The sequence below is a fragment of the Drosophila erecta genome, unplaced genomic scaffold (genome assembly GCF_003286155.1).
Source record: "Drosophila erecta strain 14021-0224.00,06,07 unplaced genomic scaffold, DereRS2 tig00000055-arrow-pilon, whole genome shotgun sequence".
Taxonomy (NCBI): Eukaryota; Metazoa; Arthropoda; class Insecta; order Diptera; family Drosophilidae; genus Drosophila; species Drosophila erecta.
The window spans coordinates 16,386,776-16,528,583 of NW_020825200.1; the positions used below are offsets into that span (position 1 = coordinate 16,386,776).

Sequence of the window (141,808 nt, forward strand, 5' to 3'; positions counted from 1 at the left end):
TTCCTTCGGCTTCCGCAGCTCCTTCTTAGGCACTGAGAGAAAATGTTCGCGAAATATATAGTGCTATAGAAAAGTATCTTGCGCGTTGCAAGGCACACTTTCTTGCTAGTATCTGGGTTTTCTTGCGGCGCAAGTTTAACGCTTTTCCTTTGCCCCTTTGTCTTGTCGCGTGTTTTGAACCCATCCTCCCCTTCTTACCGTGTTCTATGAACATTCTCTATTTTTTTGTTTTGCGCTACTTTCTGGGTTATAGGCCCCTTTTGTTTGGCCAGAAATGAAGGCGCCGCTTTGTGTCTGCTAAAATGTTTTCCACTCTTTATCCCCTGGCTTAAGCAGAGATGTTTAAGGCGAGTGGAGGCGGATGGAATAGACCATACAATATGCTGCCATTGATGGTGATGATGGAGCAGATGCATGGAGATGGAGATGGAGATGCGGAAGGTGACCCAAACTAAACGGAAGTGCTGCCCACCGAGGCAAACAGTTGTGAACTCTTTGGGCGGATCGAAAAAGGTGCAAATAACAGGCCTGGGAAACTCGGGGAAAATATCAAATATTATCACTTTACCGAAGTCATAACAAAGGGCAGTCCCCAAAATGGCTATTAAATTAAAGACTTATAAGTCAGGGTTCTTTAAAACAAAACCAATAGGTAACTCTAATGTCTTCCCCAAATCCTAACTTAAAGACCCATATGAACGAAATAATTGCAAGCTGCATTAAATAACTTTAACTCTGTAGAGATACCCATCAGCGACAAATTTTGCACAAATCAGACTTTGTAAGCTTTTAAGCCGAAAACTTTGCGATGGCGGAAAATTGAGCCTTGAAATGAATGCGTAAGTCTTTCCATGGCAACTTTCGAGTTTGGACTTCGACACACTTGTTGCCACAGCAATGTAGTCAACGACTGGCAAGACTTTGGTGGCAGTCTTGTGAAGATTTTTAGAGAAGGCCTAGTCACGTCGGTGGCAACAAATAACCGCCAGCCATAAACAACCCAAAAAAGAACATAATAAAAACCGGGGAAATCGCTCAAATGGGCACACACAGAACTCCGAAGTCTACCATCTTAGGGAATATTAAAACAGCGAGGCAGAGCAAATAGCTCCAAAGAGCTCCAAAGAGTCGGGATGTCTGGTTGGCTCAGCTGTGTGCCGTAGCTCAAGGTCAAAGCACACACGCCCGGTGGGTGGGGAAAGGCAGTGAAAGGTTGGATCCCAAAAAAAATAGGATGGATAACAGAAAGCCGGTTCAGCTTTTCGGGGCCTTTTCGCTTGTTTGCGCATGCAAATAAATATACAATTTTCATGAATGAACACGTATGGAGCAGCACACTCGACCTGCAATGGGCATATTAAGCAGAGGCAACCAGTTTCGCGAAAACATTGTTCTAGAGCCACGGAAATAAATAAACATATGGGATCTGTATCTAAACATGTTAGCAAAGCCTTACGTTTGTCAATAAGTAGAACGTAGTGTTTGTTGATTCTTAAATTTAATTTTTCAAGTTCCTTAGTTGGTATACAATAATGTTTCCTTCAGTTTTACCAAACGCTTTGAAATATTTTTTACAAGCCCTCCCATTTGATTTCTACCACAGTGCTGGGGCTTTCCTGTACTCCTGCTCCGCCGGAACACCACCCCTTGACCAGCCAACAGCCAACAGCCAACTAGCTCCCTGGAGGCCACCTCGGTACTGACACGGTTTCGTTTAACCAGGCCAAAACAGAAAATCTGTTAAAGGTAGCAGCCAAAACCAAACGAAACCAAGCCCAAACTGAAACTGAAACTGAAACCCAGCGAAACGAAAGCAGAGGAGGCGTTAAAAATAAGGGCGAAAGGGGTAACAGGACTATTGAAAATACTTGTACAAGTTGGCGTGTTCCCTACGTGCTCGCGTTTCGCCAGTAAAATGTTTCTATTTTTATCACCATTAGGAGATGGAAGCCATCCCCCGGCCCCACCCCCCAGCACCGATTTTCCAGCTTCATCTTCTCCCCATCGCCCCGCACCGCCACGCCCCTTTCACCGCCCACTCCGCCCTCTGACTGCATTTGCATGTGAAACAAGCAGATAAATTCAGACATGCAAACGCCATAAATTTTTGCGAGGCGAGCAGCACAGGAGCAGTAACACACTAAAGCGGCAGCGTACTTAGAAAAAAGTTTAGTAGCGTACTACAAGTTTAATGTAACTATTAAGATTTACAGCTAAAAAAAAGTATTTTATAAAATAATTAAATGAGACAAAGCAAAGCAGACTAAAAACTGTTTGCATTCGGCAAAGAATTCTGAAGTACAATTATTGTGCAAGAGCAAATATAAGTTTTCTATAAATATGTAAAAGAAAACATGAAAGCGATAAATGTATCTTAATTATGTCAAAAGTATACATGTCTTGCTTGTTAGAAGGTCAAGTTTCAATAGTTGACTGTATGGCCCACAGTCACATTTTCTGATAAAGGACCCATTTTTTTCTTGCGGTGTGACAGGAAGGCGGAGCAAAGGACCGCAGCAGCAACGTCATTTAAAATCGAAAATTTCACATATTTTTGCATAAAATTTGCATGCAACAGCGCCGGAGGAAACAGGAAGAGGTTGGAGATGCAGCGCCAAAGATGCAGTTTCAGATGCATCTCCATTTTTCGTGTCCACATTGCGATACAGTAGCAGATACAGATACACAGAAATAGGGCTGGCAATATGTAGATGGCGGCGCTATACATCTTGTTTCTTAAAATGTTGACTTAAATTTTGCGGGGGAGAACTTTTCAACTTTTTGCCAGAAAATTGAAAAAGTTTCGAGACACGAAAGGGGCGAAAAACCAAAATTCCTGGACGAGACATGGCAGCATGTGGCAAGGAAGGTGGCCCTGAGGGGCAACTGATGCCTGTGATTAGACCCGAGGCACGTTCAACGGGAAAACAGAGCTGCAGACCGCCAACGTGGACAAGATTTACGGCCTCCGATTGGGTTCCAGTTATTAGTGGACGAAGTAGTGCACAGAGTTGCCGTTGCATAAATCAAATTCATTTGCCAACTGTTTTCACTGCAAGCCAAAACTGTCTAGCCGCAACCTGCGCTCAGAAGCCTTGGCAAATGGAGCAGTCAGGTGATTAGCAATCATCATTGGCCAACAGGTAACAGGCGGCAGCCACAGCAACTGCAACTGCCTTGATTGAAATGTCCAACTGCCAGTGGTCAGCATGTTGTATCTGTCACTTTTCCGCTTTTCTATTAACCGGAGACACTGTTCAGTTGGCTGCCGTTTGAATCCCAGTTCTCAACTCATCAAGGAGTATGCGAAGAAAATCCAGATTCTGAAGCATTTCTGAAAATTGACGAATTTCTCTTTAAATGGACTATGGACTCTCAGTCAGATTGAAATGTTACAGGTAAGTGACTACATGGCTCACCCCTTTTTAATGCATTTCTTCTCTAAGTATTCACAACAATGTGGCTTTTTCGCTAAGTAAATCCGCCTGTAAACCAAGAATTTAGTTACTGTGGTGTCTTAGGTCAGTTACCCCATTCAAGCGGATTGAGTCATCTAACAAAAAGCCAAGGAATCACCAAGGCTGTTCGCTGCCACAAACCCCATTAGCCGCCATTAGAAAAGAGTTTTATGTTACCAGTTGAGAGCTAAAAGCATTTCAATCTGGGGAAATAGAAAACAGAAGGAGAAACCAACATGAACCTGCCCCAATGCAGTGCTCAAGTGAAATGCAAATGAAACCACAATGGAAGGAAAATATAAAAAGGAGATGAAATTGAAAATGGAAATGAAAACGAAAACGAAAATTACGAGAAAAAGGACCACGAGAAATCCGATTGTGATTCGACATCTGGGAGGCGGTGGCCTATCGAAATCGGTAGGCATTTGAATAATTGAAGTGTTGGGCAAAGGACAAAGGACCCCCCAGATACAAAGATACATTTCAAGATAGTCAACAAGTTATTCGCCTCTTGTTTGGAGAATTGCCAATTGTCGATGGGCTTGACATTGCCGGCTCATAAAAAGAAGAGTGACAAATTGCTACGTATTTTATTTTTAGGAAAGGAAAAGAAGCCCGTAAGAAAAATTGGACTGAAGTCAGAAACATACACAAATTCCGAAAGGAATCGAGACCGTAACTTACTCAATTTTTTCTCTCTCCTCCCCATTCTTTGGAAAATTTTTAAGCAGCCCTAACAACGAAAATAAACAAGAGGCGGTGGGCAAACAAACAATCTACAAGTATCAAAAAGATGCACCTGAAGCGCATCTCACAGATACAATTCGGTTTCTCATCGCTCGGAACTTCCACTTGTTTGCTTACCTAAGGTAGCTTTAAATACTCTCCGGACTGCCAAAAATAAGGTGAGCATTTTTTGGGCAACAGAATAGTTCCAAGTTGAAACTTTGCTTTCTATCTGCCAGTTGCATCTTCCAAGTTGTGCGAACTGTCGCACATCATTTGCCATTGCACCGATCGAGAGATAAACAGCACGCACTAAAAATACCCTGTCCATAACATATTCATTACAAAATGCTTGTACCTTAATTGCTATAAAAACGAATTTTAAAGCAGATCACAAACTATTTGGGTATTTAATATTTGTAATATATAGACAAACTATTTGAAGCCAAGTAATAAGCAAACTTAATAGTAATTTTAACTTACCCAAACGGAAAACCAACTCCTACAGCTCCGACTATTTTTCTTCATCGACATCACATACAAAAATGCAATGCTAATAAATCAAGCAAATATTTGGGTCACGCTTCCGTGGCTTTGTGGCATACTGTCTGCCTGCAGAGTGCCCACTGTACTGCAGGGTGGGGGAGGTGCAAATGGACATCGCTAGTGTCTAGTAAAAAGAAAAATATTTGCTTGAAAATTGCCTGTAAATATTTGAGTCGGTCGTGTGGGGTGCAGATCAACGTGCCTCGAAATCGGTATGGTTCTCGTTTTCGGTTGATTTATGCGCGGTCAGCCACACTTAACCCAATCTGGGATGAGGCCAAGAGGCGGATGTCTCTGGTCCGGACTGATTCCACATGGTTACGCACACATATCTCGGCTATAATTCAATGAATGTGTCAACAGGGCAGCATAAGCTAAACGAATCAACTCGAACTCAATCAATTCCGGCCAAATAATAATAAACAATTTTCTAAGCCAAGCAAATATCTCCCAAGTTTGTCTATTTTCCCTTACCAACTCTACGTGACCGTATAAGAAAGCTCGATGGAACCTTTTCACGTAAAACTTTACAAAGAAAATAAATGCAAAACACTTTCTTTTATCCAATCTACGCATTCGTAAATCAAGTTTGAGCCCACAAAGAACTGACTTATGAGAAGCGTCAACAGTAATACTTTTTGGGATATGTCTGTGAAAATATATTAAAATGCATGCCAACTAACATGAAACACTAAATTACGAGTACTTCCTTCACAAACCTAAGAGGGAAACGTTGTATCCAAGCACAAGATAGCTTGACTTTAAGCGGGCTTTTAAAGTCGCTAAATGTCAACTTGTGGTGATGGCGAAATGGGAAATGCACTTTTCCACACACTCTCGCACGCACACAGTCACGCACACATATGCACATACACACACAGCGACAGGCAGACAGAGAGGCACACACATCCGGTGGCCATTTGTCGGAATGAACTGGCAGGATTGCGGGCAGGGTCACGACACATGGCGGCCCAAACCGATTTGACCAGGCCAAGACCAAGCCGGCAGACAAACAACTGTGAAATGCATTTCGACATGACCAAAGCAAGAGAAAAACACATTGGAAAAACAACCTACAATGGGGCGGACCAGGGGATCTTTTCTTGCCCTGCACTGCCATAAAAGTAAATGGAACATGTACAAGTGTCTTGCTATACACCCGAATATATATACACTCAGCGAAAATATTAGAAATCAATAAAAACCCCGAAATAAGTGGATTTTTATCAACAACACAACCACAAACATGACATCTTTAACTATCTTTTTAGTTGAGCTTTAAAGGTGAGTAATCGTTTTTTTCATCACAAGTACATATTGCAGTATCATTTTAATATGTATAATTTGTAAGACTAATAAGCCGATTGTGGCTTTCGGTGTATGTTTGAAATGGCCAGCAACTGCTGCAAACTGTCAGCTGCTAACTTTTAAAGCTAAAAATGTTTATAGAAAACTCGTTACACAAATCGAATAGAAATTCTCGTCTCTTCTTTGCAGCAACCTCATTTCATGGGAGGGAGTACGTACAGATGACCCTGACAACCCTGGGGAAACTCACTAATTTTCCCTCGTAAAAACTTCAATTTCCCTTGTCGATGGAGGTGTAATTTCGAATGCAATAGGTGGCTAAAAGGGAAAGAGGAAACGCTGATGATGGACCTGCCACATAAAGAGGATGTTTAAGTCCACAAGTTGCAATCTGTAATTGCTTAACTTTAATTTCAACACAGAGAGCGGATTTCACATGGAAGAGCATATGCACCAATAAACTTGTAGCTGTTTCCAAATGGCTGAATTGGTTAATTGTTAGAAGTGTAAGTTGATGTACACATCTTAAACTTGCCAATGTTGTTAATTAAGGCATTAAAAAAGTTTTAAACAAAGCTGTTCCGCTTTGAAAGTCATAAAGGTAAACCGTCTTAAAAACGGCGCACTTGAACAATTTGCTACCTACCAAACAATGTCGTAAATGCCTATAATCATCTGCAATATTAGCGTCTTTATCAAGAAGACTTTGTCCAAAGCATTTACCACAATCCACAAACAATTTACCAGAAAAACAAAAAAGGTTAGGCACTTCGACTTTGACTCCTATCATCTATTTGTCTAGCAATTAAAAAAGTATAAGACCAGCAAATTAAATGCGCCAACTGTTGGACAAAGTTTTTTCATTTTTTTCAAATTCTATTTTCAGCGCAAATTTTTTCAGCTGCTTTGGCAAACTTTTCGCTGAGCCAAAACAAAAAAAAAAAAAAAACAGCGAACCAACCGGCGTCGCGTCGCCGCACTTAATTAAATTAGAAGGAGCTTTCCCGCCGCACAGTGGCACCAAAACGCTGCGAAAAGTCAACAATAACAAACCAGAGAACAAGAGGAAAATTGAGCAAAATTTTAGCCAAACAGACGGCGACAGTCGCGGGAAATCAGCAAAACTAATGCCGAAAGTTTTTTTCGAGGGGGAGTAAGGCTTCGCACACGAAAAGGGGTGCGTGGGAAAGTGGGCGGTGGGCTGTGGGCGATGGGCGGTGGGCGGAGTGTTTCTAGAGCGTTGGTGGGCGACAGCTGCCTTTAGTGTTCGGACAAGTCGGGTGGGCGTGGCACGTCACTGAGCTCACAGAGCCGTGAAATGGCCGACAAGTTTTATCTGCCAAGGGAAATTTGGTTTGTTGGATCTGTTCCGGTTTTTATTTTCCGAAACTATATGACTTCAACATAATTGAGGGGTATTAATTTGATTTTAATGGAGGTTACACGCAAAAATAGTATATATATTCTTGATTTTTTGTAAAGGTTGTAATATTTGTTACTTTTTTATTATTTCCATCGATTGGCCGAAAAACTTTTTGCCACGCCCACTCTACTGCCCAAAACTGCACCGCCCACATTTCCAAGAAATGTCCTAGGGCTGAAGTTCTAAGCTCCATAACTCATCTTATCTTAATCGGATTTTGAAGTGGCATACCTCAAAATGTTTCTGACGCAATTCTCTAAAAATATGCATTTAACTTCATAGAAATAACGGGTATGTGCTAGTTGGGGAACTCGACTATAGCAAACTATCTTGTTGCAATCTATAATATGTTCTAATTGCCTTCTATCATTTATTAACACATTTTATAATTAAAGAGTCAGAAATAAATTTAATGTCAAATTGAAACCGGAACTGAGCCATGACTATCCTTTTAAACCCAGGCTCTTTTTTTTACGGATGGGTGGCACAAAGTTTATCAACTTAATTAGAGGCTTGATTACGACGACTGTCGTCCGTCTCCACAGGCATTAAAATTAAACGCGTTTGGAATGGAAAGGAGGCTATAACGGAGACAGGAGACGGAGCCGGATTTCCGGAGACAAAATCCGGATACGGTGGCAGCACTTTGACATTTTAAAGCCCCCGCCAGACGGCGTGGCTCTTATCGCAGCACCTCTATAGCACCACCACCACTAAGCCACTCAGCTCCACCCACTTTTGGCCACCCACTTTATACACAGCCTGTTATCAGCTTATGGCTCCCATTTGGTTAGCAGCCCTTTAACTGCTTGCCATTTATCGTAGATTTGATTTATGGCGCAATTAAAAACTGCCCCAGATGAAAAGTGGGCGGGGCTTGTTCGGCTTGAAAGGCTAGTAGCGGGAGGGTGGGCGTGAAAAGTCCACATCTAAGGCGTGGCCAGCTCACACGTCCTCCTGCACCGACTTTTTGCCAGCGGCAGCTTCGAAGCTCCGAAGCCAAATTTATGGCAACAAATTTATTGGCAAAGAGTAGCGACAAAAAGAACAAGGAAATTTAAATAGATTTTCCGCTTCCTTAAAAAGTGACAAACGGATAAGGGAAAAGCGGAAAGCGAGATGCTAAATCCCGCCAAGCTGCAACAAAATCGCATGCATATGTTATCGAGTACATTAGTACAATGGGGCTGTATTTGGATCAAAAATGTATACATACCAAAGTAAAACATTTTATATTTGGTTTTTAGTTAAATGTAATTAAAGAAGATGGTTGTGTGGGGGTGAACTCTCCAGGTTTCTAGTTTCATTCAAATTAATAATAAAAAAATGGTAGTGCTATATTTAATCTGCAGGAGCACTATTGCTCCCCTCGCTTCATCACCATGTCATCTTGAGTTTGCCAGCTCCTCCTCGGATTTCATGTTCCATCCTCCCACTTGGTCTCCTGGTGTTTGCCACCATCCACCAGCTGTTTGGCTGCACTTTGAGTTATGCATGGTCGGCCGCTTTAGCCTTTTGGACTGGTGTCAAACATATATACTACAACCCGAAATACATATAGCTAAAGCTATGCAGCATAAGCAGAAGTCAGTGCAACATGTTGCCGCAACCATGAAATGTAAATAAATTTCTCATGCGGCCTGGCATGTCGTAAAACACGAGGTTAATGTGGTAAAAGCCGGCTAGACATCTGATACAATGGGGGTAAGGAGGAGTTCGCAACATGGGGCAACATATTGTTGCCTAAGCAAACTATTAAGGACAGTAAGTAGCATTTAATGGAGTTTGCGCGTGGATGTGGAATGCAGTCGCATATTTCATTGCCAGCTTTGGGGCGCACAGAGGTTTATGGGTTAGAAGGAAGGCAGAAGGAAGCCGCGAAAGTCACAAATCTGGACCATTTACACCAGTTGATGCGGACAAACTTCTAAAAGTTAAGCTAGAATTAAGAGAATTAAGCTAGAAAATAATTAACAACGAACTTTTATTAAAATATATTAATATAAAAAACCAATATCTTTCATATTAGATTCCAAAATATACATATTTTTGTTTCATTAAAAGAAATTGTACTTATCTACATACTCTTAACTCTCCTTAATTCAAGCGCGAGAATTATTTGCCCTCAAGGCGCCTCAAAGTATGCAGCAATTGTTGAGGATTAGCGCGGTCGTGTCTGAGATTTACTTGAGCTCCCTTGACCTCTTGACCTAACCCTTTGAGGGCCCTTTGGCGAAGAGCAAGTCACGCAGTCAATTATAAGCTGACAAAAATGCTAAGGTAACAAATTTGGAGCGCAGGCTGGAAACCCGCTGGAATGTCTATTTAATTAACACGCACACACACAGACAAGCCGAAAAAATTGAGTTAAAACTTTTTTTCTGGCTAAGGGGTTGGGCTGTGGTGGAAAATTAATTTGGCGCCCTTTTGCCCGCCGCTCTAACTCGCACATAAACTTCTAATTGGCAGCACATTCCGCATACGCCGCGTTGGCCCATGGAAAAACTTTTCCACCCAGCCTGCCAAGCGATGAGCCCTAAAAACGAGGGCGAAAACTTTGACGTTTTGTGTGCGCCAAAGTTATAATAGATTTTTAGTTTCACTCATTTAGTCGAAATATTTTCAGAGGATGGAGTATCTGCCTCTCGACCAGAAAACCTAATCATTTGTAGTTATGGACTAAGTTGACTTTTCCCCCACAATGTTCACAGATTGAATTGAATTGTTTTGGACAAGAAGGTCACTCAATTTGCCTTCAATGGGAGTTTTAAAAATAATAGTTGTTGAATGGTCTGCAATATCAAGTATTGAGTAAATGAGAACAGAGTTAAAGGCACATTTAAAATTATAATAAATTTTGGACTTTGAACTTTGGATGTTTGTGTTTTTTGGAAATATAAAATGGTTTCAGCCATTCAGGGTAATAAAAACAAATTCGAAATAAGAACAAAGACCGTAAGTACTGGAGGAAAATGGGTTTTGAAATTTATTTTCCATCTCTGAATTGCTTTATCACAAGGAGATTTCCCTCTGTTAGTTCCGTTGGCTAAAACTCAATTATATTTGTTTATTCATTCCCAAAACTAATCCCGCTGTTTTATGTGCTAAACTTGGCCAGCAAACGAATATATCTTGCCCAGAACTCCGCCCAAGAAAACTTCGTTGTTCCTGTCTCTGTTCCTGGATCTGGAAACCCAGCTTTTCCCGCCCGCTTTCCTCGCCTGTCTCGGAAAACTTTCCCCTGGGCGTCATGCTGTCTGAGCTTGTGGCTTTACGCTGCCAGTTATATGGTCAACATTTTCCCACCCACGGTCCCCAGCTGCTCTCCAGTTTGGCTTGCTGGTTCATATATCTTTAATTTTTTATGCCCGCCGTTATGTCAGCACATTTGCCAAGGCACACTTTTCAGCAGCCGCACAACTGAGTTGCTGTCATTAGCGAGATAGATTCTAAGGATAATGCACTGGAACAAAATATGTCCGCTTGTTTTACCTTTAAAATGCAAATAAGAGACTTTGGGGCGGTTGCGCAAGTCCTTAAAAACTATATGGTAATTATATGATAAATGAACATAGTGAATTATAATCTTCTTTTGCTTTATGTGCATATTTACTTACATTGTTTTAGGTGTATCTCCTTAGTTTTTATTTGTGTGTGCTGACTGTTTGTGGCCCATAACTGGGTCAACAATGGGAGCTCTTTGAGGTTCTTGCCTCCTTCGGTTTCCTTCCCCGTCCGCTTTCCCTTCTCTCAGCCCGCCCGTCTGCTTTGTGGTTATCCTGGTTTGTTGCTTTTGGCCATTGTTGGGGCCATCGCCCGTTTACAAGTCAAGTGGCGCGCGTAACACCAAAAAATTGTGTAACGAAAACAATTTATTCTGCTGTAGAACCTGACGTTTCACTGCTGCTTTCAATGGTGGCTCTACATCCTGTCATTGTCAGCTAGCCAGATTTGACATCCAGATTCCGACAGGCTGCCATTGTTTTTGTGCTCTTTCTATGTTTTACAGCACGCATTTTACCATGGTGTTTTCCCAATTTGTTTTGCCATTGCGGAATTTAAATGTCAGTTCTGATTTCGCTTACACCTTAATTTGATATTTTAATTCAATTTAATGTAACTTTCAGCTGGAATAATATAAATTTGTTAATCACATTTTCATTTTCATTTTCATGGGCATAAGTATGCATTTAATATTTGACACTCGCATCAAGAGTGTTTAAGTATTTGCTATTAAATGTTGGGGCCAAGCTGAAAAGCAAATATTTACGCCCCACTGCACTTGGAGATATCACCAGTGAGTTGAATGACGATTATGGAAAATGGTAGATACAAAAACCAGTGAAAAAGTGTGTAAAATTTAAAATTTTAATTTAATTATACCCGCTACTCGTATATCTGTTACAATGAATCTGCTATACCGTTTTTCTCAATGAGCTATAAGTTATGGAATACATCTTTAATTAAAGGCTATTAAAGGCAATTTTACCTATCCTAGGCTATGCAAGCATGTTTTAGACGTATTTACCAAAAATTTGTGAGCCTTAGACCTGTGCCAAGTGCATCTGGCCAAGACTTTAGCCCGCTCCGACGAACCACTGACCGAAACGTGACAATTTTGGCCAAACACAAAACGCAAACGCAAACATTGCAGGCACCCAGAATTGGCCAAAAGCACTTGGCCATGTGTGCGGAGCAGCTGCTCACTGTTCACTTATTGTCAGTCGGTTGGCTTAGAGCGGCTGATGCCGCAGCTCAGTATTTGCATACAAATTCGATTTGGCGATGAGGAGGGAGTAGCACAGCTGACATAAAAATCAAAATAATGTAGCAAGAGGCGCCAAAAGGCAGAAGTTTAGCTCTCCAAGTTTAAGTGCTCAAAGAAATAAACGCAATTTATTTTACAATTTTATATACAAAGACTAACAAATTAAAAAAAATGTTACTTTCTACATTTAGAAAATTAAATGTAATATTTTTTTAGTACAACTTACATTTTCTCATCATTGCACACGCCAAAAGGCAAATCGATCTATTGCACCAGACGAATATTATAAGTGCACTTAGGGCAATTAAAAACCAAGTAAAATATTCACAAAAAAGGCAGAAATCGCTTGGCCGCCGGAGGAGACAAATGGAGCTATGTGAAAAACTTGCCCAAATCAGCGACGAAAAATGAAAGGCCAAATGGACTGAGTGCAAAAGATAAGCCTAATGAAGATTGCAATTGGCCAATTGTTGCCACTGCTGCCGAGATTTGCTTTTTGCCTTTTAGGCAATGCTGAAAATTAGCAGCAATTAAAGGAAATTCGCAACGAAATGCGATAAGTGCGGCCGATATAAATGTGTTTGAAGTTTCGCATTTGTGGGAAGGTGAAGCCAAAGTCGATTTCGACTTGGTCGTCGTTATGGCCGGGGAAATTGGCCAATGAAATGTGCAACCATTGGAAAAAGTGGCCATAAGTGGGTCAAATTGATTCTGATAAATGGCCAAAATGCTTGAGTTTGCTGCTTTAAGAACTTTTTCCAATCTGTTTCCTTATTGAGTTTTCTTTTTAATGCCCCTTATACATTTATTTATTGAGCTTGGCTCTTTGAATGCATGTTGTTTGTGCAATTGTGGTTTTCTTTAAAAATGTCCAACGAACTTCGTGTGAAACTTATACTTATTGGCTTCAAAGTAAAATAAATATATTCCTTTATTTTGCAAGGAGCAAAATATTTCAATATTTTAATCTAATTACATAGCTAACAATGGTGTTGAATACCACGCAACATTTTTGAGCTTTAATGTCTATAAGCTGGACTATTACAGTTGTTTCTAAGAAATTAAATTTTACAGAAATAAAGCAAGTCCAATTAAAGCGCCACCGTTCCCACACTCGCTCTATAAAGTTGTCCGTACATCATGTCAAAATATTTTGACAACTTGCTGTCAGGTTCAAGATAATCATGGCCCTAATGAGATGCAAGACGAATGGGGGCCGCATTTTTTGATAAATTGATAAGGTCTTCGGTTGGTACAAATTACAGGCCTGCAAAGGTTGCCCCCGGTACTTTGAGCGACCAATTAAATCGGCATATGCATAATCAAAATCAGAAGAATTCAGTAAAACACGTAAACTTGTTGTGCATCTTGTGAATGAGCATTGGATACGGAGCTGAATCGAAGCAGAAAATCCAACAGAAGCAGCCGCATCTTCAAGGGCGTTCAATAAACGCAAAACGGGTTCCGAGACCATCTGGAAAATATGGGACTGAGGGGCATTGTAGGTGTCAAAGGCATTGGCATCGGCATCTGCCTTTCGATGAGTCAGTTTTTAATTCAGAGGTGGTCTTGCTGCTTGATTGTCAAGGTCAATTCGCAGCGCACGATCTGACAAATTGAGTTAATTTAAATATTTGGAGTAAGGGAAGATTTATAGTAGTGTTAGTCGCCCCCACAAGTGTTCCAATTCCACTGACACTTCAAAACTTGTACGGAAGTGAAGCACAACTTCCATATATGCCCTTCTATTTACTTTAATAGGCTAATACATACATGATGTCTTACTAAGTTTTGCTCAATTAAAGTCAATAAAATAAATGAAATTATTCATTTTCATGTATACAAGATTTTTTCGTAGATTATTATTTAATAATTCAAATTGATCTGACAAAAAACATTTATTTTTCAGTTCCATAATTGATCAGCAGACATAATTCCCCACAAATGCACTTCTGTCCGTTAATACTAAAATAAATATACTATTAAAATACATACGTTCGTATGCGGAATTATAAAAAGCAAACACATTAATTGCCATAATATTGTACAAAAGCGCACGCATTGTGTGTAATGCAACAATGTTGCAATTGCAATTGCCATCAATTAAATAAAAAGCCTCAACAATTTGCGTGGCCATGCAAATTATGCTCAACAGGCGGGAAAAAACTGATGGCGAGATGGGAAAAGGGAAAAAGGAAAAAAACATGTGAAGTAAAGTAAAGTAAAATGAAATGAAAACTCAGTTGCATAAAAATCTACGTAACTCGCATTTAATTTGCCGATTTGGCGAAAGGTTGAATGAAAAACAGACGTCCAGCCACTTTCTAAAAGCGAAATCGAAAGTTGTCAGATGAACGAAAGGAAATTACTCCTGGACATTTAAATATGAAAATAAAAAAGGCATAAAAACCTATAACTAGATTATGTGGCAAAACTGAATTGCATATAAAAATTGTTTTGAAATACTTCCTCACTGCTCTAACAAGAAATATACGTTTGCAAGGATGTAGATCGTAGAGTAAAAAATATACAGCATATTTACACAGGATGACAAATTGCCCAGCAGTGCGGCAAACTTTTTAATTAAGGCTGATAATTTCACATTTGTGAATACCAAACAACTACTGGGTGGCTTAATGAAACCAGATCCCAACCAACTATAGCTGGCAGCAGGGCAGATTCCCGAAGGAATCTCGTTTCTGGCCCCAACTAGACACCAATGAGATGCGAATTCTCCGGGTTTTGTTCGCCGAAGGCAAGTAATCGCTTTCGAAAAAACCCCCTGGCATACTCATCCGCCCAGTTTCGAGTCAATGCGATTCAAGTGCGTTCAATTTCCTTTGGGAGGACACAAGGGTTCAGCTGCAGGACGACCTCATCAATATAAATCACAACAAAGGGCCCTTGGCCAACTGGCTTTTGACATTGTTTACCTCATCAGCTCGGGTGCTCTGAAAGCCTGGAACCAGCACATCTTTTTGACTGATGTTCTCTGGATTGTGTGCCTTTGTTTTTGGGCCAGTTGGAAGCTTCTGTTCCTGCTTTTTGATGGATGCGATGCAGCAGCTGTGTTGGCCAACAATCCAGCCGGGTGGAGCGGAATATGGCCAGTGATGCATTATCTAGATGGACACTCAAGTTCATATTTCCGGGCTTCATCAACTTGCCCGGCCAAAGGCTTTAAATACTTGGAGGTTTGAATAAAAAAGAGTTTTCAAATATACGTTGGACTAGCTAATTGAATTTAATTATATTTATTCATGATTAAGCAGGTAAGGGAATAAATAATTGGCTAAGGTTACAATTAACATGGCTATAATCGAGATAAATATGGGATTAATTTCATAGCGTTTAATGGGTATATTGATTACCATTGGCATAAGTGTCGAATAGTTGCCCCATGCCACTCCAAGGTTTCCTTGCCAATCTGTGACATTAAGCTCAATTTCTGATACCCGCTTATCGCATTGGCCACATCTTGTTCGCAGCTTTGCATCGCGATATTGAAAAGTCCATTGAGGTTGGCAATTTGAATTGCAAAACGAATGCGAAAGCGAAGCTTATCGCACAGCATTTATCTCGACAGTAGCAGAGCATGCAAATATTGTCCCACCTATAAACACTGCTTATCTATCAGTTCGCATCTGATTCTGTATCTACGTTGCTGCCTGAGTTCCATTCTCTGGCCTAAACTGCTATAGGCCAAATATAAATATATGCAAAAGTTGGTGCTGCTATATGCAAATTATTATTGCATTATTACACCGAATTTGCTGCGGAAGGAAAACGTATCTTTCTATTGCCAAGCATAATTAAGATATGACTTAATCAAATTACATATTTTCGTTTGAGTATTATATTCGATGTTAAATAAAGCTTTTTTGAAGGTATAGCAAGAAATGCTCAGTATTCAGTCGTGTCAGATATTCATTTTCTATTTATAAAGTTAAGGCCGCAATAAAACTTGAAATAGCCATTAAAAAATGCGAAAGTGCATTATGTTTTAAATAAAATAAAATAACATAAAATGAAATGAAAATAAGTCAGTAATTTCCACAAATACGTTAACATTAAAATATTTTTATCTGTTAACTCCGAAATAAAAATTTCACATTTTAAACATATTTTTTATTATTTTTCTTCACACTGTATATTTTGCCATCAATGATCAAATTGCAGTTTTTTCATAGCATAACCAGAAAAAGGACATTCAACAAAAAACGCAGAGAAATCCAGTACCCCACCATTTTTGTATTTTGTTTGACAGGAACAATGGCGTTCGCACACACATTTCTTTAGTCATCATATAATTTTCAGTACCCCTCCAGTACTTTTGGCAATTTCCCAGTGTGGAAAGCGTTTTCCTCTTATTGTTTTCAGCATTTTCATTTGACTTTTTTCCCATTTTTTGAAGTTCCGTTCGCCGATCCAACAACAATGGATGGGCAATCCAAAAACGAGCATCCATTTTCGATTTTTCATCATCAATGGCGGAGCACTTCTTCCTTTCTGCCTTGACTTATTTCTTTGGCTCTGGCTTTTTTATTGGGTTTCAGCTCTTTTCGTTATTGTTCAGTGCATTTTTATTGGAACGCTTTTGGTTATTTTCCAGGGAGAGGGAAGCGGCGGGGTCTGTGCCTTTTTGCGCCGGGTCGCTGGCCATTGTTTACTTCCGTTTCCGGTTGAAAAAAGGGGCGACCGGCAGCGGAGTTTCGGGGGTTTGGGCGTATGCAAATATTTTCAGCGTGATTGCATATTTCTCTTTTGATTTCTTGCCTTTGTGACGTTTTATTGTTAATCGAATTGATGAAATTAAAAATATATCGGCATTCCTGACCATAGCGGAGTTAAAGATCATAGGTTAACTTGGTTTCAAGCGGTATTTTAAATTTTAACCATTACACTTTAAGACATTTTATCTCATTTTTACGCACTGGCCTTCCTAAGAAAATGAACGAAACAGCTACACACATGGGGTCTTAATGTAATGCTTATGTTTATTTTACAAAATGAGCTTGGCACTTTTGACGCGCTTTTTGGTAAATTTGCAGTTTTTTTTTGTGTTTTTTGTGCGGCCTAATTAAGTAAAAATATTTACACAAGCCACATGTCCTCACCCACCTCAACTTTACCATTTTAAACGCCCACAAAATGCTTGGCTCCTGCTCTCGGGTGATTTTCATTTTATGCCCTGTAAAAACAAATTAAAACGCGCTTACTTTTCGCACAAACATTTTTTTTGGGAACAACTTTTTAAGCGACTCTTTGTTGCGCGTGTTTAATTTTTAAAGACTTTGGCGGTTGGGTGTTTGGAATACAGTTTTGCAACAAAAGCGGTTACTTTTTGGCTTACCTGATAATTAAACAAGTAACGAAGCTTTTAAGCTACTTAACATATTTTAAGTAAGACTTTGAGCACTGCAATATATGTATTTTCAACTGATTAAGGAATTGGAAAAAATAAATAAACAAAGCCGCTAAACGACATAATAAAACTACAAAAAATACTTCCCAGTCGATCTAATCAAATGTTGTTCAGCTGTCAAATAAAGTTAGTACAGCTACGAACTCGCCTAAGTGACAACTACAAATCGCTGTGAATTGGACATGAAACAAACTAATAATGTATGCCAATGCAGTATGATACGAGGAAAAGAGCTTCTGGATGGGGAAAGAGCCAATCAATAAATGCATGTGCAGGGAAGAATGCTAAGGTTGGAAGTTTATCGGCCAGCAAGGACAAAGCAAACGAAATGGGGAAGGTAGAGGCTAAGACCAGGCGAAAGGGATAGCGCACTAAATCAGAAAGAGATCCCACTACAAAATCGAAAGAGATGGCTAGAAGGCATGGTAAGGTAGGTTGACTTACTCCCAATTGGTATTGGCATATTGGCCAACGTTTTCAGACGCCAAAGTGGATTGCCTCTTGATTAATTAAAAGCTCTTTGATGCTCCTCCTTGTGGGCGTGTGCTCACCTTTCACTCCTCGATATTCAGTCCTGCAGCCGCTGCCATATGCTCCTCCATATCCCTCATATATCACCATTTTGCTCCTTTTCAGTTCTGTGTAGGATAGCCATCCACAGAAGTCTTTGGCTCCATTCAATAAGGTTCAAAGGGTTATTTTACCATCGGGGCCGAAAATAACCACTATAACAAAAAAATATATTTGACTTTTAAAAATTACTCGTTATTATGGGAAAAACAATCAAACTTAAAGGAATTTGTTTAAGCAATCAACCATAAATCAATTCAGAAACTACCATTTAAAGCACACATGTACATATTGCATTGGCCTCAGCTGTAATCCCATAAGGCTGACTAACTCAGCTTCCACAAAGTGTCCTCTAAGTTCCATGCAAAATGTGTGCCAATTTGTGTGTTTGTACTTTGAGTCCTTTGCTAATGGTTTGTCCTCTGTTCCCACCCACAGCTCCTTCTCCAGAATTTGCCTAGCAAAGCGTAAATCAATTGCTTGCCAAAAGGAGCACAGGAGCAAAGGATGCAGCCAAAGGAACGCTTTCGACACAAGAAAACAACTGAGGCTAATTGCACAGGCGCAAATTCACCACCCCAAATACAGATACACTTAATCGGAAGTGTGGCGGAAAATTTAAGGTCTCATTTATAACTAATAACAGTCAACTTACAATCAATTGACCGAAGAGAACAGTTTATAAACGCAATTGAAATCGAGGACGACAAGTAAATTAAGCAGTTCGATGGCGTGACCAATTCTCGCATGGGAATCCATATCAGCACGAACATGAATGGCAACCAAGTGGGTTTACACCGAACACACAATTTGTACATAAACTCCAAGCATGGAATAACGGCTGGAACTGCTGAAGCCTGAGCCAGATGAGTTTATGAGTTTATTTATTATGAGTTTATTTAAGCCAATTTGTTTGGTAACAAGAGAATAAGGAACAAGAAACTAGGGCATATCTCGCTCAGGTGAGGCTTAAAATAAGTATATCACTTTTATGCAGGTTAGCAATGAAACTAGCCAACAATAACAAGCATCGCTATTGTATTAAAATATCACTGGTGTCTAAAAAATCAGGGACGCACATAAAATCCACTCAAAGCACTAACAAAGCTCAAATAACCGACTCACTTTAGCCCTATCAATTCAAGACATTTCCCAACCAAAACAAAAAGATCCACGCACGGTCCTTGGCAACATTAATATGAGCAAAGCTGACGACTAGATATAAAGACCTGTTGTCCTCTGAAGATGCACTACAACAAACACATAACGTATTTAAAATATATTGAAATAGTAATACGAGTGTAAGTAGTTCCTGCAAATGGGATATTATAATAATTTAGCTAATACACGTAGTGACGAAGCGCACCCAAAGAGGGCGGCTTCTTAGTGTACCTATTAATCTTGTATCTTGTATCTTGTCGCCAATCTTGTATCCCAGTCTAGTTTTGAAGTAGTAGCAATAAGAATAATATATTATATTTAGCCATTTTTTGTCTTAGTGCACGATCAGAATTGTGGAAGTGCAAAACCGGTTAATTGGCTGGGAGAACTGACTGTGGCGTGGACAGGCAGATAGATATAAAGGCCTAATGGCGCCAACGACGATTACTGAAAACATAGACATTAAATGCAGAGGAAGTGACATTAATTGCATTGATTTAGCAGGCCCTGCAGACCCACAGGCTAACTGATAAAAGTTGGCCACGTCTGGCTCCATTATTGGGATGCCCCCAAAGGCCAATCGACAAACAATTTCCGGAGCATGGGCTTTAAGGGGAGCCTTTGAAATAGCAGGCCATTTGCCTGGAATGGTCATTACGCACTCATTGCGTATGCACTTCCAATTATTTGAAATTGTTGCTAATGAGAAATTAATTTGCAAAATGCTAATCAAGCGGTGCCAGTTGCTCGTTGGTCAGATCTCCATTCTAATTCCAACAAATTGCAAATGAAGTATTGCGAACGGATCGAACTGATTTAATTAAGACGGCCAGCCAGTCGACTGAGTTTCGAAATTTTACCATTGAATCGTGTCAGACTAATGCGGATTTAATTGTTTCAATTCGGACAGGCCAAATGAAACCGAGTTGTAATGAGAGCAAATCACCGAAACCTGGCCAGCATTTTACGTAATAGTGTATCATTTTGTATGTTGAAGGTGCGCTCGTCACTACGCTGGTGCTTTTCTTTCACTTCATAGAGCGTGAAAGCGGAAGTTGCTTGCAACATGTTGATTCAAACATTATTATTAGCACTGGGTGGCGGCACTGGTGGAAAAAGCGATAAATAAGTATCGCTCAATAAATACGTCAGCGATTCAGACAATTGGGGCTTGGCCAACATTAATCAAAACCTCAGGTGGATGCAGACTCACCTGCAACCAGCCTCCCATATTCTGTTGTGCTTTGGATGCATTTCGAGTTCCGAGTGGTTTACAACGGGCGGTTGCCAAAAGCATCGAAACTCCTTATTTCAGCGAGCGTGTGTGCAATTAAACTGCCTGATTGATACATTTTGATTGATTAATGGGATTCAAAGAACTTGCGTGCCGGCAATCAGCCGTCACTTGCCCGCTAAAATACGGAGCTGCGATTCTATAAGGTAAACATTCCCTTGGAGGTGGTAGAGCCCTCAAATTTTATTTTAGCGCTCTTCAACAGAAAATGTAGGAAAACGTAAGGATCCAATATTTTAAATATTGTAATATTAAACAAAGCTAGATGTTCAACTAATCATCACTAATTTAATTCATTTAATTGCACGGAACCCCTTAATAGTTTACTATAAATGAAATATTATTTGCTCATTCCAATGTTGTTCGATCCAGCGACAACAATAAGCTTTACAGACTAGGTGCTACTTCCGATAAATATGAGTTTAGGCGGCACCGTGTGTGCGATCACAGGTGATTTTTGAGACTAGACTTCCAATTATAGTTCCTTTTGCAGTTCAAACATTGATAAGGCTCTCCATCCGGGTGATTACGAATGTGGGCTTTAGACTTTTTGTACTGAAGTGGTCCTCTGGCAAATGAAGCACTCGTGCTGACGTCCAGTTTGACTATGTGTTAGGCTGTTTTCCTTGAGAAAATATGACCGGGTTGAGGACTTTGGGCACTGGCTGCGTTTGTGCGGCTTATGCTTGGAGTGAATTTGCATGTGGACTTTCAGGTAAGATTCATGGACAAAATCCTTCGGGCATTCGGGGCACTTGAACATTCGATCTACCAAGTGAGTGCGCAGGTGGTCCTTAAGACACTGCGACCTCCCGAAAGTTTTAGGACACTCGGAGCACTGAAAAGGTCGTTCCCCTGTGTGCGTTCGCATGTGCCGTCTAAGGGTCGACTTGGTTGCCAGAGTCTTTGAGCACTCGGGGCACTGCATTAGCTTCAGCTGGGAATGGGTCCTCATATGTACTTCGAGCTGCTTGGGGAACTGAAACTCCCCCGAAGAGTGGGTACATCTGTGCAGAGTCCTATCCTTGGTATTATCCATACAGAAACTATAATTTTCCGCATAATCCTCCTCAATTAATTCCTTCTTCACTTGCAATTCGAAGTAATAGGATTCACTATCTAAAGCCTGGCCATCTGCTTCTGGGAAATCATCTTCAATCGGCTCGTTTTTCACCTGGATATGCCTGTCATCTGGGTAAGGATCCACTGTTCCTAAGTTCTTTTCCAGATCTTTATTTTTCCCATGTTCGGGGACCTGGTAGCATGGATTCTCTTTCTGTGGATCATATGGCTCTACGAGGCATTTATGCGTATTTCTACTAAAATCCTTCTCTGTAGTTTCGCCGAATTTCCTTTGAAATTCCAACTGGGAACTCTTTGTTTTTCTGTAAATAATTTTAATAGTACGGTTTCCGGAGCACCATGTCAGCTACTTACTGTTTCATAGTTTCCTCCTTATTAGTATCGAGTATGCACAGCCATAGCTGGTTTAGGGAACTATGGCGTTTATCACATTTATACAAATACAAATTTGTAAACAAACAAGAAAACAAACTTTAACTCCAAGCAGCTGATTAGAGCAATGAACAAAAGCTGAAAGATGTGCAACACGAAAATACCATAAATTCGGTATTTTCTGGTTGTTCCTATTGCACAATTCATCGCATGCTCTTTAAACAAACAAATTTAATATAATGTACTCATTAATCTACTCAATAACCTACTTAATATAATTTATTCTTAAAATCACTTAAATATTCTTCGTATTCTTTAAAGTTTCATTTATTTATTGTTTTGTTTGATTGGAGTGGTGCATGTGGACAAAGTGCAGTGTAATACTCTCTAAAACACCAGACATCAAAAGTAAACACATCACCGCAAGTTGGTATTATCCATATAACAGAATCCGGTAACACTAACGTATTTGCCAAAAATGCGCATAAATATCGAAGTTGATTTAATAATATAGAGAAACCTAGTTAAACACGCTATCGAAAATGTCTGTGCTGCGATTCCTGGTGACGCGCCAGGCCTTGGCTGCCCTAACGAGACCAAGAACCTTCAATATCCTCCAAAACCCAGCACAAATCGCCTGCGCCTCCACTTTGTGCAACCGAAATAGCAATCATAATGCCCAGGATCTGACCAAATCGAGTGCCAATTTAAGTGTGATGCAAGTTAGGGGCCACAAACGCTTTGGCCATCAGGAGGAGAAGACGCCCAATGTGACAAAGTACTTCCACCTGTTCATCCTTAGTTTGTTCATCATTTCGGTACTGGACTGGGGCAAGTGAGTAAACTAACCAAAAAAGTATTTTCAGACAAGTCAAAATTATTAATTTGGAATCTATTTTTAGAGTGAAGCGCCTGTTGTTGCCAAAGGTGGACGCGGATGCTGGACAACGTCCATCATCGGAGGCTGGCGTTAATGGCGAGGATAAGACATCCGAATCGGACGATAGCGAGGATGAGGATTCGGAATCCGATCTGCACCTGCACGAGGGCAAGAAGATCCGCGAGAAAGTTGGTTTCCGCGAGAGGAAGGTATAAAGCTGCTTGACGACGCTACAGTTCTCTGTCTCTATAACTCTGTAAAAAGATCCTTTATACTTTCGTTTAATTCCGGTTTTCACAGTTTTAAAAATTGCTGAAAAATCTTTTAAAATCTTCGTTTAAAAACGTATTTTCAATATTTGTTATTCTGAAAAAATGTACTCGTTATTTGATATCTTTTTGCCACATGACTTAACCACTATTTGCAAAATGAAAGAGTTTTTGTAGCAGTCGTGAGGACCGGATAAAACAAAAATTTTAATATATTTTAAAATTTCGTATATTATGTTAAACCAAACTCTTTGATTATTACCGTTTCTTTTATGTTTGTGACGTCTTGTTTTTGACCCACCATCAAACACATTAAACACACCACGAAGATCATTGAGTATGAGAACCGAATCAGGCAGTTCTCCACACCCGACAAAATTTTTCGTTATTTTGCCACCGTAAGACTGCAGGATGCCACCCAAACGATTGTCTGCATGACTCCCGAGGATTTCCTTCGCTCCATTTATCCGGGAATCAAGCAGCCAGATGGTAAATCACTCATTGAGATGACCACATATAGAGTTATATATTTAGTTATTAGATTAATTTTCCTAAGGATATTTTTTATATTTCGAGTTGTTTTTGTAACTTTGAGTTAGCATAACTTTTCATAATTTGAAGCGTTCGTTAAGAGAAATTCATGATTCCTGCCCTTTCGTAAGCTAAACCTACGTTGTTCGCCTTAGATAATTGAGTATGAGAACCGTATCCGGCAGTTCTCCACGCCGGACAAAGTGTTTCGCTACTTTGCCACCATACAGGTGCCGGTGGCGGATGACCGTCATGAAGTCTACATGACTCCGACCGACTTTTTAACAAGCATGACGCCCGGCATGAAGCAACCAGATGGTATGTGCTAGAAAATCAGGGAAAATCTTCAGAAAGCCTCTTTTTCAGAACTTACTAACCTACAACATGTTTAGAGAGTTCCTGCAATAACAGCTATTTCTTTTAGGCTTGGGTCTGGACCAATATCGTCGATATGATCCTAAGGTAAGTCGAAAATGCATTTGTAATGTAAGTAAATAACTTAAGCTTTCCCCTAACAGTCTGTTGGCGAGCAGCTCAATTTGCACCTGGAGAAGAACAGCATTTTTTACAAACTGGGCTCATACGGACTGATCACATTCTCAGACTACATCTTCTTGCTCACAGTTCTCTCAAGTAAGTGATAAGTATTCCATTGAATACATTCCAATAACCTCGTTTTCTTTCTAGTTTCACGGCGCCACTTTGAGATTGCATTCCGCATGTTTGATTTGAATGGGGATGGTGACGTGGACTGCGAGGAATTCGAAATGGTGGCCACCTTGGTGAGGCAGCAAACCAGCATGGGAACCCGACACCGAGATCACGCCAACACAGGAAACACCTTTAAGGTAATAAGACTCAGTTGCACTAGATATTAATCAGAAAGAGTACCTCGAGCCGTACTAAATACGATTCCATTTGTATATTTGTGTATTCTCTGTCTTTTCGCTTTGAACCTAAATATTGAACGCGTGTCTAAACTGTGTACATATCGAATCTTAACTTCCCTCTGTTTTTGATGTACTTACAGTCCTTGAAGGTACTTTGTGTGATAATGCTTATTGACCTCTTTTGCCTTTTCAAATTTATTTTCAAAACATTCAAACACAATCGCACTCAAGTTAAACCAAATCACATTTTTCGTAGTTAATTCCACGATGCACCTGCTCCCATGCACACAAGTTAATCTTCTTTATGTCAAAATAATATTGTTTTGGAAATTTTAATTTCTTATTTTTAAATCGTTTTCGTAGGGTGTGAACTCGGCTTTAATCACATATTTCTTTGGCCCCAATATGGATGAAAAGCTGACGATTGAGAAGTTCCTGGATTTCCAGGAGCAACTGCAAAGGGAGATCTTGTCACTCGAATTTGAAAGAAAAGAACCCAACGATGAGGGGAATATAACAGAAGCGGATTTCGCAGAACTCCTACTGGCCTATGCTGGATATCCGTTAAAAAAGAAGCAAAAGAAGTTAAAGAGGGTTAAGAGGAGATTTAGGGACCATGGCAAAGGAATCTCCAAACAGGACTATCTAGATTTCTTCCATTTCCTAAACAACATTAACGACGTGGACACTGCCCTGACTTTCTACCACATCGCCGGTGCCTCGATTGATCAACAAACTTTGCAGCACGTGGCCAAAACGGTAGCCATGGTCAATCTTTCGGATCATGTGGTGGATGTGGTCTTCACCATCTTTGATGAGAATAGTAAGTTTCATATTTAATTGTGAATTTAAAGAGATAACATAAATTCATTCGTCCAACCTCTTTTAGATGACAACCAACTCAGCAACAAGGAGTTTATTTCGGTGATGAAGAATCGCGTGCAGCGTGGATTGGAGAAACCCAAAGATACAGGATTCCTAAAGATGATGCGATCGGTGTTCAAGTGCGCCAAGGAAACCAAGCCTGTGCTGCTGGACATCTAAAGATCGCCACTCCGTGGATTCTCCCGCTTCAAGCGCCCCAATCTTAGTCATTTTTTCCTACGCTTACGCTTCTGTTTACTATTTATTTTGGTAGTTAACATTTACACAAATCGATTTTAGCTCAATCTTTGTAATTGCTCGACACCCAGGCAGGTTTTATGAAATTATGACTTGCTTTTGTATATTTCACCGACTCTTGTGCACTTAACTCGTTTATTTTTTAATAAAAAAATATATATCATAATATTTATAAATAAGTACAACTTAAGTTTTTTTCTGTAGCTTATCATTCAGTTCTCAAAGCTTTTATATCATTTAGGAGTTGGATTATGGCGCGTTGTTATGACATAAAGATATGAATATAAATATATTAATAGGGAATGCTTTAATGATCCTTACTAGCTAATTTATGTGAAATAAGGGATTTTCAATCCTCTTTATGCATTAGAAACACTGGCCTAGAATTTAAAATTCCCGCTCAGTTTATATTATTGTGGGTTCGAAACATTTTCTATGCCACATCTACCTCCTCTTGCTCCTCGTCCACCACATCATCGATACTCATTCCGTACAATTCCAAGTCATGCTTTTTAAGATGGGCCGTATAAGCATCCAATTCCGTGAATCGCTGCTGGCACTCGCAGCATTCTAGACAATCTTCCACAGAACTGTCGCCATCATCGTCACTGTCGTAAATGGACGATTTGCGGCTACTCTGCTGGTCCACATGCCTGGTCTTGTGATCTGAGTACTCCAGATAGTCCCTGAACTTGGAGGGACACCTCAGACACTTGTACCAGCGATCCCTGACATGAGTGACCATGTGTTTTTTAAGGGTGGAGCACTCCCTGAAGGGTTTCCTGCATTTTGAGCAGCTAAAAGGCTTCTCTCCCGTATGGATCATATAGTGACGTTTAAGATTATGACGAGTTCCGAAGGGACGATGACATAAAGGACAAGGATAAGATCTGCGAGTGCGACTTACAGGCTTTCCAGATACATTTCCATCGTTGCTCAAGGAAGATGAGGAGTTGGCACTGCTGCAGCTGCGAGGAAGTGGCGGACGACTTGGCTGCGTGTGTGGAGGAACCTTTTCCGGAAGACATTGAATAGGTGGTATTAAAGTAACCATTAAACTGGGCTGTGCCTCCACATGTTGCTGATCCTCTTCTTCTCGGTCCCCTTCCTCTATTTCGCAATCATCCTCTTCCATCTCATCCGAATGCTCCTCCGCTGTTTTATCGCCCAGTTCCTCCGGTTGAGGTTTTACCATAAGATTCTTGCTTTCACAATCTTCACACCTTGTAGAATCCTGCTCCAGAGGTGGTCCCAAGTGACAGATCATGCAAATAAATTGAGGATCATGTGAGTGCCTTCGACGATGCTTCTTAAGATCGCTAAATTCCCGAAAACGTCGCTCGCACAGATCACATGGGAACGGTCTTTCACCTGGAGCAAATTAAATTATGAGAGATCAGTGGACATATTGGAATATCATATTTCAAGTTCAGTACCTGTATGTATCATCATATGACGTCTTAGATTGTAATTAGATTGCACTTTCTTTCCGCAGTCAGGACATTCGTACATATGCCTTCCCCTTCTGTTGGCACCTGGTCGCCTCTTCACTAATCTCCTCGAGCCCGAAGATTTCCTTTTGATGACATTCTCTGCCTTGTCTTCCTCTTCCTGGTCGGAGGGCACAATGATTACCTGTTCCTGGGAATTCTCGTTCTGAGTTTCCTCCTGTCGCCGCTCATTCAGGACGCAGCTTACAGTGTTTGATGGAAGATTCACATCTTCGTTTTCTTCGCTAGCTTCGTCATGATCACTATCACTTAGCTCGATTTCTGCGACAACGGTGTGCACCTGTCTGGGAATGAGCTCGATATCTGGAGTTATCCTCCTAATGGACGAATTCCAATGCGCTAGACTCCTGGCTGCGCTGATAATCAGACCCCTGGGTGATGGAGCCTCCTCCTCGTCTAATTCGATTACCTCTTGGTCTCTTCGCTTCTCGGCCTCCCGCTCTTCCAACTCTCTTTTCTCCCTTTTCTGCTGTTCCTTGATTCTTTTTATTTCCAACTCCTTTTCCCTCTGCTGCTGACCGATTTGCCACAGGAAACTCTTGATTTTCACATCATCTATTGATATAAAGTTCTCTTCGGGCTCCTGGTATTCATATCTGACCGGATCGGGGGGTAGTAGTCCGCAGGCGGCGTCGCAGCTAGCGTCGCAGCAGGCAGAGGCAGAACAGCAGGGCAGCAGAGTGCAGTCCTTGCAGCAGTCCACGCAGGACGATGGTTTATTCAGAGCCAGCTCCATCAAATCTGCAATGTTAGAATGATCAGAAATGAACGTAAGAAGTTAAATGATCCGAACTGCAGCAAAAAAAAACATTGCATAAACGTAGGCGTGTTTTATATCACAGAAAAATTCCTATGTTGAAGTACTGCGGATAACTAGCGTCTTATCAGTATTTGCAATTTAAAATGTCTCAACTGCAAGAAAATGACTTTCTAATATGGAAAAACTACAATAAAGATTGTCCAACGACAAAGTAACAATATATTATATTTCTATATGAAGCAACCGGCTAATATGTATCCTGACAAGTCGCATACGCACCATTGATAACCCAGGAGATTCCGATCGTATGAATTCTGCGATTGCACACCCCTCTCGCCCTCTTTGCGAAGATTCGCTCCTTTCTTTCGTTTTTTATCCGCAATTTGTGCGCTCGGCGATGGCGATTGAGCTGCGTCTGCCGTGCGAAGAAGTGAAGAAGAAACTGGATTCGCGATTCGCGATTTGCGGCTTGCCGAGCAGCCACCTCTCGGCAAAAACAACAAAACGCCGCAAAAGTCGAGCTTCGGTCGACGTCGACGGCGACTGCGCTGCCGCGGCGCTGCTCGGTCTGTGAATCAGCGAAGCGAGCAGAGCAGCAACAACAACAACCATGTGGGCAGCGCTTAAGGCTTTTTTTGTGCACACAAACGTGAGCCTTAGCCCCCCTTTCCCACCAATACCCCTTCTCCTTTGGCGTGTTAACTTGATTTTTCTTCTGGCCACGCAAGAGCGAAATACGAAAAACAAAGAAAATGCCCCAAAACAACAACAAGGGCAACAACAAAAACAATTGCAATTACAGCCGGAGCAACAGGCGCAGCAGCAACAACAACAGCTCACGATTTTTGCTCGCAAGAGCATAGGCGTAGGCAGGACACGAGAAGGGGGTAAGGCAACTGGAACCAATTCCTTATGAAGGTCTTGCAGGTCTTAAGCAATGGCATTGTCTTTTAAGCTAACTATACATATACTTAGCTTATCTTAAATAAAATGCCAATATGACGCAAATATGATAAATTACTTTTTATTAAACTAGGTCTGACTGAAGGAGAAAACAAAATTTAAGAATGTTTATAATTGGGAGAGGTGGGACCCCCCTCGACACAACTGCTTACGCCCGTGCAGAGAGGCGAAGAGAGAGCAGGAGAGTGTAATGGAGGGGGAGGTGGGCGGGAGAGTGGGCGAGTGGGAGTACGGAAGCGTGGAGTGAGTGGGGTTACAGGGGGTAGGTGGAGCAGCGTGACCAAAGCGTAAAAACCAACAACAACAGCGACGGCAACGCCAACGCCGATGCCAATGCCGACGTCAACGTCGACGTCGAAAAAAAAATTTATTGACGTCCGAGCAGCAGCACTAAAGTAAAACCGTGCGCCTTCAACTTTTTTCATTCGCAGTTGCTTTTCTTCTTATTTTTAGCTTTGTTGTTGGTTTCCTTTTTATGCATGTATATACGTGTATACGAACATACGTGTACATATACTTTAGTAATTGACTTTAATTATTGGCCGCTTCTTTGGTTATTTTCCATTTTCAGGGCGATCTTTTGTTAAGTGCTCAATAATTGCCTGAAAATCGCTCGATCGTTTTTTATGAACTGTTGAAAAGTCGCTTACGGGTGGAAAATTATCCATTTTCTTTCCTTTTACATTTATTACTAAAGGAGCACAGCACAAATCAAGTTCGACTAGTTTTCGGTTTTCAAAACTAACGTTTCCTAAGTTTAATTGCTTTGTAAATAAGTTTTTCGTCCTGTGACTTAAGTAGTTATAAATTATCTAGAAGCTTTTAAAACTTAATTTATAAACGTATATTCAACCCGTTCTATTAATCATTTATGCGTATAATGGGCGTATAATACGTATACTCCAAATAACTTGAACAATATTCAAAAGGCGAAAGACAAACTCACCTTAACTGGATCGACTCACCTCGGAACCGACTTATGTACATATGCATATATGTATGCAATGTACATAGTCAGTTTTGAGTCACTTTTCGAGGGCTAGGATAGCGTGTTTTCTTCTAATTTGTATTCCATCAGCGTGGGTAGTGGGGTTCTGCCCCTGTGATGATATGGAGCCGGATCCCCAGGTCCGCCTCGAATGCTTGGCTAGGCTCCCGATTGCTCTGGTGTCTCGGTCTCGGAATATTGGCGATCGTGACTGCTGCGCTTAGTTATCTTATTTTTTGTTCTGTTTTTTGCCATAAAACTCGTTTGTATCGGATCCACTCACACGTCCAGCCGCTTGAAGCGAACCACAGACGCCCACTCGACTTGGTCCGTGTGGAATCGGCCTGGCTTATCGGTGCTTTCGGTCTCCGTCTCCGTCTCGGTGCCTGGTTTCTGGCTTCTGGCCTGGGGGATTGGCGTCCGTGTTCGAGGCACGAGCATCTGGCCATGTGCATTGTGTCCTATCTGTGTGGGGAACCAGTATGTCGCTGTCTGCGAATGGGGAGCAATGCTCGGCTTCCCACTCCCCAGGTGTTCGAACTTTTCGGTGCGTGTGTGTGCATCTCGTGTGTATGGATACCTACTCGAGCTTGCAGGTGCTTCACGCTGGCACGATATCATAAAAGTTGTATATACATGTAGTAATTTTTATCTATTTATTCTTCTTTATGTATTTATGAAAGTATGGTAGAAGGATTTCAGTATTTCGTTGTTCAACTAGATCAGTTGAATAGGAACTGTATTTCGTTAGCTTTAGTTACTTACATACATATAACCTAAACAAAAAAAAAGAATAAAGTCAAGGTCAAGTTCACTGGCCGTGAGATAACTTTTACTTAACCCGCTCTTTTATAATCTAGTTAATATATCTTTAAAGTTTTTTTTCTGTAAGTTGCATTGAACACACCTCCTTATGTATCCCTATACAAACCTTTTAGCCCAACCAACAAAAACAGACAATTTGATCGATTGAAAAAATGTGTAATAGGCAATTCTTTCGTTTTGGATCCTTTCTAAGTATAACATTTTCCTGAAACTACGTAAATTCGCTTACGATAATTAGAATCGAATCGTAAATCTATATAATATATGCGTTACTATATCAGTAGGTTTTTGGGGTTACGCGCAGATATTTGCGCTAAATTGGATCACATTATAGGCAATATAATGCTGAATTACATATAGGCATAAAGGAAACATATTTGGCAAAATTGGGGTTTTGTTCTTAAAATCTAGGGTGAGGTTGCGACTAAAAACAAAACTAAAGTATAAGCTCGTACTTAAATAAGGAAGTGTGTAAAAAAAATAGATTGTTTAATCAAAACATTGGAAATGGAGAACATCATATAACACAAAGATCTGGCTATATATAGTGAACCTTAGGCTAACAAATTAAAAACAAATGTTTTCTAGGGGTGAAAGAGGGTGTAAGTGTGCTTCGATAAATGATATGCAAGATGGTTTAGAACTTCAGACAAACAACTTAACTATGTACAACAAAACTACGACCTAATATTAAGCAAGTCAGGATCGATTGAGATCCCGAACTTAAGCGTGTGTGTTATTGGTTATTTTGGGTCGATTTTCTTAAACAAAAATCAAAGTACCACCAATTTATCTGTTGTGTCTTCAGGGAGACTTGCTTTGAACACTATAAGAAATATACTTTATAAACCATTTTTAACCTCTTACATATTGCTCCAAAGGTATCCTAATTCAATTTTTTTTTGTAAAAAATATTGCTTGTGGATTCATAACAAAACCCTTGGTTTAGTTGACATTCTAGAACTTATAAATGATCAAGCTAAGCGTGTTTATCGGAAAATAATTTCAATAAACCTTCTGAAGGATTCAAAGCAAATCATCTAAAGTGTAGCAAGGATTAATTTTTGGCGCCTGAGATTATAAGCATTTCTTAGCATTCCTAAAACCGACCCCTAAGCTAAGATAATCTGTGTATGTTTTTAAAGCTTTTGCGGCACATCTTTGCTAGTGGCTCCCGTTCGCTCGTGATTGACAACAAACTTCTTGGCGCCCGACAATCCCTGCTTGTTGATATAGAAGCTCTTCTGGGCCAGCGGCGAACCACCGCCATCTGAATCCACCACCAGGCGATTCAGGAAAGTGGCAGCTGTCTTGGCACCACTGTCGCAGGAGGATGACTCTATGCTAATGGTGGAGCATCCACCGATTGAGGAGGTCTCGCTTTTGGCATCGTCCATTAGAGTGGCATCATCCACCAGGTCGTTGACCAGCACCTGCGTACTAGACGATGCAGTAGACAGTATGGAAGAGGTGCGACTGCGGCAGGAGTGCGTCTCCGATTCGGGTATCGAAATGCCCTCGTCGATGCTTTGGCTCTGGCTTCCTCCGGAAACGAGGCACATGGCAGCCTCCAGATTGGGACCGCTGCCAACTCCTCCGGGCGAGGCGGAAACGGGCGACGGACATCCTGAGCTACTGCTATTATTATTTATTCCACTTCCGCTCACCGAATTACTTGTGCACAGCTTCGAGATGAACAACTTGGGCGTAAGGCGACCGTCAAAGGTTCCGGAATCCGGACTGGGACACACCGACGAAGGTGATTGGCACACCGGTGAGGAGCCGCGACTGAAATGGAAAGGGAAAGCCATTTTCGTTAATTTTGTATGTAAGCCCTTTGTCTAAATATTCAGCAAGTAGCACAATTACTTACACCTATACTATTGGCTATCTAATATAATTAAATGAATGGTACTCGCACCACAATGGTATTATTTATAGCCTTTGAACAACTGCAACTAAGCCGAAAATATCTAAATTTAAATTTTACAAGAGGCCCGAAGTAATATAATTTTAGACTACAAGACACTAGCTGTTTTACTTCGATCTGAAATACTATCAAAGCTAATATTTTAAATGCTATAAGGCGTATTTCATTGACTACAAACTGTTAAGCTGACTACTTTTTCAAAATCGAATGCGAACGACCCATTAACCCATTCAAAGCTAGTTGATTAAATAAACTAAAAATAATTATTCAGGTTAATATACTTTAGATATCCAATATCGTACCTCTCAGTGAATATTTTCTTCACAGGCGGAGGAGAGTACACGCTCCAATTGCTGCCCTGAGTGGGATTATCGTCCAGCTCAAATTTTCTTTTCACGGGTCCCAGCTGAGATGGCCTCATGGCAATGGGAGACATCGACCTCCTGGTGGCAAACGTGCGTCTCGTGGGCGACGGGGAGTATGGTAGTCTCATGCCCGCGCGATTGTTTGTGGGACTGGGACTGGAACAGCTGGTAGTGCCGGTGGGTGGCAGGCTGACCTGCAGGGGATTGGAGAACTCGTCCGATTTGCACGACCAGTTCTCGGCCACCAGCGTCAGGTCCTCCCAGCTCTGCGAGATTTGTATTTCCCGATGAACTTCACGCTCATGGTTCACCTCCCGGCTGTTCAGGTCTGCGCATTCCTCCTGCCTCAGCTGGGAAACCCGCGGAGTGAGGCAGAGGGTAGCTCCATTGGCTGCCGTGGTCAGTGGACTATAGCTGGCCGAGTACCTTCTGGCTCGAGGTGTGAATATATTGAAGACGGGAGCCGGGGAAACCTCCCTGGAATTGGGCTGGGATCGTATGTGTATGTTCTTGCCGAAGCAATCGATGGATGGAGCATTCGGCATCTGGATATCCACCACCTGTTGGCTCTTCTTGGGCGTCTGTTCGTGCTCCCTGGCCGCCAGAGCAGCCGCTGCGGCTGCGCGTGTGGTCATCGGGGTCTTTCCCGATTTGCCCGCCGTCGGAGTCCGGATTATTGGCACACTGAGGCAGCGTTTGAGGGTCTTGGAGCTACCAGTCGGTGGCGGCGGATCCAGCGTGTCCATGGGCACTGTCGAGAGGTTCTCCTGCTGCTGCTCCTCGCCACTCGCTTTCGTCTCCGATTCCATTGCCGTGTATCTAAAAATAGCAATTGTTTACTTCTTGGTTCCCAGGGTTATTTTTATACCCTTGTTGAGGGTATGGCTAAATTGGGTAGCAGCTGTAATGATACTGCATTACTTAGTGTTTACTGGGTGCATCTGTAGTCAGATGTCTTTGATCTGGTTCAACCTTTCGGTTTTGAAACTCGGGATTTGGGTTATCTGAATGGTTTTTTGGTAGCTTAAGACTTTGATGTTTACTTGGGGCATGGATACTTGTATATAGTTTTCTTCCAATTAGGAACCCCTAAATTATATACATTTTTTAACTATACAGTGGCATCCGTTCTTAATTTAGGAAATTACAACGTATAGCCTAAATAAAACTCTGTAACCTTTGATTAATTGATACTATACTATGATGATGAGTAATATAGTACATCTCTATCTATTTGACACCTATATTCGCTATGGTAAAGTATGAAATATTCAATTATTATTTATCATTTGTGTCACTCAAAATTATTATAAAGAATTCTTTCCGGGTTGATTACAAATTGCAGATCTACGATAAGCTGCGATCATACCAAATGGCAATATCTTGTTCTAATTTAAAGAAGTATTTGAAGAGTTACAAAAAGATTGTAATCATTTTTCAAGGACTAATTCTTCAAATGCAACACTATATCCTTTAGCTCCAAAAGGAAAGATCGCTCATCAAGGCAGTTCCAAGATCCGCCGTGTCAAGAAAGCATTCCCTAGCATTTTTCCACAACAATTACGGAGATTCTTAAGGTGGCTAAGAATTTCCCGATTTTCCGCAGGACTTCGGGGCGCAGCGGCAGCGCAGCCGGCGTCGCTGCCGCCGCGGGCAGTGCGACTGTCTATTTTTTTCACCCACGAAGTGCGTTTGCAACTTTTGGCAGCCACTTTTCACGAGGTAAATGATACTTGCCCTTTGAAATCATTGCAGATTTAGCTTCGCCAAATCGTGTAGAACACTTGGCACTACCTTAAGTTTGCCAAAAACACGCGCAATTGGCCAAAAATACTTACAAAATTAAGTCCTGTGATTGTAATTTTCAGCTACCCGTTTAGTTTTTTTATAGTGTTGGCAAGCGACTAAATGCGAGTGACCACATACACGATTAGGCAGTATGACACACCGAGCATGGGCTAAAAAATTGAAATTATTTAAAATTCGACCAGTTCACGTATTACTTACACATTCACTTAAAATGTAGTATTTAAAGATAATTCAGTTTTGTAATTTCAATGATAAAGATCACTTGATTTCTTTCAAATCAGCTGGTATTTGGCCTGCGGCACTTTTGTTGTCTCATGCGGCGCTCGTCATGCATCTCTGTGTGAAAACGCTGTGCAACACTAAGCGCGCGCAATTACGTTACGTTTTGATAAATTCAAAAATTAAACGTTGCTGTTTTTAATAAATAAATAAATATTCTCTTATTTCGACAATAAAATTGAAATGTAAATCTGGAGCATAAAATATTTGTATGTTAAAAGATCTTAAATAACAATTTTATTAGCCAGATTAGAAGAATTTAAATATGCAAAAACAACATATCCTAAGTAACCATTGATGAATTTAAATATCAAAAGTCCCCAAGTAAATTGAAGTACGACCAGTCAATCAAAATGCGATAATAGACACATGTTACATTTATTTATTATGCATAGCTTAAAATGAAAGTGCGAATTTCGAGGAACACACTCATGTTTACAAGCTGATGCTGTAATTTGGTTTCTTGATGGTTTGTTTAAATTTAACAAAAATGACAACAAATTATAATAAAACAGTCGAACCAAGATATCAGACTAATTGATTCTGTAAATCTTTTGTAACTTAAAAATATGCGATAGGCGATTGAAATTATTATGGAAAAGTGCTTGTTTTTTCGTTTCTGTTCAACTAAATAATACTTAATTATCCATTCTGTATTCGGCGAAACTTCCGATTTACTGATGACTAAGAGCTAGAGTTACACTTTAAGCTAATTTGTTGCTTGATGCGCGTTTTTCCTTTGTTTCCTTTGCTGTTTTATTATTTCTTGTTGTTTGTTTCTTAGAATTCGTATTGTTGCTTTGGATGGTTTGCAATTGAAATCGTTCGTTACTTGACAAGTAGATGAAACAAAGGGATAGTATAAGGATGGATAGATGGCTTGAAGTATTACTAAGAGCGAACTTTGCTGGGTGGCTGAATATTAAATTACATTGGTTGTGTTGGCAAACGCAGAGCATCTGAGCATCTAACCATCGGACAGGGCGGGCGTCACCCATCCATACTTCTCGTGCGACTTCACCAGCGACCGGAACGACTCCTCCGCCTGGCGCCTGTGGAGCAATCACAGAGTGCAATCACAAATGATATTGAGATAAGATATATGTATTTCCTTACCGACTGAACTCCTTTGTACTCTTTGGCTTCCGCATGATCCTGCCCTGACCCTTGACCACGCTGGCTGCGAACTGCATGATGACCGCCTCCACCGTATAGGCACTGGCCCATCCGTGAGGCGTTAACAGCTCCATGCAGATGGCACCACCCTCCATCACGTAACCCTTCTCGATGCGCGGCTCCACCACGCGCATGAACGGCGGGGCGAAGGGGAAGTTGTCGGGGAAGCTCAGGTGCAACAGGATGGCCGGCACACCCATCTCAACCATATCTCTGGCCAGGGGCGAGTCGGGATCAATCACATGCAGGCGTACGTGCCACTCGAACAGGCTATCGTTGACGAGTTCCACCTGAGAAGATGGTAGGATGTTAGTAATTGTTCTATAAAAAGAGGATTTTCAAATCAAAATCAAAAGAGTCCTTACCGTGAAGACAGCATCGTTCTTGGTCTGCAGTCGCTCCATTTCGCGGTATTCCTTCATTAGGCGGCGGGATCGAATCGTCTGATCCGGCGCCGCCACCAATTGGCGTTCTCTCGTCGGCGCCACCCTGTGAGATGGATAGAAAGTACAGAGATCAGCTCTTTCAAATTAAAGATGGGTGATTCTTTCATGAAGCTTGCCGAATACAATTTGATTTCGTTGTTTTTAAAACACTTACTTATGATCTTGTCGTCGCCGCTTGCCTGGGGAATCCCAAACAGCCTGCTCGGCAGCCATTCGAACTACAGCATTCTTGGAGGCACCGCAGGATCCAGATCTCTGCTCCACCGCCCATTGCGACGCCTCCTGCCAAAGAGGGTGATGCCCAGTCTTAATTTCAATGATAAAGATCACTCGATTTCTTTCAAATCAGCTGATATTTGGCCTGCGGCACTTTTGTTGTTTCATGCGGCGCTCGTCATGCATCTCTGTGTGCAAACGCTGTGCAACACTAAGGGCGCGCAATTCAAATTGACTCGCTGATACGGCAAAGTGGAAATAAATGTTCACATGTTTTGTATTCGTATGATTTTTAATTGATATTATTTACTTGTGAGGATCTTATTTCGACAATAAAATTGAAATGTAAATCTGGAGCATAAAATATTTGTATGTTAAAAGATCTTAAATAACAATTTTATTAGCCAGATTAGAAGAATTTAAATATGCAAAAACAACATATCCTAAGTAACCATTGATGAATTTAAATATCAAAAGTCCCCAAGTAAATTGAAGTACGACCAGTCAATCAAAATGCGATAATAGACACATGTTACATTTATTTATTATGCATAGCTTAAAATGAAAGTGCGAATTTCGAGGAACACACTCATGTTTACAAGCTGATGTTGTAATTTGGTTTCTTGATGGTTTGTTTAAATTTAACAAAAATCACAACAAATTATAATAACACAGTCGAACCAAGATATCAGACTAATTGATTCTGTAAATCTTTTGTAACTTAAAAATATGCGCTAGGCGATTGAAATTAATATGGAAAAGTGCTGTTCATCGTACTTGTTTTTTCGTTTCTGTTCAACTAAATAATACTTAATTATCCATTTTGTATTCGGCGAAACTTCCGATTTACTGATGACTAAGAGCTAGAGTTACACTTTAAGCTAATTTGTTGCTTGATGCGCGTTTTTCCTTTGTTTCCTTTGCTGTTTTATTATTTCTTGTTGTTTGTTTCTTAGAATTCGTATTGTTGCTTTGGATGGTTTGCAATTGAAATCGTTCGTTACTTGACAAGTAGATGAAACAAAGAGAGAGTATAAAGATGGATAGATGGCTTGAAGTATTACTATGAGCGAACTTTGCTGGGTGGCTGAATATTAAATTGCATTGGTTGGCAAACGCAGAGCATCTGAGCAGTTCCTTGCGGTCCGGAAGCGGCGCTTAACCATCGGACAGGGCGGGCGTCACCCATCCATACTTCTCGTGCGTCTTCACCAGCGAACGGAACGACTCCTCCGCCTGGCGCCTGTGGAGCGATCACAGAGTGCAATCACAAATGATATTGACATAAGATATATTTCCTTACCGAGTGAACTCCTTTGTACTCTTTGGCTTCCGCATGATCCTGCCCTGACCCTTGACCACGCTGGCTGCGAACTGCATGATGACCGCCTCCACCGTATAGGCACTAGCCCATCCGCGAGGCGTTAACAGCTCCATGCAGATGGCACCACCCTCCATCACGTAACCCTTCTCGATGCGCGGCTCCACCACGCGCATGAACGGCGGGGCGAAGGGGAAGTTGTCGGGGAAGCTCAGGTGCAACAGGATGGCCGGCACACCCATCTCGACCATATCTCTGGCCAGGGGCGAATCGGGATCAATCACATGCAGGCGTACGTGCCACTCGAACAGGCTATCGTTGACGAGTTCCACCTAAGATGGTAGGATGTTAGTAATTGTATAAAAGGAGGATTTTCAAATCAAAATCAAAAGAGTCCTTACCGTGAAGACAGCATCGTTCTTGGTCTGCAGTCGCTCCATTTCGCGGTATTCCTTCATTAGGCGGCGGGATCGAATCGTCTGATCCGGCGCCGCCACCAGTTGGCGTTCTTTCGTCGGCGCCACCCTGTGAGATGGATAGAAAGTACCGAGATCAGCTCTTTCACATTAAAGATGGGTGATTCTTTCATGAAGCTTGCCGAATACAATTTGATTTCGTTTTCTTTAAAACACTCACTTATGATCTTGTCGTCGCCGCTTGCCTGGGGAATCCCAAACAGCCTGCTCGGCAGCCATTCGAACTACAGCATTCTTGGAGGCACCGGAGGATCCAGATGATCCGACTGCTCCACCGCCCATTGCGACGCCTCCTGCCGAAGAGGGTGATGCCCCGTCGTGATTGTTGTTATTATTATTGTTGTTTATATTCGGACTGCTGCCAGTGGCGCCATCGACCTTGTCATTGTTGTTATTATTAATGTTATTATTATGGTTGTTGTTATTATTGTTATTGCTGGACTTGTGGAAGATTTTGCGGAATGCAGTGACTACTCTCTCCTTGGAACGCGACGACATCTTGGCTGGGATTGGCTTGGTCTCTTGGCTCCCTCGGTCTCCGACGAGTGGATTTCTTGTGGTTTTGATTGTGTGCTTCTGAGTTACTTGAGCGGTGGCTTTTGATTTAGTAGTTTACAAGTACTTCGTGGGCGTGGTTGTTCAGTCTTCTTCATTAAATGGTTCCTGGTGCAATGTGGGCGTGTGAATTTGTTCTGAAAGTGCATAAGAGCGAAATAGTTAGCTGAATTAAGCTGATTAAGTACCATCCTATAATACGGTAGAACTTCCACTGAGGCTACATTCCTCGTAATTTAAGAAAATAAATATGGTTTAGTACATTTCTTAGTGTGAATTTAAGAATAATGTTTAAGCTTTTGTGGTTTTGCAAACTCGTAAATGGCCTGAGCGTCATAAGAAAAATGTCGACATCAACATTTTCTTGGGTCGAGCTTATAAAATTAACATACTTGCGCATGCTAAGGATGCCATTACTTGGAATTTGATTCCCTCGAGCTATTTTCATATTTTAGCAGTCCCTCCCTCCCTCCCAACCAGCACAATTATGCGACCTTGAACTAGCGCCCACACTTGTAAGCCACAACACAACAATAACCGGAGATACTTTACCATGTCTGGCAGTCGTGAGCACAAGCACACATCCTTGGCGAACTTTTCAAGTGAATAACAAGACCGCCAACGAAATATGTTAAATACTCCCCTTAGCGAAACAAAACGAATCACAACGACGGCTTTCAAAAAAAAAAAGGACGAAAAAAAAATTTATTTTGTCGCAGCTATGGGTTTGCCTTAAAGCAAGGATTACAATATTCACTAAAAAAACAGATATGAAGCGAATAATGAGAACTGGCTGGAAAGGAGGAACATGGAAAACAGGCCTTACATTTAAAAACAATATTTATTCAACAATGTATATAATCTTTACATGAATCCGCCAGAAGTTATAATCTTTTCATCCCTAATTTCGGTGCCACAGCACCCGAGGGCTCCAACTTGTTTACTAAAATTTCACACAGCCTCTGAAGGGACTTTCCTCCGACTAATATCTTTTATTTTCTGAGCTGCAGATGCCGTGCAAAACATGAACTCCCCTTTTATCACCACACTGGATTGTCCGAGGTGTTGACGTGGACTTGCCAAATTGTTTGCCTTTCGCATAATTAGCTTTCGCCCCAGTGCTCGAGTCTCGAAGGGGATTTCTTGGTTCACCTCCGACCTCCTGGACGAAAGCCAAGACCAGGAACTCTGTGACCAAGGACACCAGATGTGGGCGTTACATTTTAATGGTCGTTGCTGGGACAAAGGGAGGACTATTATTATTATAAGCGCACAGATAATAGTAAACTGAGCCAAGAGCCAAGACCCAGGAGATCAGATAGAATTGCTTCGAGGAAGCACACGAAAAGCAGCCAAGAATTTGGGGTGGAGAATAATTTAAAGCATTTGTAGACTTAAAAAGAACTTCGTTAAACACAATGGCTATAAAATTAGTTGTAAAGAGCACAGATCCTATTTTGTTCAGAATTAACTGAGCCTTACTGCATTACACTAATTATAGTATATAAAATAATATGTCTATAATAATATTTTATATTTATTTTTACTTCAATCCAAATATCCGTAGTTACCATTAGCATTCGTATTTTATTCAGGTCACGTTGCTAAAGAAATTTTCTTTAGCAACTTTATTTGTAAGTTTACAAATGATGAATAATTGATTGATTAATGACCGTGACTGGAAAAGGGAATCGAATCCCTTAGGTGGACCCATGAACTCATTAAGAGTTCATCAAGCTCAAACTATTCGAGACTGGGAGTGGTCTATTTTCCAAAGTCCTCCCTTTTTCCGCCCAGTTATGGGCCATTTCCTTTCTGCATCTGTTGGGTGCCCGACTAAAAGTATTTTTAGAGAAAACTTTTTGCACTTTTGCTTTCAGCCACTAAAAGGAAAAATAAACACTGACCGAGGCCGAAACAAAGGCGCCACAAGAATCCGCCCCCAAAAAAAAGTCCACAAACATTGGCGAAGGGGAACAAAGCGCGCTGCAGTCACGTAGGAAACTCTATCTGACTCCGAGCACACATTTCTGGAGTTTTTTCGTCATTTGTTTAACCAAATAAATGTCAACAATGTTTGACGTATTTGTAGCCTCTTAAGGCAAACTCTATAAAAAACAGGCTGACTCGGATCGGGATCGGTTCGGATCGAATATAAATATATATTACATATATTAATGCCAATAAGAGTTTTGAATAATTGTTTAAATATATGTATATCGAATTCGAAACGACACACCCTAATGCAGTTCTATACACTTGGCGACCAATTGACTGCGTCCGTTGAAATCACTCTAGTCACACAGATATATGTACAATCTTATCTGGCGCCACAAAAATCGATATGAGCAGACCAAAAGCTACACCTCTCCAAATAAAACCGCTGCCCATAAACCCAGTTTCCCCTCTCCTTCATTCAACCCAATCTATAACTGACCTACCCCGCACGGATATTTAATAATAGCCTCCGGGACTGACTGGGCTGGCTTGTCGCAACCAATGATATTTGCAAATCCGAATATAGATAGCTGCCAAGTGTCGTTAAATCAAGTGGTAAACACTGTATCCAGCTATCTTTTGTGCTTGATGGATTTTTAATTGAGTTTCCCGACGGAAACGACTTGCTTGGTATCGAAATGTTAAGTTGGTTTCTTCCCTACAATATTGTTACAAATTATTCCACAAGTATATTATCTGCTTACTTTTCAGATTATGACAGATAACTTTGATTCGAAATGTTTGAAAATAATCGACTCAAGTAACCTTTAATCTACAGGATTTAAAAGCGTGGGAAAATAAACAAAGGCCACAAAGTTAACGTACATTTACCTGCAGGTATATTTACCTGCTATTATACAATAGCACTAATAAATAAATACATGTAAATCATACATATTCGGTGGGTGTACAAACAACTCGGGTCATGTTTATTGTTGTTTAATTTCATGCTAATTTTGCCGGCAGTCGCATGCAAATTTGCAGTATGCAAGCACGAAAGTAAAAGGTAAACCAAACCAAAACTGGGAGAAAGGCAAAAATGTTTAAATTAAGAAAAAACAAGAAATATAGAACTGTGTCAGCTTTAAATTATTCTGGGGATGCCTTTGGGCGTTATTCTGTTTTCAGCTTATTTATTGATTTTTGTTTCTGACGACATTTTTGCCGTGCAATTCGAAGTGAAATGCATTAAGAAGAAAGGTTTACATTTAAATACACCTATAAAAATTGATGTTATGCTTATGTTACTAACTAAATGTAGTTTTTTCATTTAGTATGCTCTAATTTATAAATATTTTGCATTTAAATTTAAAATATCGTATTTAATTTCGACAAGGTTAATGTATTTTTTAAATGTATTAATAATATAAGTTTTTAGACCTCTTCAACACACAACAGCAAATTTAAGTTCTGAAATGTGTGGTTCTTATTGGTCTCACTGAGAATTCGCTTGTTCGGCTGGTCTTGTTCTTGAACAAGACTTGTTTAACAACAATTTACCGGGTGATTTCTTCAAGTGCTGAAAGCTTGCGAGAGAGGTCGTTAATCAACTGTTTGCTGCAGGCAGCAGAACAATGCGGAAATATTTGCACAGGGGAAAAGGGGAAGGCTTGATCGGCGAGAGAGAGAGAGATGCTGACTAATGGCCCCTGCAACAGTTCTTTGTTCCCAGCCATTAGCGAACACCTACTTTGGCACACACCCACATCCACCGAGAATTAATCCCCCCGTGCCTTGACCATCAAGTGTGGTTGCCATGGCATTCAGCCCCGCTCCTCAGGTTTTCTGCCACACCACTTACACTTATCCTATCGTCAGTGATGGCAAGGCAGCGTGAAAAGTAGCTATGTGCATAGCAAGAATGGGTAGAAAATGCTAGGGAACTATCAAATTGAAAGCAAAACTGGGTTGAATAGGTAATGTGTAAGGTAAAATGGTTATATCACGATATCATCGATGAAGTGCTGCGAAATATATCATACCTTGCTATCATACCTAAAGTAAGTTCCATATTAGTTTCAGCTATTTAATGATACAAATACAAATATTTAATGATACAAGATACGCTTGAAAGAAATTCAAATGGAATAGTTTGTCTATGGTACGCACAGTATAAACAAAATTTGTTATTCATAGCCAACTTGCCAACACCGTTGGTCATCCTGTACCTCCCACTTGGGCGCCCCTTCTACAGCTGCTCTCGATACTGACGATGGCATTGTTCTAGATGGAAGTCCGAGGGTCACCGCTTGTTACGGCTTTGTTAATTTATTTATAAACAATTCCTCGCTCGGACTCTGGTGCACATGCAAATTGAATTAAGCCCGGATTGCTTTTCTCTTTCCGTTTTTTTCCATCGACATAGGAAGCTTTTAAATGTGCATTCAGCGTTAATCAAGGCCAGGCGTCAGCCTCACAATCGGTCTCCTTTATTTCCTTGTCGTTCATGCTAACCAAATCGAAGGGCTTTGTCATCCGATAAGGTCGACGAACTCTTTCTTTCCACGCCCAATAATACCCGTAAACTGACTAACAGACAGTGACTGATGCTGATGGCTTGACCCCGTTGTTATGGTGTCCCCAAAAAGATACATAACGCAGCGGAGCTCACCCCCATCTGACCTTGGAAATGTCTCTGTTAGTCTGTTTATCAATATCATGTGGCGCCGTAACACATGCCACACACGAAGCGAAAATAGCAACAAGAAGCCTGGCAATCGTCAGGATGCAGAACTCGCCGAACTATGAAATACCCTTTAAAATTCGCATAATTTGTGCTATATATGATGCCTTTTCTACTATATTGACTTGATTCATACTGAATTTGATGAGCTTCCTTTGCCATTTGTAGATGTAAGAAACTTCCATACTTTCCCTTTAAAACGACCTGCTTAAATATCAAACACTCTTTTTAGTAAGGATATACAAACCTTGCCACATTTTTTATGTTTTTATTAAGACTCCGGCAGGCACATTTAGCACGTACATACAAAACAGAGGTCTCCTAGACACCCGAGATGAAAAGCCTGGGTCTAAGCGCTCCTTTTTCCCTACAACGGAATGGGTTTTGCCTGGTTCACTGATGGCGCGTGTTTCATTCGAACGGAAGCCATTTATGAAATTGATTGCGACAAGAGAGCAACAAAAGCAAAAACATCAGAAGCCACAACAATAACCACATCTCACGGGTTAAAAGTAGACTTTGATACGGACACATTGGAAAAGGGATATACGCGTCATTTGATGACGCAAGCAGCTGAGTTGCGGCTCAGTCTGTTGAGTGTCCATGGAAATGCACAGATAAAAATCACCAAAATGATGGGTTTATTATGGAAGATTACATGGAAGATTACATGGAATCTTCAGGCTGAAGAATTCGCGTTTCCAGCGCTCCTGCACTGTACCAACTATAGTCCAAAGCTGTGCTATAAATATTCTTTTTAAAATCTTGATGATTTTTTTCAGTGCGACTGCGTCTATCTGGATAGCTTGTGTGTGAAGCGAGCGACCTGTCAATTTTGCTTTTGTCGGGTGTCAAAGTTAAGCACTTTGGATAGTGGTTATTGCACGCGAGATAATCTTCAAGTGCTTAATGCTCAGGGTGGAGCGGAAACCACTATTAAATTTTGGATAAATGCTCATGCATCGTTGACAAATATACAGCAGCTGTATAAAAACGAAACTTTTTTTTGTAAAGAATTAATATTCATTCAGATACTACAAATTTAAAATATTGCACAATTTTTACAAGCACATATTATGTTCCACAGGAGAGCTATGCCCGCTGACGTCAGCGTTAGACCTGGGGGCAACTTAAAGTATAAACGGACTGAGCTGGACACACGGAAATGGTTGTTGTAAGTGCTACCTGCCGCATTGATTATCCTCGGTGAAATTGTTTATCACCTGCCACGGGCACTCCCACTCATGTAAAATGCGTAAATTCATGCGATGGCAGGAAAGTTCATCTAATTGCCGAAGACCCTTTGGTCTTTCGCCCTATTTATAGAGTTCCCGGGGGTATCCTTAAGCCCTTTCCCGACTCCGTGCGCCACTTTCAGGGGTATGCATAATCAATTTATGCGTGTGCCGGTCTGGGTCTATAAATTAATTCAGGCGTTAAAATAAAATGCCCACTCGGCGGGTCCATAAAAAGTTGATGTGCCAAAGTGCACACACACCCAAGCTTAGCGTCGCTGATCAAGTGCGATTTAGATGCACAACAGGGTACCAAATACAGTGGGGCCTCGATTTACTTTATCGAGATAGTACAAATAATTTCCACGTTTTTTGAGATAAATGATTTATATTTGCTTTAAATAAATCTGATTAAATAAAGCGTCCCAGTCTAAATTTATTTTACTTTCTTTTCTTCTAAAACAGGTTTACCAAATGCACATCGTATTTGACGCACAATCAAAAATTGTAAATTTGTCATTAAGATGTAGGTTTTATTCAGCAGAGATAAACGTGCAGAGCAATAAAAGAAAAAGTAAGTCATTTTTTCTTGGGAAATGCGTCAACGATGAATGAGTCTCTACTGTAAAAGAGGATGCAAAGCGCCATGGCGCCTGTCTAACTGTATTTAAGAAGAAAGTGGAGATAGAGGAATGAGATAAGATAGAGCAGGCAGGGAATATAATTTATCGGCAAAGCTTATCCTTCTCTCCCTCCCGCTCGTGCCAACACAGCGCTCTGATTTCATTCATGAATACCAAATAATGTGGAGAAGCCTTTCCGACTTCGTGGCCCCTTCTCCACTTACACTCACAAATGCATAAGTATGTATGGGTGTATATATGTATTTATAACCATGTTTGTATGCTGGTGGGCGTGAAAATGTCAGCAGTAAATACCATTTGAGCATTTTCCGTTGTGGAGCTTCCACACATTTGCTTAGATTTATTTCCACAATCTCTCGTTACCCAGCTTTTCGGCGTTTCTTTTCATCTTAGTTGTCCCAGGCAATAAAGGCAAACAACAAGTACAAAAAAGGAATTAAATAACAAACAAAATAGGAAAAGTTTTCCTTGTTCTTTTTCGGGACCCCTTTTCCTCTTTGAAAGGGATTTTTAATAATCTTTAACTTTTTCCATCTTAAAGGAAGTGTTCTGAAACTCAGTGGGGTTATGTACCAGGTATCATTTAAAAAAGGCAAGCATCCAAATTATCTATGTACACTTTTTCGTTATCTTAAGTTTAAAATTTAAAATAAAATATAAAATATTGTTAAAAAATTTTAAGAAAAATGCGTTAGCAAAGACAGCAAATTATAGTTAAGTTAAAACAAAAATTGGCCTATTATTTGCATAACTGACCAATTGTGTTTAAGGTTTCATTTTCAAATTTCTGGGGGGTGTACGCAGAATTATGCGAGTAAGTGTACATATGTAAGTAAAAAATTACTCAGCAAACTGATAAACATTTTGTGACTCGAGAGACTCAAAGTATAAATTTCTAAAGAGGGCATCTTAAATTAAGAACTTGACCATGACTGCAGCCTTGGGAAAGTGGCTTGCACTGCAAGAAAAAAGCGTCAACAAAAGAACTCTTGAAAATGTTCAGTATCAAGTTCAATGAAAAGCTGGCATTGGCAGAGCAAGATAGAGGCAGCATCCCACCCTTTCGCGCTTGCGAAGAGATACCAATTTCAAGCAATGTCAAAAGCTAGAGTGCAATGAATAGGACAAGCACAAACATGTGGACAACCCACCGTTTATTTGACAGGCTTGTTTGTTAGTGTCATGCTTCAATTGAAAATCGAAGGGGAGGAAGGGAGACGGAGAGACAGGGGTAGCATGTGTAACCCACAACGTTCTATTTGTAAGAGTGAGAGGTCAAGAGCTTTTAATTGGCAAATTGTTGTAATACACCAAAAACAAAAAGGGATAAGCGATAAGGAGTAAAGGAGATGAGGGCTAAGGAGAGGTAACAAAAGCGGCAGAACACTCACCGACTTGCCAAGTGCAAAATGCAATTCGCTGTTCTTATGTTTCTTCACACGTTCGTGCTTATCAGCGTTCCGTTTTATTCACGATTTTCGTTTCTTTCGTTTCCTTTGCCACTCGCACAGACAAACAAATAATAACGACGGGAAAGACAATCGAATGCAGTTCTTCCCAACAATTATATTTTCTATTGCGCGCTAGCGAAAAGCAATAACGTTCGCCGTTTCGATACGACTTTTGGATTATTTCCTGGCCTGGACACTGGAGCACCAACTTTTCGCTGCACTGCACTTTTTTTCGCCCGCGAGAGCGGTAGAGATGTAAAATAACATCTTTGCATCGAACAGCGATGTATCTTGGCGATAGTGGTCGGTTCCCTTTTTGTTATCGATGTTAAGCGATGCATCGGTTTATGTCTACATTCTACACCATCACCAGTTACGTATTTTAGCGAATATACCAACCCCATCCGCGCGGTTTTCAAAACACTAACAATAATGAATTATTGAATATTCAGTTTATAATATGCATCGAAAGAAATAAATATTATAATTCCTTTTTTGTTATTGTTTATATTTTCAATTCGCAGAGCCCGTATAGCCCCTTAAAAAAGTCAACCTTTGTTTGGTATCGCATAGTTTACGTTTATTTTGTTTGAGAAATGTCTAGAACACCAATAAAGTAAATTCAGTAGCAAACAAGTGGGATTAGTACTATTAAATATCCACTTGTCGCTCGCATTTATTGCTTCTTATGGCTTTCCTGGACTTAGGAAAATGTCTATATAAATACCAGTAATAAGAGTATATTAACCATTTCGGATATGGAAAAGGTTATACAATCCAAATGCTCTTCAAATAACGGTAGTAATTGATTATGAGTATTTGCCTCCATTTCATTGTTAGTAAGTAATTCGTTACAGTTTAATAATGGCTTTACAAACAATATAATACTGCGCATCTGCAACAGATTTGTTATCATTAGGATGCTACATAGCCAACATACCATAGGAAAACAATCAAAAGTAGCTGCTACATACTAATCAACAAATGTTATTTTCCCCTCCAACGGGTAATTGTAGTTTTTAAATATTTCTTAAATATTCTCAAGCACTTTGAATAAATATTTACGTGGCTTAAAAATAATTCAAATTTCATATTTATCTTGTGTGTACGTTTTCAACGGAATCTCAAAATTGCAAGGAAGATATTTGTTTGCTTAGTAGTTTTTATACGTTATATCTAGAATAATATAGCTAAAGATTAGGAAGTGTGCCATTTGAAAATAAAGAAATGAAAATTAGGAAAATCAAAACAAAAGGAAATAATAAATTTGCTTGGGTTTCGTTTATTTTCGTATAATTTTTTAAAGATCTTAGCTAATAAATTCTGCTAGGAAACAATAAAATTAAAAATTCTTTAAAGAATAATATCGAGATTAAAGTTTGATTTTGTTGATTTTAATACAAATTAAACTTACAGGACTACAAAATGAACTCGACTAACGACGTACGAAAAACAATGACGATTTATAAATTTAAATCTAAACAAGGTTCAAGGCCCGAGCTGAGGGAAGTTTTCTTAGCGAGAAATTTGCACAATGTGGATATGTCTCTGCGTGGATTCTGGAAAACTTGAAGGCTGTGTCAACTCTGGCTTGGTCCCTTCCCCAGCTGAAACCCTTTTCTCTAAATTCACATAGTCCGAAACTAAATGTTAATAACTAGTTTACATTGTAAGCTGCATCTCACATAAAAAGTAATGTACATTGGTTTTATGTTCTAATGTGTATAACTAGATCTGCCTTTTCTACATCCACATCTTGGTGTTTGTTACCCCCGAATAACAGCAAATTGAACAGCTTTATGAATTTTGGTTTTCGTTATACCACTCTATAGATTTCCACGAGTATTGGTTTTATGTATTATGTTAATGTATTATGTATTATCCCTTTTTACTAATGAAGTTTAACCTTGGCTTTTATACGGTTTCGCACTGTATAATAGTGAAAGGTGCAGAGGTATGTTTGCATGAGTTATAAGATGATCTCCGTCGAGCTCTGCTGCAGTGGATCGCACTGGTAGGACTCGGAGTTTGGTACCGGCGAGTACTTGGTGTTCTTCTTGCTGGAAGCTGCGGGATTCAAGGGTGCAGCCGTAGTGGTGGTGTAGCTATAGGTGGTTCCACATCCATTCAAACTGGTGACAGTGCTGACTAGTCCAGTTCCTGGAAATTTGGCTACCGTCACAACACTGGCTGTCAATGTGGCCGTGGAGGAATCATTACTTCCTGTGGTTCCTGACCCCCTTTTGGCAGTGGTTTTCCTGCGTACTGGCGTCTCCTGCAGCACGGCTGACTTCCTTATGGTCTGCTGCAGCAAGGCATTTACGTCGATTGCTGGCCAGGCGACCAGCGAGACACTTCGTCATAAGGAGTTATCCACAGGAGAAGATCCGCGTTTATGCTTGCCATGGGGATTGCGATTCCAGTGCTTGCAGGACGGTTGCTCCACTTCCTTCTCTTTTGAATCCTTCGCCTCCTTGTTCTCCAGCTTATCCAGTTTATCTCCTTCTTTGGTGGGAAAAGAAGTACCGCCTCCAGCGGCGGATGACAGAGAAAAGTACTCCGCTGATTGGCTTAATGAAGAGGCATCCGCATCGGTTATGTTGCCTCCGCCGATATCACTTCTCATGGTGTGATCTCCATGATCCTGGTCCATAAAGGAAGACCTGTGGGTGCTAAGGGGTGTCAGTGTACTGCTATGCATATCGTCACCATCTTGCGAAGGTGTAATGGTATGATCTGCAGCTGTACAGAAACTTTCCCGTTGTCCCGTGGTCTCGTCGTCTTCATCATCCGCTTCCTCCTCATCTTCCTGGGAACACGAGCCACAACAGCAGCTTGAATTCTGACAAGAGCAGAAACTTGCTCTCCTAGAACCGGGAATGCATTGGTGACACTCCGCTGCCACAGTCATTTCATGGGGTTCCTGTAGATCCTCATCCAAACTGCTGCAGGAACAGGAACTTGAACAACTGCTGCAGTAATCCTGTCCAGCCTCAGCTATAAACCTTTTTCTCTTGATGCGTACACACTCATTTCGCGCTGGAGCGGAGGCAGGATTTCCCCTTTTTGTGGAGCTGCTGGAACTATTCGTAACTGCTGGCTGAGTTAGTTGGGTCTCATCTTCTGGTAAATGGTGGGAGCCCATCTGCACGTCGTCATCATCTTCATCGCGAGACAGTTCATCTGTTTCAATTGTGGTATTGGAATTCAACGAACCCCTCCTGTGACGATGTTGTTCTCGAAGAGGAGCCATTATAATGGGTTTTACGCCCTCACTGGCCACCTTATACGGAAAATTCGAGGTGGCCGTGCTGCTGTTGTTTTCCTCTCCGTCCTCGCTCATCGTTGCTGCATCGATTTCTATGGCAATGGCCTGATGATGCATTGCCTCATCACTAGAGTCCAAGGAAGACTTGTTGTTGTTAGATGGAAGCATTTGTTTGTGATTCGTCTGCTTAATTTGCAGATGCTTCTGATGATGATGACTCCTTTTCTGGTGCAGCAGAGCTCGTCTCTTTGTGCTGCTATAGTGACAATGGTGGTGGTGGTGATGATGCCTATGGTGATTGCAGTGGCAGTGGTGATGATGGGTGGTGATCACACAGCAGCAACTCCCACCCTCCAATCTAGTTTGGGTGGCATTATTTCGCTTCCTGCGGCAGCATCCACTTGCCTCCTGAGCCCCAATCAGTCTCTGCTCTTTGGAAGCCGGGGAATGGACAATGACGACCTCCAAGGCAGCTGCCATGCTGCTATCATCCTTACTCTTGCCACTGCCTCCTGGTCTGGGCAACATCTTGTTATTATTGTGATATTGAAACGCACGATTATCGTGGCACTGACCAAAGTCCAGCACCTTAAAGTGCTCGTCATCCGCTCGAGCCGTCAGCAGATGGTCGTCTCCGCTGCTGCTCACTGTGACGGGCAGCGAAAGCTGATGCTCCTCGGATTGGGATGTATGTAGGTCGTGGGGATGGATGTGCTGTGGCTGTTCTTCGGGGGCAAACTGCTAATCGCCGCGGCGCAGATCGCGCGGCTTGGAATTCTTACGGTAGAACCACACCTGTGACAGGATCGCTATGTCCAAGCTGACCTGAGGTTCAACATAAATAGTACACCATTAGTGTTCTGAGAACATATACTTCTAAGAATTTATAAAACACTTGCCTGCAGCGTGCCACAGATCCAGAATTGCGATGGTGCTTTTCTAACAATAAAGTAACCAGTCTTAAACATATCACCGAGCGTCCACATGATCACCATGTGTATGCTCATTCCATATGTCGATTTATTCTTAAAGTTGCGCAGAAATTGTGGCGCCCCTGCATGCAAGAGAAATAAAAACAAGATTGATATATAGCACCATCATTTTGATTGGTTTACACTCACCCAACATGGCTTCAGTAAAGACGGCAACGAAACCCATGGATTCCATGAACCAATGTACGGACAACATCAGATATGTTACGGCGGCACCAACGGCCCACACGACTAGCATAAAGTCCAGATACGATTGGAAGTCTGTCCAGTTCCAAAAGTATTTGAAGTCCAGGTCTGAAAAGCAAATAAATTCATGATAAATGATTGACTTCAACCATATCTTCACTAACAACCAGCTCAATGAGTTAGTTCACCCAGCAACTCAATCCTACCTCGAAAAACTTGTACTACTCTTTTCTTCATCTTACCATGATTGAAATAAAGTGCAAACAATGCATGCTATTTCACTTAGCTACAGTAGGAAAGCAAAAGGTCATGACCCCAGCAATTTAAAACTCTACCAATCATTCACAGCCAGAACCAGGCCAGGCTACACCAGAACGACTGCAGAGGGGAAGCCAGTTGGAAATCAATTTTCATTATCTCTGCCAGCTTTTAGGCGCTGCACAATTTACGACCAGCCATGTACAAAGAAGCCCAAGGCGTGCCAATATAATTAGCTCATGTCGGTGTGGGTGTATATTGGTTCTGCTCTCTGGTTCGCTGATCAATTTACCGCCTGGAACCGTAGCTCCTAACCCAGTTTCTTGTTTTTCTAGTTTCTGATAAGAAGTAACGATGGAGAAGAAATAAATGTGGCAAATGCGGCAAACGAGCTTTTCGCTCAATAAAGATATGGTTTGATAAAAGCAGCAGAAGGTACTTCGCTAATGGAATTACAATGCCCTAACTTCCCACACTCCCATTTGATTTTATTTCAATCTGCTCTGCAAACTGACACAGGAAACGGCCGTCAATTGAGTGAAAAGCTGTTTGTACTCCGAATGTGTCAGCCAAAGCATATATGGATGTTATGCTAAAGTCTTGAACCGGAAATCAATGTAAGCTGCAGACTCTCCCTTCTTTGCCCATCAATATACCTAGACATGTCGACTTGTTAAGTATTATGAAGTCAAGGCCGTGGAACCAGCTGACTCACCATTGAGATAGTGCCGGGAGCGAACTCGCTTCAGGACGCTGCCACCCGCTTCGGTGGATACAGAGGCGCCCGTATCCGTGTCCGTCATCACTTTGGGCAAATGCAGTTCATCGCCTGGAAGAAGAGGAGGGCAAGTTGACATGTTTATCCTCCGGGTGACAGGCTTTAAACGGCTGATGGGACTCACCTCGCAGGGCGTGCTCGCGGTTATTGGCATTAACTCGCTTCACCTTCACGCACAGATGGATCATCAGGAACATGGTCACGTTCATCACGACACTCTGCACCAGCAGTGGAAGCTCGTAGCGGCTGGAGAACCTGCAATCCAGAGGGAAATTGGGTAAAGGTCAATCGGAAAGGTCAGCTCAAAATGACATTTTAATTGACTGCCCTATCGAGATGCGGTTGTGTCCTTGGCGGTATATCATTTCCATATAATTAGGACGTGTTGTTCGAGGAATTTAGTTCGAAATTGTAAAACAAACACAATTGGAAAGTTAATTTGGAGTGGCTTTTTTTAACCATTCGCCAGTTACAGTCCCAACTGAATCAATGCTTGATGATTAGACACACATTAAAAAGAAATACGGAAGGTTATCTTAACATATTACTTATTTATGAGACTCAATGCTCTCTCCACAGCACCCGAAATCATAAAATATAATTATTATTTATCACCCTGGAGTTGACAAGTGAATGCTGCACAATGTAGTGTTGATTACAGCTAATTGACAGGTGCTAAGGTGGCGCCCGAACAGGGACAACAAGTGATTGATGTGCGGCCAACTGCATAAATTACTCCCGAACCAAATCGATTGTAAGGGCCCAAGGAGTAGGTGCTGGAAAAATCCCAGCACTGTGTCAAGCGGCACTGTCATAAATCTGACAGATGCCAAGTGGGTGAAAAAGGGTCCCCGAGCACAAACAACAAACAATGGGTGAAACGTGTTGGGCATTTGGCAAGGCCCCAAACAAATGCCGAGCAGCCAAAGGCAAGTCCCCAGATTCGCTGGGGATTTGTTGTGATGAAAGTCCTGATGTCCAACCAAAAGTCATTCCCCAATGTTATTAAAAAAATACGACAATTTGTCGGCATTTCACTGGCGCAGATTAGTGGAGCCAACTGCTTTACTAAAGCCACAGCTGTAGCTCGCAATCACAACAGCAAATAGCATACATTTCCGCGTTTCTTCCGATTACCAGATAGTAAATTGCGGAAAGCGCGGAAATTGTGCCACGGGGACTAATCGCTCTGGCGGGGCATCGGAACTCGATTACCAGTTGGGCCAAGTCAATGCCATGCCACGGCTTCAACTAAATCTCCATAAATACATTTTACACTTCGATTGGGCTAGAGCAATTCAAGAAATTTACTTTTGCAGGGGTGCCTTTCCACCTGCATTGATTTTAAATTAAATATTTAACATTAAATATTTAAAATAGCAATGCTTAATAAAGAAAATGCTATCCTAAGCTCTGCCCCGACACCCACAAAATCATAGCAACAAAGCGTGCTTTTTGAGTTGGTATAACAACTGCAAATTTCTGAAATGTTAATATTTTCAGTGCAAACACTCCAATTTGTACGCTCTGGACGAGAGAACTAACACCCCAAACATCGCTGTGCCTTCGTCACTAGTGCAAATGGTTAACTTTACCTTTTCAATTGGCAAAAGCTGAAAAAACACACCGGCACCTCCTTCCACCCACGGGCATAGCATTTGCACGCTTCAACGTGTAAAAAATGTCGTAAAAAATCGATAAAATCGTATACGTGCATTACAAACAGGCATGAACACATATACGAGTATACCGTGCCGCATTTGGCGGTGTGCCTGAGCCTGCAATGTAAACAATTTTCCAACAAGCGGGCAGCAGCACCACCCACTTTTCACCTGCATTTTCAGGCTCACTTTCACTGGCAATTTGCTCGACTAGCCGCAGCAATTTGACTAAATAGGCGAGCCCCGAAAATGTCACTTAGGCTTGATGAAAGTTTTATTGATGGAATTTGTCGGCGGGGCTGGGAAATTAAGTCACCAAAATGGAGCCAAGCAATTTGCAAGCTGTTATACATGTGTTAGGGCTTTGTTCAGCACCAACCTTTTGTGTCTGTTCTAGCCATAATTAAAATTCCGCGTTGCCTTCGGCGCCTTGTTTACTCAAGTGGGGGTGCGTTTTGTCTGCCTGAATTACACTCGCTGTCGCCTGGCTATGGCTTATGAAAAGTAAACAATTATTGCATAGGTAGGTTGCCGAAAAAAACCAAACACCTTTATATGTCAGCAGAGGGACTGCTTATATTATATCTTATTTATATTCCAATTATCTTCCAATAAATGCGACTAAAATATGCTCCCAGCTATTGTCCTATAGTTCCGACCGCGCCTGTAGGCGATTTTGTGTAAGCCAAGGCTGGCGCTGTGCGCTTAACACAAATTTCATTTGGCCCAACTGGTGTGGACGCCTGTAAGTAGGCTGCACTCGTCGTGGGCCGAAGTCCTCATCATTGTCCCACCGCTGAAGGGCTCCTAACTAACGGAACCGAAAGCACTTGAGGCCGTACATTCCGGTTATTTCGGAACCACTGAGCAGAGTGTTGGCCACGTTAGTAGATTGCCTGCTTCGAGATTTGTGTAAACACACAAGCTGCCGCCTGATGAGCAGTGGGAACTAAGAACCTACAGCCATAGCACAATTTTTCCACCAACCATTGAGTAAATGAATGTATAGAAAGGATTGCCAGCCGCTGATGATGATGAATGGCCATAACTGGGTCGATCTACAGCCCAGATGGATTTTGTGGTGTGCCGAGCTAAGCTGCTCGGAGTGACCTTGTCGGGGATAAAGGATGCAGTGGCGATGAACTAGAGCGCAGATGAATACCGATTGCCAATGAGCTGAACAGTATGTGAGTTAAGTGGTATGTGCCGAAACTTGAACATTAAATGCAAAGATAGATGAGTTATAAGCGTATGATGGTGAGATAACACAATGACTATGACAGAACTGCCAATAGGTAAATACAGAATTATTATAAAACTTAAAAAAACGCCACAGTCAAGTAATTCGACTATCAGATGCCCATTACTACGATAAAGAAGATCCTACGGAGATGGAGAAAAAATCCTTAAGTATGGGGTCGCCAGATTAAAGCGCATACCAAAATCCTGTATAACTTTTTCGGAATAACTTTTGAAAGAAGAATTTGAATCATGGCAGCGTAATACCAAGAATATTCCTACCTAGAATATACTTTCACTCTACGATTGTCAACTCCATATTACAAAAACTCCTATAAGAGCAACAGAAAGCTGCTATGGTCTCCGAAAATAACAAAGTAAATCGAAAAATAAATATTTATTATACCACTTGATTTGCTCAATGAAAATTAATGCGAGCTGAGCCCACCCACATGGGCCTAAGCCCATAAAACCCCAAACCGAAACACAAACACAAGATTCTAGTCACCCAGATGTGTGCGACTTTTGTTCGGGGAATCACTTCAATTTACGCCCACCGGAAAATTCGCAGGCGCAGGCGAAATTGGAAAAGGAGCCTAGAACTCAGATGGCAACAAAATCGTAGGACAAAAGAAGGACAATGCCACAATTGAAAACGGCAAAATAAAAGGAGACCAGGCGCACAAAACAATTTGCCGATTTGCATATGAACATTAAATTTGTAGTCAACTCGATGGCAAATATATGTGTGGTACTCATACATATGTATTCCATTGTAGATAGAAAGTACAACTTTAGCGCTGACTGATTTCCATATAATTTCATTTTGGGACCTACCCCAATTTATATCTGCGTGTGCATAAGTCACTTGGCCTATCAAACCATTTGAAGTCCGGAAATGTGTCCATGAAGTTTTCTGGTTCTGGAACGTGATAATGCTGCTTACAACTTTTTATAAGTTTTTTTAAATGAACACATTGTTAGATGACGCAGTTCTTGGAAATCGTGCGGACTGCACAGTCACCTTATGCTTACAAACAATAGAGTTGTGGTTGTGGAAGGTCTTGTAAGCTTCTAATTCTTTTATAATAAAGCTCAAAGCCACAAAACGTAGTGTCTCTACTATGAAATTTAATATTCCTTAAGTTTGCCCACGCAGATTATCTCTGCCTCAGCCCGAATTTGGGGGCCAAAAATCTATTCTAATTGAGAAATTGAAATCTCTATCTGTTGGCTTCGTGCAAACATTTGCGTCCGTCAACGTCGCACATTTCTCGCATGCAAAGAAGCCCCATCCACGATTGTGATTGGTGATTGTTCATTCAGCAGCAGGCCAAAGCCAAAGCCGTAAATATTCTATGGCCAACGGATTGACGGGGTTGTTAGATGTTTCGATTTGTTGTGCTTCCCATCTGAATTTTCGCCACCGCCAGTGAATTTCAAGTCTGACTTGAGCCCAGATTTAATGCACCGAGCAACAACCTGACTTTGGCTTGGCATTAAAATTCAATTAGGCCAACGTCTCGGCCATAAAGCACGACCAAGAAGTAAGATTAGCGTTGGAGTGGAGTGCTCTTTACTTGTCCGTCCTTTCAGCAGCAGTGACGTATGATTTCAGGGATTGTCCTCGGCACGGAATGTGACGTGAACGGCTTTCGGCGCAGCTCTCTTTTTAATTACGTAAAAATCTTGGAACACAAATACAATTAATTTCAAGGGGCATGGCTGGCAGATAAGAGTGCGCTGGCTGACCTTTGACTGTACCGCACCCTGGTTATCAGAATGCCTCGCATAAAAGTAAAACTTTGCGCTCCAAACGGAACAAATGCGATTGAGATAATGCCAATCGGCGTTAGATGGAGGCTCTACACGGAAAATTAGCTTTGAAAACTATGTAATGTGGCAGATAACCCCTGGGTTCGCCTATTCGAATGGGAGAGGTCGGCAAAAACTGATAATTGTCACAATTAAGCAGCTCGTCTTGGGTGCCTTGATGAGCTCACAATTAGAACGGGTGGTATGAAAATTGTTGTAGAAAACTAAAAACCCTACACTTAAATTCTCTCTTCTTAGTAACTATTTAAACTGGCGTGCTTAAGCAGGGCAATTAACGGATTTGCAGCAAGCTAATTCCCAGGCAAACGTGATTCTTTGTATTATGAATAAGAAAAGAACGGTGAAAAGCAGATAACATTGCCATCAATTCTTATACCTGTTACTGGTAGATAAAAAGGGTATACTAGATTCTTTAAAACTTATGTAACAGGTAGAAGGAAACGTTTCCAACCATATAAAGTACATATATTCTTAATCAGGATCAATAGTCGATCTGGCCACGTGCGTCTGTCTGTCCGTCCGTATTAACGTCGATTCTCAGGAACTATAAAAGCTAGAAAGTTAAGATTAGGCATGCATACATAGACGTAGCACTTCCAGCTGTGTAACGGGCATCTGATAGTCGGGGAACTCGCTATAGCATTTATATTTTTTCAATATAACTAAAATTTTATAGTTTACATTTAATGTTTTTGTTTGAATTTCAAAATCCGAAAAATACTAAATTCCTGAAATTGAAACTGAACTTCAAAAACTGATGGCTACCCTCTGTAGCTTCTCAGCAAGAGCACCGTTGTACTTAAATTTCAAGTGCCTCTTAAAACTGGATAAACAAACTCGTGCCGTGGCAACTTCAACATTGAAATTATAAATCTTTCGCATATGCCATAACCACAATTAAGTGGCCAACCACCCAAGCAACATTTCCACACGGACAACACAAGTGCTTCATTTGCAAAAATGGCATCGTTGATAAAAAACCAGAACCCCTCGAACAACATCATTATTAACTGCGTCGACCGACCGGTTTAGAAATTTAAAATCCAATTTGCATGGGATGCGAAAAAAAAAGCAACAGCGACAGACCAAAAAACATTTATGGACCATACGCAAGGTTTCCTGGTCAGCAAATTTTTCCCCGAAAAAATTAATCGGTTTGAAGGACTTTACCACAAAACCATCCACATCCAATTGCCGCCCACAAACCTTGACCTTCCGCGCGAAAATGTCAAATAAAGTTGTTTGCCTTTGGTAAAAAGTTCCTTCTTTTTTTCATTCATCGAGTCGTATGCATTAATAATAAATAAACAAGTAAAGTGGGCCAAAGCTTGTATAAATAAAAGTGAATGAAAGTTGGGAGTACTTTATAAATTATTAAAAATGCTAGATTAGATAGAAATTGTCTTCGTTTCGTCCCGCCGAATTTCTGTTGATAAGCAAATTTTAAATTACCAAATAATTCGGCCGAATCGTGTGACATTTTCAGATAAACACAAGAATATATATAATATGACATTATTAGCTTACGTATAAGGAAGCACCTTATTCCGATAAGTGTTTACGTAAACAAATTAATTGGTTGGAGTAGACACAATTATCGCCTGATGGCAAGACTTGGCTTATCTGCGTACACCCATTCGCCTTTGTGCAATAGTGATAAGAAGGAGCTCTTTGAGGAACCTCAAGTAAGAGGCGAAGTTTGCTTGCTTTACACAAATATCATAAACATGCAGTGTGAACGGTGCATTTCGAAAGCTTATCAATAGCGGATGTTTTCTTGTAACGTAGACGATTCTTTCAATCTCCTATATAAGAAAGAACTCTTCACATAGGAACTTAGTTTGTACACTAAATTTATGTCTGATTTAATCCCTATTGAAAAATTCCGTAAAACAACAAACAGCACAGCCCAATTACTCAGCAAATTTGCACTTTATAACTTCTCTTTCTTGACTGCCCAAGTTTTAAAGACTCTCGTAACAGGTTGCTTGTATAATTGCTGAAATAGGTTCAATGAACTCCAAAGTTCTCAAGTTTAACCCTTCACTTTTTCGCCAGATTGAGCTGTGAGCTGTATAATATAAATAGTTGGCAAATTTGGCCTGCTGAGTTATGCAAGATTTAAGGTGAGTTTGTAGCTGCATTTTAAGATTCCATTTCAAATATGAATATTCAGATGCTCGACTATACTATGCAAATTACAGTCGAATGTTGCCTCACATTTAAGAGTCAATTTCAAATGTGAATATTTGGATTTTTGGATGTACTATACAATTTTAATTGCAGATGAACGGAGCCCCAATTTGATAGCTTGTTAAGTCTGAACAGCGCGCGTTTTCAGGCGGGCTGACAAATTGTGTAAATATTTAAGCAGTATAATAAGTGCAGGAAAATTGCAAATATAGAAATGACTGTGCACGAGCCGAGCTAACCGTTCGCATACGAGTATTTACATCTTTTGTTATATGCCTGGAATGAAAGTGTTAATTATATTGCAGACTTGTGTAGTCACGCCCCACTGACCTGACCAACTTATTGAGTCATAATGGTAGCGTTTTTTGCGCGAGAAAACCTTTTTACGAAATCTAACTCCGCGTTGTTGACTCTGGTCACAAAGCAAATTTTAGTTAGCTGAATATGTATGTATGTCGGAATACATATATTCTTTATACGCAGTCAGATTCATTCGGAAACTAGAAAAAACGCCCACATCGCGCAATAGTTTAGTAACAAATTTGCTGGAAGAGGAATGACTAACTACTTAATAAAATTAAGGGCAACTTTTTGCAGATAACATCGCAAGTCGTAAATAAAAAAACGTACCTACTACACTAAAAGCAGAAAAATTCTAAATAATATATCTTATCTGAAGTGTAGGCTCCATTCGCATTATCTAAGCCACAAAGGTAATCTGGATTTTACAATAATTAATCAGCGATGATTTCAAGCAATGAGCTCATCCAAAAAGAGTACAAAATGGTTGCAATTATTATATTTATCACTGTGTGATATCACTGTGTGAGTAATATGATTAATTCCCTGTTTAATATGCACATTTACGATCAACAACAAAGGCAGCCACGTTGTCAATTTTTACAATAAATACTGCGGATGTGTCATTCTGCTTATCTTTGTTGGAAAACCTTTTCTCTGGAAGTCACACAAGTGGAATATATTTCAATCACGTTAGTTAACTAATTGCCTGCAATTTATGGTAAATTCACGAAATATCTTTTAATTGTTGGAGTGTTTCGTGCATTTTGTTGTCCACAAATTGCCAGATGCACTCAACTACTTTTGTTGCGGGGGTTTATCCACATCGCAGCAATTAGTCGGAATAATAATAATTACGCTGTACGGAAAAAGGCGTGCATAAATTAAAAGCTACTTCCTGTCATTGTTGTAGCCCAAAAACATTCCTATTGCACTATTACTTATTACTTAGCCCCCAGACTGACTTTATTCAGAAAGCCCAATGAAACTGATCGCGTGTCTAGCGAAAATGTCTGGCCACAAAGAATCGTAAACATCTATACATAAAGTACATATTTTGTATTGGGATTACTCGGCCCAAAGCCTCGTTGCACAGCTGATTCAACTTTGCACGCCGGCAACAGTTTCTAGCTAAATAATTCATTTATTGATTGCCATCCAGGCCAGACAAATTGACGCCGCCGCTGAGGGCCACCAGTTGCTCCTATTCTCTTTTGGCGTTCACGTTTCACTTGCCTTGTTAATAATTTATTTATAGGAAGCGATGGGTCTCAAGAAACCCACAATAGAAGCAGCTTTAAACGCGCTAAACAGCAGCGACCTGAAAAATACACAGAAACCAGCTGGACAAAAGTAGTTCACCCTGGTGCTAAAGGCTAGGTGCAGTTGCTGGCCTAAAAAACAGTCTATTTTGTTGGCACAAAATGACAAATATACATTTTGGACTAAATGCCAAAGTACGTTTCGATTAAACCATATTGCAAATTCAATTATGTCTTTTTGCTTGGTGGCTGTGGCAGTTTCAACTGGTTTTAATGGCATTGTCACATTTCGCACACTCATTCAAATTGAATTAAAAATTTAGTTTATTTATTTTGATTTATATGTTACGCTCTTCAAAACGATGATATTAACTTCCGAGAAGCTGAATGAATACATTACAGAAGCAAAAGTTCAACATTTTTAAAATTTTTTAATCACCATTCTTAAAACTTTATTCTTAAAAACTTCCACTAAATAATAAACTAGTTGCGATTGTTCTGAGTATAACATTCTTATCGAACATCCCACAAAACATTAGTATACCCGACATTGTTTTCCCAAATCAGCATGAAGGCTGATAAATCTTCCAATAATTGTCATAAACCCCAGCGAAAATAGCGATTATCGATGACATTGTGCCCAATACCGTATCACTGGGAGCACAATAAAGATAAAACCAGCCCCTTGGGCCCCGTGGTCGCCAAAATCGACCAGAAATCATGACATAACTAATAGATAGGTGGGGTGGTCTGGTCTCAAGTGCTGGAAACCGTAGTTTGTCGCGCCGTACCAGGAGAGAATTTCGCGCGATAAGCGGCTTGAATTGCCAACAGATAAGCCGAGATACCAGGTATTTGCCGAGTGGGTTTAGTCATCCCATCGTGGGCCAGATAAAGTGGAAAAGGGTTTGCTTAGAGAGATTCAGGTACCGGGAGTTACCATCCGGGATGCCAGAGGATTCTAAACAACTTCGATTGAAAGGGATCTTCGAGAAAGAATTTTTAAATGTGTATATGTAGACAAACAAGCATGTTTTATAGTTATTAGATAGATTGCAGGGAGAAAAGTGCCATATCAGAGATTTTTCAAAGAATTATTATTATACAAGAATAATAAAGCCGACAGGATGTGCAGGTGTTTATTTTCATTTGAATACACAGCGTTCAAAAGTGATTTGTACTATTTTTGTGTGCTGTACAGTCAAAGAAAAATAGCAGCGTTCATGATAGATTTATTGCTCAAAAAAGATATAATTTCGATATAAAAACTGCAATATCATTAGCAAAATCAACAGAATGTATATAGCTACCACATTTCAGATTTTTCGTTCTCATTTGGGAAAATTTAAGGAATGAATTTAATGAGCTTCGCAGATGCTAGCAATATTTTAGTTTCCTAATAATCGGCACCCATTTTAGATTACAAATTTAGTTACTTGAACTAGCTAAGTCTTACCAGAAGAGTATTCTCAGCGAATTGGCCACCAGCAGTGCCAGGCACACGTACAGGGAGAATCCCTCCGCGTCCTGCGTCTTCTTGATCTCGATATATTGGGGGACGTAGGGGATCACGCCCCCAATCACCATCGCAGAGGCGGCGGCCCAACCCACCACGTGACCGACCGTCAGGCCCATCTCATCGTTGATGATCCAATCCATTGTGAGCTATGTATCTCTGTTTACTTAGAATTTGGTGCTATTTTGTTTTATTCGGTTGGTTAGTTCCTTGGAATTTATGTTTTGTCGTTTAGCGGATATGTGTGTTATTGATTTTATCTTATGATTTTTTGACTAGTTTAAAAGCCGGCGATTGGAAGTAGTCGTTGTTGTAGTTGCTGGATTTCGCATAGTTTGCAGTAATAACTATTGTTTGTTTGACAGTGTAATGCAGGAAGGAAAGAGTGTGGAAGTCAGCTGTGTGTGCTATTGTTGTTTTTTGTCGTTTCGCTTTGATCTGCTACTTTTGCACACGCACACACTAACGCACACCCACACGTAGGCAGCGAAGATATTTATTTTCTATTTCCCTCTCACTCTCTCACTCCCACTTTCTCGCTCTTTGAAATTTTCCTGTGTTTTCGTTTTCCGCGTTTTTTGTATTGAATTTTCACCGAATATTCTCTGCCCGTTTTCACGAATCGTCACCGATTTTCCTGCGCACACTTTTCTGGCAGCGGAAAACACTAGACGAGAAAAGCGCTGCAATCACAAATCGCTCCATTTCCACGCAAACACATCAGCACACTTCATAAATGCTCTCGGCATTTCAATTGCATTTCCCCGTTGCCTTTTCCTTTAATTGAGTTAAATTTTTGTTGTGGCTGCAGCAGTTGTTGTTGTTGCTTTTGTTATTGTTCCGGAAAATTGTACTTATTCACCCACTAATTGCTGTCGCTTGCCGTCGTTTGAATTTTCGTTCTTCGCACACTCGGTGGTCAGTTTTCCTTTCACCTCGCCTCAGTTTGCATTTCCTCTGCGAGTTTACGGAAAAACTGTCCGCGGATCAACCGCACGCAAGCAAAAACAACAACACAAACAAACGTACACAAGTTTCGTAGCTGGTGTTACCAGTCAGCGAAATCCCAAAACTCACATTCCCTAACGCATCGACCCGATAAGCCAATATGGTCACTTTATTATTCGATAACATTTTCCTTATACCCTTTTCCAACCGGTTTAAATAGCCTTTGACTAATGTACTGTTGAGTACCAATTGACGTACCTACGGTGTTACCGGGGTATTTGTACCTACATAGCAATATATCAGATATGAAGAAATTTATAAAGTTTCAGATATTGGAGAGTTATTTGTAATAAGTATATATTTAATTTTTTTAATTCACTACTTAGTTTTGTTTAAAAGACTACAAAATTCAACTGATACCAACGAGCTATGATAAATTAGGCTTTACAATTTTTGTTTAATGGTCGTTTATTATACAAATAACTGTACAAGTCGCATTTATCACAGTGAAAACTGAAAATTGTATGAAATAAAATTGAACTAAGCAAAAATAAGGGTGACACAATAACATTTCGATTTGATAGAGATGGTTGTTAAAAATACGTTAAGATACAAGTTAGTTCTTCTTTTTCTTCTTGTCCGGTTGGGCCAATCCCTGCGACTCCTGGTATTGGCGCACAATCTGATCCTGGACATCTGGGAGACAAGGTGAGTACCTGGAGTACTCCATGGTGAACTCACCCTTTCCCTGGGTACTCGATCTAAAAATAAAGATAAGATATATTTTGATACACATGGCCGTTTCCAATGCTGACTGAACTTACCGTAGCTCTCCTGCATAGCCAAACATGTCGTTCAGTGGAACCTCCGCGTAGACAGTGAACCAACCTTCGGTTCCCTCAGTTCCGGTGATAATACCATGCCGTTTGCTCAAGTGACCCATTACTGCACCCTGGAATTCCTCGGGTGCAGTGACCTCCACCAGCATAATGGGCTCTAGGATTTGCCAGCTGCCGTTTTGGAAGACTTCTTTGATGGCACCATGGGCAGCCAACATGAAGGCCAGCTCACTGGAGTCCACGATGTGGTGACCACCATCTTGCAGGCGGAATCGAATACCGGACAACTTGTGACCGGAGAGCATTCCCTTTTCAGCCATCTCCCTGTAACCTAAGCAAAGAGCATATTTAAAGCGGAACATAAGGAATGTCATTTTGGTTACCCTTTTCGACTCCAGGGACAAATTGTTTTGGTACATTGGTGCCCACTGTTTCGTCCACGAATTCCAGCAGGGTGTTTTGGGTTGGCGGCAGTGGTTCCATGATACCAATAATCCTGGCGTATTGACCCGATCCTCCCGATTGTTTCTTGTGCAGGTAATCAAACTCACACGGTCCCACGAGAGTTTCCCTAAATGCTACTTTTGGCTTTCCCAGCGTCACTGGGCAACCGTATTCCCTCTCCATTCTTTGGGCATAGATTTCCAAATGCAATTCACCCATTCCCGAGACAAGAGTTTCCTTTACATCGTTGTCGAAAAAGAAGTGGAATGTGGGATCCTCTTTTGTGAATCTGGCAATAGCCTTTGAGAAATTGTCCCTATCCTTGGTATTATTTGGCTTAATGGCCATTGAGACAACGGGCTCCGGTACAAAGATGGATTCCATAGACAGATTGTTCTTGGGATTGGTGGTGAAAGTGTCACCGGAGGCGCAATCAACTCCAAACAATGCGAATATATCGCCGGCGTAAACCTCGTTTACGTCTTCCATTTGATTCGAGTGAAGTCGAACCAAGCGAGCAATTCTCACTTTCTTGTTGGTGCGAGCATTGAAGATGTTGTCGCCCTTCCGCAGAACTCCTTGGTAGCATCTGAGGTAGGTTAGTTGGCCAAAGCGACCGGCTTCCAGTTTAAAAGCCAAGCCGACAAAAGGATCCTTGCCATCACGTGCGGGATTTAAGACTATTTTTTCTGGGTCTTGTCCTTCCTTCTCGATAAAGCCCAGGTTCTCCACCTCTCCAGGATTGGGCAGGTAATCAAGTACTGCATCTAGCAGTGGCTGGACACCTTTGTTTTTCAGTGCTGTGCCCACCAAGACAGGTGTGAAGGTTCTGTTGATGCAGGTTCTCCTTAAGGCCGCCTTGATATCGTCTTCTGTGAACGGCTTTTCTTCCAGAAACAGTTCCCCAAGCGTTTCGTCCGCATTGGATAAGTGTTCTATGAGCTCCTGCCTTCTCTCTAGGCTCTCCACCCGCATATCCTGTGGTATTTCGTCCAGCCTAATGTCCATTCCGTGCTCGCCTTCAAAGTATATGGCTTTCTCCCGCACTAAATCCACGATGCCCTTGCAATTGCTCTCCACTCCAATGGGCAGCTGAATGAAAGCAGCGTTGTGGTTCATTTTGGACCTCATCTGGGATAGAACTCTATAGGGATTCGAACCCAAGCGATCCAGTTTGTTGATGAAGGCCAGACAGGGCACATTGTAGCGCTTCATCTGCCGATTGACCGTCAGGGTCTGACTCTGGACTCCGCCCACGGCGCACAAGACGAGAACGGCACCATCCAGAACTCGGAGTGCGCGCTCCACCTCAACGGTGAAGTCCACATGTCCGGGAGTATCGATAATATTGATATTGGTGTCCTTCCACAGCGTGTAGGTGGCTGCTGATTGGATGGTGATGCCGCGCTGCCTCTCCAGCTCCATGCTGTCCATGGTGGCACCCACATTATCCTTTCCCCGCACCTCGTGCATTTCCGCAATCCTGCCGGTGTAGAACAGAATCCTCTCCGTCAAGGTCGTCTTTCCACTGTCTATATGCGCCGAGATTCCTATGTTCCGGATCCTCTCGATGGGCTTGTGCTCCGAGAACTTCGCATGCGAACTGTAGCCGGCCTGAAAAGTTATACGTGCATTAAACTACATTTCTTATAGCGCTTACATAACTAGCCGATGGAATTTCGGATATTTTTCAGATTCCAACGAACCTTTCCCAGCGACTCCAATGCCCGGATGCGCAGGTGGTTGTTCCCGGTCAGTAAACGGGTAATGAGCGACATCCTGGCCAGGTTTTAATTAAAAACTACGAATTTAACCGGAAAACACGCGCTCGTGGAAAACCAAAACAAGACTGTTATCGATATGCGGAGGCGGTTTCTGTGCTAACCTATCGGTTTCTACCGGACAAGTAATATAGTAAGACCATGGCTTGTTACCGATAAAATACCATTAAAAAAGTTAGCTTAAAAAAGTTTTTTAATAAAATATATTGAGAAAATGTAACCGAAAATTTATAAAAATGTTTAAATCCTTTGAGAAAGAATAATAATAAGAGGAATACAACCATATACACTATCAAAATCCCAAAAATTTGCCTTACAAATCTTAAAATACAACAGTTCAGAGTCCAAAATATGTAACTTTATTTTATACATTTATTTTTAACAAATTCCTTTACTGTGGATTGTATACGATTGGCTTCCGGTATTCGCATGATATGTAGCCAGACAATTACATAGTTTGTGCCAAATTGCACTTTGGGGTATATATGCGCAAAAGGGACGGTAGGTGGTGGTACATACATATGTATACATCATAAGTATTAGGACTGATTATAGACACGTAATTGATTTACAGGTACACAGATATACGATAAAATGAAGTTAAATCATTGACTCAAACGGATGTTTCTGTTGGTGTAAGATATCCACGCCACAATTGCTTCGACGTATTAAATTTTCGGTTCTGCAATAACGAAATTCGAAATTAATATCCGTGTTCTACGGGTGGGAGTACCAGGTATAATCTAGGTTTGGTTCATCTATTTACGTACACATTTACTATATAGAATTGAGTGTGCACATACAGACATCAAACACGATGCTAATGGAGCTTTGATGGTCTGATGGAACGAGAGTTTGAAGATGATCAGAAATATTCAAAAATTTCGTTTGTTTTTATTGAAGCTGTAACTCTGTTTGTGAATTTACAAGATCTTCAGAAGTAAAGACGATAGTCCACAAACTCTGATTCTCAGTATTTATGATCAGTATGAAATTCTGATTTAATGGAAGACAAGCAGAACTCGATCATGTGCTAGAAATGAGTGATCAGAGATATAGATTTTGGGAGCAGAGGTGCCACACTCAAGACTCACAACTATGCACAAAATACACTGAAAACGAATGATGCATACCAAAAGTAACGAAATGAAAGATACATTTTTGTTTAAGCCGTTTGCGTGTGGCTAGTTAATGGTTCGCCACTTTTATTCAATATTTATAGCTGTCTATATGTATTATATGTATATTTTTTTTGGTGTTTCAGATAGGATGCGAGTGTCTGTGTGTTTAACTTAATGTGAGCCATAAAATATAGTACAATTGTTTACAGCTTTGTCTTGGCTAGACTAAATGATACACACCTTAAATAACCCAACCCCAAGATATACCCTTCAGATCACAGTTCGATAAATAAACCCCGTGTAACGCACAATTCGCATTAGCTAACCAAGTCAAAGTGTAATCCCCAAAATTGGAAAATTGGACAAACATCGGACCACCGATGGTTTACTATTTGGTGTTTGTTCTGTGGCTTTGGCTTCTTCACATCCTGATCTGTGGAATTGACTCTATAAAACTCGTTTCAAAAGTGTATATTTCGAATGCTTTTCTCGTCTACGGAATATCGTATTTTTTACCATATAGTTAATACTTGTATATCTTGTACCTGAGCCCCAAATCAAAAAATCACCCCATACTGGCACAGCTAAAAATCATTACCAAAAATCGACCCTGGGAAAACTACTGCGATAAATGTAAATAGTAAATAGAGATTATGATACGGCTGTGGATGACCAACTTGAACTACATAGAAGTGTTTGGTTTGTGGGTTCTTTGTGCTTTGTTCGCTCTAAAATCCATGTTCTCGGGATCTCTAGACGGGTGTTATGTTGGCCGGACTGATCTGACTGTTGTTTGCGCAGGATCCCTCCAGTTTGGCAGCCTCCTTGCAACTGTTGATCTGTTGTGGCTGCTGCTGATTGCCCGCCGGATGCCCCGGACTGTTGGTCGGAGCTTCACTGTACTCATCCGCCTCATGCATGGGCGAAAGGCGTGGCGAGAGGGTGGCGCTTGAGGGGGCACTGCAGAGAGGGGGAGGCACAGGGGGAATGCGAAGACGAGCATGAATGATTTAATAGTCGATATTCTCCCAAGAAAATTCGCCCAAAATCTGCCATATTGTTTTGCTCATTACAAAAAATAAAATTAAAATGTTACATGTTTAAATTATAAGGAAAAATGCTGTTACCAGCTATGAAAGATTTTTGGATAGTTTAATGTTATCTGATTAGGTATTTTGTTTTTAACTAACTTCAAGGCTTTTTTAAGTGGGATTTTTTACCACTTAAAAGAATTTTAATAGAAATATTTAAGTGTGTGAAGTTTATGCGTTTAAGGTATACCCATCAAATATTATATTTCTTAATGCCCAGCTATAATTTTGTAACCCTCTAAATATCTCGTTTTTTTTAAGCTCCAAGATTGAGCTCCAGTTCTAGCTTTATAATTGGGTGTGGGAAAAGCGAGATAAATTGTTTATTTACAAGAGAGCGAGCAAAAGAACTAGCAGCTCATGAGGGGAAAAGTGTGGGATCTGATTGGACCTGATTCTGGACAGGACCCCAATGGAAACACTTACTGGTTGCCATTGATCTGGCGGACTTTAAGGGTGACGGGTATGATCAGTTGCTCCGAGATCCCGTTGCCATCCTTGTTGATCTGCTGCCAGACTGTGGTGCGATTGACAGCCTCCTGGGGAATGTTCACTGTGGGTCCATTGGTGCCGGGCTTGTTTCCGGAAAGCGGAATGTGGATGGTGGTGGGACCCGACTTATCGGCATTGTAGTTGGCCCCCGCACCAGATCCCGGGGGGTGCTGGTGATGATTGTCCTTCAATATAAAATTGGCATATTTGCATAGTTTTGGGGCCAAAAAGATCTCTCGGGAAGCGAGCAAAGGGTGGATAGGAGGGAAAGTATAGCAAATCTGGTCTAAGGTTGCACAAGTGAAAGGCGAAGTAGAAAGAGATCTCTGAGTAAAAGCGTGAGGTTCTAGGTCTAAATCAGTGATCTGGTGTCAAAGCCAATTCGGTGGAGTGTGTTCAATTTTGCATATATGCCAAATTTTTGTTTTATTTTCATAGGTTTAGTTTCTGTGTGTGTTGAATTTTGGATTTTAACATCAATTTTCGCTACAATTACGCGTGGGCCTATGTCGCTGGTTAGTTACTGGAACTCTCGACCCGATGACTATAAAATAACATAACAGGTTCCATTTAATACATTTAGGTACTTGTTGTACGGCGTAAACGATTGACTAATTATGACTTACGCTAGAATTTCATTTACATTTATAAATATCATATTTGTGTATATATAGTATAAGAGTAGTTTTAGAGTAGGTTCGGATAGATAACACGTTTGCACTACGAAAAACCACAAATTTTTTTTTTTTTTTTTGTAAGTTTGGCATTTACAGGTGGCTTAAAAGCGATTTTTTAGCATAGAATCAAAAGGAAGTTAAATCATGTTTTTTTAAAAAATATCGTACATATAAAAACAAAATGCAAAGTAGCTGCATGCCATATTATTAACTTAAAATGGGTAGGGGGAAAAACATTTACAAAATACTGTTAGAGACATGATAAAAACGTATATAACAGGGAATAATGCATACGTATGGATAGATAACTAGTTCAATAAAGTGTATCAAGGCCGACAAAATGCAAATTAATCCAAAAATCTATAAATAATTGAGTTTATCGTTGGTTTTGTGCCGTGGACTGGGCAGCACTGCAAACGCAAATGAAATGGGCAGCACTGGTCCGTGGGACTTCTTTTTTCTCTTGTTTGGCCGGCGGCGTTGGTGTGGGTGTGTTTGTGGTTGTGGCTGTGGTTATGGTTGGTGTGCTTGGCTAGGTGTGTGCGTGTGTGGTTGGAAGGTGTTCAGTGCCATCTACTTCTTGAGCAGACTGCTCTGTGCCTCAAACTCCTTCTCATTTGCATTTGAGGTGGTGCAACTGATGAGTCCAGCGCCAACGGCACCGCCAGACCCAACGATTCCATCATCAAGGCCCGGCGGCTTGGTCACCACCCTGCCCCGGCTGCCTTTTCCCCAGGGGAAAATGCGCGCCAATAAGCCCACCTCAGCGTCCAGTTTATGCAGATCATCTGCCGCCGCCCGCTTCGTCATCTCCGGCATTATGTCGTCCAGGATCTTCAGCTCGCGCCGGGTGAACACCAGGTCCAGGGCCTTTCGTATGCCTATCATCACCACCAGCATCAGGGGAAACAGAATGGAGGTCTGCGTGAAGGACTTGATCAGCCAGAGAATTATGAGGCAGGCCAGCTGGATCATGGTGAACAGGTGGACGCGTTTAATGGGCACCTGTAATGTAAACCACAGTTGTAAAGTTATTAGGGGTTATCTAATTACAAAAATTCTAAGTCAAAAGAATGCTTTTCATTCCTTCATTACCAACTGAAACTATTCATCTTTATTCCTTATGCTTACATTGGTTAGTACTTTGAGCTCAAAAAAGATAATACTTTGTGGAAAGGCATAAGTATTCATACTCTCATATATTTAATATCTTCAGAAATATATATCATTTTATGTAAGCTTAATGGTAAGGCTGTAACAGCGAAAATGATCTTTTTGTAACGCGGAATGCGTTAATCAGTGCATCCGGTGGATGAGTTTTTCCTTTTTAATTTGATAAAGGCTGTTCTCAGAACGGTGCAGCTAAATGCAAAAATAGTCTTCAGTCTGACTTTACTTCTGTTGGGCGAAACTTCTGGCTTGGGGGAGAAATGCAACAAATCCTGATTTTTGTTCTACTCGGGATGGTTTTACAAAGTACCGAGGGGTCCACTTTACGTGTAAGTGAATAGCAGGAGTTAGTTTTAGTTGACCGAAGTCCAATGCATTTAATTTAGGTTTCCTACTGCCCACCAAATGAACCTACTAATTTGGAGAATCTGCTGAAGTCATTTGGTGACATTTTGAAAGAAAAAGTGTGGAGTTTTGAACAGCGAATGAAGCAATTGGAAAAACAGCAAAACACATTTCTTGAAACCTTAAGCGCAAGATTGGAAAATCAACTGACATGGAAATCAAATGTTCAAACCCAAGGATCGCAGACTTCTGATAACAGAACGAAGGAAGAAAATATGAGTAATACAGACACCCAAGCTGTTGTAACCGAACAGACTGTCCGTTCCAATAATGGCGCTATTCTAAATACACCAAATGTTAATTTAACCACACAATTCCTAAGTGGGATCGCTGATCCTGTGAATTTTGATTGGAAAACGTTTGTACTACGCCTGCTAAGTGAACATGAAGTATTTATACAAAATGAAAAGGAAACTGAACCTGATATAAAAGACACAAAGCTTTCGACTGACTTCGAGAAATCTTTTTTTGAGATTATAAATACGTATGCAAATATAATGGAACAGGTTGACAAGGAAAATACTACTGAAAGTACCTCTACAGAAACATTTTTATTGGATAACATTTCCAGCACCATCGATACGCAATTTATCGATGCAATTGCAGAGTCACCGGAGTATAAATTTATAGTAAATTATTTGTTAAAGAAATTTAAAGACATGGAGGGACGTGGACTACCAAATAGCGAATCTGCTGTCATGGATTTCCTTCATGAGTTAATGGTGGAATCTGTTAAGTGGGCGGAATCGGTGAATAATTAGAAGATACAAAACTGGAAAATACAACGGCCCTATTACCCGTTATTTTTGATAAATAGCCAACTGATATTTTACCTACAACATTGTACATTGTATATTGTACACACTTAACAAGAAACTAAATATGACTTATGCAATAAATGTATACATAAAATAACCAAAAAGTATGTGGTTTTGATCCTTTCTGTCGACTCACCTGGCGCAGGAACATATAGTCTGGCTGGTACTTCGCCGGCATGAACATAATCAGTATGCGATCGAAGAACTGTAAGCCCTTGAGTGAGGCCACGCCCATATACAGAAACACGCCGAACAGGACCGGCATGGGAATGTTGCCGAGCAGCGGGGTCAGCAGCACGGAGCCACCGATGGTCAGGAAGATCAGGATGTGGGTCACCCGCTGCTCGCGCACTCCCAGGAACTGTGGTTTCTCACCAGGGGCCGAGCACTCCGACTCCAGTTTCAGCGAGTTCACGTGGTTGATGCTCAGCACGGTGGCGGCCACGAACCTGTGGATTCCAAAAGCAGTGGCATTATAGGGATGTATTCTACGATTGACTGGGCAGTATAGAACATGGAGAAGAGACTCACCAGGGCAGACCCATCATGCTGCAAATGGCAATCAGAATGGAGAGAATGAACAGATCCAGATGGTAGCCACAGCCCTTCTTCAGTTTGTTCTCCTTGCGGTTCACGATAACGGCCGTGATCTGTTGGTCCATGAAGATCAGGATGGTTCCGAGCAGGGCGGGGAATACGGCAATGATCGGCGACCACCAGGGGTTCTTCTCGGAGAACGGCGGGATAAGCCAGCCCCTGGTGCTCAGCGTGGGCTTCAGCTCGTTGGGCACCTCCAGTTTCTGGGTGGGAACTCCCAGCGAATAGTCGAAGAAACTCATGGCGAAAATCGCGATCAGCACGGAGAAATCGCTGATGTACTGACGGACGATCGAGGGGAAGAATAGGGCGTTCTTGAACTCCTTCAGCACGGTGGAGATGAGGAAGGTGCCGGCGCAGAGGACCACCGACATGAGGAAAACGTTTTCGGTGGGCGGGGTTCCGCAGTCTCCACCAACCAAGGTGCCATTGTAGGACTGGAAAATAAGAATTTTATTACTGAAGTCCAAGGCCTGTATTCACATATTTGAAGATACCCTACCTCACAAGAATCCCAATTGTACTTGGCATAATCGACCACACTGGCGTTGCTCCCGATTGGCGGTGTACAGACGCAGTCGTATATGCCCTGATTGACCGGGAAATTCTTTCCGATGACAACCACGTTCTCTATGGCCTTGTAGATGAAGATGAACGCGATCAGGGTGGCGAAGTTCTCCTCGGTGAACCGGGTGATGTAACAGACGAGGGCACTGGCGTCAATCGCGGTCAGGACGATGCAAATGCCGGCGACCCACATGCCGATCCAGAACCGGAAAGTCATATATTCCCAGCCCATCCTCTGACAGAACTCGTAGATAATTGACTCAAAGACCAGGACTGGACCGGTGGACCCGAGAATTGTCAGCGGCTGACCCGAAAAGAAGCCATAGCCCATGCCACAAACGAACCCAGAGACCAGGGACTCCATCGCAGCCATGTGCTTGCCAGTGGCCTCCGCCAGGAGACCTCCGAAGGTGATGATCGGCGACAGGCAGGCGAAGTACAGGAAGATCCACGATGCCACGCACTGCATGGATAGGGCGTCCTTGTAATCGCTTAGGTACCAGGGCGCCTTCCTCTTGATGTCGTTGATGAGGCCTCCGAAGAGCCTACCCGTCCTGGACAGGCCGTTCTCCTCGCGGAGACGTGCCTCTTCCTCCTCCTCGTCCACCTCCTCCTTGGGCAACTCTGGGGGACGCTTTCTCACTTCCTGCGAAGGAATCGCCGCTGGTGGCTCAATCCGTATGGTGGGATCCCATTCTCCTGGCGGCAGTACGGTGACCGCATCGAGGAACTCATCCACTCCGGACAGCAGATGATCCCTCTTGCGGGCTCGGTAGGCCACCTCGTGGAAGATCTCGTCGGACATCAGGGTGGCCATTGCCCGGCCGATCTCGTGGAAGTTGCTCTGACTGCCTGGCGGGCCGAGCAGGATGAAGACGAATCTGTGGAGGAGCAGAAGGCATTAACATCTGTTATACAACCGATAATAATCACTATTTAATTGATTAATTGATCAATATTGATTAGATGGCAGTGACATAAAATGTGTGATAACTGATCAATTATCAAGTTTATATTTCTGTTTTAAGGTATTTATAGCAATCGTAAAATCATTATCAATTTTGGGAAATGTAGAATTCACTGGAAGTTTGTTATCATCAATATTATTCGTTGTTTATACCTAAGGATGATTATTGCTAAATATTTTAAACATGGACTGCTTAAATTGACGCATTCTACCAACGATTAAAGTCGGAGAATTGAACCTACCTTGTGGGCACTGGCACCTCGGTGAGATCGCCCAGGACCACCGCCTGGCTCAGGCGGATGAAGCAGGACAGGGTGCGCTCCAGGAAGTCCACCTCGCCCACGAGGATGTTGCTGGCCTCCGCGCCCGGCGGGATCTTCCGCATGAAGTGGGTGTTGCCCTTGTGCTGCTGCTCGCTGAGCTCCGTTCCGCTTCCCGGCCTGGCCATCGACTGGTTACTGGGACTCTTGACCATGTCCTCTGTGATCGATGGCAGGTTTTGTGCGGGCCGCGAGTGTTTAGAATTAGATTTTTTCTCTGCATTAGTCGCGGGTTTTCGTTCGGGACACGGGGTGCGGGTTTTCATTGGTGTTTATTATCGTGTTTACGTGGTTGCATATATATTTTTTATTGGGATACGTGCGTTGATAGGTATTACAGTAATAATAATAACAACAACAACATGTAGGTCAACACGTTACAACGGAACAACATAAAAACATACGAAAAAGAAGTGCAAGAAGAGATATTGCATTAAATTCGGATTCGGCTAAGAGTGCTGAAAGAGACTTCAGATTGAGTTCAGATACAGATAATGAAGCATGCAAAGTATAATGGAAAGTATACGAGTATCTTTGGGAAAGTATGTCAAGATGTGATAAGCGTGCATACGAGTATCCTTTTGATTACGAGTATATCGTTCTAAGAGAACCATTTTCGCTTTTCCAATTCCGCGCAATACCATCTCCATGCAAATTTCGACACCTTCGCATATCCTTCGCTGAACCAATCTTATTTACAAAGTTGCGAACTACAAAACAAATATTCGATCTATTTGTTCCAGAATTATCAAACAATTAACAGACACGAAAAATCAAACGGCAAACTGTAACAAAACAATCACTTCTTCATTTGGTTTGCTTGCTAATGGATTCTGGATGTGGGATGTTCTTTACCGAGCGTTCTGTTGCTGGGTTTTCCGCTGGGCACCGTTAGAAAACGCCCCATGGCGCCGGCAGCGGTGCTCAGGCTTGAATTTCCATTTGATCCGGGCGGTCCCGGTTCGCTGGCCGTTAGGGAAATTGGCGTTGTGGCGCCCAAAATGCTGCCCGAGTGCTCTTCAACTGCAAAATGTGGGGGTTTTCACGTTATCATTAGGATGAGGCCATTCTCAAGGTATCTCGAACTGGTCTGGTTCATTTATACTTCTCAGGCCGTATAAATACCTATATTTCTATAATAAAATGGATCCCAACAGTTTGATGCCTTTTCAATTTGTTCGTTCCAGTGTGGTTTTAAAGTATTGGTAAGTAAAGATTTTACCCAGTGTATAAAAGTATTTTTAGCTTAGGTTGTTATAGAAATGGGGTATAGTTTGCTTTCAAAATGCGAAATGAAAAGGTACTTTTGCGAATGGGAAACAAATCAATGGAGAATTATAGATATAACGAAGATTTTGAGAAGAAAGTAGAGGATTTGCTGCTTAAACTGTTTGCTTAAATATAAATGTAGATTGTTAAATTTGGATAGACAGCACAACAAGTTGGGTATATCATCATAGTAATATAAGGGCTAACGAACTTTTGAAGGTTATAGTTGCATATATAGTGAGTAGATAAAAAGTTCAAGGAGTAGAGAAAATAGAAGAGTCAATGGCAAGAGATAATCATCGAAAAACACAGCGTGCTCTTGATAGGTACGGCAAGTACAGTGAAAACCATTGATGGGCTATTACTTGGCATTGTCTGTGACTGCGGTCGTCCTTGATTCTGAGCTTGATTCTGGGCCTGATGTTGGGGTGACGCCCCTGCATGGAACCAGGTGGTGACCCCGATGGCCCCCAGATGCGTTGAAGTGTCAGCTTATTGGGTAAACGAATAACGCGAGTTTATTTCATGATTCTATAGCGACTACCAGCCAATGAATATGAGTGATTTATGAGTGATTTGGAGTGGCAAATGTGCTTCTTCAAGAAGAGTTTCTTTATTACGCTTTGGGGCTTCTGATTTCAGCCGAATATTTACCATCTGAAGTCAAAATGTGAGGTGTAATCCCGTCATTAGGGTTTCGATTATCGCTTCTACGAGTGTTTCTAAGTTCCAAATTATCCAAAATTTGATTTTAGTTAGCTCCTACTTTTGATCGAATTGTATCTGGGTGCTTTTTGTTAGGTGCAAGGCAACTAAAAATCATTTCGGCTTGGCCTCTCAGCCGTACAGAGATTGCATAAGCTAGACTGGTGACGGGGTTCTCTAGTTCTAGGCTATATTGGCTATACCTGTGGGAACAGCGAGATAACAACCACGCTGATCCTTACTCGACACATAGAGGGGTGTCTGGTCCGGTCTGGTTCCGGGCAGATCCAGGCCAGCTGCTGAGCCATGCAGTGAGTGCAGTGGAGTGCTCTTGCCCAGGTCTGAGTAGTTAGTATTGGTTCGGATCGGATGAGAGTTTTAGACACACTTCACAAAATGATCCTAAATGAGGTCTGATCTGGGTGATGGCGTTGAGCTCGCAGATGGATCATAGATTCACACCAAACGAACGAGATGAGCTTAGAGTTACCCAGCGATCGTGAACAGCCCATACTCACTTTTTGATGACGAGTGATTGCGCATATCGGCCAGGGATCGAATAATTGGCAGTCGCGTCTTTTTGGCATACTCGTGCTGATGCCGATGGCGTCGCAGGAGCGCGTCCTTGACCTTGTCCTTGACCCCGGGCGGCAAGGCACCCGCACTGACCATGTGATCGCAGACCAGGTCGGCCATCACCTCCAGGTTTTGGGCCTCCATGTCCAGCATCACGCTGCCATTGACCAGCAGGCGACGCAGCTCGAACAGGGAGTGCAGGGAGAGGGTGGCCACGTGGGGCTTCGACCATCGATTGCCGCCCTCCTCCACATCCTCCTCGAACTTGATCCACCGCGCTGTCTCCTTCCACTCGATCTCGTCGCCCTCCTTCACCAGCATCCCCATTTCCGAAAACAGGGGATGCGATACATGTGTGCCATCGTCCACGTCTTCGCCGAGTATGAATTGAACTCGCTGGGCCGGCGGAGTCACTATAATTCAAGGATACGGTATGAGAAAAGCCGCTCTACACATCGGTAATAAATACATAGGTAACTCGCAACACAAAAAAAAAAGTTAAATACAGATATCAACTTAAAAAAAGGACGAAAGTATAAAATTAAATAAGCATTTACAACATTTAAGCCATGTGCAGTATTTTCTTCCTGTGCAAAACTTCATGATCTTAATCAACATTTATGACTTAGTCGCAACATCTTCCTGCCACTGCCACCCCGTTCATAACAATGATTGCACCGCATCCTGGGGATTTTGGCGAATGCGTGCTAAAGTTAATTGGCGAAAATAATTTGGCCCTGATCTGTGCTGGGAATTCGTCCCTGACCGTTGTCCACCATATATCCTGCTTAGTCCTGTTTGGGCTACTTGCTGTTTATGTTGGAATTGCGTGATATTGTTGTGTGCGACTAAGGATGTTTACGGTAAGTATAGGCGTTTTGGAATGAATTTAACTGCCCACAAGGCACTAAAGCAGGAATTTAATACGAACTTAATTGGGTAAATAACGTATAGAACTTAAAATGTCTAAATAATTAGTTGGATGAGGATGGATAATGTTGGTTACTACTACTATAGTCTTCTATACTACTACTGTAGTGTATCTGTGTAAATGAGAAAACATTGGGTTACAGTAAAGCAAATGTGAAAACAACCCAAGCTCAGTTGCTTCCTAAACATCCATACATTTGCTTACAATAAAGCATATGTAGTATACATGTTTAAGAAACAACTGAGTTTGAGTGGATGGAATAGGTTATGGAAGCTTGTATGAAAAGCAGTAACACAAGTGGGAGAATAATGGTGGAAATAGGCGCATTAATATATAACTTTAGAACTTAATCCAATAAACTTAAGCATTGTGATTGCTTGGGTACTGTTGGGTCTGATTAGTTTGCAGTAAATAAACCCAACTTAAGACCAAGTTCAAGAAGATTCCCTTCCCTTCCTTTTAGCCGGCTGAATGTAATTCGATTATCCTAATTCAATGTCACCCCATTACAATCAAAACTTCTTGTTGGCGGCAAGTTGTAAGCCAATCATCTGTCGTTTTGATTAGCCATCTTACGAGCGAAATGTCTCAGAAGAGGACTGTTATTTCAGGGTTTTCCCCTCGCACTTTAGGTTCCTGCAATTTGCCACCATTCTCGGCCCCACCGAAACTGACTGGATCCACAGTAAACACTGGCATTCCATTCCGGACAAGCTCCACATTGCAATTAGATCTGCACAAGGAAACCCGAGGCTGCAATAGGGCGAGACACCTGACGCACCTGGTCGCTCCACTTCCTGTTGCTTCTCGCTGACGTTGTCCTTGCCCGCACCACCGCCCACACTTCCGGATCCGCCGATGGAGCCGCCTCCGCCGATGGAGCCGCCACCGCCGCCCCCTCCAGGGCCACTGTGGTGGTGCTTGCGCCGGCGCTGCGAGTGGCGTCGTCCTCCTGGCACATGGACGCCCACATAGACGGTGTGGGCGCGGTGTCCTGCAGAAGAAATGCTGGTAAGAATTCGGCGGTATTCGGATGGGGGAAGGGGGTCCGAAGTGTAGGTCCGAATTGAGTGCGTCGTTGTTGATTAATTGCAATTGAGTTACATAATTGGATGTGCTGCTGTAATTCACATCGCCTTCCTTCGCGTTTTCAATTAAATTTAAAGTGCTTTTCTGTTCTTAAGGACGCTGCAATCTAATTTCAGTAAGACAAACAGTAAATGTACCTTGTTTTGTGTTTGAAACATCTAAACGTTCGGAAACACACTCAATTTTATTATAAGTATTGAAACGTATTTTGGCCCGACATCGTTTTCAATCTAACAATCAGCAGCTCAGAGTTCACTTTAATTTTAGTTTGCCCCAGTGATAAGATTCGTCTATAGCTTTTGTCTGCCATCAGACAATCACGTATACGCAACGTTGAATCATCTACGAACCCAAATCCAATTTAATCTTAGATTCAGCACCGTCTTAATCAAATTCCCGGCTCTGTTCGTTGTTTTCTTAGTGACTACAAATAAATTTATGTTAATTACTATTTCCCTGAATTTTGATGTCCGCTTTAAAGCAAGTCCCCGTCTCAATTTTCAAAGCCTTTGTTGAACTTGCGCTCTGTCAGTTGACTAATTGTGATATCATCTGCCAAGTACTTGCATTGGTAGTTTTTCATAAATTTAAATTAATTATACAGAGCACATCTTCTAATTTGTTTCCACTTTCGCCAAGTCACGCGATTAGGTCTCATAAGCATTGAAATTGTGGGCGTTGCAATTAGGGACAGAAAAGTTGGTTGTTAAATGCACTTTTATTATACAGTATACAATAAATTATTCGTAAATGTTGTTTTGCCTTTGAAATGTACATTTATTAAGCGTAAAGATGTTATTTTCAGTGATGTAAGCACATAAAAGACCACAACCGGAAGATATGTAAGATGAGACTTAAATTCATTTTTTAAATGCACAACTAATTTGTGTGACCCTCATACACAATTTAATTTTCTAGTTAAATCTAGTTTCTCAGATTTTTGATTTCTATGAAGAATTTGTAGTCCATATTGGCATTAGTTTTGGTTACGCGTCTAAAGTTGTCAACCTGCAATTAACACGACGCAAATTTCTTGTTTGTCTACCGACTTGTCACTTGGCTGGTTTTACAAGTCGGCTATAATTTTGGTACATTCGTGGCCTGAACTGTTATATTCAGGTTCTTCTTATCAGCAATTAAAAAGGGGACTTTAAGAAGTGGAGCTCGACTCACCCTCGAAATCATTCTCTGTAAATTGTTGCGTAAAATCCTCGCCGCCAGTGCGCGGATCCTTTGGCGCCTCGTCATCGCCGCTGGAGGAGTTCATGGTCCAAGGTCTGAAAAGACGAACAGAAATTAATATCTTTTTCGAGATAATTAAGAACTGAAAAGGGTCACGAAAAACATGTACAATGCCCGTGTGCTCTTATAAAACGTATTGAGTAAGCCCTTATTCTACTTTTGCATCAGTTTCTTATCGCTAGTCTGGAGCTCCATTACGACTACCTCAGCTAAATCAACCTCAGTTTCAGTGGCAGGCCTAGAAAATATAAACTCGCGCCTTAGTTGCAATTCAAAATGCGTTGTCAATCGCCTAATTGAAATGCGCGTTTGCCATAGAATCAGATACCTCCACACCAGCCGCTCTTTCAACCGATCGTACGTAGAAAAATTGACATAAATTAAGGGAAATCGAGAGTGCCATAAATGGAGAAGAGGGTATACCCTATTGCTTACTAAATTTTAGATTTTAATTTTAAATTTATAAATGGTAAAAAAGGATGCTTCCTAGTTCTGCAGTTCGGTAGAATTTGAAGGAAAGTATTTTTGATTAAAGTTTTAAACATGGCTTTCAGGAAATTAGGCACGTGCATCATTTTTTGGTTTATAATATAGACAAATAATGTCTATATGTCAATCATTTCACTTCGTCATTAACATACTCATTGCCACAGTTGCCGTGACTCTCATAGAAAAATTGCCACATACAGCTCGAGAATTTTTAACTGCAATTCCCAGTTGTTGAATTGCTCGTCTGCTGATGGGTTTTAATTTCATGCAAATTTTGAATTTAAATGGACTTTAAACAGTGAGTTGTTTTCACTTTTAATATATTTTCCGTTGCGCTCTATTGCATTGCTTTCATAAATAAAAGTGCTTGAATTTTCAAACAAACGTATAAATATTACGAGTATGTTCGATCATTTAGCCAATATTTATTGGAAATAAACGCCCTAATAGTTATTGTTATGGCATGTTTGCACTTGTATTTAGTTAGCTTTTTAGTGGAATTGACATTTAATAAGGAATTTGAATATTGCATTGTGATTGATTGACGTCGTGGTCAATCAAAAAAATATTTTTCTTACTTCTAAGGTGCGAAATACAGAATCTGAACTAGATTACACGTATATTCAAATACGTGAATGCCATTAGTTATTATAAACCTTTTTGCAAAAGATGATAAAGTGTAAGATTTATAGACCTAGTCAGTTTTTTGAATGGTTGAAAATTACAGAGCCATAGCTAACAATTTCCAAGAGCAGCCATTAATTAAAAACTTAATATACGTATGGGAACAAACTATTTATAAAATGTGTGAAACGAAATTTATACAATATTTTTTTAATATGTATCAAGCCAAAGACATTTCTTCGTTGTTTGCACGAACCGGGTAATTTCAGTTATTTCCAAGATTATGATGGAAAATTTGCATTGCATAAAGGTTTATTCCTATATAGCCTATCATCTTGCGTCGCTGTCGCCGCTCGTTTTCTTATCAGCCAGTAAAATGTAATCTATATGGTACTTGAATGTATAGACAACACGAAGTGACAGCCAAGAGGACGGACATCCCTGCCTGTCTGCCAATTGCCGGTCTAAACTGGGTCTAGCCAGGGCTTACTGAACATGGCATACCCCTCTGTCCTCGCGATTTCATGCCTTTTGATGGGCTTATCAGCACCTGAGTCACAACAACAAACAATTATTTGGAGTCCGATATTAACTTAATAGCCGATGTTGTATTCTGTGTCAACAACACCACGAATTGCCAGACAATTTGCACTTGACTTTGTTTAATTAGGCGGTCTTTCGGCGTTAAATCAAATAAGCGGAACGGTTTGCAGCCAGAACCCGAAATTCTCGTAGACGAGAAGGCTTATCTGGTTGACATGGTGGTGCTGTTATTTATTTCTTTAATAAATTTATTAGCGAAGTACTGTGGAACTGGCGAAAATAATTTGTAGCTGAAGAATTGCCAAATTGCCGAATGTTTGACTATTATATTAAGTACAAATATTTTGATTTGTAGCCTGCTGCAGTCTCTATTATGACACGCTTGATTAAATCTAAATTAAATTAAGATTTTAAAGACAAAAACAGAAAGGCAGAGGTGCAAAATCGAACTGAAATAGTTTTCATTGTTTCGTTTCTACTACTTTTTGAATACACATGTTCCAAGGGTGAGGTTCTTTAATCTGTCGACCTTACTCCCTTTTCGGTCCCCTTGGGCAGAGAAGATAAACCCACAACAGTGCCAACTTGTACAGCTTAATCGAAACCCGGGTGATAAGCCAGGCTGAAAAATGCGAGTGGAACTTTGGACTTTTGGCTGCATTTCTTCTGTGACACTTTTTTCAGTAATCAACGATGATGAATCAGACCGTCTACTTACAATTCTATGTACTCATTCTTTTCGGCCATCACCTTATCGCCTCCAAATAGCGATCGGAAAACTGGAGCTTTTTTTTTCCTGTTTGTACGAAAATTTCACACACGCACCTCGCGATTATCAGCCGAAAAAGCGAACTGATAGCGTACAAGCAATGGGACACAATAAACAGCGAACGTGTTGTTCCGTTTTATTATTGGATTTTAATCGTTCGGATTTTCGGATCGGTGGAATTCTGAATTTGTTGAAAACGCGATCCGACGACTCGACTGCGAGTCCCGGCGATTGCAGACTAACTAACTTTGCCGATCTTTAAACTGAAGCGGCAGTCGCTTAACCCTCTGCTGCCGATTATGCCGATTCTGCCGGCGTCGCAGTCGGGAATTATACGGAGAGAGATAGCGATAGAGAGACACTTGTGGAGCCCCCCCCACAAAATGTGTTTTTAAACACCAATTTCGCCTACTTAACTTTGTCGATAGTTTCGCCTTTAAATGGGCTTCCTTATCGCCGGGTCTGTTATCAAAGGGGCAGGCGAAAAACTGTTTACTTAGCGGAAAGTGCATTTTAATGGTCCGTTACAAGATCGGGCTAAATAGCACATACTCGTATATTGGCAAATCCGGTTAATACTGCTGGTCGGCAAAGTTGAATAGTATGCTATATAGTACTTTTTTGGCACTACTAATACTACTAATATCAACAAGTGTTCACTGCGTGATTTTTTATAGATACTCAGTTTCTGTTTTGTCATCTAATGAATATCCAAACACATTTTTCGTCTCCGCCTGTGTGAGTGATATATGTATGTATTTTTATTATGTGTATAATTTTATAAGTTTTGTTGTGGCTTTTCTCGATGACAAAAACAAACAGCAGAAATACCTTATATCGGTGGAGCCCTTGAAAAAAATGAATGTGGGCCACTGAATGCCAACAAACCCAAATATTTTGTGGAGAACCAATAGTAGGAAGTAATTCCGCTTGAGATATATTTGAAAAGCTGTCGGGCCACTTTTTTTATGCCTTTATGCTTTAGCTTTTAAAATAACAAATTATTTTTCTGAATGTTTATATATGTTTAAGCAAAGACACTAGAATAATTATTCTAATTATTCTAGTGTCTTTGGTTTAAGATACCATACAGCACTCATTTCATAATCCCCAACTTATATAGTATTTTTATAATAAACGTTTTTTTATAATATTTAAAGCTTAAAATGAAATGGAACTTATGAATGTTTTGGATAGATATTTTTAGTGTTCAAAGTGATCTTAGAAATGAGAAAAAATTACATTCCCTTAATCAAATCTGTTTGTTTGGCGTTGGAAGACGAGACACACCTCCACAACTTGATTCTCCGTGTTGACTCTCCGAATTTGGTATTCAAATTTATTCGGTGACCAAGCAAAGTAAACTGTTTTGGACAAAGCTCGAAATCAAAACAAATCTCGAAAAATACGAAGAAAAATAACCCCAAACGTTATTAAGACGTCTTGCCAGGCAGCAAAACTAGAAATAATTTTAATTCATTTTGCAGTGACTTGCTGTGGATGCGGCTTCGGTGTTGACGTTGACTGGTTTGTTGGTAGTGGATTGTGGATTGTGGTAACAACTGCGATGCAAGGCGAATCGTACCGGTTAGAACCGGTAAAAGGCAAACGGTTCAGGTTTCACGGACAGCCTGAGTAGAATGAGATGGGGCGATATGGGAGGAGAGGTGTTTCTGATAATGGGGGTTTTTAGTATTTTTATTTTTAAATTTGATATTATCTTTTGTGAATCACCCATCTTTGTCAGTCAATATAAGTGCCGCAAAGACGAAAACAAATCCAGAATAATTAATTTATTTTTTGTTTGCTCGAGTGTTAAGTTTTCAATGCGAATTCCTCCGAATTCAGTTGACTGAAACTGAGTCTGGCCGATTCGATTCGGATTTCATTGTTAATAAATCTATTTTCCCGCCTTAGGCATAATTAATAACAATTAGCGATAACTCCACCTAACTTTGAATGAATCCAGAATCAGAGGTGTGTTAATCGAGTTTACGTCGGTTGACAAGGCCAAAAATACCATAAGTCCGATGAGATCAGCTTAAATTCAGATCAGACATCACGATTGCTTTGATCTCTTTTACTTTGACGTCAGCTTTGGGTACACGCTTTCGTCTTATCTCATTGATTATGGTGCACTTGAAAAAGGCGAATTAATCATCGTCAATGGAACGTCATGGGCAAGATGTGGTCCTATTTTTCAGGGTTCCGTCTTATCGCAATCCACTCGAGCCACCCTGACAACTAAATGGTTTAGTAAACGTAACTCTGGTTGATAAACTTAGATTTTCATCGAAAGCCAGTCCTCGCGTCACTTTAACCACTTGAAAAGCCACTTTAATTGGCAAAACACCTTATCGCCAGTCAATATTCTTGTCATATATAGACATATATGGCCGGGTCTTATTTACTTGATGGTTTTATGATTCGGCAAAATTTTTTTGTTGACACCTTTCTGGCTAGATTTTTATGGGTATTGCTGTTATATATCGCTCTCTTGAAAACAATTTTAATTTAACACATTTAGTTTGTTTAGTTTCTGCAGCTATGTTTGCTTTGTTCATTAGAGGAGTTTATGGCAGCAAAACAAATTTATTTTTGATTTTGGTTTGATTTCCCTGGCTGTTGCAAAGAAGTTTTATGCCCAGCTCTATTTTCTTTGCCGAAATCCCTTTAATTCGGCTGGAATTTCAATGCTTAAATTTCCCTTCTCCCTATTTTCTACCATGACCTTCATGAGCTCATTCTTCAACCCCAAAAGCCGTCAACAAATCAAGGCCAACAGAGTTATAAATTCCTTCTGCCTGAAATATTGTCCATTCCCACTTGGCCATTCCCAAATTTGGTGGCATCATAGACGCTTTTTTACTACCCCACCAATTAGAACAAAGAATAGGGTTCTCAGATGACCATGGGTCGTGTGAAAATGCTTTGGCCTCAGTTTGCCATTCTGATTCAGTCTGATGTCATTCTGGGCCACTTGATTCAGCATTTTTTGCCATCTATGGACAAGCTGGAGGTGTTGAATAAATCTCACTGCAAAGTGAGATATTGCAGTCAAACAATAATTGGATTAATGCACAGGCGGAAAAAGTCAAATGAAATATGGTCAAAACAAGTATTCCAAAGAAAGATAATATATAAGATATAATATATAATATATAAGTTACTGCTTGTACTTGTGGCACTTGAACTTAATTCTTTAAGCAGAATTATAATGTAATGCAAACCAATTCAATTTGTATGCATTCCATAATTAAAAAAGTTTTTCTCGCTGTGCGCAAGATGGTTTTCACAAATACAAGTAGTGATATTTGCCAAAGAAATTCGCAATTAGTTGGGAAAATGTTAAATGCTGGATAAAGGCGCAAACCAAAAGGGGCGGGGCAGAGGTGCGATTTGGGACCCGAGGCAACTTGGCGTGTGCCATTTTGAGAGACATCCGCTGCATGCGGAAGTGACACACATAACAGGGGGAGGGGCTGGGCTAAAAAAGGGTCCGGATGGTGCGGAAAATTGGGGCCTGGGGGGTGAATGGGAGCAATGTACCCCAATGAAGCGGGAAAGAGGCAAGCAAAACAGAGAATCCTGAGCGGGAAATGGAAATGCCAAAGAGTCAGTCGAAGAGTCGCAACTCCTGGAGTTTGAATTCTCTTCTAAACTCTCAACTTCTCTTTGTTGTTTGTTGTGTGTATATTGGTTGCTTATCGAACGCCTGCCTCGCTTATCACAACTGACAAAGAAAATACACTGGCACCACACAATGGGGCAGCATCATCCGCATTTATGGCCTCCTCCTTTTCTGCCACCCGCACCTCTTCAATTTGCTATTCCACCCCGCTCCTTGCACTTGACATGTTGTTGACCCAGTCTCTAGAAAAAGACAGACAGACAACACAAGTCATCATCAACAAACCGCAACAAGCAGAATAGAAAGTATCTATATCAGTCAGATACCTTTGCTCTGAGATATCGTTCTCACTTCTACGATAATAATGCTAAAGCAAACACTGAAGAACTGGAACCAACGGATTAGTTCGTTTTTCAATTAGTGGAGCTATCAATTGTATAATTAACGGACAATATTTAAGCTATTTATAAGCTAATTAAAAAGGGAATACTAGATTCGTTGAATATGATGTAACAGGTAGAAGGAAGCTTTTCCGACCATATAAGGTACGAGTATATATTCTCTTGATGTCCGCCTGTGTGTCCGTATGAACGCCTCGATCTCAGGATCTATAAAAGCTAGAAGTAACGGGTATCTGATAGTCGGGGAACTCGACTATAGCGTTCTATCTTGTTTTCCGTTTGAAATCAGGCATGCAAAACAAAAACGTTGTGCATATATGGATAAAGCTCCTCATTCATTTTGAATGCGAATATTTCTATGTAGGTACATATCAGCTAACGGACTCTTTTTTAAACGATTTAAGCACAACGACTTTATAGAGACTGCATATTTAGATAGTGGATTCTATCTATAGCTCTGAGATGTGCGTGTATGGAAATTGTCTACAGAATTGAAATTGCTGATGGGGCTAACCACCCTCCATTGTCACTTAATTGGGGGCAGTAATACCGTGTTTAAGTTGATCTTCCTAGCTATTACAATCGGATCGTTAAAGTGGCTAGTGATTGCATTTGTGATATCTCCATTTGCAGCTTTAATTTTTATAGCACCATTGAAATACGGATATAAACTTTAAAAGGTTATTTGGAATACTAAAACATTGTTAGTGTTTGCAAAATATGAAAAGTATAGTACATTTCTTGATCTTCTCTTCCCGAAATCAAATTATCCTGGCTTCACTGCATCATAGCAACCATTAACAAAGGTCTTTGTTTGTGGCCTCGCATTCATACGCCCTGTTGTCCGCCATTGTCCGCAATTGAGTATTTACTCAATTGCTAATGATTCCGCCGAAAATCCCATTTACCTGGTACTATCAGTGGCTATAACTCTGGGCAATCGGCCATGTCCGTGGATGTGTTTCAGCTGCGCCTGCTGTGGCATCCTGAATCCTTGACTTCAGCTTTGATTCCCCCTGGAAAGTACACCCGAAAATCCTGTCAAATGGCTTTGTTTTCGTCTTTTTCTGGTGGCTGGGTGTGGTAAACAAAGACAAATTTAGACGCACAGCGGGAAAGGGTTATTGACACCGAAAATCGAAACAACAACCGAAACGATGGGGTATTAATGGGAAACCTTTAGTTTATTACTGAAAATTAACTTTCTGGCAGTACTTGTGATATGTATAGATTTTCAGGAATGTATTTTTGTGTATTTAAATTCTCTGGAATATTTTTCCGGAATTTTTGGGATATCCGTTACCGTATGAGTCGCGCGGCAGACTAATCCGGCCGGCTGGTTTTCGAGAAGTTGAGAGCTCTGTGCCCGAGGTTTTCCCGCTGCATCTTCGGAATTTTCACTCTCACGATTTTCCTCTCCAAGTCTCTCTTTTCGCTGCACTTTCCGGCCAAAGAGTGCACTCTCTTTCGGCCCGATTTGATTCCTCTCCGGACTGCTTAACACGTTTGCATTTGCGGCTTTTCTTGTTATTATCTTATTATGAGCACGTTGCATGTTTGACGATGGCGGGCTAGGACCGAAAGCCTGATGCAGCGGTGGGGTGGAAAATCGGGGGGCCGGGAACTTGGTCATGTCAATTTAATTCTGTGCAAATTCACTTTCGACGCACTGAATCAAGTTAATGTGTAAAGGCTTTCCAGTGGCGGCACGGAGCGTAAACTACTGAACAGAAAAGTGCGAATTTGTTTTGGTTTTTGCCAGAATGCAATTCAATTGCTTTTGAGGGATGACAGGTTGATATTAAATTCCATTACCGTAATGTCAAGGTTTATATACAGCGATTTTAAAAGGTTTTTAAAAGGTTAAACGAAATGCATTTCTAGGTAAAAGTACGAATTACTTGATTTATCAAACAAAATAACAGAATTGACAGTGTCTGCAAATCGTTTTCGCACACATTTATTAAATCTTTCCTTGATAAAAGTGTGACATTTTTATCCTTCCTAACGGATACAAAACTGTTACCATTTTGTTACCAAACACGTGCATTCTGCATATAAAAGAAAAATGACATGAAAGAGGGAAATAGTGGGTGGTGCTGGTGGGAAAAATAGCGTAGGAGAGGAAGAAGAGACTCGTGTCAAGTGTAAATGAAATTTCCAATTTTGCCGTGTGTGCAAAAATCAGCGAAATGTGGCTGTTGTTGTTGTCCGTATTGATTTTTGTTCCCTGCTTATGTGGTTAAATAGTGTCATACGAGAGGAGGTTTTCAAAAGGGGAGACTTGGGGGCGAGGTCGCGATAAAAGTGTTGCGAAATGGATGTCAACAGACGAGCGGAAACTTGGTCAGGCTGCATGTTTCAGCACACTTCAAGCAAATTTTTTTAGATGAATCTGACCTTTGTTCTTGGGAGAACGTAAAAATGTAGGTTTGCAATTAAAGTATAAGTTTTAAATTTAATTATTTTATTTGCGACACGCATATACCAAATTAGTTGAGTAAAGTTGCATTACCATTTACTTATAAACGATTTTAATGGATATCAAAAAGTAGTGCCACCTTGTAATTTAAGAGAGGAGATAAACTTTTAAGCAAGGTACAAGATTATAAATACCGAGACAAGGTTGTATCTAAAAGTAAAATTATAGCACGCAATCTTCCGCAGATATGCATATATGAAACCTACTCACGCACACAGTTCTCGAGTAGGCCCGATACTGGCTAAATATAGGACTTTAGCCAAGGACTTTTCCACAAGAACTGAGTTGACTGGAAAGATGGATGCAAGCTACTGAAGTATTCTGTCGCTCAATTGATGAGTGCGTTTTATGGCCCTTCCCAACACTGCCAATCTATAAATTCGCCATTCGCCCCTGGCTCCATTTATTGAAACTGTTCAAATTGATTGAGTTTCAATGGGGAGGACAGGTGGCCTAAAAGAGAAATGCAAATATTATTTGGTTCGACATGCTTGAAAATCCTCGGTGACATACGGCAATTCAATCGAACCTTATTTACATATTTATGTCGGCAGCAAACAAATGTAAATTGCATTGGCATATGGTAAAGTACAGTACAGTCGAGTGCTTTCTCAAGTCAGGTTGAATAATAATGATTATGTAGAAATTTTGTCATAAACGAATACTTATGTTTTTAAATCTAATCTTTGTTACTTGTTTTTCTCTTGTTTTGAATACTGAATGTATTATGCACTTATGCAAACTTTTTTAATGGAAAACATCAAACAAGAACATTGGGTAGATTAATCAATTTGACCTTGTTTTGTGGTCAACAACTTGTGCAGATTTTCATGTTTTCGTTAGAAAAGTTTCGAAACAAGTTCTAGTTTCTGAAGTATTAGTTGAACCAACACCTAATTAGATTTCCTCTAACACATGGTGAGATGTTAATGGTTAATCCAGCATGCTGGTAACAGCAAAAGTGTTATTAATCCGCCATAAAAAGACCAGCCAAAGCAGGTATATGTCAAGAACGGTGTTTTCTACTTTTCCGTCTCTGCTCCCTGGTATTTCCATATCCATTAGCCATCAGCGGGATGCACATAAGGACACACGAAGTCACTTGATATACCTGCCCGCGTGTAATTGTACTCATTCCTGAGCTCAGTTTTAGCCGGATATTCATTAGTATCCATAGACATCCGAGAGCCACGTACTCGTGCTAATTATAAGACGGGTTCTTTGGCTTAAGGGGGTTTACATCTTAAATGAATGGGATTAGTAGCCAGCATGTTGAAGGTCTCGCTTTTCAATCGATTCCCGCGAAGGTTGGGATATCGATATGCCAAGAAAGAGATAGTAACAAACTTGATGTGGGTTACAGGCCGTGAATGTATTAATCGATTATGTGACAACATTTTGGTCTTTCATTTAACGACAATGTTCTCTGGGCTTTCCTTTGCCCTTCGATTCCCTTTGTTTGTAATCTATTGAACATTCCTCGCTTGTTGTCGTTGTATTCGCTATTATGTAAAATTTTGTGTAAACGCCAGACAGGTGGGGATATAGAAAAAGGCCCAGCAAATGGTCATTAGCTCACATGTTTGGTTTGCCCCTCGGTAGCAATTCAACATTGGCAGTGACTTGTTTGCTTAGTTGGCCGGCAAGAGTAGTTAAACAGAAGGCTATATAATATCGGAGGTTGGCATAGTGGCTAATTTAATGGCTTTCGATTGTCCGGAATAATCCCTGAGTCACTTGCGAAGTTGTCCGCTTGCTTCTATTTGGCTCGATAGGTTGGGTGTTCTCTATTTGTTGATCAATATTTGAAGATAGCGTTGTTGAGGTATAGATCAATCATTTCCGTTCGTGGAAAGGGCGTTAATTTTGTTTCCCACAAGGTAAACAGCATTGGAGGCTAAAGAATTCCGTATTTCATTACTTTTTATTTTTGTTGTAAGAAGCTAAGACTCTTTAGGTAATATATGAATTTGTTTTAATAATAAACTTCGTCACATCATTATTTTAGAAAATCATCGATTTCTGAACCAAATCAGATCCCCTTTTTGATAGCAATTTAATTTAAATACTTGACCCTTTTATTAAACTCTATGTCGTTCCCTACACATATTTGGCAATGTTAACATAAAATAACCCCTTAAGCAGTCCAACATGCAGCTGGTCCACTCTGGGGACCTACTGACCCGCTTTTTTCTTGGCAATTACAGTACAGCCTGGTCCAACAAAAGCTAATCAGAGCCCGCAAACTATTTTCCCATAGTACCTCCCCCCTCTTCCCTGTGATCAACATTTAAATTGGCTTTTTAAATCCTTTTAAGCCGAAGACTTCGGCAGATAAGCCTCAAGGATTGGGAGAAAACCTAGATCCAACAACAAGGGGTGCCAAGCGTAGGATACTTACCACACTGGATGAATGGGGGCCAAGAAGGATGCAGAAGGTGGATGAGGAAGCCCTCGAGGGGGGCGTTACTTGGGCTCTGCCTACTGACCCAGTTACCGCTAGTAACTGTTATAGCTAGAGTTGAAAATACGGTTCTGACCTCTTAAATGCTCATTAACGGTTGTTTTCGGGTATCGTTATCTTCAGGCGGGTTACTTTTTTTTAAATAGATGGGTTCACATTGGCAGTGCTTGGTTGTGAAAATTGCGGAGATTGATTGATTTATTTTTAAATTTTGTATCGATTTAATCTTGGCGGGTTGCTCATTAGCGTAAGGTTACAACAAGCTTTCCTTTTCAAGTCGGATTTATTTGTAGAGCTACACATATATATTTTGCATGGTTATTTATGACATAAATGCACTTTTAGAGTGTTTAACTAATTTCACTATTTTTCGCTTAGGTGGTTAAACAATTGATTTCCATATTTATGGATTAATTGGCTTGGATTTGTATTGGCCTCAGGTTCCCTTCCGTTTATTTCTATTTGCTATTTTTTGGTTTTTTCCGTTCTGCAGTTTTCGGCCGCAGAAAGCGCGTGAAAAGCGAAGGAAAGCGAGAAAAACACGTCCGCACTGGGCGAATGGCCAGGAGAACCTGAAAATCAGTACCCACCAAGCGGGCGAATTTCGAATCATCCCCGCTCCGCCGATTCACTTTCGCTCTTGCCGCACTTTTCATCCGCTCTCGCGGCACTTTCGCTCCCTCTCGCCGCGCTCTCTCTCTCTGAGCGCCGCCGCCTTTCAGGTCCTGCCTGTGACATTTACAATGTCAGCCTCCACTTCGGATAGCAATTCGCCGCGGCTAAGAGAGCGCTGGAGAGGGAGACGCGGCCACTACTTTGTTTTTGCATTGTTCTTTCGCCGGGAAACTCCTGTGGGCCCCAAAAACGCTCTTTTGATTTGGCATTTTGTCGTGTTGGGCTTTTGCGACAGTCATATGTTAGCCACTCACCTACGATTCCGAGTGCAGGGCACTTAGGTGATTCAGAACTCTTAAATCTTTGTTTTCTAATATATCTTTGAAATTCAGTTTTTGTTGTTTTTTTCTAAGACAGTTAGAAACGTTTATGTAAATAAAATTACGTGTTAAATTTAATTATTTTATTTTAATAATTTTGGGATATATCATCTATATGATCTCAGTTTTCCGATTGGAATAAACGTCAAAAATCCTTTTCTTAAATTTTTTGGTTTTATATAATTGGACGAATCACTGAATTTTAAAGTCCCTGAGAAAATCGATTTTGATATCATATTTCATATTAAAGTTGAAGCGGTTTTCCTGAGTAATTGTGAAGCTCTGATAAAGTTGTCTGTTAAATAGAAACAATTAAAAGCTTCTCCCACTCAATCTATTCATGTGTGAGTTGTGATTTTAGAGGGGTGGGGGGAAATTTCAACAGTAGAAACTAATTAGGGGAATACTATTCCCAAAGGACTGCCACGATGGGGTGGAGTGCATGGCCACCTCAAAGCACCCTTTCGCGGCCATCAGGTGGTGGCCATGGCCCGCTCATGGGGTTGTCATTATGGGCGCGTGCCTTTGGCCAGCGAATGGAGCCTCGGCTTTGGACTGATAAGTGGCTATTCACTTGGCTCCTCTGACCGCCAACTGAATGGCAATTGCTTTATAATTCAACTGCTGACGTCGTCTTCCTCCAAGATCAAAGACCTCCCCTAATTATCCGAAAGGGCTTCGCTTGATTGATGGTTTGATTTGGCTTTTGCTTTTGCTTTTGCTCGGAGGTGCACTTATTTATTTTGAATGGTTAACTGGTTACTGGGTGCTCTGTGTGCTACTTAGCTAACTAAGTTATGGATCAGGTTAATCAGGTGAAACAGTGCGCGGAAGTGGGTGCTTGGGGATAGTCTGCAAGATGATCAGTTTGTTGGTGATGTGGTCTCTGGCGAAAGAGGACATGATCGTGCTCCTGCAGACAGGGATCCAAGCTGGGTGCAGGCGAGGTGAGTGGGGCAACCTCGTGAAATACTTCGTCTTCAGGGTAATGGTGATATTGCGGGCGCGGTTCAGGATCCCTTTCCATCATATACTGTCTCTCCACCGTTTCCTCTGAGCTCCTTGGATAGAAAGGCGTTCTCTTAATTGGCACTGGTGCAAAACTTTTTATATTTCTCTCAGGTTGTTGCTTTATCAAGGCCTGACTCCGCTGAAGGAAACCTACAGGACTCACACCCCAAAATCTTTGCGGCTGATTGGGGGTTCTTGGGGGAGACTGAGCAACTTCATCGCTGCAGTCCAAGCCCCTCACAATGTTATTCATGTAGATCGAGGGCGGTATGCGTTTCCTGTACTTGGGTCTTGGTCTGGGCACTATTTGTTTATTGGACACAAAGTAATCCCGCTGCTGGGGTCCCACTGGCGCCATTCGCTGAAGTGGCTTGGCAAAGTTTCCCTCGTACAAAATGGGCTCCACATAGTTTTTCACGGGCTTTCGAAAACGGAAAGATGGAGGTGGTCTTGGACTGGCTGCTGCACATTACGAAATTTCATTTTAATATTAGTGAAAAGGACTCTAGGTATTTTAGCCATTTGTATTATATTATATTATATTGTATTATACTTACCAGGCCCTTGGTTGGGCATAAACTGTGGGCACAGATTCGTATCCTGCTCATCTGTGTCTTCACAAGGTGCTTCTGTAGTGGAAGTAACTATATTTTCAGACATCTGAGTACCTGTAGGATTAAAATGACCTGTTAAGTGGTTTTACAGCTGCCTTGAATTTGCCTTTACCTTCGTCATCTTCACATCCTGAGAATTCCGGCACAGTGATGTCTTCGTCGCAGCTTTCTGAGGTGGTGGTTTCCGGACCGGAAGTAGTCGTAGAGACAGTGGTCGGAGGCACGACCGTTGTGGTGTTGGTGCTCACTTCCGGTCGAAGCTTCAGTTCAGCAGCTTCGGTGGTCATGATCACCTGAATAACCTCGCTGGGCTGGCTGGCATTATCTAGCTTGATCTGTGGGGGATCGGGTACTTTCGGTGACTTCGCCCTGGAATTCTTTCTCCTGTTCCTTAAGGCCTTCAATCGCTTCAATTGGTTCTCTGTAAACGGCGGCTGTGTAGTCGATGTTGTGGAACTAGTTGTTGTGGTTGGTGTTGAAGTCGTTTCCTGTTCTGTGGTCGTTTCCGGTGTGGTCGCTTCTTCTGTGGTGCTGGTTTCCGCTGGTGAGGTGCTCTCATCTACAGTTGTTGTTTCCACAGTTGTTGTGGTTGTTGACGTTGTGGTATTTGCTTTGATCTTCGGTACTAACTTTCTAAGTTTTATGATTTTAGAATCGGTTGAAGTTTCTGTTGTTGAACTTAATGGTGCATCTGTGGTTGAAGCAATTGTACCATTACTGGCCAGTGCCAGTAGTTCGTTTGGTGTGGCACTTTTACTTGCTTTACGTTTTGGATTGCATTTCTTGGTTTTGGGTTTAGCTGTGGTGGGGGGTCTTTCTGGCGCCAGGGTGAAATTGGCGCAGGGATCCTGTTTAAGCAGCGGTGTTTTCAGCAGTAGTAACCTAACGAAACACGGGTGTTCAATGGGTAGACCTTCATCGAAAGCTGGTTCACAGGGTGGCAAAAAGTCCAAACACTCCTCCTTGTCCTCCTCATAGTCATCGAAAATGTGGCTAAACGGCTCCTGTGAATCGCCGCTGTCATCACAACCTATCGACGCTGCTGGCAACACGGATATATCCCTCTGGTCGCGACCATTGCTGGGATAGTCCTCCGCCTCGCGCAGCATCATATCCAAAAGTTGCATCTCCAAAGGCGAACTAATGGGGAATACAAATATAAAACCTATTTCATATTTCCCCAGCTATTTACAACTCACCCAAAAACTGAAGATCCAACAAGTAGCACCCAAAGTAGCAGCAGCATCTTCATGATTCGAGTGTTTGGGTCGATGGTTTCCATGGAAATGTTGCCCCAACCCGAGCGACATTTGGCTTTTGTTGAGTTCACGTATCTGTCGGATGCAGTGCGCTGCACTCTCACTTTCTGCCAATTGAGACATCGTTCTTTCCGATCTGTAACCCGTGGCACCTCCACCTCCCCCGAATCAAAATCATAGTTTTGCGGTCAGCTTTCTCATTAGACTCTACTGCAATCCGTCTGGGCGGCGTCTTCGTTGCTCTGGTCTTGTTTTCACTTTTCTTCCATACGTGACAAGTGCTGAGATCGGCGATTTTGGCGTTTACTTTCCACTTCGTTCATTCTTCGTTCTGGTCTGGGATACTCTACACAGCGAAGTTGGGGTTTCAATCGATAGCAACATCATATTTCGATGATGATTTTCGGTGTATCTACATATAAGCTGAAAGCGAAATATATCAAGTATTCATTTACCTTATTCTAGTTATGTTCTTTAAGCTTTTGCTTAATCATCGCATCATTAAATTCAATTTACAAAAGTGAATTAAGGCCTAGGTAATGATTATTCAAGCTTTATTAAAATGCTTAAAATATTTAGGAGTCCAAAACGCAAGCTTAAAAAATATAAATATAATCGAATCAAATCAATCCTATCCAATCCAATTTTATAATGATAAGAAATACTTCAAGTATACACGATGCATACAAAATTTCATAGCAATAACCCAAATCTTTGATATTAATTAATTGAATTATCATAGTGTATTTTGCCAATCCGCACTCCGTTCTCCCGCTTTCGTTTTTCACGTGTATTTGTTATTTGCCTAACTTATTTAATTTATTATTGTGCCGTTTGATCCAACGTCTCGTTCGTTCGTTTGTTTCCGTTCATGCAAATTACTTTTATTGTCCCCTCGCGTGGGCGTAACACAGAGGCGTGGCTAGGAGGGGGTCCGGGGGTATACTAATAGTAATTAATACCCATCGAATGGCTGCGGTTTTCACGGAACTAAAACAATTGGCTGCCATTCTTGGTTCGATTGGCAGTCTGAAAGCAGCTGAGCAATTAGAAAAGCAGTTGTTAAGTGGCTAGTTAAGACGGCATGGTACGGAAAGTATGAAAAGGCTGTGTAATTGAAGCCAAATGACTAATTACTTATAGTTGGCTGTAAGCTTTGATTTGCTCTATTGAACTTTTGTGTACTGAATTGCCAGTTGTTATAGTTCGTGACATTCGTAGGGAAAGTAGCAGTGAGAAAGTGCTGATAACTGGTAACTACCTTCGCTTGCTGATGCCGTTGTAAACAAACAAGGAAATGGTTTCCTAACGTTGTGGAAAATAGAATTAAACAATATGACAAGACCACATATTCAATGGTAAAAAGGCCCGCTAAATAGTATTTACAAATTGCTTACATTCTCTTCAGGGAACACTCTATATGAACGTCGAAAACCTGCCTCACTTTCCCACTGAATTCTTGACCTTGTGTCTGCCACATTCCCAAATGTCAGCTGGCGGATAATGTGGGTTTGGGAAATGAGCTTGGGGCGTGCCTTCATCCTGTCATTTCCAAATGGCAGTCGCGTGTAATTTGTCCTGCCTTTCTGGAGCAATCTTTACGACTTTCCAGCTGTTTAATGTACAAATCTGTACTTGCGTGGGGCGTTGGTTCTTAATCAATATTTGCCCGCCAGACAAATATTTTCCAATCAAATGGAGACCACAAGGATTCAGTTTACATAGAAAATATTGTGTTTAAGGCGCATGTGAAATGAAAACCGCCTGGCTGGTACCTCAAAAAGGTTTGCCCTTTTCCCTGCTTTCGCTGGCATCCTTGTCATGCGAAACATGCAACAGTTTTCGGGCCTCAGCACGCAACACTCACTGAATTATGTTGACAGAAGCGTATCAATGTCACGGCTGAAGGGGAAAAGTGTGAGTTCCCGGGTCCTGGGACATGACAGATGGCTCGACTGCCATTAAGGCGACTAAATAACACATCAGTTTGGTACAGTGGAGGTGCCTTAAATGTAACGTTGCAGAGCTAAAACTGCACTTTATACATGCCTAATATACTTTTTTGATTTAGTAAAAAATGTATTCCCTGCTATGTTCATATAAAATTAAATGTTAATTAAAATCTTCTTTTAAAATTATTTTACAAAAGTTTACAACTAGCTTCTTGTCTAAAAAGTAATAATGAATAATGAGTACAAAGAGATAATAATAAGCAAAATAATAATAAGAATTAGTAATAATTACAATATATTAATAAATAACAAAATAATAAAAATATTTAGTAATAATTACAAAGAATAATAAAAAGCAAAATAATAATATTAATACAAATTAATTCAAATCAAGCACAAATCTCACTTTAGTGAGATGTAAATAAATACATACACCCAAATGTATGCAATGTAAAACGGCTTTATGTATGTAAAGTAAGTTACCAACAGATGGCGCTTTGCTAAGACTTGGACTTAAATTGTGACATTAGAAGAAGTTGTGCCGGCTACGTTTGCCTTAGGCAAGCTTTACTGTTGCTGGAGGAACTACTCGAAGGCGGAGATCACCGGAAGTTTAGCCGGATGTTTTTTGGGGTTAGGGTAGGCGAACGGCTGTGCGCTGAGTCTCGTGCTAAGTAATGTCGCGTGGACATCGTGAGCAGTCAATTTGACAATTGATAAAACCGGTTATCTAACACTTGAGGTTGGCGGTTCACGCATCGGTTTGGTCGGGTTTGAAGCTGTTGAAACGGCCTCAAGTGGCCCACTGCCACGATCAATGTAACCGACCGAAGGTTGATAAGAGTTCGCCACTTCAGCGCTGGCCAAGTCACCTGCAGTAACGTGATGGATCGCCTTTTTTATTGCGACAATACGCTAATTGCTCAAGTGTTTGCATGGCTGCACATCACTGTTGTGTGCCGAACGAGAATTAATTAATTAATTCCTTGGTCGCTTCTTCGCATCTAACTGAGTTACTATTGCACCACAAGGTCATCCTTGCAGTCTTTACTTTATAAATGCCAACATACTTCTTTATGGAATCATCAGAAATGTAAATGTATCCGTTAGGAACTTTGGATGATCTTTTAAGTCTAAACCGCAATAAAAGACATTTTAGGACTTATTTTTATGTGAAACTTTATATTTCATTTCAGTTTTGTATTTTTTTTGGTTTGTTTTGTATGTTTAAATACTTATTAAAATGTTTTTGTTTTTTGTTTTTGTTTTTATTTTTCTTTTTTGTTGCTGTGTGTTTGTTAGCTTCTGCTTTTCGGTTGTTGTTGGCGTGTGTGTCCGTGTTTTTTTGTTGGTTTTCCGTTTTGCTAAATAAAGTTTTGCGATTTTTTTGAGATTTTTTCTTTGCGACGGTAGCTAATGCTTACTATATATTATATAGTAATTAAATAGATAGATGCATGTATGCGCTTGTGTGTGTCTGTGCGACTGTGTGTGTGACTGTGTGTGTGCATTTGGGTATGTGTGTGAGCTGGTGAGTTTGGCCATTAGCGAAGCCTTAGCTTTCTGATCGATCTCTTCTGCTGTCGTTCTGCATTCGTTCCTTTTGCTTATCTTCAGTAATATTTGTTAGGAATGGAAAAAAATTACAAGCCGTAAAGGTAGAAAAAAACTTTACAAATTACATTTTCAAAGAGCACAGTACAGTAGAGGGGTAGAAAATGACGGAGACGGGCGGAGAAAGTCGGCGACAGATGACACCCCGTCTATTTACAAAAGTATTTGTTCTCCAGCCGCTGGCAGTAGTCGCAGATCAGCTGGCAGCACCGCCCATTGTTGAACCGGCACCGGCACTTCTCCACCTGCTTCACCACCTGCGTGGTGTAGCCACGCCCACAGCACAGGGTGCCACAGTTGTCCGGGTGCAGGCACTGCCGATCCTTGGTGACCGCGCAGTAGGAGGGCGAGGTCTCCAGATAGTACAGCGTGGTGTATTGCGATTGTTGGGGCTGTGAAGGGGAGATTTAGGCATTATTAGTTGGGTTCTTGAGTGGTTTGGAGGTGCAGCCCTTAAATACTAGTAATTTAGCTCAATAATCTGTTGCTGCTGCTGAAACTCCTACGGGATCTGAGTCCATAAGCAAGTTTGTAGGAACTTAAGACCTATTCCATTATGTATCTCATATACAGAATATCTATATCTATGCTATAGAACGTATCCTTTCAGAACGTACTTTCTTGCGGCGCTGCTTTGGCTTTTTCATGCGACTCGAGGACACCTGGCGCATGGATCGCTGGTTGGGCGCCTTGCGAATGGCCTCGTTGTACTTCTGCCTCAAGAGCGTGGCTGTGGCATTGAAGTCGGCCATCTTCTTCCAGCAGGTTTTCATCGAACAGGAGCCGGAGACGCCGTGGCACTTGCACTTGTCCATCATCTGCGAGGAAACAGCTTCGATGCCGACCTGGGCGGAAAGTGCGGTTAAATATCTCCTTCTACATCTCCTCCCACTTAGCTTACCTCCGAGTCATGTCGCAATATCTCGCTGACCTCGTCCCCGTCTCCGCCGCGCAGGTCCAGGAAGCTGCGGGTCACCCGCTTGCCGTGCTTCAGATTGTCGTTGCAGCCGCCCCACTGGAAGTCCTGCGCCTCCCTGTTGTGCTTCTTGGGCCCGCAGCTGCACTTGGTCATCCGGCCCTCGGCACAGGCCCTGGCTATCGAGTGGGTCATGGCGGCCGCCGTGAGCGCGTGGACGAAGGCCGTCTCCTTGTAGAGCTTCTTGAAGATGTTCCGCTTGCCGCGCGTCTCGATCGAGCAGTTCCAGCGGTCGTAGCGGAACTGCTCCTCGCAGTGGCTGGTGGCCAGGCGGCGGGCTTCGCTGAGCGTTCCCGGCAGTCCCGTCTCCTTGCGGCACTGGTGGTTCTGTCGCCGCGTGGCCGGCATGTATCTGCAGGGTCCACCCACTTGGCCCTGCGAGGTGAACACCGCCATCACTGTGTGCTCCGAAATGAAGTGCTCGCTGGAAGACATAGAGTTTTCGGAAGGATTCATTAGAAAGGGATAGGGATGTTTTTCCATGCTTTCATTATGGAAAAATACAATTTTGTTTTCTGCTTTCTGGCTACACTTTAAATGTTTGGCTAATTTTTGGCTGGATTAAGCGCCATCTAACTCTCGCTTGCAGAACTATCTACATGAGTTTTACACAAATTCTGCGCCCAAAGCGCCATCTAGCGGATCTCGGGTGAAGCGTCCGAGTTAATCGGTAAAAATACCGTTTCACCGAGAATTCAAACCTTGCGCGCCCTCTTTACATTTAAAATTAGAACAGTGTTCTGTAAACTCGGAATGCCGATTTGAATTTCATGTTTGGACTCTCGGATTCTGAATGCAATGTGTAAATTGGCAACCACTAATTTAGGGTTGCACAATGGAAAAACCGAACAACGAAGTGTTTACGGCCAATCATAAACTTTTATTTGATTTATCAAACGTTACAACACACATGCCAGTATGCGCCTTTTCTTATCAGTCTTCTCGCAATAGCAGAAGGAATTTCCTTGAATTGTTTTCCCATGCCATATCTATTTCCAGTTATTTTCGAGCTAATTGCATACTCACAAAAGTATCTCTGAATTATTTCAAAAAGAAGCCGCCGCTGCACCTCGCCCGCTTCCTGGCCAGCTTCGGTTATCATTTTGTGGCACCCACTCCGCCGCGGCACTGTGGAGTATGCTGATTTGCAGGAAATCTTAAATTCTCATAAAACTTAAGTGCATCGTAAATTGGCGTATGAGTAACGAGCTCAGCATATCTGCGGCTATCGCACTATCTGGCTTTCCGACTATTTCCGTCTCCGTCTGCGCCTCGAGGCACCGATTTTCCCCACTTTTCCCCTTTTTCCCCTTGCTTTCCCGGGTTCATCTGCCCCCCAATTCGATCGAAACTTTCGCCACTCGAAGTCTGTTGATAATATTCCATTGAGATTTGTTCTACATTTTCCGCGCGCTCACTTTTTATGGGAAATTAATTTGCCACATTTTCGCAATTAATTAATTAATTGAATGTTTGAAATGTTTACAAGTAGTTTCGTAGCGCAAGTGTAGCGCCATTTGTTTGGATCCACGAATTCGCCGCTGCGGCTGCCAATTTTTATCTATTTATCTCCCGCTGTTTTATTTCGATATTTCGATTTGACGTAGTTTTCGGCTTGATTAAACTATCATTTGGCGATTGACGAAATCTAGCATGGAGCGGAATTTAATTGGATGGCCTGGTGGGGAAAGTCTTTAGTTATATGGCAGCTTTCGCCTATTGTTTGTTGCTAAATATTATTATTAAACGAGTTCGGCAGCAAATATTTATGACATTCAACTTTAGTTCCAAGTGCAAAAAAATAAAACTTGTAGATGAATGAACATAGAATTGACAAAATATACCCAGAATCGAAACATGAAAACCCGTTACTAGGAACCAGTTTCTACATTTTACAGGTTGATTTATCGCATATTTTATCTACAGTCATAGGAAGTACAGATCGTACAGTATTGTTGTGTGAACTGACATGTGTCGATCTGCAGATCTTTGTGCCACGAGACCTTTTGTGGCTCCAACACCCTTGGGGTCTTCAATTACAGCCCAAAGCCCATGTAAGTCGTCGTGTAAGCTTTGCATTGTTATCGCATCCGATTTGGTTGTTGCAAGTGGAGTGCAAAGCGCATTAGGCAAAGCCCCAGCCAATAACTCCCCTTTACCCATTTCAAGTTTGGATAATGTGTGTCGCCTTAGCCATGGAAAACATTGAGGAATTACAAGCCATAAGCTGGGGGCGTGGCAGCTGGGGGCAGCTTGGAGCTAATCCTTTTGACAAAACGTTTACGGGGCAAAATGCCAGACAATTAGCTCAGGCAACTGACTAAAGCAATTAGACAGCTAGCTCGGGAGCCACTTTAATATCACAAATTTCAGCCCCCGGCTAAATAATGCGGATAGATATGCACGTAGATATACAATAGCATAGATGCGTATCTCCCAAAGTAGATACAAAGTAGTCGAAAGCTATTAAAGTGGCCACAGAGCCAAACAAACTGAAGAGTTGGTGGTTAGGCCGAACAACAAATTGATGGACAGACGGACGGATGTGTGCCAGCAAACATGCGGGGGAGTGGGGCGGAGGAAACGATAGCGCCGTAAAACAAAAGTGTTGATGGATACTTTCCTCGTGCGATGATGACGCTGAAGTTGTGTGCTTTGAGTGCTCTTTTTACTCGCTTTTCCCTCATTTCCCCTCTGCATTTGTGGAGATTCATCAAATTTTCAGAAACGTAAAATATTCAACACACAGGTGCACTGGCACAGCACATGTATAAATCCCTTTGTGCTGCGGCAAAAGCATTTTACGGACTTTACAGTTTCTAGCTGCTTCTGCTGTGGATGCTGCCCCAAACAGCATAGCAAATGTGCAACAGCCACAGCGCAGCAACAGGAGGCAGAGGCAGCAACTGCAGCAGTCGGCGATTGAAGGCAGTTCGAGGAACAGCAGAAGAGGCCGGGAAAGTGGGTACTTCACGGAACGCTTTAATGATCATAATTAACCATTTATATTATTTTCAATCTAGGCAAGAGAACTTATCTACTTTTGGTTTTGGTAACTCTAGTGGTACAGCTTGACATTACCTCCTAAAATTTGGCCTAGAAAACTTATAAAAAGGTTCAAATCATTCTCGCTGTGTAGATGACGATAAAAACGGAAATCAGCCCGGGCGTGCATCCATAAAATCTTTTTTAGAGTAGCATAAGCATATCGAAAGCTGGAAATGCTCTCTCGACTTGAACTTTTTTATGGACTTTTTACCATTTGCATTTTATTGCCAAAACATAAATGCAGCTGCCAGCCACGCACATTTCGGGTTCTTCCCGTTCCGAAATGCATTGCTTATTTTTAAAACATTGACTTGCATTGGTTGGTAGCCCAACTCCCCAGTCGATTTCTTTTCTGGGTGGCGGCAAAATGTTTGTTTGTTTGCTGGCCCGCTTGTTTTGGTTTCCTCTGTTTGCTTTTGGCGTAGCTGTCGCATAATTCACCCCGGCCCGAAACGTTCAATTAAAACGCAAGTGCAAATACTGTAACCCAATCGGATCGGAAAATTGATGAACTTAAGCAAAACGCGACGCGCTCGGTTGGCTTTAATTGATAGCTGGCAAATGAAGCAGAAGGCGCTGCTTCTGGGATTCTCACATTTACTTCACATTTGTGCTTCTGTGCTTGTGCTTGTGCTTGTGCTTTTTGCTTAGCTGCTTGCTTGCTTGCCTGGCAAGAATGGGGCCAATGAGGCGTCATTTCTATGGGCAATTTGCTGAGAGACAAGCAGTTTTCTCAAATACAATATGGGCGCAAACAGTCGTTAATAGTGGCGATCACTGGGCCGCCGCGCCTCATGAAGATTCTAGGAATATCTTTCTACACACTCGGAAAAAGATTAGAATATTACCATTTAATTAGTCAAGTAAGCTGGAGTGCTAACTTGTAACTCCTTATGTTACAATGATAACATTTTGTGTGAAATTGTTCATATTTTGGCGCTTTTCCTTCTGTGCATCCGTTTCTGAGTCTCCAAAGAAGCTTTCAAATTGCGCCCATTAATTGCCATAACTCTTTTTCAATAATTCATGCAGACCCCATTTGTTTGGCTTTGCAGCTTAACAGTGTCGTCTCCTTTTGTCATTTGTTGGATCTCCTTAAATCTTCCGCTGAGTCCGCGGAGTCCGCTTCCTGCACCTGTCGGCTTATTTATTCATTCGTTTACGGCAGACGAAACACACTTCAAAATGCGCTGTAAATATTGCGCTTAAGCCGCTAAATTGCAAGCGGTAAAGGCGGTAAAAGCAGCCAGCAGCAACAATTGCTGTCAGCAAAAAAACAGGGAGCGAAGGGAGCGAAGGGAGGGAGGCAGTTGCAAGCGCGAAAACCGCAAGACAAACGTCCGCCCCTTTGGGGGAAGTCCCCCTTGCGCTTATTTTTCCGGGGCGAGGGGTCTCTAAATGCTGATGTATGAGATGTTGTTGTTGCTGCCCAATTTCGGCAGCGTTAAAACATAAAATATGCTTCCGCTCCCGCGGCTCTCGAAGCCGCCATGAATAATGTTGTTGCAACAAGGGAAGGGAAGGCACTGTTGCACTGAGAGAAACCATGGCCCACATTTCACGTCTTGTAAAAGCCAATTTCATGGGTTTCCTCTTTTAAAAAGGGCACCTGATATAATTCAGGAAGAAATGGCACACATCATTTATATGTGGGTAAAATTGAATCATAACGAGTATGCTGTTTCTTCCAGTGCTTGTGGGTGGTGGTTAGTGCGGGGCAGCCATAGTCGGTGGTTGTTTTTCGGCTGCAACTCGGCGCTTCATCATAAAAAGCGCATCCTTCTGCCCAGCTCCCTGTGCCCAAGATTATGGTCATCAATTTTGGCATCATCCAACAAACAGTTGTAGCCGTAAACAATGTCGCCTCCCCTCGGCAGCTTCAGCGCAGCAGCAACAAATGTGCCCCCCGAGAGTTTGGCACAAAATTAAAAAAAAAAAGAAAAGAAAACCCAAAACCAAAAAACAAAAACGGAGAACGCAGAACGGTAAAAGGCATTTTTATGGGCTGGCTCATAAAATTTGTGCATGGGATTTTGGAGTCGAGCAGTAAGTAGACAATAAAATGACGTCGCTACTTTTTTGGATTTTTAATAAAACGTTGCGGCAAATGATTAAAAACAAAAAGCCAGCCACTGCGTAGTAGCAACAGCAGCAGCAGCAGCAGCAGCAGCAGCAGCAGCAGCAATCAATTTAGTTGCCCACCCAGAAAGCGAGGGTCGCTCGGCCACTTGCTCTTCCGCACTGGATCGCTATTTTAGTTTTAAAAGCATTTTAACGGCTTACTTAGGCTCATGTTGCAGACAGTGCTGCTGCTGCTGCTGCTGCTGCTGCTGCTGCTGCTGCTGCGGTTTATTTACTCAAAACCGATTTCTGTGGCAAGCACGGAATCGGAAAATGCAAAAGCATGTGACGCCCCCTTGGAAAAGGGGCGGACCACCTTTATTCCTAATTTGTTTGCGTTAAAGTTTATCAGTAAGCAGGGGAAGCCTACCAAAAATGCCATGCTGCTGCTGATGCTGCTACACTCAGAAGAAATTCCAGCACCTTTGCCTCGCTTTCGAGGCATGTGTGCTAAAGTTTGAAATGCACATTCTGAGTGCTTGGAAATTAATTTAAAGAACAATATCCAGAATTAAATATGATGATGTGCTGCTTAAATGGGTTTTTTCTGAGTGCAGCGGAAGCTGATGTTGCTGATGCTGCTGATGCTGCTGCTGCGTGTGCGCCATAAAAATGCAATAAAAATCTTTACGACACATTTCGCTTGCAACCCTCACATTGGGGCACAAACACAGCCCTACATATATTTACCCTATATATATATATAGGTTTAGCCGTGCGATGGCCACACTTCACACCTAGCATCTTCCGTTGTTGCCCCATGTTGCTGCGTGCTGCAGCGATGTTGCTACCTTAATGCAACGGCTGCAAGCCACTTTGCGCCTATTACCTTGGCCACGCCCCTAATAAACACGTCACTAATAAAGGAATCCGCTCGACTTAAAAAGTATAAAAGGTATGTTCGAGTTCCTAACTATTTCCGATTACAGAAATATGTTGTGGATATTTGGCAGGAAACATAAATAAATGTAAGCTATTTCAATATATTTGTAATTGGTTTCACATCTTGAGAGTCATGTATTAATTTCCAAATTTAATATCTTCCATTTGTTATCTATGAAAGTCCTTAAGATGTTGTTAAAATGAAAGTTCAGATAATACTCTGAATGATAACGTATGTGGCACGTTAGGGATTGCCGATAACTTTGGGTTGGCTCATGAACTTTCACTGGAAAAACCGCGTTTGCGACACGCCCATTTAAGCCTTGAAGATTCCATGTAGAGAGCTACTTGGAAGCCAGGAGAAATTCTAGAGGAAAAATGCTCAGAGGGTGCAGTCGCACTCCAGTTGTGAGTGGCAAGCCTTTGTTTCTGCCACCGAATGCAGACGAATCGTGCAACATTTTAGCCCAACCATTGCGTTTGACATTTATCATCCTTCAAGAATGCCAAATCTGCTCCGTTAACCATCAAAGCCCCTCCTTCTGGCACTCAATCTTCAGCTGCCTGGCAGTGCAGCTTCCGCTTGTTGTTGCAGTTGCAAGAGCGTTGCTACATCCAGTGCACGCTGCTCCCCTTTCATTGAATACATTGCCAAACTATTTTTCAGCTAATATTAGATGGTGTTGTTGGTGGTGCTGCTGCCACTGCCGCGTTTATGGCTGGTATTTTCTCGTTTATGCTTGAACGGCATTCCAGCAATTTGTCTGCATTTCTTTTCATTTCTGTTAGCCGCTATAATTTCTCCAGCATTTTACAGACATTTGTTGTTTCAGAGCCAGTGCGTTTCTGCCCTCGAGAATTTATCAGGTAATTTTGGGTGAAGAGCGGCAATACTCCGCCACATATAGACATTTTGTTACTGATTTATGCGATAGCCTTTACATTTCAGAAATGAACTGCCAATTCCCTCTAAATTGAGACTTATTTATGGAATTGTCATAACATTATCTCTTCTCCGTCGGGCAATTAAAATTAATTGCTGGCATTTCGGTCCTCGCTTTTCCATTTTCCCGCTCTCCTCTGAAGTTTTCCCATAAAAATTGCCAGCGAATAGATTTAAATTAATTTCCCTGGCAATTTTCCTTTTGGCTCCAAGGCAACGACCACCAGCGGGGAAACAAAGCTTAAGCTTAGCTATTAATGATTAATTTTGCGACTTGGCTTGACTGTTTCTCATACACTTCAACAAAAATGTAGGAAAAACCTTGATAGCTACAATAGTAGCCATTCAAATCTTGAGTTTTACACAAATTTCTGAAATCATAGGTATAAATGAAATAAAATATTTTCGTGAGTGTACGAGTATGTAGAAGAATAGGTGGTGGAGTAAGAGCTTTGAATAAAAGTCTGGCATAAAAATTAAACATCAACGCGAAACGCAATCAACATTAAAAGTTTGCGAGGGAGCTCTTGGCTTACATTTTATTTACTTTCCCATAAAAGAGAAACGCACGGGTATAAACCGATAAGAACCCACATCCACGCCCGGAATTCTGACTCAAGCCGAGAGCGATGGTCGCCAGACTCAGTTGCTCCGTGGGATCCGGATCCACTCAAATGCGTTTCGCATAAAATGCGTTTTTATGACCATGACGAAAAAACGATCCTGATATCACACCCCGAGCAGGCCCACAGCGAAACTAAGGAGGAAGCCCGGCTTCGCTTTCCACGCCATCATCAGCTCATTTTCCTCGGAAAACGGGAAAACGGGAAAACGGAGAACGGGAAACCTCTGCGGGGGTGAAAGCGTGGCTAACATTGCCGCAATGATGTATTAATGGACGGTCACGTAAAGCTCGTAAGATTTTTACAAGCAACCCTCGCTTCGCCTGGCCTGGCTCACAAAATGGCCTTGGAGGTGGTGTTTTCCTATGTGCACTACAGTAGGTTATGTATGGGCGGGATTGAAGTACCATCGCACACATTCCTCGACTCTTTGCCAGCTCTCCAAGTTGTTCATTGAGTGCTAATTAAGCAAAAATCCCGCCCCACAAACGAGGCCAAGTTGGCGCCATATACACAAAAAGATGCCACAACCATCAGGCAACATCCACGCATAGATTCAGATTCGGATACAGCTACAGATACAGATACACTTACTGATACAGATACAGATGCAGATACGCGCACTTGTACCAGATAGAGATACAGAAAGGTCTGTGCTTTATTCTCTAAACAAATCAAATGCTGCCACGAAGGCATTCAATCAGTTGAGTTCACTCGCTGGCAATGTTGTTGTTATGAGGTGATAAAACAAGTTCATGTTGCACGGATCTCTTGCCTTCTGGCATCTTCTGGTCTGGTTTCGATTTGTAAACTTTACAAAGTCGATTATTGGCCTATTAATCGAGGGTAGTTTCCACCAGAACTGGGCAAGATCGATTGTAAATGTATCATTCCAGTTAATGAATATTAATGCCAGCATAACAAAAAGCATAAACATTCGAAATCCAACTTGAAACCACAAATCAAATGCGTTTTTAAGCACCAGCGAAATGGAGCATATGTTTGTGGAAAATAGCTGAATCTTGCGGGGAATGTCGCCCTCTGTTAAGATTCTCTAAAAATACTGTTATGAAAATATTTCCCTAAACTCAATTGTGCCACTCCATATTCCCAATTTGTTGGCCGCTTCCGTTCGTTGTTTCCACTCAACACTCAACAAATTTAAGCCAAACAAATGACCAAACACAGACGAAAAATTCAGAGGAACAGATACACAGACAGAAAAAGCCAAAGACTGAAGTCAGCAAAATAAGCTAAAGTAAAAGAGATTTGCTCAGCGAAGTGCCCTTAAAATAGGCACTTTTTAAGTAAGGCTTATTAACTTATTAAAAAGATGTGAAGATAAAGTGTAAGTACTAAGTTTTCTCCACTAAACCCTGTACTAAAGTAGAGATCGATTGCTGTGGAGTTCGAATTTCTCGTTAACTTCCTGTTCATCTGAGTGCATTTGATTTAGAAAAAGCGAGGGGCTGCCGATTTCAGAATCGGACAACATTTTTGCTGTGACCACACAAAATTCGCTGGTCTGCTCCGCGTATTTCGCAGCCGGCTGTCAACGCCAAGAAGCGCTTAAGCATTATTAATCGCTTTCGAAATGAACTGTGCGCATTGATAATGAGCGGCGAAATATGCAATGCAAATGCACTTGCCGCGAAAAAGAGTTTGACAATCCGATGGATGCGGCGGGGAAAGTTGCAGCAGCAGATCGCCAGTCGCATCCATTGGCATCTGCCTCTGTTGGCCAGAAAGGCAATTTTGCATAATTTCCGAAACACATGTTGCCTTCAATCATGCGAGAAGGAGCAGCAAGGGCTGGCAATGGGAATGGGAAAGGGTATGGGAAAGGGAATGGGAAAGGGTATGGGATATGGGATGTGGGATATGGGATATGGTAAAGCGCCCTGAGGGCGGCACATAGACAAATTGACTGACTGACTAACTGGCTGGCTGCTTGACTGCATTTGAATACATCTGACTGGCTGACTGGCTGACTGCCGGATGGCTGAGTGCCTGCTGAATGCTGCCTGTTGAATTTTGCCCGGGATTCGCACTGCGACTGGCAGTCGGGAAGCAAGTGAAAACGTAGCGGAAAGCATTTTAATGCTAATTACAAAGAATTTGTGCCGCCGCCACTCTTACTTTTTGCCCTCCTTTGCACAGATACCCTTACTGAAACCAGCTCAGGCCTCATTTTAGATAGTCCGAAATTAAATAATGTTAGCTATGGTTTTTAGAAAATATTTGTTTAGAGATACAAAGATTTTTAGGCTGCAGTAACCCGCTTTGATCACTGACCAAGTAAGCGCCTAATTTGAGGACATGCCCGTATCCATCCTGCCCATAAAAGCGTATCGAATATTCCCTGCTGAACTGCACTTTTCCCCACAACTCACTCTCACTTTCCAGTGGGTCATCGCTCGTAGCCCGGCTCTTTTTTCTGGCCCGAATCGGTCTTCTGGCTCCGAGAGTGGGCCCCTTTGAATTTTTTCGATTTCCGAAAATAAATGTTAGCGCATCGCCTGCGGCACAGGACTGCGTTTTAATTGGAAAACACGGAGCGCAAAGTGGAGTTCCCAGCTCCAGCTCCAGCTCCAGCTGTTGGCTTTCGTATCTTTATTTCGCTTTTGCTTTCCGGGACCTCGAAGGCGGCGGTAAAATCACTTTAATCAAATCGTTTTATGGCAGCGCGCTCACTCGCTGCGGAAAAAGGCAGGAAAGTCAGAAAAGCCGACAAATGACACAGGCGGACGGTCACAAAAGACACATGAACGTCATTAAGCAAACAATTGGCTGGGAAATCGTGGGTGTTTGCGTGGAACGCGGGTGGCAGGTGAGTTTCCCAGCTTGACATTAAACGCGTGTTAATTTCATTTAATTCGGGCAGTGATTCGCCCACAGGGGAAATGGGGGAAATGGTCTACGGAGCAGGGGGACTGGGCGGTTCTTCAGACATTCACGGTAAACGACCCGTCCGTGTTTCTGTTCATCCATCAACGCCCCGATCGCTCAACTCCCCGGGAATATTCCCCCAACTGCAATTGTCAATCAGCGTTTTTCCCCTCAGTCTGCGGCATTTTCCTCCCATTTTCCCTTTTCTTCGACTGCCATTCAAGGTCCATCATCTCCGTTCCTCGCTCTGCTATTTCGCTCTTGAATTTCGCCTGTGCAAAGTGAAATTTCTGGAGGGATCCAGCGGGAAAATTCTGTATGGTTTCCTATGGTGTCTGGGCGATCGCAGAACGCTTTGTCAAGTGGATATTTATGTTTCGGGCTATGATCTAGAAAACTGGAGATGTCAAGTGGGTGGCGCTGATTTGTGGCTAATGATTTGTGGATGGGGCCAAAAGTGGTGCCAGCTAATAGGAAAGTTCTTGGGGTCTGAGTGGGTTGCGATGTGGGGAAAGAGGGTGCACTGATTTAGGGACCTATCAGGTTCTTAAAAATATTGGCCGCTTGATTAATTAATTTTAGAAATATTTTGACATGTATTTCATTGTGAAATCTTGCTAAATTGTGGTATTTCTTTTCATTTCTATTATTTTTGACTTGCCCTTAACTAAGACTCATTTACTTCGGTATCAGTACTGTGTTAATTTGGCCATTAAATGACACTTTATAGGAAAATGTTGTTTGAATCTTAAAGTCGTACATAAAACTGACTCCTGCACAGACAATTTTCCACAGTATTTACTAGTTTTCCATTTCTGTATCGTGCTGACTAAACGTCTTTTTTTCTAGATTCAGCCAGATTACACCCAACCTCAAGCCGAGCATATCCATTTCATTTTACCCCTCGACAAGCCCACAAATTGAATTAAAATACCCAGCATGTTTGTTTTTTCGGGGTAGCATTCAATGATGATGTCGTGCTGTCGGCGGCTTCTTAACTCAGCTCCTGTTTTTTTATTCGCCTTTTAGATTCCGAGATTCTCCTCATTTCCATAACTGTTTTCGGTAGTCTGATTGGCTTGGAAAAGCGGAGATGCTTGGCTTTTATGTCGCCGCCGCTGTCGCGTCTTTTGTTCAGGGTCAAATTGGCAATCTATATCGATCTCGGCAGCGACTCCGCCCCACAAAGAAATGCACATTAACACCTACGACACTCGACGACAAGTGCAACAAGCGGTGCCATCTTGGTCACACCTCTGGAGCAGGCGAGATGAAAGCACATGGATCCGGAGAGGCGGCTCAGACCATTAGGCTTCAAGCCCGAGCATCAATTAGGCCTAAAGACCCCGCCAACGATGTTTGACGGCATGCCATGACTCTTGTCGCTAATTTGCGCAAATTATGTGCCGGGCCTCTCAAAGTACCGCAAAGTGAGTGCCAACAGCCCAGCAATCCCGGTTAGGAACCAACCATCCAAAACTCCAATTATGTCAACAGCAACCGCGGCAGGCGCAACATCAAAGCCAGCAGGCGGCCTGTCTTGCGGCTCCTCACCTCTTCGGGACACCAGAAAGCCAGGGAAGCGGGGAAAGTCAGGGGAAAAGCCGGGAAAAGTACATGGGATGCCGCCACGCGGACAACATGTTGCTGCGGCACAGGTTGCAGCAGCATCTTTCGGCGACAATCCGAGGCAGCCAAGATCTGTTGGCTCCAGGAGGGCGCAAAAGATATACCCTCAAAAAAGAATAATATTCAAACAGTAGAACAAATTGCGATAAGTTATAATCATTCTGCATTTCTTCCAAATCATTGTAAAATTAAAAACAAAGTCAATTAGGCGCAAGAGCTGTTTTCATTACTATCTTCCATGCCAAAACTCGAGCTCCAGGCATTCTGCGATAAATATTTTCCCAACAGCACAAATACCCACAACCGCCAATCGCCAATCGCTTGCGAAAGTTATCATAGCCCGAGCAAAGGGTTAAGTAAACAGGAACGTCAACGCTTTGTAGGTTAAACCGTTTAGACAGGATGTACGAGTGTGCGAGTGTGCGAGTGGAAAATGGGAAGTGGGAAATGGAGGGGGTTTTTGGGGCTGTGCGACTGCAATTGGGAGTCGCAGGCTGCGTGTGGCAAAACGCTTAGGCCCCCTCTTTGATCTCGCCCTCTGACGCTTTGATGTGCGGTGCGTGCCTCAAGGTCCACAAAACTTCAAGGTCCCAACTGCGGGCGTATCTGTATCTACGCCTTGTATCTGTATCCGCATGTGTGTGGGGCAACTCGTTGTTTGTCTTTGATGCAACTTCCTCAATGCGCTGCCAAACGGGCAAACTGGGAAAACTTTGGTCCAGAGACAGAGACAGTTAAAAAGATGGAAGATGGAAGATGGAAGATGGGCCTGCCGAGTCCGCGGCAGATGAGATCAAAGGCAACTCGAAAAGCCATCACGCTTTTAGACACACGACCAAAACACGGCAAACTCCAAGAAATGAAATAAAACAGAATCAACCGCATCTTGCACTTGGCTGCCGCCTAAAACAGCATTTGTCGGTGCACTAAGAGAAATAGCTGGGCACCTCAGAAGACTTATAAGTACAACCAAGCAAAGCCAATTGCATCTAATTCTGAGAAACAACTTTGTCGCGTGTATTTCTGCTAATAAAATTGAGCTGATCCCAAAAATAGATATTTTGGTAAATGCACAGGTATTTTTTCAAGTGCGCATCTGCATTTGGATCTTTAATCTGTTTCTGCATCTGCTCCTCGAAGTTTGTCTTACTTTTTACACCTTTCAATATGAGCGTTTTGTTGTCTGATTTTGGGCTTCACGCTCGAATCGCTTCGGAATCCGGCTTCGAGCTGCCTGATTTGTTTAAGTCATTTGGACGATTTTCTCTACGCACTTTCCGACGATTACATGAAAATGCATTTTGTGTCATGGGAACGCTGCGCTGAGGCAGCCGAATCCATTCTATTGTTGTGGCAGTTGCAACCCTCGGAAATGCATTTTCCTTTCGGTTCCACGGAGTTGTTCATCATCAGCAGCATCGACACAGAATCATCGGCATTTCTGTGCTGGCATTTTTATTGGGTTTCATCATGGCCAATTTATGACTCCGATCTCGCTTTTGTGTGCTCCCTCGTCTGGCAGCTGCTTTTTGTTTAAACTTTTATGGCGCAGCTTTAGCTTTTCCTTTTGCCCGCCTTTCATTCCAACAAAAGGACATTCGGCATAAAGGAATTTACCCAAAACGGGAAAAACTTATTCACAAAAAGTCCAAAACGAAGACGGAGTTGAACTGAACCCCAGTTTATCATTAAGAGACAAAACCTCGGCAACGGAAATGCCTTCAGGAGTTGGAGGAATAAAAAGATGTCGAGAAGCAGTCCAAGTTGAGAGACAACGGCCTCATAAAACGCAGCCATCAAACACGACAAAATTAAAAAGTTCAAATGGCAAATGGCAAATGGCAGGCAAATTGTTGGCCGTAAAATCACTAGAAAATGCTGTGGGGAATATTTTCCGTAAACAACGAAGTGCTAATACTTTAACCGCCTCGACAGGCAGGAATATTCCAGAGTCGAATAATCAGTAATTTATTAGCATAATGATTGGAAATTCCTCGCCGCAGATCTTCAATTGGATGGCTAATATATGGGCTTAATAAGAGATGAAAATGTTTCAGATAATAATTTCAGCTAATTTTATGTCGAGAGGAAATTAGGTTAAGGTGTTTGTGGTATGAGATCCATTAATGAATTGCAATAAGTGAACCTACTGTCAGTGGAACATGAAGTAATACTCGTACAAGAAAACAAGAAGTGCCTGAAATTACATTTCTCAGAAAGAAGCACAAGACTCATAAGTCGGCCAGCTGCTGCCCCTCATCCTGCTGTTCCATCCCATTACCAAATCTGAACCTCGAGACCCGCCGACATTTTCATTGTCGTCTTATTGAGACAAATAAATTCGGGGTGGTGCCACATGGCGATGCCAACTGCAGTCGTCGCAGAATTCGCCTGGATATTTTTAATTTTGCGGCCAGAGTAAAAAACAAAACTTTGCACATAATCGTTATCGTCGATGTTGAGAGGAAAAGCCCGAGGGAAACCCCGCAGGAAAACCCCTCGACTTGACCATAATTTGCGGCCAAACAAAGGCTTTTCTTGTGTCTTGTAAATTAGCATTTTTATGCTTCCGCCAGGGTTACACACAAACGCCACTCAGCCCAACTGAACTAAGATGATATAGTCGGAAAGTTGTTATCCGCAACAATGGAAACTTGCACCATAGTTGGCATTCAGACGCCCAATGAAGTAAGGACATGAAAGCAAGGACCTAACGGCAGGGTGAGGCTACCAAGGAAACGGTAAGTAAGTTTTAATTACTCTTTGACAAATATTTGAGTTCGGCAGTTGGCAGGGGAGCTTGTCTTACGCACAATTAAACAGATTTTTGCCGCTGTAAGGCCAATGAAATCGCGGAAGGACACAAAGCCAGTCTGGGTTCCTGATACGGACACGGATACCGATGCGGATGCGGAACTCAGATCCGGCGGGGTTGTAACAACATAATTCTGCGCCGCATAATGTCATAAATGCCTGTTAACAAAACAACAAACGACGGCGAACAGAACGGTGACGCAGACTGTCAAACATTATTACATTATTTGCCTTTTGCCTTTGGGTCCGTCAAAAGGCTGAATCCGAATCTGAATCAGAATCTGAAACTGAAACCAACCCCGTGGCTTCTATACGGGACTTCTGGTTCCTGGACTACCGACTCTCATCGCCAGATCAACCCTGACATGGGAGATTAATTGCGCCAGTCTTTCGCAACTCCAAGTTTTGTGGAGGGAACTTCATCATCAGCGTCGAGAATGCCCCCTGACAGCAATTATTAAATTTTCATTACATCCCCTAATCAGCATTTTGTGCATATTGATTGTGTAAACAGGCGTCGCGTAGTCGCTCCAGAATCTCGTTCACATTTTGATTTCGAGCCGGGCACGGGCAAATTGATTCGAGAGTCGAGATTCTGGTGAAGGGTTAGTGCTGTGATTTGCTGGGCCGGCAAAATGGTTTAGGCAGGTGTTGAAGTGGCCAGCTCAAGGGGAATGGCTTTTTAATGGGCTCAATTGATTGAGGACCCAAATGGAATAATTATCGAATGGACTATACTACCTACTTGCCTACTTTTTTATACAAAATTGGGCCTGTAGTTCGAGTATCCGCAATCATTGCCTAAGCCAACTTCATTAGGCCACAAATGCAATCTGGCGAGTTATATGCTTCAAAACCAAACCCTTGGAAATCACATAGTGTGTCTTGGGCAGCTTTGAGTGTTGATTAGGCTTTTGCGATTCGTGCTGACATTTCGAATCAATAAAGTCGCACTTTGCACTGCCACTGCCACCTGATCGCAATTACGGGGCAATTGGGGGGTCGGAAAATGGGGGGCACACACTCACACATATTACCCTCCGTATTACCTTCCAGTGTAATGGCCAACAGCAAACGATGTCTTGCTCAAATAAGCCGATTAATTGTAATCAAGCAGCGCGTCTAAATGGACACCGACTTGCCATTCAGCTGGGCCCGGAATCGAGCGGAACTGGACGGACTGGGCTTTCTGGATGGGATCCCCTGTCTATCGATTTCCGTCGTCTGGCCGCTTGGGTCAATGCATGTGCTCGCAAGGAAATAAACAAATGCAAAAAAGGCAAAATAAGTGAAACACTTTCTACCCCAGCAAGTGCTCCAGGAGGAGCCTTTCACCCACCAGGAGCATTGTGTAATAAAAAGAATTGCCAATTGCGAAAAGGGCTTCAAGCTCATACGCACGGAAAAATATTTGTTAATATGGTCTGTGTATTTCCAGCATAATTTGTTAATTTCGCCCAAAAGCCTTAACTGATATATGTAACTGAAATCTTTTTCTGCATTCAAATATCCTACAGATTTCTGCTTTTGTTAGCTTCTATCGCAATCTGTGCAATGTCTTTTCATGAGAAAAAACACAACTTCTATTGTGGCTGCGCAAATAAATAATAAAATAAATTAAATATTCCAGCAGGAAATGCTGACAAGTTTTTAAAATATTCATGAGCACACCTATGACTCAGAAAAGCCGCGCAGTGCAGAATCTCATCCCTCCAGCTACAGGAACATTATGGGATTTTCCCCTTTTGCTGGGTGGTTTTGTAATGACAAATAATAACTGGTGGTCCTGCCCGTTGGCCCCCACCCATGGCTGCCCTGTCAGTGGGCAAATTAATGGTGAAGTGTAAGTAAAATTTACGCTCCGCCACCGCAGCTGCCCCATCCGTGCCCCTGCCCCTGCCCCTGCCCCCGCCTCTTGCCACTGCTGTTCGCATCTGCTAATAATCATAAAAAAGGCGGCTAGCAGCATTTTGACAACCGACAACCCCCCACAATTGCAGCACCCCCTTTTCAGAAGGTTTCGGCTGACAGCCGCTGAATGGAGCAAAAAGGCTGCCGAGGAGCACCAGCCGCCAGGAAAACAAATATAAATAATTTTACTTTATTGTTTAAACCCAGCCCGGACCCTCTGCGTGGGTTTCTACTTGCGTTGCATTGCAACTGATTAGCAACTCGGGAGTATCGCAAACTGAAAAGGGCTTGAAGTTGGACTCGCACTCGGATGCCGACTGCTGCACTTTTCGCGGTATTTTATTTATTTGGCTTGGCAAGTAAATTGCCGCATCAGAGGAGCGCTGGAGATATACAGATCAGGAAGCGATTATTATGAACTTTTCAGAATTATAAAAGCGTTTGAGGACGGCCAGATACATCCAGATTTTCGGCAAACAGGAAACCAATATGTTCGATTTCTAGAATTTGGTCCGGTCCATCTTTGAACATTTTTATTTTGTATCGTGTACTTTTTTGGTTATAATAATAATACCCAAAAACTAAAGTGAAAACTAATGCGGCACAGCGAAAACATATTTGCTTAATCGATCAAAACTATTTATGGTCTGGCTCTACAGATTAAAACAAAAGCTTTTGACCTTGCATTGATGTAATTATATTTTAATTTAGGAACCCCGCCACTTGTGCTCCTCCATGCAGAGCCCTTCAATTCACCTAATTACCGCGATCCGACTTGCTCTAGCCATAAATTGTCGATTTTATGTAATCAAAGTTCACCGAGGGCTGTTCAGTTAAGAAATCAGAATCCCAAGCAAGCCAGAGTTCACAAGATGGGTTAAACTCGAACATGTGGGCATGTTTTAATAATTGCGGACACAGAAAATAATTGTAAACGTTGATTGCCCAACTGGAGTTGGGGCCACAAAAAGCCGCATAAAAAGCGCCCATAAAACGCAGCGACTGCAGAAATGCTCGTAGGACAAAACAATTTGATGGCCGAGTGAAAGATCTCCATCAATTGATAAGATTTCAGTTCAATTGAGAAGGGGAGTGCTCGAAGCTCTAGATTGACTCACTTGTAAATGCCTGGCTGCATATCCATGTTATTAGAGCTGGAGCCGATTCCTAGGCCCACTCCGGCAGCGCCTCCTACTCCGCCGCCAGTGAGCATGGTTCCGCCGTAGCCCAGACTCCCAGGTAATCCTTGGCTGCCGGGCACTATGATGCCCAACTTGGCCAGTCCTGCCAAAGCGTGTCCATGCGGATGGGCGCCCATGTTGCCGCCGAGACCGTGATCCCGCGCCGACTGTAGCCCCATGCCGTTGCCAGGAACTCCGAGTCCCACAGCCGAGTGCCAGGGGCTTCCCACGGACCCCACGCCGCCTCCAATCGCCGAGGGCACGCTCGATGTACTGCTGCCCAATTGGTTGATCATGGATCCGCCGCCACCCGGGGAACTGCTCACCACCACCTGACCAGCAGTGTTTCCCATCAGGGTGTTCAGTATCGTGCTGTTCATGTTCCCGGTGTTCAGATTGTGGTTGCTCTGGTGCTGCTGGTGTTGTTGGTGTGGCTGGTGTTGTTGGTGTGGTTGGTGTGTCTGGTGCTGTTGGTGCTGCTGGTGGTGAATTGCAGGGTTGCTGCTGTCGAGATCGCCATTCTGGCCAACCAGCAGCAGCTGGTCCTCGTTTCGCACCTGGCCCAAACTCAGGTGGGTGATGATCATTAGCACAAAGACTCCCGTTGACGATGGCATTTTACTGGTTTATTGGACTTTATTATGTTATTACTTATTATGGATTATCGAAGCGGTTGTTGGTGAATTGTGGATTTTGCTAAATGCGGTTTCTATAGTCTACTTTTTGGCGTGATATATTGTGGATGCTTTTGTGGTAAGTACTTTACTTTAGTTAATAAATTACTAGATGCTAGGGCTCTACGTTATTAAATATTTATGTTATCTCTTTAGCGTTGTAAGTAAGTTTACTTCTTGTATGCTTGTCAAAATGATTGCGATTGCGATTAATATAAAATTGTTAAGTGGCCGTATAAAAATTGTTTAATATTCTATTCGATGCGTTTTTGTTTTGAGATTATGTGCTTGGATAGTTGCGTGAATTTTGTTTTATTTTTGTGTAACTTATTTTGGACTGCTTAATACTTTTCGTTTGATTTCCACTTGCTGGTTTCAGACAGCTACATATTTGTTTTCCCGCTTGTTAGTGGACCGCATAAACTTTTAACTTTTCACATTGGCACTTCAAACGTTTTTCTCTTGTTATTTCGAGCGGCAGAATATGATTTATTTGCTTAAGCTATGTGCGTTTTTCCCGTGTGGTATTTTCCTTTGCGCTTCCTGGGAAATCGAAATCTCTCCGATCGCAGAGCGCTAGATCAAAAGGCGCACTTTCCCCCCTCCCGAGACCGTGAACGGGCGTATCAAAACGCGGGGAAACCCGTTTCGAAGGTGTTGCTGCTGCTGCTGCTGCTGCTGCTGCAATGAGTGTTGCTGACCGCCAGCGACGCCGTCGCCAGTGCTCCTCTATACCGCCGATCCATCCATCTGGGCAGCCTGGGTTCGAGGGTTTTCCGCAGCACATGAAAAGTCGCCGCCACGCATTTACAGAATTTTCTTGGGGCCGGCCGGCCGGCCACTCGCCATACGCAGCGCAGCTAACAGATCACAGCAGTTATCACACACCGGGGATCCACTGGAGTTTCGGGACTTGCTTTTGCTTTTTGTTTTTCCGGATGCCAGCGGTTTTCACGCTTTCCCAACACTTGTGATTCGTGCGAGTCTCGCTTTTTGCGTTACTGTCTGTTTGCTGGAGTCTGATTTCGGGATTTCAGCTTGGGATTTCTTGAACCAACGCGCCACACGTGCGTCCATCAGCTCGTTCGGCACTCGACTGAATCTGAATCTTCGACAGCCGACCGTCGTGTGTTGCCGTTGCCGTTGCCGATGGTGTTGCTGCTGCTGCTGCTGTTGCTGCTTTTGCTGTTGCTGTTGCTGTTGCTGCTGCTGCTGCTGTTGCTGGTGGTGTTGCCGCTGTGCCTGGCCGTCTTTGGTGGCCGTTCTGATAGGCAAACGCGGTCGTGGTTGGCGCATGATGGGCAGCCGAAATGCGTGCGCAGCCAGTGACAAACTTGCAACATGTTGCATGTTCGACGGCCGCCAATTGATCGCCGTCACAATATGTGGACATCACTTCATTAATTACGGCGACAACTTGTCAGTCGTAATTGCTCCGTGGCTAATTGGCAGGCAAGTGTCTCTGGGTTAGTCACTTGTTCCAACTACCAGCTACCGCGCATTTTCCGGCCACTTCGTTTATCTTTTCCTTCGCCAGATAAACCGGGGTTTGGTTTGCTGAGGTTTTCCATGTTTGCTTGCCCAGTCCATCCATCAGGCATTCTTTCAATCTCTAAGACACTTTCCTCCTTAGGCTTATCCATCCGGAACACTGCGAAAAAATTGTGGTATATACCACATATTTTGGAAGTCTTTAGAATGAAATTGAGGCTTTTTGAAAAGAGTAATCTGAAATATTGAGAAGTATTCCTAAATGCGTGATTTCTGTTTCCAAAAAGTAAATGTCTGAGGTTTTTCTGAGCAAAATATAATTTAAAATCGGGTAAATACTTTTCTCCCTGTGCACACAACTCACCTTTCCACTTGTCTTCAACTCTAGCTGTTTGTTATTTACCTTTTTCTCTCGCTCTCCAAGACTCTACGCACATTCCCGAAAGGGCAAGGCACTCGGCAAAATTTTTTAGCTACATTTTTTGACCCAAAACCCAGCGATACTCTTCCACACATACTCTTACCTGACCAGCGCCCAATATTTGCACAAGTTAATTACAAATACAACAACGGGGGAAAATCATCGCTTGGTTTTCCTATTTGTCCAAACATTTGTCGATTTCATTGAGCTCTGACCAGGCATATTTCCTGCACCATCGATCGAAAGGCGGCACTTTGCTCGGCCGACTTTGATCGTTCATCGTTCATCGCCGTCGTCTTTTTTGGTTCAATTAAGATTCATTTTAACGCTCCAAGAAGGCCAGTAAATATGCTATACTGTATGGCATGATTGTTCGTTCTCGGCGTTTATCTAATTTACTTTTACTTACACTTACACTCCCAACTACAAGCGCCCCCAGTCCCCAAAAAAGATAAGTGTCTGTCCGATGGGAATCGGAATCGGGCATGGAATCGGGCATGGAATTGGGCATGGGCATGGGACAAAAGTCGAGAGCCGAGGCTGGAGAATCGGAGCTGACCAGTTTTATTGGCTTGACAATGGGCCCGTGTCTTTGGGAGAGAAAAGGTGAGGGAATCGCTGCTCAAGTGCCTTTCCATTGCGGCACTTTGAGATCCCATCCCATTCCGGAGAAAAGAAGGAGGGAACGAGACGCCGAGTAATCTCTGCCCCGGGCCTCCATTCTAATGGTTTCTAATGAACTACTTAAGCTGCTGATATGGAAGTGATTGACGATGATTCGGCGGTGGCATGATCGGTTAATCTCATCGCCGAAGTGCTGTCAATACACCATCGATAGCGAGGGGCTCGAAAGGAATTAGCCATCCCAAGGGTTTATCTACAGATTGAGTCCGCTGAGGAGCAACACAAGTATCTAAAGAAACCATTGGGTGCCCCTTAGTGGTGCATGGTCTTTAATTTCCTGAATAAATGGTTAAAAGCTAGCTTATATGTAAGGGAAAGTTTGCAAAACTGAAGCAAAAGTGTTGTTTCGTTTTAATAAATTTGAAAAACTAATATTCCTCAGAGAATGTTCACTTGATTCCAGAGTAATTAGGCCTGGAAAATATAACCCCTTAATGGCAAGAAAAGGTTGAGTGACTGTGGGAATGCTTAATGTAGCGTAAAATTGCAATGTCAAAACATTTTGAGCAATTCAAAGGCCGTGCAACGTGCAACAACTCCCCACTTTCAGCTCCATCTAATGTGACAATGGCATGACTGAGGTCCGTTTGAAGGTTCGGCTAATTGTCGCCGAAAAAAGCACTTTGAAGTGGCAACTTCACTTTAAACTGTTGTAAGCAATTTCCTGTGTTTTTCCACCTGCGAGAGAAAATTCCATTTCTCTCGAAGTTGTTTATGGAAAACAAATTTCGTCTGGAGCAGAAAACATACACAGGTAAATCAAACACTTGCCAAGCTTTTTGGGCAGAAGTCTAAACATTTTTACAGACACCTGCCACAAGATGACGTCTTGTTTTTCGCTGTTGGCCCGAATCGCTCAATCATCTCAAGTGGTCAGCGATCTCATTCGCGGTGCTTCCTAAAATCCTCCTAATTGGCCAAAGGGCGCCACCCGTTGCAGTTATTATGATTATGACTAGCAGCACTTCAAAGAGCCATCGACTTCAAAGAACGCGCCAGGTAAACGACACTCTAAATGCTCTATATGCCACACAAGTTGGGAGGAAGAAAACGGAGGAGCAGGGAGAAAGGGGAACGCTTCCTTCATTTTGCCGCTGCACGCGACATTAATTTCAGTTCCTGCCTCGGGGACTGCAACTAACAGCTTCTGTCCTCCACTAAAATTAATTTCATAGCCAATTGCTCCGTCGTAAAATATACTTTTACTTGGACGGCCTCTGGTTTCGGTTCGGTTTTATGGTTGCCCAATTGAGGGAGGCCAAGTACGGCCCGGGAATTCTTTAACTCGCTGCAATTAGTGCGTCATTATTATTTGCAATTCAAAACTATGTGGGAATCATCGGAAGATGAAGACGAGCTCCCCGCATTCGGATATATGCGATTATAATGGACCCGCATGCCAGTTCGCCTGTCAAATTTATGACAAGTTATGAGCGGCAGCAGCATAAACAAAAGCGAAAAGAAATCATACAATAAACCCATCATCATTAAAATTGAAAGCGATCTCGCAGGGGCCAGACGGAAATCGAAACTAAAACTTTTTCATTGCCTCGAGCTTCGTTGGCTGCTAAACATGCGATAAGTTGGTGTAACCTCTTTAAGCCGCTTAAAGGATAAGTCCGGACTTAAGCGAAGAAATCGAAGTGTGCAAGGCGAACACGTACACTTAGAAAAAGGCTCCACCTTTGAATGCAATTGCAAGGAAGTTTGGCCCACAAACGGCACTCTTCCAATTATAAATACCTAACAACGTGATGATACTCCGATTTAAAGCATGTTACTGATAACAGATGAAATTCCTTGAACTATTCGTTAGTTTGGGAAGTTGCTTGAGTGTACTGTATCTTAAAGCTCTCAACGCAGCAGCTCCATCCTCAGTCCTTCGGGTCAACTTGTTTATGCGACAAATATCCATAAATAGTTTTACGCTCTTACGGATTCGAGTACTCGAAGGGCTAAAGGGCTCGGCCCAAGGATATACGATAGGCAGCCCTGCTGCCACTTAAGGTAACCAACTGGAGGGCCGGGAAAGGGCCGAGTGCTAGACACATTTGGGCCAAAAAAATGAACGGGAAGCAGGAGGAAAAATATCGCCAGCTATTGAAAAGGTGGACGGGAACAAAGGCGGCGACCAAAACGAAGACGCCGTCATCATCCTCATCGTCTGAAGTAAGTAGCAATTTAATCAGCTCGAAAAGGGGAGCATGGCGATGATGTTGTCAAATGGTTACTTTTATCCCAAACTCCATTCCCTCGCCCACCCCCCTTCCCTTGTGTGTGCTTAATGTGGCGCAAGAAAATCCGAAGGGGAGCAGCGGAAATACATATATACTTGTACTTTGGCCACTTGGCCGCTTTGCCGCTTCCTCCTGCAGCAGCGCAATTCGAAATATTGTTTAAATGCTGTTCAGTTTTCGTTTTTGATTCAATTAAAGCGCGTTTCGCCTGATTTTGCTCACAGTTAATTAGCACAAGTCAAGAGCCTGCGGGCCCTGAAAAAAGGGGTCGATGGCAACGGTGGGCCGTGGGCCGTGGGCCAATGGTTACAAAAACGAGAAACATAATGCGTTCCATTCCAATCCTAACAGGCCAGCCAACCTGCAGAACGGAACACCCAGCCACATGTTGCCCCAAACCAAACGGGGCGCTGAAGAAGTGGCGCGTGCTGGTTTCCGATTTGGGTTGCGAATACGAGACGAGGGGTTATTTCTATAGACAGCCCGCAATCAATTATCAAGTGCAAGCCGATGGAGTGGCTGATGCAGATGGATTGAAAAATCGAAAGGCCTTTGGCACGTTGCGTTAGAAATTCGCCATGTATGGTTTGAAGATCTGAAATGGTATCTGAATAACTAATTTGAAATAATAGTTATATGCTTCTGAAAAATTCTGTGAGCATTCGAAGGCAGTTGGTTTTCTGAAACCAATTACTACCCGTAGCCGGCAACTTTCTTTCTTCGAGAATAACTACTTTAAAGTACAACTTTTTTACAACCTATATATTTTTTATAAGAGTTTTGTAAGTGTTCCCTGTAGTGGCGACACCTTTTGCTTGAAGAGTTAACTAAAAAAATACTGCGCCCCGCGTTGGCGAGAATTGTGATTAGCCAAGAAGTGCACCAATTCTGGGCATTTGTAGAAATGCGTGTAGAGAACAGGTAAAATAAGTGTAAGTATCAATAGTTTCACGGAACACTTGAAAACATATAGTTATAATATAATTAAGAATATCCTAATTGCAACGTTTCTATATGTTTACAAGTTTGCATGCCAAATAAGAGCTAACTTGATAAAGGTATCAATTTAATAATTCCAAATCTGCTAATTGTGGAAACAAACATGAACTAACAGCTTATTTTAGGAATTCGCTTTAGGTCTTAAAGCAGCTCCTACCCAATTTTATTTTTTTATTTGAATGAATTGCAGTTTTAATGCAAATATTTCCTTGTGGTTATGCATCAGCAGAGATTATGCACCTGGTGCGGATCTCATTTCTTTCAAGCGCTCTTCGCTGCACCGACGACCGTTGAAGTTGAAGGATGCGTGCGCCATATAATAAGGCCTATCTACGGCCATACATCTAGATGTGTGTGTTGCAGGCTGCTGGTGCAGCGTCCTTGTGGCAGCTACCAAATGCGAAACGCCCGCAGCTGCCAATCTCGGGGAAACACACGTTTTGCACAGAAAACAATGTTAATCAATTTAAATATCTAATGGAACCTTATCATTTATGCATGTGACTAAAGATTGTCTTACAATTGTTTTGTAAAATTCAATTGAAGTGGTGTAATATTTGAACACCCTTACTGAAGCCAAGATATCTGTGCAACATACTACAAAATTAGATGAATTATCAGCAGAAGAAGGCAATTCTTTCTCAGTGTGGCATTTGGGAGTGGCTTGGGGGTGGGGAGCTGAATCTGGAGTGGGAGTGGTTCCAGTGGTGCAGGGTGCAGTACACTTGACGCAATCTTAATAACCATGAAGCAGCGTGGCTAATTAGCACAAAAAGCCTGGCAATAACCATGCTCAATGAGGCACAGGGAACACCAGGCAGAATGGAGAACGCAGAAGTACAGTGAGGCAGGCACCGCAGCAGCAGCAGCAGCAGCGCAGCAGCATCCGCACCACAGCAGCAATAACAATAACGATTGCAGCGGCGAGGGCGTGCAACACGCGTCGTATGCTCAACGAGCCGAGGCTGCGATTCTCCTTTGCTTTCAGTCGCTTTCAGTCGCTTTCTCCCCTTTCACCCTTTTCACCCCTTTCACCCCTTCCAGCTGCTCTTGAGCTTGCCCCATGTTGCGTGTTGATTTTCGGTTCTGCTTTCGGTTTACATATCAAAACAATTAGCTTTCAATGCTCGGCACTAAGGGTAATCAAGGCAAAAGAAGAGCGAAGGGTGACTGGCTTAAAAGAGGCAGCTATTTTGCATTGGCATGCTAAATAAACGTTTGAATGACATTCCAATTTTAGAACTCTCTTTATCGAAATATGTCTAAGTTAACTATTTGTATCTTTATAATATCGAATATTGATTGGCAAGAAAAAAGAGTTTACAAATAAATAATCTCTCTAAGATCTGCAAATATTACAATTTAAGTTATCTGCGCTCTTTCTCAACTGGGAGGGTATCAAACATCCAACAATGCCAAAAAGGTTTAAAACGGCCCATGGGAACTGCAGGTGGAGGCGAATGTTCCCCGCCCGCCTGCTGACTGCATTTTGCAACATGAACTTTGCTCCGAATGCAGCGCAGGCTGACTGGCTGTTTGCCCCCAAGGCCATTGCTGATGAATTGGCTGGGCCTCCCCTCCCATCCATGTGGCCACATCCACAGGCCCCTTGCAGAACCATCACAGCCCCAACTCACTCAGCTCTGCCACTTTCCCCAGAAGTTGCTCAATTGTTTACGTGATGTTTTGACAAAATGAGAAAAGCGAGGTGAAGAACAATTCCTGGTCATTGCGTATACGGCGGGTGGTACCGCCGATGGGAAAGGGTTTAACCCTTCGTACCACTCCCATGTGCATCTGCATCGAAGAAATGGTCGTTTTTATTTAACAATACAAATATTGATTTTTGTAATATAGTATATACTAATGTAATAATTGAATGTAGCCTTTAACATGAAGGTGGGCGAGTGCACTTGATTAAAAATGGGCATTTTTAAAAATCCTGAAAATAATCATTTCTAAAGTTACCTTTTTTTGCAATTTCAACATTAAATACAACATGATATAGGGTTAAAGGAAACCCACCTGAAACAGGGAAAACTTTTGCGTCGGAATTTAAACAGCGTGTGCTCGTTCACTTCAGTAACAGCCTTGAGCCAAAAAATTCCTATTTCTGCACTTTTCAGCCAGACGCTCACCCCTTTCTCTATCGTTTTCAATAATTGGGTGCACATATTGCCAATTAAGCTTGGGAAAACGGAAAATTAATTTGAATTTGAAAGTTCGAAAGGTGGTAATTGAAAACTCAGCTTGACTTTGGGGGCAGAATGAACAAAAAAATGTGAGGGGCAACTTGCAGGTGGTCATATATTCCGCAAGAAGGCAAAACGGTTAATTGATAATGGCTGATTGGAAACTAGTTTTCGTTTTCGATTCCAGCATTAACATAATCGCTTTAAAATTGAAACTCAGCCAGCTGAATCTGAAAATGCAGTTAGCAGCGACAACAAATTGTATCTCGAAAAATGTATCTACATATGTGTAGTGGATTTGCATTCTCACCAGTGGCACGGGAATTAACATATCAACATTTGTTAAACGACATTTGACTTTTGTGTGACAACGCGATTCAGATTCAGAGCGCCGAACCGATTCGATTGCCTTTGGCCTACCCACCTCTGCTTTATCTTATTTTTCTGGCCAAATAAAATATTTAAATAACTCAATTAAGCATAAAACGCAACTGGTGGGCACTCTTCGGCACCAATTTGGTAGCGGAATTCCCAATGAAATGCCCTGATATATGGCCAAATAACAATAACTGTCAACGAACATTTTTTAATTAGCAAAACCCTCTCGCAACAAATACTGTTTGTCGATAGGCTGACTAACGTTTGGGAATTCGCAGGCCGCTTTTGCTATATGAAATATTATCTAAGCCAAATGAAAATCCAATGTATTCAATATTCAATATTAAAGAAAAGGGTATGGGCACAAATGGGTTGGGTCGACGCCATTAAACTTAATTTAGTTTCTTATATACATACATATGATAGAACATATCAAACACATAATTTATAACGCGCAAATTATCATATTTTCAAATGAATATATATGTATAAATATATTTTAAAATATAATTCTAAGCTACTTTTCTATTCACAGATATTTTGTTTATATTTCGGAAAGTTATTCGAGCCATGTGACATCCACAAACGCACCACAACATACCCAAATATTTTTTGTACAGGGAATCAATAAATTTAAGAAAACCAAATATCTCATTTAGCCTATCTTATAGATACCGCCGAATGATGATATGGTTTACCACAGGGCAACTCGTCAGCAACCATAAGATGTCGAGCAGAGTTTAAAAAATTGCTTATTAATATGAAATAAATGCTTCGGCCCACCAACGAATAACGATTAATGCGACTGGAAGGTTTTGCGATTTACATCTGATGAATATGCAATCAGAGCTTTAATATTCAGAAACTCGGAAATTAATAGAAACATTTAGCTTGAATTCAAGTTGGTTTTCAGCTGGAGTGGCCTGCATGCTTTAGGGGCCACCAAATGAGCGTAGCTGTTGAAATAAAAACATTTGGCATTTTATTTGATTTCGATTTTCGTTATTAAGTTGTATGCATTTCATTATTGCGCTTCGTTTTGGGAGTTTAAGGCTGGAGGCATTTTTGATTTTTGATTTCTCTCGGCTGAAGCATTTTTAGTGATGGAAATGAATCAGTTTTGTGCTTTTTATGACTTAATTACTTTATTTGAGATCGCACTCTCATCTTTATGACTGTTGCTTATGGGTTTTTAATAAGAACTGATGGGGTTATTTATTAGATCATTTGGTCAAGGAAAGATATTGACACAAAAAGCTGAAAAAATGTACAGTTTAAGAAATTTATAGGTTATTAAATATATTCACATATGTATGTATATTAACTTATTTTTTGGTGGCCAAGTTTAAAGCAACAACTAGGGGATGGCAGGCTTTAAAATAATTTTTTGACAGATAGCGAATGTATTAAATGAAATAGGGATAATAACATAATTACAGGAAATCATTAAATGATTTCAGGAAAATACCTATGATATTATACTTATTTAATCTCAGAAATATGGGTCATGACCCTTCTCAATGCATTTGAATCCGCCTGTAGCCCAAAATCAAAAGCATCTCGGACGAGTATGACCATTTTTGGAATAAATTAAATTTATGGAGATTATGCCTCCGACAACTTAGACTTGGCATTTCCCACACACCGTGATCAGACCAAAAAGAGGGAATAGAACGGGGAGATTTGAAATGAATAAAAATCCACACAAAACGTATGTTTAATCAAGTTATTAACTCGTGAAATATCAACACATACGAGCAACCCCCCAAAAAGATTAAATAATAAATACTAAATGACATAGAGAAACCAACAATGAAATGAAAACAAAGCGAACGAATGGAAACATCGCAAACGTATGCGATATGAAGATATTGAGACATGAATAATTAATTTCACTGATGAAAACTTAATGAAGAAATAGAAATAAGTGGAATCTCCAGCAACTCGAAATAAATTTGTCATAGTTTCGAATGCGACGCAAATGCTGAAAACCAGAGGCCAAAGAGCGAAATCCCAGCTCAAAATAGAGATGGAGACCACACACTTGGATCTTTGGAACGAACTCTGAAATCGCCTGATCATCTACGGATCCAATCTGATGCCTAAGCAGATGGGCAAGTTTTTGTTGGCTAAGGGCAATTAATTTATTATTGGCAACTTGAAAATTTATCGAGGTGACCGCCGTGCAGGAGAGAAAAAAACGCTCCAACAATTTGTAGATCATAAAATTGTTCCTTCTTTCACGATCGTAACTTACGCAAATTTGACATTTTTACAACTTTGGGGGTATATGCCGATCAGTAGCTGCCATTGATCAAACCGCAAATGGATATGCAATCCATTAAAGTCTAGGAAACAGTGGGAACTAAAAGTGCACAGGAGAAAAATTCTATATATTGCCTAAGTAATAACAATAATTGTAATGTATAAATAGATAAATCAATTTTTTAAATGTTGTAAATTAGCAGATGATCTTTATGTGGCTTCCACAGTGGTAGGTGTTTTTAGGTCTTGAAAACATTTTCTTCGAGTGCAGAAGACAAAAAATGTTCTCTCTAATCAGCAGTCCAAATAACAACTTCATTAAAGGCCCTAAAACGCAGCTCCCCATGGCTCCAAAACCCAAAGACCATACTCAATCCTCACCTGCAACTCCGTTGCGCCATCGCCATCGCCATCGCCATCGTCATCGTCAGTGTGTGTGGGGTGCACCAAAAAAAGCATTTCCAATTTACACTTTGCTGCTAATTTGCGTTGACGCTTTTAGAACCGCCTGGGGCGCTATCCCCCGACTTTTCCCCTTCCTACCCCAACCCGTTGCATTCCACGAGGTTGTCCTTGTCCGTCAAGAAGTATCTTTCAGCCCCAAGCCGACTGTGTGCGTCTGTGTGTTTTATTATTATGATGCATTCAGGAGGAGACGCTTGGCAGGAGCCTTCGTGGTCATCGTCGTCATCATTGACATGCTCCTCCGGCCCCACTGCGCCATCCCAATCCTCATCCCCACTCCTCCTTGTGGCTGTTGTCATTCAACTTGGTCGTCAGCGCTGAAATTGTTCATTTCGAAAATGCCTCAATAACAATAACAATTGTCGTAAAACTGCACAGGATACTCCAGACTGTGTGTGTTTGAGTGTCTGAGCTTGTGTGCGCGATTATCTATAAAAGGATTTTCGAGCAGATTAATTGCGCGTGATTGAAGCTCGCTGTTTTGTGTGCTGTCATTTGGTAAGGCACACTGGTTGAAAGGCAGTCGGAAATGCAGCTAATAGGGGGAGATACTGATGGCGAGCGACGGAAGTTCGCGTCGCTTAAGTAGGGGGAATGAGAAGCGCGGAGAAGGGCGATTCTTAATTAAAAAGCATTGCACTGGTATTCGACACAGTAACTTGAGAGTTTGCTGTTACGCGTTGAATTGAAACACAAAAGTGCGACTTCCATTAATTACAGTTTAGTTAGTCACAGATTTACTTCCTAAAGAAAAGCTGTTATGCCTTTAATATGCTTTAACAGAAGCTGTTAAAGGGTATGCATGCAAATAATACAATTCAGTATCATTACTTGAGCTCCCAAATAAAACCACTGTGGAATGGACCACATCTCTTTCTGACTTGACCAAATTGGCATGTGTTTGTTGGTATATATACCCCGCATCATATTGCCATATAAGTTTGTTTGGCCCCTGTACCCCGTGTCTGGCTTCTTCTGCCCCGACCCTCTGTGCGCACAGCGGTAATATGAGCAGTAATAAAATTTGAATTTATGACGAGATTCCATTAAAGCTTCTTCGCAATACTAACGCACACAGGGGCGATCCAATATTTGCCCGGGGTGAGATAAAAAAACGTGAGAGTGAAAAGGACAAGAGTTTGGGGCTAACAACAAATTCAGTGGGCTAAAACAAAAAGATGCAGACCAACGGCAGCAAAAAAGCAGAAGCTGTAGCAGAAGCAGCAGTTGCGACCGAGCTGAATGGCAAAACACTCGTAATAATGTGATTTGATGGTGGATACCCACTCCTGGCCCCCGATAAGTACGAGCGCCAGCAGCTGGGCAACAACTTTGTCTGGCTTTGGCTGCCAGATATATCTGTATCTGAAAACAGATGCGAAGATACTGACACGCCGACACCAACACCAACACCGACGCGGACTCGGACTCGGATACGGATTCACATTCAATAACTGTCCCGACCACGTTTATATGACTTCCATTTCATTACGCGTAAACGAATTGAAATGAATTTTTATTGCACAACAGACTCCCCCTTTGGCGCTGCTCTTATCTTTTGTTTAATGTAAAAACTTTGTTCAATTAGTCGTCGATTAATAATTTTTAAATATTCCTCTCCGCCTTTTCGCACATTTAATCGAATGGCATTCGTTAAATTTATAATTAGCATTGCGCTAATTAATTAATCGCCCTGCCATTAATGCCCCGAGTGCAGGAGTGTTTATCCACGGAGGGATGGGGTAAGGAACACTCGTGTTAAACAAGTAATGATACTCCCACGCTGCAGATAAGACACTCGTCTCCATTCTCCCACGCCAAGAGGAGATATTGTCATTAAACATATTGTCATGGAACAGGTTGAGGGGGAAAGTTGAAAGAAAACGATCTGTGCCGCAAATGCGATTTCCAGGAATTTCCTCTCGTCACAAGCACAAGTCAAACAAATTTCCACGTTCCCATCAATGGGAATGGGAAATAAATATAGAAAATACATAATATAAAGCACTCTCGGCCGGGGCAAACAATCACAACAAATTGTTTAACAACAAAAAATAAATCTTAATTGAATTGTGATACTCGCACTGATACTGACAGACTGTCTGGCTGACTGCGTTTAGGTTGGGCCAGCGACAAGGTTCCCATTCTCCATTTGGTGGGTTTTCTGGTGGAGCACATGTTCTCCAGTGGGTTCAAGGGGGCGAAGGGCCTGGGCTTTGTTTTGAAAGTGGGTGTGGCCCACGGCAATGGCGCATTCCTCACAACTGGCCATATCTGCCACAATTTACCTTTGTGCTCGTCAAGTCAAAGCTATCTGCAAGATACAATATCTCCCATGCCCATGCGCTATCGCCCCGTTCAGAGTTTGGCTTGTATTTAAAAGTTGCCTGCTTTTATGACTGAGTACACTTGTCTTTATTAATAACCATTATTGATCCTCGTTTCCCGGCTGTTGACTGCGAGGAAGTTGTTCAGAGATAATATTTGCGTAAATAGGTGCTAAAGAGATCTACACATTACGGCTAATAAATATATATTACATTACAGCTAATAAATATATATCAAATTAGAACATTCGAACGCTCTGTTTCTGAGATAACCCATACCTTACATTGATTGGTTTTTCTTATTACATCAAGTTATCCACTCCGCCTTTGCAACAAAGTTGTACTTTAGCCACGTAAAGTTTAAAACCCCTGTCTCAGTAGAGAATATCTTCTAAATATCTAGCTTAGTTATGTTTACCTATCCCATCGATTTTCCACTGCTCCCTTTGTCGCAACGTCGATTCATAAAATGTTTGCCTAGGCGAACATTGTGTATTGTGTGTTTCCTCTTGAAATTTATCTGCAGATTTGCGAATGTCAAAGGCTGTTGTGCAGGGCCCTTGAGGAAATCGCCCGAGGAGGCTTAATACTTACGAAATGTAGTCCAATTTCCAGGCATTACCCTAACGCCCTTGCCTCTGCCTCTTTGAACTCTCGGTCCGAACCCCTGATTAGGATTGGGATGTGCAACCCGTGCTACTTGATGGACACAATGGAGCGTTGGAATGCAAAACAATAAACAGCCGAAAAGCGATCGGTGCGTACACAGAGATTTGGATTTAAATTAAGCTAAATCCGCTCAAGCGCATGCGCATATGCGATGCGAATGCGAATGCGAATGCCAGTTCCGTATCCGAGCGAAAACGCTGTTCGCTAATAGACAACAAAAAGGTACACGACAATCTTGCAGATACAGATACGAAGGGGAACGCAGAAACTGGCAGTGCTTAAGTGCCGAGTACCTACCTCCTCGACAGTTGGACAGCTCGACAACAAGTGCCACAGCGGCAACAACACCAACCAGCCAGCACCACCATCGCAACAGTGTTGCCAAGTTGGCTATGTTCAGGTGGCCTAAAGGATGCAAGGCTCGGAAATTCGTATATACTCGTATGCAAAGTAACATAACAAGATAGTTTCGCTATCTTAAAATAAAAATAAAATACAAATCAAACGGCAGGGAAGCAAAACTATCTATTTCTTTGAGTTTTATGAGTAGTTCCTCAAAGGATTGGCGAACCAACTGCTTGATCTAGAAAATGACACACCAATTGAGAGCATTTGAGATATTTCCAAGAGATCGCTTGAAAGAAATAGACATCTTTATATATTCCAATTTTACTAGCTATTTTTGCTGCAGCCTCTATTGGCATTACTGCTCCGAAAAGAAGCTGACAATGAGCGGGCCCATAAAGTAGGCTAAAAACGCACGTAGCTGCCGATGCCAATGCCGATGTTGCTGCCGTTGCTTAATTTGCATAAAACTTAAGATGCGCAAGAGGGAGTCGGGTGCGGGGTGAGGGGTGCGGGGTGCGGGCAGGGTGAGATGGGCCGATGGGCCACTCGCGTGAATGGGATTCAGCTGGATGGCTCGAGTTGGCCTGGGACTGCGGGATGGCAGCTGCGATGAGCGCGCACGCCAGGCGCAACTTCCTGGAAAAGGACCGCCAAAGTTGCTGCCGCTGCTGCGTGCCACATCGCCGCTTCCTCTTCGGATACCGACTTGTACCTGTGCCGGAGGTGCGTCCGTGATTGCGATTTAGTCACGCAACCTCCAGCTTATTTTAAATGAAAATAACTTGAATGCCAGAACAGCTGGGCAATGAGAGCATAACCAGGCTAAAACTAAAAACAGTAGTAACATATATTTCCAGAAAATATATGCATTTAAGATCCGTGTGTATCTCAATATTTGCTCACGATCCCATCCCTAGTCTATGCGGCGTGTGTGTGAGAAAAAAAGAAACGCTGCTCCAGATCATCAGCGTTGTACCAGTTTTTCATTTGGCGCAGCTTGGCCAAGTGCAATCGATACTTTTGCCCGGTGAGAAGGAAAAGCTGATGGGCGGGGAGCGGACTCATTAAATCGCATATATCTCAGTTATCTTTATGCATCGGCAGGAGTTGAGTAAGATTGTCAACTTTGTGCACTTTTATGAATGAGCGCCGATCGGCGATGTCTGCTTGATGATAAGCAAAAAGGTACAACACGATCGCCGGCCCCTGAGAGCCTCTTTTCCGCCTGCGTATCCCTGTATCTAAGCATCCATATCTATATCTGTGGATATGTGTATCTATCGTGCGCAGCCGAACAAACCTCCTTTCAGCAAAGTTAATCATTGGAAAATCACTTCCTGCTCAGCTGCTCGCTCCTCACATGTGCAAGATTAAGCGAAAATTTCATTTGGACAAAACAAAAAATGTATCTTTTTTCAGTTTTCGAGTGCTTTCAGGCATGTACAATGCACATATGTACATGTACACGGCTGGAAGATGGAGTTTGACAGGAGGAAAATCCCAACCACACACAAAGTGCATCGGCAAATTTGCATAGGAGGACGGATCCCCAAAAAATAATAGCCATCCGAAGGGAAAATTAAATGCTACGTTTCCATTTTCCGGCTCACCACTTGACAGCTGTCAAAAGAGTTTGGCAAATATTTTGTCAGTCCGAGAACGGAAAGTCTGCGTCTCTTCAAGGGTTTCCAACCGACATCGACTAATTAAGCCATTTTCATTTTCCCTTCGTGGCCCGAAAAGTGCATTCTGATTTCTGTTTTTTTAACCAATTCTCGAATGTCCGATGTTGTTTGTTGTGTCAATTTAAAGAACTCACGCGCCACGACCTTAACCCTATATACCTATATATATACTATATATCCGTGCATATGGCCAATACAGGTACGGCAAGGGCCAGCGGAGAAAAAAGGTTAAGAATGCATTTAGCCTTTTGTTTGAAGAGCGCGTTGCACGCGTTCATAAAATGCATCAGCGAATTGGGAAATGTTTTGGGCAAACAAATCGGAGAGGGAAGACGCGGGGAGGCGGGGAGGAGTAGGAGGTGGTGATGGAGGAAGGGGTCGAGGAGTGGGCAGGGAATTACTGGGAGAAAAAAAGTGTTTCAAAAATATAGCCTATAAATTTGGTATTGCCATTAAACAGCTTCAATAAAATGTTATTATAAAATAAATAAAACAAATAAGTAAAATATTATTATTGCTTATATTCCGATTTACAGGATAGTAACTTTTACTGTTATACTCGTGTTTATACTCGTGATACTCGTTTCCACTGCTCAGGTTTTTTCACAGTGCAGCAACTTAGGTCTAGGCGGCAAAACGCTAAAATCTCTTTTGCTTCCACGGCCGTCGCTCTCTGTTTGCTCACATTCATGGGAAGATGGGCAAAGCAAGTGCCCTACTCCCCGCCAACCCTGCGACTATCCTATCCCATCCCATCCCATCCTCCTCCGCCTCCAGCTCATCCATGAAATCCACTTGCCACCAAGACTGCGCACTTTACGATATTTGATTTCCTCATTTACGGATTTAATTTTCTTTCAAATTTACCGATCGGCAAGATCTCTACCCGTTCCCTGATCGCCCCTGGGCCAGTCGTCCGCATCGGAATCGGAATCCATATAGACATCCACACGATCTGCAGGCCCTGCTGTTTGTCCCTCTCTGTTTGCTTAGTTTTGGATGTTTTATCGCTTGATTGGTTCGGTTTAGTAGGTTTAGTTCGTCCGGGTTTCTTTGGTTTGGTTTGCCGCTCGGTGGCTGCTCCTGCGATGTTGACCCAGGGGCGATCTCTGCCAGGCTTCGGTGCAGATTGAGATTGAGTTGTGCTAGTGGAGCGCACAGCACACAGCACACAGCACTTAGCCTGAGCCCCTCATCCGTGATCGTGATAATTAATATGCCAATAATGATGGTCAGCATCAGGGTGAAAAAGGGGCGACCAAATTGGTTTAGCTTATAAATATGAATAACGATTGATTCTCATTTGATATCATATACTCACATTTATTTCAATTTATTTCTCACATAAATTCGATGCCCTCTACATCACTGACCTGCCCCAACCTTTCGACACTCTAACCTTGATTAATTCCCTCGCTGCGCCAGTTCCAGAAATCGCCCTCAGTTGGCCACACATCAAGTTGGGGGATAGCCCCATGCTCGACATCCCTCTGTCGTATTCGTAACCTCAATTAGTCGCCACATGTCACACCAAAAAGAGGAAAAAACTGTGTTTTTGGAGGCGCCACCAGCTGCTGCGGCTGCTTTCCATACTGTAAAACTGATGACATCTTTGATCGGATCGCCTGGCGTTTCGTTTAATTGAGTTCACAGCCCCAGAGCAAGCCACCAAAAACAAAAAACGACAATAACAATAAAAATTAATTCAAAGGCAACAGCAACAATGAAATGTTGAACCTTTTAACCTTTTCCCGTGTTCAGGTTTGGCCCGCTTTGGTCGCTTAATGGTCCAACATGGTGTTGGAGATGGAGATGAAGCTGGAGGCGAAGTCGGAGCCAGAGGTGAGCACTCCTTGATCGGATCGCAGTTGCTGTTGCTACACTGAAAGTAATACAACATTAAAGCCGAGGTAAAAGGCCAATAGTGGCAATCCTGAAATAAAATTTACCCAAAAGGCTTGGAACTTTTGAGCAATTTTCATATTGTCCTACAGCATTGATCTCAATACCTTCACAAATGAGTTTTGAATGTATGTCAGGAAATATCCTTTGTATATATGGCATTTTTCTCAGTGTTTGGCTGTGGACATAGCGCCAGCTGCCGTTTTCCGTTTACTTTTAGAGCCGTGGTTGTCAATTCAATTAATGCCGAGACCCAGGTCGGGCTAACTTCATCTCAATTAGAACCTATTAGGCCCGAGCCAATAACAAATTGTGAAACATTAAGAAACAAAACCATATTTTGTAGCGGCCCGAAAAAGGGAAATTAAATGTGCGTTTGCGTTTTTAACATTCCTGCGGTGAGGTGACTCCACGGGCACCATGCCCACCAAGCCCGGCACCGTCCAAGCCGATCCAATCCAATCCAATCCGATCCGATCCCATCTTAATGAAGATGAAGCCAATCATCAACGCCCTGACTTGTTGATCTTTTGTGGCACAATTAATGCTGCATAGGCCTGCACTTTGTTGTGGATTGTCGATCGCTGATCGCTCGGCTGATCGCACAATGAAGATATTTCCTTTCTCACACTTTCCACAAAAAGCGGTGGGAGAGGGGAGGTCGGGCCGAGCTGGGGAAAATGAAAAAGAGGCGGCATGAAAACGCACAAAACCTGACACGATGGATGACAGCGCAAAAAGAAGCGCCAGCACCGGAGATCGGATCCAGCATTAAAACTTGACCAATGGCAGTACGATTCCAGCAGTCGCTCGATTGTGTGGAGTTAATGCGAGTATTAAAACCTTTTAATAAAAATCTTTAATGAATCAATGAGCGAGCGAGAGGGCGAGAGGGCGAGTGAGAGGCGCTGAATGAAGCCAGAACGAAGATCCCACAGCACCGGAGATTCTTGGCTCAGATTAGGAGCATTAATCGATTTAAGCCACAATCATTCGGCCCCTTTTTTTTTTTTGGTTTCTCGTTTTTCGTTAAGGAATGTGGGAGCCTGTTCGTTCAGCTGTGGGGCCTCAACTTTGTCTGCGCTTATCAAAAGGCATTTTTTTGAATAAAAATTAAATTAATTAAATTACAGGCTCTTGGGTTACGGTTACGGTTTCGGCTTGGTCTTGGTCTTGGTCTTGGTTTGGGTTTGGGTTTGGGTTTCGGGATCCCAGCTAAGCGAGTCCAACTAAAGAGCTGCAATAAAATTGTTTTTAATCTTATCTGGCCTCGACGACAGCCAGAGCCTTTTAGTCGTTTGCTCTCGTTTTATGCCCTCCTCACTCGGCATCTGCCGTCCTCCTCCTTATACTAACATATAAAACCCACTAAATATGCCGCATTACTTTGTCCCACATCCAGGCGAGATATGTGGACTTGAGGCAAGGCAGCTGCCCAGCTGTTCCGCATTGGTCGAAAAGATAGGCCCCTACAGTAGTGCCTCGCCAAGTCGAATTCTAGTAGCGCAATCGGTGCGTCTTCCCACTTTCCTACTGAATATCTATTAAGCTGAAAAATGTGTTTCCTTGAATGTTATTTAATTGAAGTCTAGGTAATACATATCCACTTGCGTTCACCTATCGACGTGCGACTGTATGTTCTCCTCATCAGGAAAACCTATCAGTTAAGGGCATTTAGTTGGTATCACAAGGGGTTAGTGGGGAGGTCACTTTAAATAGTGCCCAATTCATTCCTTATTTATTTTTATCTTTGTGGCATATGCGGCGCCGGAACTGGCCGACCAATGGAGGAGGCATTCAGGCCAATGGGAGAACCGGGAAAGGGAAAGCAAACGGAAGCACTTGACGACCAGCTGCCAATTTGCGACTCCGTATGGGATACCGCTCTATCGAGAGTCTGTTACCATTTATCTCCGTTTCTAGTCAGGGGCGATGACAGCCCGAAGAATGCCAAACGCAACGGGCAGTCCCTCAGTTCCATTCCGATTCCTATGCCCATTCCCACTCCCATTGCCGTGCCCATTCCCATCATATTCTCTACGAGATCTCAGGCTGGGCTGAGCTGGGTGGTCGCCTGTTTTGTTGGGCTGCTGTGCGGTTGGTCCGACATAGAGCTGCATATGTTGATGATGACGAGCGGACCGACGACGCTCAGGTCCGGTCCGGTCCGGTCCGATCTTTAGTCTTTAGTCTTTGGACCGATCTTGGCTCAATCTTGGCTACCGCCACACGCGGCATGCGGTCGACCAAGTCGGAAAACTGAATCCGAGGACCGAAGGGAGGCGAAATCAAAGAAGTGGAAGCAGCGAACTGAAGTGATGGTCAAACTGCAGCTCCGGCAGCAAATGAAGTGATAAAGTTATGCTCGCCAGGGGATCCCATTATTCGCACACTGGGCCGAGGTCACACAAAATGTTGGATGTACGAGTTGTTTGTAAAAATGCAAATAAATAATCCAAAAGAAAATTAACAGGTTGGGAATAAAACTGTTGTTCACTCTAGTGAATGCGCCATTTAAAATAGGGTCATATTGAATTGGTGTACAATAAGAAGAATAATAATAAGAAATCATGGTACTTTATATAACTAAAGACAATTGTTGTATGTTATACGTCTAAAATATAGTCTTAGGCCCACTGTGCACAGTCTTAGCTCTCGTCTTGTGCGACATTCCCACCGGCGATAATGCAGCCTCATGTTGCTGGCCATTTGAATAAAAATTGTGTCATGTCAACCGGCAGGGGCCTTACGCCTTATCACAGCAGATACACTCGTATATACATGTGTGGATGGATGGATGGTGCTGGGTGCTGGGGCTGTGGACCAGAGGAGGAGATACAATTGTGGATCGGTTGAGGTCTCATTGATCGGACCCGGGCCCACCTAGATGGCAATTTTCAACGCTGTCTTTCACCTTTCCCAGCGAGCTGGCCCGGCTAATATGTGTAAACCACGTTAGTTACGCTTCAACAATAATGAAGACATTATTAACTTGTATTTCTCTCGTTTTTTTTTTTTTTTTTTTTTGGGTGTGTGTTGTGTGTTTCCTGCCGCAGCTGACAAGCATTTACTTTCACAGAGGGTGAGCACCCGAGGAGCCTGCCTCCTTATCGACTAGGATTTTGGCCCATTCTTTAGCTGTCAGTTGCTGGCATACAAACGCCTCTGTCCGACGGTCCATCGGTCCCTTCCTCTTCATCTTCAACGTGTGCGATGAACAGTTAGTTCCTTTTGTCGGCACATCCTTCAGGACCTTCAGGGTGGCCCGGGAGTAAAACCAAAACCAAAAAACTACCGATCGCACAATTGCAAATGTTTTTTAAACGATTTGCGCCACAAGTGGCCCGCTCATCATCCAGAAACATTTGCTATGATCTGCTGGCCATTCGGTTGTCTTATCATCCATAACCTCGCCCAACTTCCTCATTAATGGTTTTGCATATTGAGAGGTCCATTATGGGCATAAAAGCAGATGGGCGGCCACATGGCCCTCGAGGCAACTCCGTTTCCATTTCCATTTCAAATTCAATGTCAATTTTCATTTTCGTTTTCCCCATGCTCCAATCCGAAATGCTTTGCAAAATGTCTGGAAATGGAAACGATAATGTCGGGCCTAATGGGGCGTGTGTCTGCCTCGATGTCTGCAATTTTCAATTCAGATTGCCTAGTGGCCCCCTTCTCCGTACTTTGAATCTTTCACCTGTGAGATACACTTTTGCAATTGAAATGGGGGCGGTTATTGACTTGGGCGAAGGTACAGATGCAGAAAATACAATCGCTTGCTTTGTTTAAAGATTAAATAATCAAAGTGAACTAAATAAATGGGAAGTGCTTACGACTTCGTTGAGTCAATAACTTAATGTGTAATAAGTAATAATAGAGAGTTAAATAAGTAGCTTACAATTTTTTGCAACAATGTTGCTGTGATTGGCAGTTTGTTATAACCAAGATTTCTTAGAGCTTCGACATTATTGATATCAAAAAAATCAGAAAAGATCGAAAATCTCCTGAACCTCCCGGCAGATCTTACTCATCCATTTAATTGCGATTTGATTGAATTTACAGATTTTGTACACATCATTCGAGTGGCTCCCATGGGTCCATTTCGATCAGCTTCCAAAAATCCATTAGATGAATCAAATCGAATCGCAGGGAAGCAAACAAACCGCGGAAAAAATGAATGTCGCTACAGAATGTTTAACCCTCGTTAA

General features: G+C 42.0%; 11 protein-coding genes across 35 annotated transcripts; 1 reads left to right on the forward strand and 10 right to left on the reverse strand.

Moving 5' to 3' along the window:
- Positions 1-21,164: 21,164 nt before the first annotated feature.
- LOC113564086 (zinc finger protein 420-like) lies at positions 21,165-22,272 on the reverse strand. Its single transcript, XM_026978865.1, has 2 exons — positions 22,117-22,272; positions 21,165-22,064 (listed from the first exon to the last, which is right to left on the reverse strand). The coding sequence occupies exons 1-2, from the start codon at positions 22,122-22,124 to the stop codon at positions 21,221-21,223; spliced, it is 852 nt and encodes a 283-aa protein (XP_026834666.1). The 5' UTR covers positions 22,125-22,272; the 3' UTR covers positions 21,165-21,220.
- A 262-nt stretch (positions 22,273-22,534) lies between these two features.
- On the forward strand, positions 22,535-26,002 carry LOC6541841 (calcium uptake protein 1 homolog, mitochondrial). Of its 5 annotated transcripts, none has more exons than XM_026978933.1 (9): positions 22,535-22,969; positions 23,037-23,223; positions 23,970-24,132; positions 24,239-24,276; positions 24,333-24,447; positions 24,502-24,662; positions 24,845-24,853; positions 25,068-25,527; positions 25,594-25,901. In XM_026978933.1, exons 1-9 carry the CDS (start codon positions 22,677-22,679, stop codon positions 25,746-25,748), a joined length of 1,581 nt encoding a protein of 526 aa, XP_026834734.1. In that variant the 5' UTR covers positions 22,535-22,676; the 3' UTR covers positions 25,749-25,901. The 5 variants fall into 5 exon arrangements, with proteins under 5 accessions (XP_026834734.1, XP_015014505.1, XP_015014507.1 ...); XM_015159021.2 differs by lacking the exon at positions 23,970-24,132 and adding an exon at positions 23,613-23,772 and having other exon boundaries at positions 22,536-22,969; positions 25,594-25,979; XM_015159019.2 differs by lacking the exon at positions 24,845-24,853 and having other exon boundaries at positions 25,594-26,002.
- On the reverse strand, positions 25,930-30,576 carry LOC6542517 (zinc finger protein 724). Of its 2 annotated transcripts, none has more exons than XM_001970092.3 (3): positions 28,377-28,537; positions 27,263-28,078; positions 25,930-27,197 (listed from the first exon to the last, which is right to left on the reverse strand). In XM_001970092.3, exons 2-3 carry the CDS (start codon positions 28,071-28,073, stop codon positions 26,260-26,262), a joined length of 1,749 nt encoding a protein of 582 aa, XP_001970128.1. In that variant the 5' UTR covers positions 28,074-28,078; positions 28,377-28,537; the 3' UTR covers positions 25,930-26,259. The 2 variants fall into 2 exon arrangements, with proteins under 2 accessions (XP_001970128.1, XP_026834733.1); XM_026978932.1 differs by lacking the exon at positions 28,377-28,537 and adding an exon at positions 30,007-30,576 and having other exon boundaries at positions 26,005-27,197.
- Positions 30,577-30,884: 308 nt separating this feature from the next.
- LOC6543340 lies at positions 30,885-35,313 on the reverse strand. Its single transcript, XM_001970093.3, has 4 exons — positions 35,176-35,313; positions 35,007-35,126; positions 33,106-33,987; positions 30,885-32,661 (listed from the first exon to the last, which is right to left on the reverse strand). Exons 3-4 carry the CDS (start codon positions 33,975-33,977, stop codon positions 32,013-32,015), a joined length of 1,521 nt encoding a protein of 506 aa, XP_001970129.1. The 5' UTR covers positions 33,978-33,987; positions 35,007-35,126; positions 35,176-35,313; the 3' UTR covers positions 30,885-32,012.
- A 307-nt stretch (positions 35,314-35,620) lies between these two features.
- LOC6541902 (ubiquitin-conjugating enzyme E2Q-like protein CG4502) lies at positions 35,621-37,262 on the reverse strand. The gene is made up of 4 exons (XM_026978840.1): positions 37,033-37,262; positions 36,798-36,921; positions 36,373-36,722; positions 35,621-36,308 (listed from the first exon to the last, which is right to left on the reverse strand). The coding sequence occupies exons 1-4, from the start codon at positions 37,089-37,091 to the stop codon at positions 36,224-36,226; spliced, it is 618 nt and encodes a 205-aa protein (XP_026834641.1). The 5' UTR covers positions 37,092-37,262; the 3' UTR covers positions 35,621-36,223.
- A 354-nt stretch (positions 37,263-37,616) lies between these two features.
- LOC6542795 (ubiquitin-conjugating enzyme E2Q-like protein CG4502) lies at positions 37,617-47,780 on the reverse strand. The gene is made up of 5 exons (XM_026978839.1): positions 47,398-47,780; positions 39,052-39,583; positions 38,817-38,940; positions 38,398-38,747; positions 37,617-38,337 (listed from the first exon to the last, which is right to left on the reverse strand). The coding sequence occupies exons 2-5, from the start codon at positions 39,387-39,389 to the stop codon at positions 38,253-38,255; spliced, it is 897 nt and encodes a 298-aa protein (XP_026834640.1). The 5' UTR covers positions 39,390-39,583; positions 47,398-47,780; the 3' UTR covers positions 37,617-38,252.
- Positions 47,781-48,731: 951 nt separating this feature from the next.
- On the reverse strand, positions 48,732-63,089 carry LOC6542003. Its single transcript, XM_001970096.3, is given in 6 exon segments — positions 48,732-51,550; positions 51,625-51,779; positions 51,847-52,011; positions 52,877-52,990; positions 53,064-53,194; positions 62,887-63,089. Coding segments are annotated over 6 exon segments (2,892 nt in total). The 3' UTR covers positions 48,732-49,426.
- Positions 63,090-64,312: 1,223 nt separating this feature from the next.
- LOC6542663 (elongation factor G, mitochondrial) lies at positions 64,313-67,098 on the reverse strand. The gene is made up of 4 exons (XM_001970097.3): positions 66,884-67,098; positions 65,117-66,791; positions 64,719-65,064; positions 64,313-64,655 (listed from the first exon to the last, which is right to left on the reverse strand). The coding sequence occupies exons 1-4, from the start codon at positions 66,953-66,955 to the stop codon at positions 64,511-64,513; spliced, it is 2,238 nt and encodes a 745-aa protein (XP_001970133.1). The 5' UTR covers positions 66,956-67,098; the 3' UTR covers positions 64,313-64,510.
- A 233-nt stretch (positions 67,099-67,331) lies between these two features.
- LOC6542564 (sodium bicarbonate cotransporter 3) lies at positions 67,332-92,980 on the reverse strand. Of its 20 annotated transcripts, none has more exons than XM_026978342.1 (13): positions 88,668-88,798; positions 88,361-88,468; positions 80,927-81,030; positions 79,446-79,658; positions 77,676-78,146; positions 76,039-76,206; positions 75,106-75,343; positions 73,832-74,777; positions 73,264-73,766; positions 72,869-73,181; positions 71,102-71,344; positions 69,597-69,847; positions 68,190-69,039 (listed from the first exon to the last, which is right to left on the reverse strand). In XM_026978342.1, the coding sequence occupies exons 2-13, from the start codon at positions 88,435-88,437 to the stop codon at positions 68,832-68,834; spliced, it is 3,735 nt and encodes a 1,244-aa protein (XP_026834143.1). In that variant the 5' UTR covers positions 88,438-88,468; positions 88,668-88,798; the 3' UTR covers positions 68,190-68,831. The 20 variants fall into 20 exon arrangements, with proteins under 20 accessions (XP_026834152.1, XP_026834154.1, XP_015014855.1 ...); XM_026978341.1 differs by having other exon boundaries at positions 88,562-88,798; XM_026978343.1 differs by having other exon boundaries at positions 88,756-88,776.
- A 1,097-nt stretch (positions 92,981-94,077) lies between these two features.
- Positions 94,078-96,503, reverse strand: LOC6543111 (mediator of DNA damage checkpoint protein 1). The gene is made up of 4 exons (XM_001970100.3): positions 96,218-96,503; positions 95,131-96,158; positions 94,962-95,072; positions 94,078-94,863 (listed from the first exon to the last, which is right to left on the reverse strand). The coding sequence occupies exons 1-4, from the start codon at positions 96,298-96,300 to the stop codon at positions 94,205-94,207; spliced, it is 1,881 nt and encodes a 626-aa protein (XP_001970136.2). The 5' UTR covers positions 96,301-96,503; the 3' UTR covers positions 94,078-94,204.
- A 3,005-nt stretch (positions 96,504-99,508) lies between these two features.
- LOC6543435 (protein Wnt-4) lies at positions 99,509-120,699 on the reverse strand. Its single transcript, XM_001970101.3, has 4 exons — positions 118,798-120,699; positions 100,745-101,243; positions 100,461-100,688; positions 99,509-100,235 (listed from the first exon to the last, which is right to left on the reverse strand). Exons 1-4 carry the CDS (start codon positions 119,475-119,477, stop codon positions 99,993-99,995), a joined length of 1,650 nt encoding a protein of 549 aa, XP_001970137.1. The 5' UTR covers positions 119,478-120,699; the 3' UTR covers positions 99,509-99,992.
- Between the last annotated feature and the right edge of the window lie 21,109 nt (positions 120,700-141,808).

Excerpts from the sequence above, each read along its gene's own strand:
- LOC6542663 (XM_001970097.3), bottom strand. The coding sequence starts at position 66,955 with ATGTCGCTCATTACCCGTTTACTGACCGGGAACAACCACCTGCGCATC. Across the intron at positions 65,065-65,116 it reads TGTCCCTGGAGTCGAAAAGG|GTTACAGGGAGATGGCTGAA; the intron begins GTAACCAAAATG and ends CTCTTTGCTTAG. Across the intron at positions 64,656-64,718 it reads GGCTATGCAGGAGAGCTACG|ATCGAGTACCCAGGGAAAGG; the intron begins GTAAGTTCAGTC and ends CTTTATTTTTAG.
- LOC6542564 (XM_026978342.1), bottom strand. The coding sequence starts at position 88,437 with ATGCCACAGCAGGCGCAGCTGAAACACATCCACGGACATGGCCGATTG. Across the intron at positions 81,031-88,360 it reads ATAGCCACTGATAGTACCAG|ACCTTGGACCATGAACTCCT; the intron begins GTAAATGGGATT and ends TCGTCTTTTCAG. Across the intron at positions 74,778-75,105 it reads GAGGTGCCAGTGCCCACAAG|ATTCGTCTTCATCCTGCTCG; the intron begins GTAGGTTCAATT and ends GCTCCTCCACAG.
- LOC6541841 (XM_026978933.1), top strand. The coding sequence starts at position 22,677 with ATGTCTGTGCTGCGATTCCTGGTGACGCGCCAGGCCTTGGCTGCCCTA. Across the intron at positions 22,970-23,036 it reads TCGGTACTGGACTGGGGCAA|AGTGAAGCGCCTGTTGTTGC; the intron begins GTGAGTAAACTA and ends ATCTATTTTTAG. Across the intron at positions 24,133-24,238 it reads CGGCATGAAGCAACCAGATG|GCTTGGGTCTGGACCAATAT; the intron begins GTATGTGCTAGA and ends TATTTCTTTTAG.
- LOC6542795 (XM_026978839.1), bottom strand. The coding sequence starts at position 39,389 with ATGTCGTCGCGTTCCAAGGAGAGAGTAGTCACTGCATTCCGCAAAATC. Across the intron at positions 38,941-39,051 it reads CGGCGACGACAAGATCATAA|GGTGGCGCCGACGAAAGAAC; the intron begins GTGAGTGTTTTA and ends TCCATCTCACAG. Across the intron at positions 38,748-38,816 it reads AGAACGATGCTGTCTTCACG|GTGGAACTCGTCAACGATAG; the intron begins GTAAGGACTCTT and ends CTACCATCTTAG.
- LOC6543111 (XM_001970100.3), bottom strand. The coding sequence starts at position 96,300 with ATGGAAACCATCGACCCAAACACTCGAATCATGAAGATGCTGCTGCTA. Across the intron at positions 96,159-96,217 it reads GTTGGATCTTCAGTTTTTGG|TTCGCCTTTGGAGATGCAAC; the intron begins GTGAGTTGTAAA and ends ATTCCCCATTAG. Across the intron at positions 95,073-95,130 it reads AGGATGTGAAGATGACGAAG|GTACTCAGATGTCTGAAAAT; the intron begins GTAAAGGCAAAT and ends TTAATCCTACAG.
- LOC6541902 (XM_026978840.1), bottom strand. The coding sequence starts at position 37,091 with ATGGCTGCCGAGCAGGCTGTTTGGGATTCCCCAGGCAAGCGGCGACGA. Across the intron at positions 36,922-37,032 it reads CGGCGACGACAAGATCATAA|GGTGGCGCCGACGAGAGAAC; the intron begins GTAAGTGTTTTA and ends TCCATCTCACAG. Across the intron at positions 36,723-36,797 it reads AGAACGATGCTGTCTTCACG|GTGGAACTCGTCAACGATAG; the intron begins GTAAGGACTCTT and ends CCATCTTCTCAG.
- LOC6543435 (XM_001970101.3), bottom strand. The coding sequence starts at position 119,477 with ATGCCATCGTCAACGGGAGTCTTTGTGCTAATGATCATCACCCACCTG. Across the intron at positions 100,689-100,744 it reads TATTGCGACATGACTCGGAG|GTCGGCATCGAAGCTGTTTC; the intron begins GTAAGCTAAGTG and ends CTTTCCGCCCAG. Across the intron at positions 100,236-100,460 it reads CAAAGCAGCGCCGCAAGAAA|CCCCAACAATCGCAATACAC; the intron begins GTACGTTCTGAA and ends TCCCCTTCACAG.
- LOC6543340 (XM_001970093.3), bottom strand. The coding sequence starts at position 33,977 with ATGGAATCGGAGACGAAAGCGAGTGGCGAGGAGCAGCAGCAGGAGAAC. Across the intron at positions 32,662-33,105 it reads AAGAAAATATTCACTGAGAG|TCGCGGCTCCTCACCGGTGT; the intron begins GTACGATATTGG and ends TTTCCATTTCAG.
- LOC6542517 (XM_001970092.3), bottom strand. The coding sequence starts at position 28,073 with ATGGAGCTGGCTCTGAATAAACCATCGTCCTGCGTGGACTGCTGCAAG. Across the intron at positions 27,198-27,262 it reads TCATATGATGATACATACAG|GTGAAAGACCGTTCCCATGT; the intron begins GTACTGAACTTG and ends AATTTGCTCCAG.